At 39.8% G+C, this 142,704-nt stretch overlaps 9 protein-coding genes across 17 annotated transcripts; 4 read left to right on the forward strand and 5 right to left on the reverse strand.

Annotated features, from left to right (window-relative positions):
• Window positions 1–702: 702 nt before the first annotated feature.
• Window positions 703–23,045, forward strand: LOC129113654 (sodium/potassium/calcium exchanger 3). Of its 4 annotated transcripts, none has more exons than XM_054626067.1 (17): window positions 703–759; window positions 7,792–7,902; window positions 14,089–14,165; window positions 14,258–14,332; window positions 14,447–14,531; window positions 14,960–15,063; window positions 15,144–15,218; window positions 15,325–15,350; window positions 16,806–16,859; window positions 16,973–17,115; window positions 17,235–17,401; window positions 17,485–17,722; window positions 17,910–18,076; window positions 18,693–18,807; window positions 18,932–19,044; window positions 19,208–19,273; window positions 19,991–23,045. In XM_054626067.1, the coding sequence occupies exons 2-17, from the start codon at window positions 7,857–7,859 to the stop codon at window positions 20,099–20,101; spliced, it is 1,662 nt and encodes a 553-aa protein (XP_054482042.1). In that variant the 5' UTR covers window positions 703–759; window positions 7,792–7,856; the 3' UTR covers window positions 20,102–23,045. The 4 variants fall into 4 exon arrangements, 3 of the variants coding, with proteins under 3 accessions (XP_054482042.1, XP_054482040.1, XP_054482041.1); XM_054626065.1 differs by lacking the exon at window positions 703–759 and adding an exon at window positions 770–1,645; XM_054626066.1 differs by lacking the exon at window positions 703–759 and adding an exon at window positions 770–989.
• A 3,330-nt stretch (window positions 23,046–26,375) lies between these two features.
• LOC129113173 (zinc finger protein ubi-d4-like) lies at window positions 26,376–36,258 on the reverse strand. 2 transcript variants are annotated; one of them, XM_054625364.1, is made up of 11 exons: window positions 36,118–36,258; window positions 34,520–34,680; window positions 34,059–34,166; window positions 33,703–33,881; window positions 33,528–33,620; window positions 33,340–33,418; window positions 30,085–30,222; window positions 29,829–29,960; window positions 29,619–29,731; window positions 29,449–29,530; window positions 26,376–29,021 (listed from the first exon to the last, which is right to left on the reverse strand). In XM_054625364.1, the coding sequence occupies exons 1-11, from the start codon at window positions 36,147–36,149 to the stop codon at window positions 28,939–28,941; spliced, it is 1,200 nt and encodes a 399-aa protein (XP_054481339.1). In that variant the 5' UTR covers window positions 36,150–36,258; the 3' UTR covers window positions 26,376–28,938. The 2 variants fall into 2 exon arrangements, with proteins under 2 accessions (XP_054481339.1, XP_054481338.1); XM_054625363.1 differs by having other exon boundaries at window positions 30,079–30,222.
• Window positions 36,259–38,082: 1,824 nt separating this feature from the next.
• On the reverse strand, window positions 38,083–76,676 carry LOC129114073 (spectrin beta chain, non-erythrocytic 1). 3 transcript variants are annotated; one of them, XM_054626587.1, is made up of 39 exons: window positions 76,520–76,676; window positions 58,751–58,902; window positions 58,321–58,494; window positions 57,894–57,985; window positions 57,651–57,731; window positions 56,454–56,569; window positions 55,974–56,086; window positions 55,698–55,885; window positions 55,471–55,588; window positions 55,157–55,315; window positions 54,743–55,045; window positions 53,543–53,696; window positions 53,061–53,455; window positions 52,607–52,870; window positions 52,312–52,523; window positions 52,032–52,169; window positions 51,693–51,912; window positions 50,987–51,523; window positions 50,189–50,391; window positions 50,013–50,103; window positions 49,634–49,780; window positions 49,197–49,460; window positions 48,740–48,964; window positions 48,531–48,620; window positions 48,085–48,363; window positions 47,860–47,990; window positions 47,538–47,742; window positions 47,051–47,425; window positions 46,710–46,954; window positions 46,463–46,601; window positions 46,212–46,296; window positions 45,527–45,723; window positions 45,229–45,353; window positions 45,041–45,116; window positions 43,984–44,061; window positions 42,766–42,944; window positions 42,297–42,470; window positions 42,085–42,127; window positions 38,083–41,965 (listed from the first exon to the last, which is right to left on the reverse strand). In XM_054626587.1, exons 1-39 carry the CDS (start codon window positions 76,674–76,676, stop codon window positions 41,750–41,752), a joined length of 7,140 nt encoding a protein of 2,379 aa, XP_054482562.1. In that variant the 3' UTR covers window positions 38,083–41,749. The 3 variants fall into 3 exon arrangements, with proteins under 3 accessions (XP_054482562.1, XP_054482560.1, XP_054482561.1); XM_054626585.1 differs by lacking the exon at window positions 43,984–44,061; XM_054626586.1 differs by lacking the exons at window positions 43,984–44,061; window positions 76,520–76,676 and adding an exon at window positions 69,904–70,462.
• Window positions 76,677–97,012: 20,336 nt separating this feature from the next.
• On the forward strand, window positions 97,013–100,951 carry slc25a35 (solute carrier family 25 member 35). Its single transcript, XM_054626299.1, has 5 exons — window positions 97,013–97,485; window positions 97,640–97,705; window positions 97,785–97,937; window positions 99,236–99,370; window positions 99,823–100,951. Exons 1-5 carry the CDS (start codon window positions 97,114–97,116, stop codon window positions 99,991–99,993), a joined length of 897 nt encoding a protein of 298 aa, XP_054482274.1. The 5' UTR covers window positions 97,013–97,113; the 3' UTR covers window positions 99,994–100,951.
• Window positions 100,952–101,723: 772 nt separating this feature from the next.
• On the reverse strand, window positions 101,724–106,157 carry LOC129113778 (mannose-P-dolichol utilization defect 1 protein-like). The gene is made up of 7 exons (XM_054626248.1): window positions 105,979–106,157; window positions 105,626–105,691; window positions 105,064–105,196; window positions 104,583–104,668; window positions 103,533–103,648; window positions 103,296–103,406; window positions 101,724–103,180 (listed from the first exon to the last, which is right to left on the reverse strand). The coding sequence occupies exons 1-7, from the start codon at window positions 106,067–106,069 to the stop codon at window positions 103,058–103,060; spliced, it is 726 nt and encodes a 241-aa protein (XP_054482223.1). The 5' UTR covers window positions 106,070–106,157; the 3' UTR covers window positions 101,724–103,057.
• A 3,075-nt stretch (window positions 106,158–109,232) lies between these two features.
• Window positions 109,233–111,067, forward strand: LOC129113776 (transmembrane 4 L6 family member 4-like). Its single transcript, XM_054626247.1, has 5 exons — window positions 109,233–109,459; window positions 109,782–109,847; window positions 110,340–110,473; window positions 110,550–110,736; window positions 110,867–111,067. The coding sequence occupies exons 1-5, from the start codon at window positions 109,283–109,285 to the stop codon at window positions 110,873–110,875; spliced, it is 573 nt and encodes a 190-aa protein (XP_054482222.1). The 5' UTR covers window positions 109,233–109,282; the 3' UTR covers window positions 110,876–111,067.
• Window positions 111,068–112,424: 1,357 nt separating this feature from the next.
• On the forward strand, window positions 112,425–114,912 carry tm4sf21a (transmembrane 4 L six family member 21a). Its single transcript, XM_054625953.1, has 5 exons — window positions 112,425–112,782; window positions 113,068–113,133; window positions 114,110–114,243; window positions 114,326–114,512; window positions 114,641–114,912. The coding sequence occupies exons 1-5, from the start codon at window positions 112,606–112,608 to the stop codon at window positions 114,647–114,649; spliced, it is 573 nt and encodes a 190-aa protein (XP_054481928.1). The 5' UTR covers window positions 112,425–112,605; the 3' UTR covers window positions 114,650–114,912.
• A 122-nt stretch (window positions 114,913–115,034) lies between these two features.
• slc25a15b (solute carrier family 25 member 15b) lies at window positions 115,035–122,290 on the reverse strand. 3 transcript variants are annotated; one of them, XM_054625951.1, is made up of 8 exons: window positions 121,795–122,290; window positions 121,000–121,090; window positions 120,273–120,531; window positions 120,040–120,177; window positions 118,271–118,446; window positions 116,571–116,729; window positions 116,396–116,478; window positions 115,035–115,769 (listed from the first exon to the last, which is right to left on the reverse strand). In XM_054625951.1, exons 2-8 carry the CDS (start codon window positions 121,052–121,054, stop codon window positions 115,719–115,721), a joined length of 921 nt encoding a protein of 306 aa, XP_054481926.1. In that variant the 5' UTR covers window positions 121,055–121,090; window positions 121,795–122,290; the 3' UTR covers window positions 115,035–115,718. The 3 variants fall into 3 exon arrangements, with proteins under 3 accessions (XP_054481926.1, XP_054481925.1, XP_054481927.1); XM_054625950.1 differs by having other exon boundaries at window positions 121,790–122,290; XM_054625952.1 differs by having other exon boundaries at window positions 115,037–116,478; window positions 121,790–122,290.
• A 9,053-nt stretch (window positions 122,291–131,343) lies between these two features.
• si:ch211-284e13.4 (insulin receptor substrate 1-B) lies at window positions 131,344–137,524 on the reverse strand. The gene is made up of 3 exons (XM_054626400.1): window positions 137,176–137,524; window positions 132,492–135,635; window positions 131,344–131,393 (listed from the first exon to the last, which is right to left on the reverse strand). Exons 1-3 carry the CDS (start codon window positions 137,522–137,524, stop codon window positions 131,344–131,346), a joined length of 3,543 nt encoding a protein of 1,180 aa, XP_054482375.1.
• Window positions 137,525–142,704: the final 5,180 nt, after the last annotated feature.

The following is a 142,704-nucleotide window of genomic DNA, read 5'->3' on the forward strand; positions in this document are numbered from 1 at the left end:
TGAAAGTCAATGATAAACTTATCACAGAGTCCTGCCCTCTTGTCATAAATCAGTTAAACATTAAAGAATGGAAAAACACCAGGACACTGTAGGCTAACTGATGATGAATGAGGCCCTTTCCCTTTTTAATGTCATTTTACTGAAGTAAAGGCCTTTTTAACGGCCTTAAATATGAAAAGGAGACATTAACCAGACTACTTTTATCAAACAGTACATGCACTTTTACACAAAAAGGTTTTTACACTTTTTTTGTAATTTCTTGGAATCTGGCTGGGTGGATTATTGCAGACAGTGCTGCAGCAGTGTTTCTTAATCTTCACCCTGTTTCTGGAAGGTCTCCATGTGACAAATGGTCTGTGTTTCCCCAAACTAAAACTAAGAGAAATAACTTGTAGAGTATTTGTGGCAAAACTACCTTTCATACTGTCCTTTTTTTCTGTCCTCTCAGACAGTTTCAACTATAAAAAAAAAAAAAAAAAGCACTGATTCTTACTGTATTTTGTGTTTCCTATGGACATTACTTGTCAACCTTTACCATGATTACCACCTTATATCAGGTAGCTATAGAGGAAGTCCTGGGACTGGTCTGAAAAGTAGTGAATCAGCTATTCCACTGATGGACAGCTGGTGGCGGTAATACGCAAAGAAAGCGTAATACTGCCTCCGCAAAGGCAGTGAAGAAGAAGACTGTTTTTTTTTTTTTTTTAAACTGCTTAACAAATGTTTTGTGAGGAGGGCAATTAACTCGACATTGCTCTGGTAAGAAAGACAAATGCAAATGTAGCCCAACTTTGGTTTGTAAACAAGGCAATTTTAAATAATCTAATCCATTTAACGGTGTCCACTGTGAGGTCCAGTCCAGCTGTCTCTGCTCCATTCACACTTAATTAACGGGATCAGGTGTGTTGAGATAATTGAGCGTCTCTCAGGTGGAACATTTAGTGCATCGTTGGCCCGATAATTGGCCCCACTGGCAGAAGCTATTTACAGTATGTTTTTCTTTTATGCTCGGGAGTTTGCATCCCATCAGGGGTCTATAAGCTCAAAAGGGGACATTTCTGTCTTATTTCCTCAGAGAAAAACAGTCCCGAGTTTGTCTCCGCCTGGTGGCCACATAGCGTGTGAGCAGAGAGAGAGAGAGAGAGAGAGAGAGAGAGGTAGAGAGTGAACGCACACGGAGCTCAGAGCATGTCGCCTCCTGTTGCTGCGCCTCACTGTGGGATCTGCTGTCGACCTTTCAGACCGTTCACATGAACGCAGAAAGCGGGTTTTTTTTACGCGTTTACTCGCTATGTTGAACCCGGAGGTTTGGCGGAGTGAGCCAGCACAGCGTCTGCTCTGAGTCTGGAGCTGGTGGGGGGTGTGGGGGGGGACCAGGCTTGTGATTCAAGGGGGAATCTTTTTTTTTTTTTTTTTTTTAACACAACTTGGCAGACTTGGCGTTTGCTGCTGCTGGAGCTGTTTGTTTGCAGAGAAAGTGTGAAAACAAGTGTCAGCGAGAGAGCAACAGATGTTTTTGGTGGAAATGCGGCCGTCTGAAGAATGAGAGCAGCAGCGAGGCACCGGCGGCCCTTCCAGCGGTTCTGCTGCTGTGGAGTCGGGCTGGTCGCAGTCATTTGGCTCGCACAGGTCATCCAGGCACCAGGTGAGACCTTAATATAGACGCACAGGCTGCACGCGCCTACGAGCGTGCGCAATCATTATAGTCCTATGGACATTCTTAGATTAACACTACACAAATTGGAATTACATCAATGTATGAAAAGATCATCTAAAACATCCGCACGTATGAATAAGTATACGGTGTGCGCAATATTCCTCACAGTTGATTTTTATATGAATTGATAGACATTTGATGTTTTGGAATGCAGCTATAAGGAACCAACATTTAGACTGATGCTGGACCAAAAGTTAGATTTCATGTATTAGATTAAAAACATTAAAGTATCCAATGAAAAAGGAAAGGCAATAGTAAAATACATTTACTTTAACACATTATAAAACGGATCCAAACTATTATTGTCTCAATAAAGAGCTAACTAGTAGAAAATGCTGCATAATCCATTTATTCAGAGCACGACATGTAGTACTTTATCTTCATTTGGCGCAAAGATCCAATATACTTCCATTCCCCCCCTCCTCTTTTCCATGGATTTAAAAATATTTTATGTGTATCAAAATATGAATATTACATTCATGCAGTGTATGCTGGTTTAGAAATGTTACTGTAGACAGGTACTGCAGTCTCCATCAAAATCAAGCAGAGTTTAAAAATAGACATTATTATAACATCTATTTCCTTAAGAAACAATGCAGTTGCAGAACTTGAGTACAATTATGATAAATGTCCAGCACTGTGGCATTTTTAAGGTGAAATATTGTCTTTAAAGTAACAAACAGAGCTGCATGTCAGACAGCTGAATCACTGTTGTAAATATTTAACTCTTAGTTTCCAACATGTTCTGCTCATCGTCTCCCATCTTCTGTCCCTCTGGCCGTGATTTTCTCCGCACACAATGCAGGAAGGTGACTGTTGATTACATAGAGCAGACAGAGATTGTGGCATGTATAAATCCAATCAGTGGGGATAAATTTAGTTATGGGTTATTGCAGATTGACAATGGTTATTTCATCCTCATCTCAGCAGAATATTATGTATCTCTTAATAGACTTCCTGCCCTTTTTTTAATTTCTGTTGTCACTGTAGCTAAGAATGTGTCTTTCATGTGACTAAAAAGATTTTGTTAAATGTAGATAATTGATTGGTACATTTATTGTATTTGTCTTGGATTGTTTACAGTTACTGTCCTTTTTTAAAATAATACAATCATCAACTTCTATAACATTGTGCACCGTTCCAAGTCACATCCGTATCAATTAATGGCTAGAACGTGGTTCTCCGTTAGATTTTTCAATGTCTCATTTTGCAGCAGTGCACCTAAAGGCAATCCTCCCCCCAGCTCATTATCCTCTCATCACCTTTGCTGATGTGTTGTCACACTCTGTCACACACACACTCATCAGCAGCTTCAGCACCGACAGCGCCATTCTTTCTAATCCTGTGTGCATTATAACGATATGAAGGAGTGAACTTTGGGTTTGATCTACATTTAGGTTTCACCCTTGTGTTGCAGTCCGGTTTTTCATAGAAGAGTGTCCTGGGGAATGAGCCGTGTCATTAATATTTATACTTAACCTTTAAATTAGGAGGGTGCCAACAACCAGAAGAGGTTTTTTGAACTGAGATCAAGGCCGCTCAACTTAAACCATATAAAAGCGTTCGGCAAGGCATGTGGTCTGCTGTTTGTAATGGCAGCAGGCGGGTTACTCTTGCAATGCTTGGAAAATATCACCCATACTGTAGCATCCTGAAGACCACTGCTTGTAGAGCCATTTATGGATGTGCTAACCCAACAGTCTGTATCTATACCTGTCTTATTCTGACAAAAAATATTTGATTGGATATCGGGAAAATAAGTTACAATAACAAAACCGGCTTGATGAAAAATGTATGTATTATGAAGGAGTTGTAAAGGGAACATTCTTCAGGAAGAAACATTTTGCAGAGGTCACAGATATTGTTGGAAGCAATTTTATAAATTCAACAAATTTATTTTCTGAAAAGAACAGCTATTTTTCCTGTTTGCAAAGGTCGGGAATTGATGTGTAACTGAACATTTCAAGCCTCGCTAGATGAGGTTTTATCTCCAAGATAGCTGTCCCTCGTCTGCACAAGTGGGGTGGTGGTGGTGGAGTGCTGGATTCCTCTACAAACATTTATAAATCACAGCAGCAGTGAGTCTAACAGCTGACACATAATGATCCCCTGTGTGTCCCATGTTTTGTCTGACAACACAGGGGACAGACTTAAGTTTAGTGTTGATTGAAAAGTTTTGATAGTTGCGTGGCTCACACAACTGTTTCCGTGACAGCAAAATAATTGGCTTTTTAACAGTTAAGCAGATATTAAACCTTCAATAAATGATTTGTTTTTCCGGTAACTTGGGGGCTGTGGAAACACCTTTTTTAAAGTTGATAAAGCTATTGTGTATATAAACTGTCGCTTATGTACACATCCAACAAAGGAACATTAAATTAGCATCCTTTGGAGTTGTGGTTTTGTCCTTAATAAAGAAATTAATTACTATTGGATCTCTATTGACACAATTGTATTGGTATTAGAAAAGTTTAATTAAGCTGCAGTAGCTGTTTCCAAAAAGGGAAATTGTCACAAATTCATTGAGAACCATAAAAAGTAGGAAGTGGAATGTATATGAATATAACCATGGCAATAACTTGGCAATAAACTACATGTTCCTATTCACAACGTTATACAGTCAGATATTTATAGAACTGTGGTTAAGCTCCCATTTAAATCACATTTTCATCATCTCTCTGTTTACTGCAACATGACACTTCCTAAATGTTCTGTCTGAATGTCAGAGTGGAGGACTGCAGGGTTATCTACGTGGAAATCGAGCTCAGAATGTTGGATTGAAATGTAAATATAATTTTTTATAAAGTAATATCCATAGACTCAGATTTCAAAGGCAGCAATATCTAGCAATCTGCATTGCCTCTATTGAGGATTTTACGCTTGGAGACATTTACTACCACAGACTGCAGTCCTGTCCTGTGGAGGCAGTGTTTAGGGTAAGACCTGAGAAAGCCGGTCTTTCCAGTCGATGTGTTATTGACGGGATCAAATGTCTTGTTTCTGCTAAAGACGGACGCAACACTGTTTTTTCCTTCCTGGGGGAACGGATGATGGTGTATGGCTTAAGAAAATCATGATTGAAATGAAGAGTTAGTCTTCTACGCCTTGTAAAAATCAGATCGGTGCTGTATAATGATTTACAGCAGTGACACCATTTGTTCAGCATGTGTTGTAGCTACATGAATTCTTGCAATTTTGACGTCTTTGCTGCAATAAGACAAAACCAAATCATGAATAATTGTCACAACATAAGCATTTGGCTTGGAGGTTCCCCACAGTCTGCATAGTTATACTGTAGTGTAGAGAGAAGAATTATGAATGATGGTATTTACACTTACCATGCTGCACTCAAGCAATGTGTTTATGTTGAGGCATGTGACAGTGGGATTAAGATATTTCCATACAAACTCCACATTTCATGCTTCAGCAGCTTCCTCACTGATCTTTCTGTAACCTCTTTCCGTTATATTTACATTTTAGGTCTTTAGCAGACAGTCTTATCTAGAGGAACAATCACATTAACATTACAGTAAAGTTAGCTTAAACACCATGGATCAGCAAAATGATAAGCAACTTCAATGCAAGGCTCAGGGTCAGAGTGAAGACAGTGTGTGAGGTTGTGATCTTTTTCTCCATTTTAAACACATTTTTGTAACTGTATGCAGTTTTCTTTTTTTTGTTGTTTTTACAGCAAAGATGTGCCGCCTTAATGCACTTTTATTAAATTAATCTACAGCAGTTGTTTAGGATGTCATCTCAAAATATCGTTGCTGATCATACTGATCAAGACCAGAGGATCCAAGAACCTGGGTGGCTTACCACCTCAGCTAAACACTGTCTAGCGTTAGCAATACCAGAACCCTAGAGATAAAAAGTTTTGGAAAGGAACCAAGAGAGTCTATCTACCTTTCAGAATGACAATCGTCTGGGAGTATCACATGTAGATTGTATTTACGAATGCAAGCATTGAGAATACGGATTTGAAAGTATTTAATAAAAATGCAAGCCACAAGATTGGGAGCAGTTGACTTTAGGCTGGTAGCTAACAATGCTTACAGCGCCAACAGAACAAATAACAGCAAATGTGCTGTCAAGGCTGACACTGTTTTCCTGAGGGGGAACCAGAGGGTGGGTACTACACTTCAGCCACAACGCTGTCGGTTAGGACGCCGTTTTCAGCTGTAACGCCATATCAGTGCGGTGCAGAGCGGCGGCCAAGAGCTAGCCAGTGGGGCACAAACATGCACTAAAACAAAACAAAAACAAGCACAGAGAGGCTGCTATTACAACACATAAATGGTGTGACTTAATTCTCTGCTCAGATATACATAACTCTACTATATCGTTACAAAGAAAATGGTTCTTTGCATATACAGCTCCTATATTTATTCTTTATTTCTTAGACTTATTGATTTAAAAATGTTCATCAAAAGTTCTCAGAGCAGAATATGATTCAAAGCTTTAATTTGCTTTTTTTTGTTCAAGAACAATCCAAATTACAATTACAATGAAACAAAAAACCTGCAAAACTACACATATGAGAAAGTATGATCAGAGAATGTTTGTCATTTTTGTGAAAATTACTTGTACATTAATCAGTTCCAAGTTGTTGCAGATTGATTTTCTTTCATTTACCTAATCAGCTAATCAACATACCATTTTAGCAATTGTCTGTGTTTTAATTTACATGTTGTTCGATGAGATTTAATTGAGTTAATAAAATCTGAATCTAGAATCAGCATCCAGTTTTTTCCGTCCCGTTTTTCTCTCCTTTTTCTAATGAGACAAGATGTGGTTTAGGTGCTAGAGATTTCTCCCAGTTATAGGTGGGAAAATGGTGCAGAGCCATCTGTGGCACAAAACCCATTTGAATTTCATACGAGTCGAGTTCCTCTTGATGCCTCGACATGAAAGCCTTCACGTCTGCTCTCAGCCATGACCGCTGCCCTCTTGAAATGGGCTCATTGAGCTGTAAGGTACAAAGGGACTCTACAGCGCCTGGCAATCAAAAAATGCACCAGACACCATGCTGCCTTGTAAATAAAAGGACATTTTGTAGTAAAGAGTGTAATAATAACTGACTCACTATCTTCTCTGCAATAGTGGAAAGATCTCTGTGGGTGGTGGTGGAAGATATCTGTATTTTCTTTATTCCCGTAGGAGAGATGAGACAGATATATCTGTGGGGAGTTCCTCTCCTGTTGGTGTAGTAAAGTCGTAAAAACTGAAACCCACACACAAACTAGCTATCGAGGAATGAAATACAGATCTGAAATACACACCTTTTTAAAGATGGGACAGCTGACAGCAGCATGGAATGGATTTCTGAATGTGCTGCTATCTCCCAGAGCCAGAAACCTGAAACTACAGTCTGTTGAGTCGACGTTTGACACAAGTTTAACTCTGGAGACAATTACTAGAAATAGATACTTTGTTTATTATATTTCAGTCAGAGGTTCTTTGAAAAAATAGTTACGTTTTGTGATTGGAAAATGCTACTATAGCTGTAATAACTAAAAGTAGAGCTGAAAGAATTGATTAGTTGATCAACAGAAAAGTATCAACAATTTTGATGGACGATCAATGGTTTTAAGTCAGATGTCAAACCAGAAAACAACAACGATGAAATCCATTCCATTCTTCTCACATTTGAGGATTTGCTTCTTTTAGGGGGTTTATTCTTTTGATTGGACAAAACGAGACACAACCTGGGACTCTTGGAAACTGTAATGGACTTATGTATTGATTAATTGATTAACCTTTGAAAATTGACAGTTTACTAAAGCCAAATTTGTTGTATTGTTTTTTTCTGAAGGTTTTCTTTCATATAGACAAAGAAATCCTAATATTTTTGCTTGAATAATGACAACTATTAAAATAGTTGCAGATCATTTTTCTTGTTTATCAACTGATCGTTTCAGCTCTACACCTTAGTGACTAAGCTATTAAGCAGACTGAAGAATAAGCTAATAATGAAATATAGTCTGTCCTTAAATCACAGCACAGACGGGTTGGTCTTGGACTTCGTGAGGTCCTTTTTGCACTAAAACGACTCTGGTGTTGTTTTGTAACAGAGTCGGAGTCTTCCGGGTTTCTGCCAGGCGTGAACGGTGAGGAGCTGCGATGGACTCGCCGGCTGATGCAGGACAAGTCAGACAACCAGAGCGTGGATCAGCCTCGAGCAGGTGAGTCACTCTTCTTTACCTGGATAGATGCCGTCTGTCACTCCAGTTCAGACCAACAAACTCTCTAAGACTCTACCCTCTCGGTGTAGAGGGGCGGTATGGATAGCATCTTCTATCAACATAAAGAAAACGGATAACCAGACAGGAATGTCTGTTTTCCTGATGGTATTTTTTTACGGTATAGTTTGTGGTGCTGTTGAACAGTATTGCATTATACAGTATAATAATAATTGGGTGGACAAAATAATAGAAACACCTGACCGTACATAATATCATCATATTACCCATGCCTAAATGAGTGTTTATGTAATGAGTACTTGGAATTCCACACACAACTATGATAGCTGTATGTTTTGCGTTGGTGAAGGACTTAATTTGGGTGCTTCGTGTTTTGAAAATGTAGGGTGTCAAAGAGTGTTTAGCGATGTTAACGTGTGCATGTTTGTGGTGTATGTAGGTAAAAGGGGGGGAGTGTACCAGAGATTTCTGCCTCACCCCTGCAGGTGAACTGAAAGGTCATGTGGCATTGTGTCAGTTGTCAGGAGTGTGTAGTCGGTGTCAAGCTTTCACACTGACAGACTCGAGGAGACAGACGGAGCAAACAAGAGGAGGCTGCCAGAGTGGAAGTCAGATTAGATTTTCTAAGGTAGCCTGTCTTTAGTAGGCGCCAAGTTACCTTCCATTGCTCCCTGAGCCTGATTGCACCCTGAATAGTTTGCACAGATTCAAACTGCTCCTTATTATCGCAGCCAATCGACAGCCATCATGAGAGCTCTGTTTCTGTGTTTCCCTGGCTGATTAGCTGTTCGGCTGACATGAACCACATTCATTACAGCTGACAGTTTTATTATTAAAAATTCAGATCAGAGAGGAAATCTTTATTGCTGTGTGAGGAGATTAACGGAGATAAAATGACACAGCTGCGCAATGAAATATACAATTCTGTATCTTCACATCATTTGCATTTACTCAGTGGTGGAGCTAATACTAGGCTGCCAGTCACAATGTTGTATTGTATGCCAACTGCCCAGATATTGTATTCTCAGATACATTTATGCGAATCAAAGTTATGCTAATAATATACCATGCAAATTACCTGTTCAGAGCACACCTCTAAATACAACCTTATATGTACTCTGCCTACTGAGGGTGTGCAACCAAAAAACAATCCTTCAGACAATGAATGTTTTTATCCTTTTTAAAAATAGATCTGTGAAACAGGCTTGTGTGACATGTCTGAAACTCAAATTTTGATAGAATGGTTCATTTATTTTATAGGTGTAGCCTTGACTTCATTAACATTATATCACCAAACCTCAAATCTCTAAGCCTTTTTAAATCTTTAATAGGTATATGATGAACAGTTCTAGCTCCTGATAATCTTATCTGGAAGAATTATTCCACAGCTCAGTGACATCACAAGTCTTATATTAGTTATATATTTGAAGAGCTTACATTTGAGAGGTGCACGAACACGGACTCTGTGACAATAGGTCTGGCACTTGTAGTGAATTCACAAATAACAAGCACCTCACTGTCACTGCATGTCCTCTTTCATGACATGACATTAGAAGGGATTTTTATTCCACCCTTGAGAGAGAAAATGAGACTCGATGTCTCTCTGTACCAGTGCTCCATTTGCTCTATTCAACAATTTGTATTTTGCTACCCGATAACACACTTAACCTTTATTGAGTTCCTGGCTGCAAACAGATCTCCCTCATTATCTCTTAAAAAAGACACAAGCGTACTGCGGGCGGATACTTCACTGTGGTAATACACTGGAAGCAAGCAGGCGAACAAAGGGTTGGACAGGTAGTATAAGACACACCAGTGAGCGTGGCTCCAGGCTCAGGTTGCCGCCCTCTTCCTCAGCAGGCCGTCTGACAGTGATTGCATAATCTGTAGTGTGATTAAAAAAGCCTGCCGTGGACCTCGGGGGATATTATCTTGGGGATTGCACAGTAACGTCCAGCCCCAGGCTGTCTTTCTCTCTTTTCATCTCTCCACTGCTTAACAAGATAGAGACGGTGTGACCCGCCTTCAGCTGACAAGCCTTGCAGACCGTTGTTGCTAGGCAACTAAATGCTAAATTTTGAAACCCAGACAATTCTGTCTTTCAAGCATTAAAAGTCCAAAGGACTAAAAATAGACCGCGAGGAGAGGAGTTGGGAGTGAATCTAAATTATGTAAATGGAGTAAGTGGCTCATACTGTGTGTGTCGCCGAGGCTTGGTGTGTTGTTTATTTTGGCAAGCGACAGTCGGCTGAGAATAGTTTTTTTTCCACAGCCATGTTTTAGGGTTCTTTGGGAAAGAGTTGAGAAAGAGAAGCTGGCAGATAATCTTACAGAAATTGTCTTCAAATGGGCTTGGTATTTTATTAGGGAAGGCAGATTATGGATGGCAAACAAAGCAAATGGCAGTTAATGCGACTAGTTACTACTGTTGGGAAAGTTGATTCAGAATTCTGTTAGATCTTGTTTACTCTTTTTCACTTTGTGCACAATAAGGCCGAGTGTGAAGTTTATCATAAAACTTCTCTTGAAGAGAAGATATATATATAGCTGCTTTCTCTGAATAAATGTTTCATTTCCTCACCCAACAAGTTGATAGCGCTTATGCTGCATGCTGTTGTATGATCACCTCTGTCACACCAGTGTAACATGATGTTCAGTGATTGTATTGATAGGCGAGGTGTTTGGTGCGGTTTGAAGCCCTGCTATCGTTTCATCATAGTTGCTTTTAAATCGCCTCAAAAGGAAAGCAAATCAAAGAACAAATGCATAATTGAATTTACATTACACACCTGGATGAAATATTCATTTTTTGATTCCTCATGAAAAATGCAGGCTTGTTGCAGAGGTCTCTGTGTATTTGCGTGTGTGCACGTGTATGTGTGAGAGAGTGCGAGTGCTCCATAATAGCGGTTTGGTTGATGCATGATACGTCGATACCGTAGCTTGACTCCAGGACGGCATGCAGACTCCCGGATCGATGACATTACTCTGCACCGCCCACTGCCCCTTCATTCAGCTCCACTGAAGCCCCCTGCAGCAGGTTGACTCAGAGAGAGATATGCTCCTCACATCAGTGGAGATCTCACTTCTTCAGCCTTTTGAAGAATTTGCTCGGCATCGACCTTATACTTGAAGAAATAATCTTCTGCACAGGCTCTATTGATCTGGGCTCGGATTAAATACATATATAACAAAGGATCTGTACGCTGTGAAGCACCTAGCAACCATAACAGTGAATCATACTTCATCACTTTAAAAAAAAAAAAAAAAAGACAGAAAACGGTGCCCTTCTTGATTGAACTAATAACGCTGCATTTGCTACTAAGGCTTAAGACTAAAATGTATTAATTGTCATTATCATGAGCTCAAAATGACACCCAAATGAACCAGTATGGTTAATGCCTTGCTTCAGTTTAAATTAGGCAACAGTGTTTTATGATTGCTGTAAATGCTCTCGTGGATCCAACCAAAAGCTAATAAACCTTTATATAGCAGAGTACGACACTCAGTTTGGTAGGCTAATGCATTAGGTAAATTTACGCTTTGCTTCTTAACAAACAGCATCTCATTTTAACATGTGCCTTCTGGCTTTTATAATGCTGTGGAGTTAATATTTAAAATAGTTGTTCAGTGTCCTTTTTTCCATCACAGAGTTATTTTCTGTTATAATCCATTACTGTCTCTTTGTTGCTTTACCGTCAGCATAAATCTTCCATACATGCTAGTTAACAATTAACAATTATACAGTAAGTTAAGACTTCGTAACAGAATGACAGTAAATTCATCATGCACAAGAAAACCAGCACGATCCAAGGCCCAGAGTTTAATTATGTTTCATTCATCAATGTTCCTGACTAAGGAAAAAGAAAAAAAAATATATAATATATATATATATATATATATATATATATATTATATATATATATATATATATATATATATTTGCCAAACAGCTGGTGCTGTCTTGGTCTCTGCTTGGTTAACTGTTGGGCAGCATATCATGTAAATATAATTTGAATTCAATCCACTTTGCATTTGAGTACCTAATTTGCACATTAGTATACGTGCACACAGTTGACACTTTCCAGTGAGAGCCAATTTCTTTCATTCATTTTTGCGGGGGTAAAGTCTATTTAATACTTTGAATTATAATGTATTGCTGATGAACCTAAAGGCTTCCTGGTGTTTTTACAAACGATGGTCCACTTCAGATCTCCATCTTTTAAGAGTAGACCACTGATCAATTGTTCTGCACATCTTTAATGAGTTTCGGATCTGATTTAATCATCAGCTGACCCATAATTCAACCCATAAGCACCTTAGACACATATTAACTGGGAAGTTGCAGATGTGCAATCATCTTGAACCCGGCGGATTCAATTTTTGGTGTTGCGTTGTAAAATCACGCCATGAGAGTTTCGGCAAGAGACATTCCTGTCCAGTAGCCTTCAGTTAAACCAGTAAGCTGAGACATGCTGTGTATCTATATTCTCCCCCCTCCCTCACTCTCTCAGACCTCTCCTGAGGGTTTGTAAGGAAAAATAAATATTTTTAGACATTACAGGCAAGAGCTGCTGTCACTTCTCTTTTTTTCATTTTTCATAAACCCTAACCATGGGAAACACATATTCACCTCCCCCTTTCTCACTGTTCGGGCAATTGCCTTGCCTTTGGCTTCCTACTGGCACCCATCAAAAAAAAAAAAGGAAAAAAGAAAAGCTGCCCCCAGGGAGAGTGTCGCCATAGCAACTGCCTTCACCAGAGCAACTCCTCAAAGCATCCATCTGAGGTACATGTTGCAGCCCTCGGTTTTTCTACCGACAGAATAACCTGAGAGTTTATGTTTTTGGGGCAGAAAGGAGATTGGAAGGCTTCCAGGGCTGTTAGATGGGACGCCTGAGAGCAAAGAAGAAGGTGAAAGAAAACAAAGCCACAGAGAGAGCACAGATGTCCAACAGCTGATCAGCTTGGCAGGCCGCTTGAGCAGACGCATACAGTGCAGCTTCGCATTCTGGCTTCCTCCTTCGTGCCATAAGATGACAGAAAGTTTACATGCTAAGCCCAGATGATTTAGCAGACGAGCCCTGCCCTGCAATAACAGCTGGCGTGGAGAAAATAGGCTTTGTCCTCTAAGAGAGGAGAAAACAAAGACACTACCAACCTTCAGAAACTCACTTCAGCTCTGGTCCTTGAAGACGATGCACAAGAAGCATTTTATGTCACAAAAAGCATCCAGGCAGGCGGTGCTGCACTCTGGCACAGACACAAATGTGTAAACATTACTGCACAAACATTTACATTTTCTAACTGAACATACCAAACTACTGTCCCCTCCTCGGGACCATATGGCCGCCTCACTTTCTGACACTGGAGTGTCAAAGATCAAATCTCATATCCTAGATCACAAGGGACCCTCTCTTAATCCTTGCTGTCTGTTAAGTTTCCATGCATCATGACGGCTGCACAGTGCTTATTGTGGGCTTGTCGACCCACTGTTGTCTCACACAGCAGAAGAGCTATTAATAGCTCAATGCTCCCCAGTAGTTTTTATTCATCAAGCTCAGCTCAAGTTGTAAATTGGAGCTGCACTACACTCTCGAGGCTTTCTTTTGAAACCATCAAGGGAATCGAGGGAAGCTAGGCTGTCATTAACAGTTTTAATTTTTTCCGTTTACACTCGACGAAGGACAGGAAGCAGCTGCCAGTTTCACTTCCTGTCTCACTCTTCACTGGAAGACAAACACTGTGCCTAACTGATGATGTTGTGGGTTGCACAACTAAAAATGGTGTCTCAAATGAATTTTAAGTCATGACTTCTTTTCTTTATGTCTTTGAATTTATTTAAAAATGAATGGATATAATTGATAATACTTAGAATAATAAGCTTTGTAATTGAACATCAGAAATAAAAAGGAAATTAGTGAAATCATTTAATTTGGTACACATTTTGTGTTCATTGTCAAGTACAAATCAATGCCTCAAGGTCAAAGATTGTTAGGGGTTAACTCATCATTATATCACAGACTATTTGTACCTACTGTATTTACTTTTTTTTGATGAATTTATATCAAACAGCATATAGGCTGTTTTATTTAGTTTGCAGCTTGCAGGCTGTTTTTTGGTGGAAAAAGAAATAAAAGAAACGATGATATGTCTACCCCTCTGCAGCCATCCACGAGTTTCCAGAGGACATCTTTACCAAGGAGCAGAGGAAGAAGGGGGCTGTTTGTCTGCATGCACTCTGTGTAAGTATGTCGCAAGATATCATCATTTTATAAAAGGCAGGGTATGCATGTGTCCCTCCACTCGCTTATCTGCGCTCATTTGTGCTGTCCAGGCCATCTACATGTTCTACGCTCTGGCCATCGTCTGTGACGACTACTTTGTCCCTTCCCTTGAGAAAATATCCGAGGTGAGAAAATGGCACCAACCTGCCATCAGATATCCTTTTCTTAGTTTAGTAGATTCATATTTTATTATTCTCATTAAATTCTGAGCAATTTTCTTTCTTTTTTTTATCTTTCAGAACCTGCAGCTCAGTGAAGATGTGGCTGGGGCGACATTTATGGCTGCAGGCAGCTCTGCTCCAGAGCTTTTTACCTCTCTCATTGGTCAGTAGCTCAGCCAATCACGACCAAGTACCAGTTGTGGCAGTAATGAAAAAGCATACCAAAATTAGTTTCATGTATTTTAACATTTTAACATTAAACATTTGAGCACATTGGAAGTATTCACAGCCTCTGCAGTGCCAAAATCATCCAGGAGATGTCAGCAGAGTCTAGTTAAAAACCTCAAAAAGGATTTTGCTTATTTTTAGGAATTTTAGTGACTAGTAAACTCTAAATACAGAGCTGGATGGCGTGTGTTCCTTTGTGTAATTAAAAAAAACAAAAATAAGAAGATGAGATAGAAGATGACAGACTGAGGGGGATTTAATCTAATCTGAATTCAAAACAAAGCCAGATACCAAATGCACATGTTTGACTTCCTCTCCTAATGTGGGTTGTGTCATCTGTCTCTCTGTCTCACCCACCCTCAGGTGTTTTCATCACCAAAGGAGACGTTGGAGTTGGCACCATTGTGGGCTCTGCCGTCTTCAACATCCTGGTCATCATTGGCCTGAGTGGGATCTTTGCAGGCCAGGTAGGAAAAAACGTGCACGATATCTTGCATGCATTTGTTCTAAGTGAAGGAAAACTGACATTTGTAACTTTTCTCCACAGACAGTGATTTTGACGTGGTGGTCCCTTTTTAGAGATTCCTCCTACTACATCCTCTCTGTACTGGCTCTCATCATGGTGAGATTTGCTGTTTTGTGTTATGAAGTCAGAAAGATCAGTTATTGTTTGTAAATCTTCTACACCTCCACATTGTGTTTTGAAGAATATTTTTTCCCTTCTTTAGGTTATCTATGATGCCACAGTTGTCTGGTGAGTCCACATACCTCAAGTTCTGTTTGTACTTGTTATATGATCACGTTTCCCAAGGAGCACTTCTAGAGCAGGTATCTATTCATACCACACAGATCCGCAAATCATCTCGCTCCCCTCACGCTCTGAATTGTGTCAACAACCGCCCCCTCAAATGACTGTTATTACAATCATGAAGATTAGTGTGTCAGCGAGTTCAACAATCAGTGATTGTGGAACATGTTCAATCGATTTGGTTCCTGATTCGTACTCAACAATAACAATATCATCTGAATATGTATTTAGAGTCAGCTCTTTTCAGAGTCAGCTGAGGTGACGAGGAACAAGCAATATAAAATCTTTTAAATAAATATTGTCTTTTTGATTTGTTTCATTTGTGTGAGATAACTGTCATCACACACATGATCAGTGATTCGTAGCTTAGGTGTTAGATTCATTTATTTTGTTCAGCTTTTCCTTCTTAACAGGCTCATTCTGTGCTGTTGATGCGTTCTTGGTTTTCTATCCTGAATATTTGACCCTGACCCTGACCCTGATGAAGGCCAAAAGCCGAAACGCTCTGATCTAAACAGTAAAAGTTGATCTATATACTTTAAGAGATGCTGGCCTTGTTTTTTTGTTGCAGAAGGTTAAATTGAACTAGAAGCCTCAATCTGTACTGAATGTATTCCCATAAGTCAACCTGAGGCCTTTTGTAAAGAAATCCCTCCACTGTTGTATGTGTCAGTGGTTTAATGAAAGAGCAGATTTATTCATGGCTTTAATGTGGGTTGTAGGTGTGGATTCATCAGTGATATATGGCAGGCTGTTTATTGAATCGTAATGGGCCAAGCCATCCAGTCGTATTTCAACTCACACTTTGTAAGATTTGTATCCCAGCTCTTTTTGCCAAATCACTGCATGCTCCATATATCTGAGATATTAGTCAGATCATGTGCAGTGGTGGTAATCTAGTGCCTATCCAGGCTTAGTGGACCAGCTGTACCTGAGAAGCAAGTGTTGATACATTTTCAGGAGTACACAGTTGGGAAGTATTTCTCTTATTACATTTAATGCTGATGACAAAATGAGCAACAATCAAAGTTACAGTTCAGAAAGAAGGTGGTTATTCTTCATCGTTTAACATTCAAAAACTAAACTAATCTGCTCCATTGTGACTGTGTGGTTTGATTTGACTTGCAGTACTGACAATTAAAGATATACCATTATTTTAACGATTATAATACATATAATAAATGGTATGCTCTATAATTTTATTCATTAATTCATAAATATTTAAAAATGAATTATAATATTCAATAACACATTTATATTGAAGTAAATCATAACAGACACCCCTGTATTTACAGTATGATTAAATAAAGACTAAAGGTTATTTTACTATATTATCTATGTTATTTTTGAAGTTCAGTGCCCTTACACAAGACTAACACAAATGTATTACTTGCTGTGCAGGTGGGAGTCGCTGCTCCTCATGACTATGTATGGAATCTACATTATAATCATGAAGTAAGTTTACCAAAAGCCTAAGAAGTCGTCATCAATCCACAGCAGGTGGAGGACAAACCGTATTTATGGTATATATTAATGTAGGTAAACAATATCTGTTTGTTTGGTTGCAGGTTCAACTCCCAGCTTCTGGCGTTTGTGACGCGTCAGCTCAATAGCTCCAGGCCGTGCTGCCACGGATCAGAGAATCACAGAGAAGACAAGATGGTAGAGGATGCCTCTGCTTGCAACACCTCAATGGTGCTTCTTAACAAAGGTTAGAAGATGTTTAAATGGTCGTCTCTTCTTTGCTGCTGTGATTCTGTTCTCTCACTGTGTCATATATAAACGGAAAGTTATTTGTCATGTGTTTAATCTACAACAACATTTTCACAGTCCAAGCCCATGATCGGGAGGCTCCTCCAGTCATCATGGTGGACGAGCTTCTCATCCTCAACCCCCACAAACTGTCCTTCTCTGACGCCGGCCTGCGTATCATGATTACCCCCCACTTCTCTCCCCGCACCAGGCTCTCCATGGCAGGACGCATGGTCATCAGTGAGGTATTTGATGCACATATAACGCACACAACACAATTTTCTCTGAGCTCTAAAACAAAAAAGATCTTCCTGTTTTCCTCTCATAGAGACAGAGGCTGATCCAGAGTTCAAAGAATCAGTGGGACGGTGAGGCCGGCCCGGGCTCACGAGGGGGATCAACCAGTAACAGCCTGAAGAGGAGGGGCTCCTGCAGTCTGGAGAACGGAGGCAAGAGTCCTGGGATAGGAGACGCAGGGTCAGGAGATAAGCCAGGAGTCGAGGTGGGCCAGACGGAGGAAGAGGAGGAGGATGGATATGGGATTTTCAGCCCTGTGCGCATACCAGGTGAGGAAGATCCAGTACTAACTGTTAACAGCCGTTATGGGAGAGTAAGATTTAACCTGCAGTGTTTTTTATTTTTTATTTGCTTGCTTTTTGATTTTGAAGTTGATTCCTGGTTGACAAAAGTCCTTGAAATTCTTGATGTCTTGACTACCATGTGCCCTCCTGACCCACTTCCTGCTCCTCACAGGTGGCTGCTGTGCGCGGGTGAGGTGGCTAATCAAGTGGCCTCTGGGCCTCCTGCTCTACTGCACTGTGCCTAATTGTATCCAGCCACGCTGGCACCGCTGGTTCATGGTCACCTTCGTGGCCTCCACCCTGTGGATCGCTATCTTCTCCTACCTCATGGTGTGGATGGTAAGACCATGATCTTCAATTCTGAAACAAACGAAAAGAAAATGATGACAGATGCTTTAGGTGGCTGTTGGTTAAGGCTGGAACCTACTGTTCAACTATTTTGTTCACTGTGTAGGTATTCGTTTTTTATTTTTTGGATTTCTTTTGTTTTTTATTAACCCCTCTTGTTAAAAAACGCATAAAACACATCAAATATTTAGCAAAATTATTTTTAATTCAATAAGAAATAACAATACAAACAACAATACATAGAATAAAGGAATCCTTAAAAATAAATGCCTTTAATTAAACCGAAAGACATCTGTGTCAGCTATATGCTGTCTATCTCAGCCGAGAACGGGGAATTACCTGACTGAGTCCTTCCTTCCTAAGACTTACTTTGTTACTACCAAAGCTCCAGAGCCAAAAAAACGGTATTCAGGACAGCCCTACAGTTGGTCTAATACAAAAATACAGTTATAGTTAACAGCATGCTTTGAACTCTTTACGTAATATATATCTATACATTGGTATGAATGAGTGTATATCAAAGGTTAGACAGACAGTGATTTTTGCACCACCTTAAATACTCTCTCTGTGTGTACTTGACTGTGGTGTGTTATTATGTTTTTATCAGGTCACTATCATCAGTTACACTCTAGACATCCCAGACTACATCATGGGTATAACCTTCCTGGCAGCAGGGACCAGTGTGCCAGACTGCATGGCAAGTCTGATTGTAGCCCGACAAGGTAAAAAAAAAAAAGCCTCGTAAACCTCATTATTCTGAATCTCCTGCTCCAAGTACTATTCTCTCTTTGTGGTGCAAGTGCTTCAACTCAGCTTTTCTCTGTCACTTTTCCCATCTCTTTTCAGGCATGGGGGACATGGCGGTGTCTAACTCCATAGGCAGCAATATATTTGACATCCTGCTGGGTTTGGGTTTCCCCTGGGCTTTGCGTACCCTTGTGGTGGAACACGGATCATCAGTATGCATACACTTTATCTCCCTACAATAATCTCTTTTTCCTTCTGTCTGTGATTCACCGATGTCTGCTTGGGTTAGAGAGGTCTATCAAAACCCAAGACTTTGGATTCTCACTTCTGTTAAGTGGTTATAAAATTGTGACATTTGCTTTTCTTCCCCCATAGGTCTCCATAAATAATAAAGGACTTGTGTATTCAGTCGTCCTGCTGCTGGCATCCGTGTTTCTGACGGTGAGGAAACTTATTTTTATCTGTTGTCAGTATGCAAACTAAATCAGTATAGGTGTATTTAATTCAGTTCAAGACACTGTGGACTGTAACTGTGCACAGTGTCTTACCTGATTTAAACCCTTAAGACTTGCAGAGCAGAGTGTCTGATTTAAATAACTGAACATGGAAAAAAAATGCTCATCTTGCTGCGAGAATTTACCTGATTTAAACCCTAAAGACTTGCGTTTAACCTGCATTTCTTCCAGGTCACTACCTCAGTGTGGAAAAGCAGAAATCAGAAACAGTTAAAAAAAAAAAATCTTTCTTATATTTTAAGCCTTAAATGATATTGAAATTAATAAATAAATAAATGTATCTTATATTTTTGCCACAGAGTTTTTTCTCTACTTCTGTACATGGTTAGCTGTTAACAGCTTTGTGCACAAGCAAGTGGCCAAAAATGTTATGAATGCAGGTTAAAATTGATATATAGTTCCTGGATTTATTTACTCTCAAATATTGACATGGGCCTCAAAAATCCAGTATCAGTCTGGCTCTACTACATGTCCACTTACAATTCTCCAAAATGGAATGAATGGTTTGACAATTACTATACCTGCCTTATAGTAAATATCCTGGTGTCTCATACTGCCAATTGTACAAAACAAAACCTTTGGAAAAAGTTGTATTCCAGGTGATTCTTTTGGCTCTTCCTCACCATTGTCTCTCTGCTTTCAGGTGATGAGTGTTCATCTGAACCACTGGAGGCTGGATCGCCGGCTGGGTGTGGGGCTGTTGTTTCTCTATGCTATCTTCCTGCTCTGCTCCATCCTCTTCGGGCAGATGTGAGGCCTTAAGGTCAAATGTCAAACCTGTATGACAACATGATGAGTACCTACCTTTCTACCACTCGTCCTCTTTCCTGAAGCCAAAAAAGAGTGACCGCATTGTTGTGTTTCTTGTGAGAGTTTCTGTGCACCTCTGTAGGACTCACTAGGGTGATACTGTACACATGCAACTACACGAACACACACTAAAGTCTTTTATCAACAGCACAAGTATCTAATTGGGTGACTTGCCAAAATATTTAATGACATGACAGATGGAAGTAGCAGGCTTGTTGGGCCTTTAATATAAATATGAAACAGGAAGTGATGCCAACATAAAAACGGCTCATTAATATTTGGTACTATTTATTTTAATTAATGTGAAATCACTATTTCATTAAAGCAATAAGTCATTAGAATTTTAGATTCACAGTCATTTGAAAAAAAGTCTTGCTTGCTGTCACTGCCGCTCTTTTCATCTTTTGAATGTATTTATCATATTTTAAATAGTCATGCTCTGAAAGCTGCTGCAGCCCAGCAAAATAACCACAGGGTTATGTAGTAGTTGATTTAACAACACAGCAATCAAAGTTATTTAGTTTAGGCAGTGAATCCACATATTGTCTATCCATCAGTTTATGTTTGGTGAGGAGTGTTCAATAGCGTATGTCTCTAGCAACAGTAATCAAACAGTTTGAGAATGTACTTATGAAGCAGACGGCTGCAGTTGTGATTTACAGGAGGGTAAATGAGAGAGTACCCAATTGAAATCCTAGAGGACTACAGTAAAGAACACATTTTCTTTAGAATAGGTCAGAGACCAGGATGTCTAGCAAAAGGCTGAAATCCATAGTTGGCTGTGGATAAATTGATATTGTCTTAATTTGAAGAAACAAATCAAATTTATAAAGGATTTAAGGAATATGCTGAGAAGTGTTCAAAGTTTAGGGCCATCTCAAAAGATTTGGGTAAAAGGTTGAACAGTTTTTCTCTGTACTTTTCACAGATGTTAACTAACGGTACTGTGATCTGCCATGTCATGCTTGGACCTATTGTTAAAGATAAAAAAAACATTTCAAATTCAAATTGTCTGTTGGCCTTAGATTTGACCACCCTTGTATGTTTTGAATGTACAACCTGTACCACTAGTGTGGAGATATTCACATGCATTCAAATGTAGCAGGTGGCAGTGAATTACAGCAAAGACCCTCTGAACAGATGGTGAGGTACTTTACTCCCAGAATAAAAGACACCATGTATGTGTCAGTAGACTTTTAGAATATAAACAATGATATGAAAATGCACATTATTGTGACAATATTTTGCCTAACCACCTATAAGCAAGTATTGGTACAGCTTATTGTACGTAAAGAGATTAACTTTGTGTTACAGTATTTTTAGAGTTCTTATAACTATGAAATCTAATATATAATGTATGTGTCACAATCTTTGATGACTTTGAGTGCAGGTTAGCTGTAATGCGTCACGTTTAGGTACAACAATCGATGTTTGTATTGTTTCTTGTACATTTTATGAGATTATTTAACTTTGGTGGAACATTTTTACCTGGATCAGGACAGAAGCAGCACATTATATTCTCACACATGCAAATACTGTATTTGTTTGTGTGGTATGGCCAATAATACTATATATTTTATATTTGTATAAACCCATTGCTCCTTTGCCCTTTTTATAAGATAATTTGGGAAGCACAACAATTTGGACACATTCAAATAATTAGATGAATTCAAGACTAAATGTTCCACCAAAGGGAACTGGGCAAAATATTTTTGTCTTTTTTCCAAATGGCTGTATTATTATTATTATTATTAATATTATCGTTGTCTACTTGACAACACTTTTTACCGTTTGTAAATGTTGAATAATTGACATAGTTTTACAATAATGAATGTCCAACAGAGACTAGTTTTGTGATGTTTTTGATATTTTTAAAAGAAAATACATAATGTAAGCCTACTTGTGAATTATTGTAAGAGGATGAATGCATATTTTGGCAGTTTCTTTAGTGGAATATGAAGACTGTTAAATCAGACTAGCACTTGTTATGAATTAAATTGCAGTTGTGTCTTTAAAACTTTTAAGCGCTAAGATCTTTTATTTCAGTATTGATTCATTGACAACCTTAATTCATGCAAGGGAAGGCACAGGAATTTAAGCTCCCGTTTACAGGTTTCAAATTGAGTTTAAAATAACAAAAACTAAATTGTCCTACATCATCTTTAAATCATAATTTAGGTTTACATAATTTTCCATCATTGAGCTACAGTTTAAAAAGTATAGTTACTTTTAAACATATTTTATCAGAGCTGCCCAAATGTCATGCCAAGATATTTTTTTTACTGGATGCATCTTAATTGAGTTTAAGGACAACGGATGCGCTGTTAAAATGCGGGAGCCAAAAAAAAAGTGATAATTATCCTATAAATGCCTGTATCCCAAACATAAATGCTACACTTTGACACTCGTGGGTAACTTGTTACAATGTCTACTGCTTGTCCAGAAAAAAAAGGCTGAAACTATTGGATGTGTAATTGTTTAGTTGATCAACAGAAAATAAATCAACAACTCATCTGTTAATCAGTTAATTGTTTTAATCTTTGAACATGCAAAAATTAAATTTTGCAGTTTAAATGTGAGAATTGATCTTAAGAATTTACAATGAATGCTAATATGTTCTTTCACTCAGCTGTTGGTAGTCTCTTCTGTTAACTCATATTCAGATCTAGTAATAATCTCAATACGCTAGTAATTGCTACTGAGAGACACAACAGCACCAAAGCAAACATTTGAACTCCAGTACCTGTTGTGGTTTCACAGCACTCAAAGAATGTTCTCTTTATTCTGCTGTGATTTTAGGAGGTAGTTGCTGTTTTAGAGTTGAAATGTATTGGTTAGAGTTCGTATTGGATCATAGAAGACTGTTGTATCTTGAGACCAATAAATAACGTGCAATAACAATTGATTTGTTTCACCTGTTATTTTCTGTTTAGTCTATGACAGCCTTCTGATCGAACCCCGAAGTAACATTTAATAAAACTTTCTATACAATTCAAGACCTCTGAGCCACTTATGAGTCCTAACCGGTTACATCTGCAACACACTGTAACTTGCAGTCAATGTATAGTAAATGTAAGATAGCAAAGCTATACAGATATAGTTTGTGATAACTCCTTGGACCACTGTATCAATACTACATAATTCTGATAGACGGGGTGGGAATCAAGTATAATAGAAATAATTGAATGACTCACCCAATGCAAGGCATGGTTTCTCAAAGTACAGCACGGGCCAATGGCTGGCTCTCAGAAACATTTAGTGTGGCCCCTGAACGAGACATGAAATACATGCATTACATTTTAATCAATTGTCTCTATTCTTTCACTTTCAATAGTTAAGATGTAATACACTTCTTACAAAATGTCTTCAAAAAGTCATTGTATAGTATGTCATAAAAATGCATCGTAAATAATGTTAAAAAAGGCATATTATGCCATGAAAATGTCAAAGTATAGAATGTCATTAAATAATAATATTATGCCATAAAAAAATGGTGTACTATGTCAAAAGAAGTGAAAATGTCATGGAATTGTATGTCAAAAAAAGTGAAAAAAGTCAGTATAGTATTTTGAAAAAGTCATAGTATAGTATGTGTCAAAAAAATACATAATACTATGTTGAAAAAGGGAAAAAAGTCATAGTATAGTATGTCGGAAAAAAATCATATATATGTTGAGAAAGTAAAAAAAAAAAGTCATAGTATAGTATGTCGAAAATAGTCATAGTTTAATATGTCGAAAAAAGTCTTAGTATAGTATGTCGAAAAAAGCGAATAAAAGTCATAGTATAGTATGTTGAAAAAAGTCATACTATAGTATGTTGAAAAAAGTCATACTACAGTATAGTATGTTGAAAATTGTTGAAAAAAGTCATAGTATAGTATGTCGAAAATAGTCATAGTTTAGTATGTTGAAAATAGTCGAAAAAAGTCATTGTATAATATATCGAAAAAAGTCATAGTATCGTATGTCAAAAAAGTGAAAAAATGTCATAGTATAGTATGTTGTAAAAGTCATTAAAAAGTCATAGTATAATTTCAATCAGAAGAGACTTCAATAAAATGTAACAATAATTTATTATACTTAAGAAATGAATAATGCAAAGTCTTTGGCGATTGGACTCCATAGTGAAATCGTTGAACAGAGGGGCAGGGATGCTGAGGTCAGGCACAATCCTCCGGGGAGTCCAAACACTGGTGGTGGAGGTGGTGATGTAGTGATCTGATCTGATCGTGCTGAAATGACAACTGACAGCAGCAGAGAGGAGAACATTTTTAGGTAACCGTGGTAGACTCTGGTTGGATAACTTTAAGTGAAACCAACAATCAGCTGATAGAGTAGTCACAGTGTAAAGATAGTCTTCCTGACTGAACTTCCACTAAGCTTCAAATGTTGAAAAAAAGTCATAGTATAGTATGTCGAAAACAGTCATATTATAGTATGTCGAAAAAGTCAACAAAAAGTCATAGTATAGCATGTCGAAAAAATAAATAAATTCATAGTATATGTCGAAAAAAAGTCATAGTATAGTATGTCGAAAATAGCAATAAAAAGGCATAAAAATAGTAAAAAAAAAGTAATAGAATACTTTGTTGAATAAAGTCATAGTATAGCATACCGTAAAAAGTCGAATAAAAGTCATAGTATAGTATTTTTTTAAAAAGTCAGTCATAGTTGAAAAAAGTCATAGTATAGTATATCGAAAAAGGTCATAGTATAAAATATCGAAAAAAGTAGTCATAGTAGTCATAGTATAGTATGTTGAAAAAGTCATAAAGAAGTCATATTATAGTATGTCTAAAAATGCCATTAAAAAGTAAATATCGTAAGTCGAAAAAAATTAATAAAGTCATAGTATAATATGTCGAAAAAAGCAATAAAAAAAGGCATACTATACTATGTCTAAAAATGTCATTAATAAGTCATAGTATTGTATGTTGACAAAAATTTAAAAAAAAAGCTGAAGTATAGAATTTTGAAAAAAAAGTCATAGTATAGTATGTCGAAAAATTCATGGAATAAAATGTCAACAGGTCATGAAAAAGTCATAGTGTAGCATTTCTTTGGAGTGTCAAAGTATAGTTTGTTATAGCAGGTCATAATAGAAGTGATAGTATGCAAAGAATAGTCATGAGATTCATTATATAATATATAATAAATATGGCATAAAAAGTCATAGTATAGCCACCGTAGAAATGCTATAAAAATTGTCAAAGCATTGTATGTCTTAGTCATAGTATAGTGTATGACAACAAGTCATTGTTAGCATGTCATTTAAAGTCACAGTATTAGATTATCTATTCATTTTAGTATCATCTAGTTATTCATTTTTGTCCTTTTTTCTCTTTTGTTATTAAAAGATACAGATACAGGTATCGCATTTGCAATGTACTTATCTGCAAAAATGAAAAACAATAAACATTTTTAAAGCTGTATCATAGTATGCCCTAAAATTTCATAAAACAATACCTAAAACATTTTAATTGTACACTATGTCATACAAAGTCAGGAGAAATTCAATAACATATGCCATAATAATTATAATAAGATAAGTCATAATAAATGTCATGTCTGTGGTATGTCGTAATAAAATGTCACGGTATAGTCTGCTATAGAACAAGTTGGGCCATAAACCATTCAGTGCTTTACAAACCAAAAATACTATTTTAACACTTACTATAGTGACCTTTTGGAATGAGCTACAGCTGTCTGCTCAACAGACAGCGATACAGTATTCAAGCCTACTGCTTAAACACATGGAGATATTTTTTCTTAATCCTGCTGAGACAAAAGTCCTTTAATTCCTGATAAATGTGGTCCTTAACATTATGACTGATCTGAGCACAGACTTTTGATTTTCATCTCTGACTCCAAAAGCAATTACTTTTGTTGAATAGAAGACATCGTCAATGAACTTACCAGGAAATGTTATGGGACCATAGTCAGAAGGTGGTATTGTTATAAATATGTTGTCTACATGAGTTGGGAGCCTACACAGTGCATTCAGAAAGTTTGCAGACGAGGGCTGCGAGATGAATCAAAGTCTCAATATTTTAAAATCACAGGAGGGGTGTTATTTGTTAAAAATGCAAAAGGTGTGTCAAAATAACATTTTTAATTAAACAGTCATGTTGCGGCATACACATGTTAGTCCAGACCCCCCCCCAACAAAAAGTCAAAACACATCACAATTAGCGATTTTATTTTAAAATCGTTTTTATTTTTACATTTAATAAAAAGAAAGAAATTAATTATCCCATTAACATAAGAAATCAGACCCTTAACTGCATTTTTTTTTTTTTTTTTTTTTTTAAAAGCACTTTATGTGTTGAACAGAGGCCTGTGAATCAAGCCTTGGGAACTCCATGAGTCATTTTTGTGCACTGATTAAAAACAAATTGTACTGCATCGATCATTAGCAAAATAGTTGAAATCTCAATGTGCTAATGAGATTTGTCAATATTTTTACCATCCTAATCATTCATTACTTTCTCAAATGCTCATTGAGGGAAAATAAAGAACATCAGCAGGTTATAGCGCCTAGTATTTTATTTCCTGAAGACCAATTTCGCACAATAAAACATTCCATCACAATCCAAAGAATATTCACCTACTATGTAAACCTGTGACCTTGGTTTAAACATTGTATGTCTTGATGAACAATTCTCCCCCAAAGCTCGAGACCAGAAAACCATAATCTGAGATATTAAATGTACTACAATAACAACGACAACAACAACAACAGGTGGACTTCCTTCTTGTTCATGGCCTCTAAATGCAGCATAGACAGAAGACACTGGGTCCATCTTGACTTAACCATTCAGTGTGAAAGGTGCAGCTCCAGAATTTGTCTCCTAATCACATTACGGGCTTTGCTTCTTGTTTAGAGCTTTGGAAGAGGGCAGCACGGTTGACACCTGGATCACAGGATTAACTAGAGAGCAAATTCCACTTTATCCCAAATGTCCCACAGATCAAGTACGCAAACATCATCCATGAATACAAAAACCAGCAAAATATTCTAGTAGCCACTGTCTCTACATAACCAAGTTTTAAACGTGATGAGAGAATAAACCAAGTTATACTTGTGTAGTAATTGTTAGTTGGCTATTGAAAAGACATGATAGCTTGGTTAATTTATATTATGCCACTTCCCAACACCTTGCCAGCCTAACGCTGAGACAAATATGTAGCATATGAGAGTGCAGACGATTACTGAGCATGCACATATTTACCTGTAGATTATGCAGTTATTGAAGCAGACACCGCAGCTGTCATTACTATGTATCCCTCTGCCTTTGTCCCATCTATCAACAGCATGTTTCAACCCTTTAAAATACTGTTTGAGGTAAAGTAACCAGACCTTTTCTTTTAGCATTGCCACAGAAGAAAACCATTACATAATAAAACTATGAAAGCAGTGACAAAAAGAACAGTTCTTCATAGCACTATACATATGCACATTATAATCTCTTTTATACATTATGTCATCCATATTTGTTGCCATAGTCCCCTCTCTGTTATAGCATTTTCTGAGAAAGAAAATGTACAGTATCTATAAAATCTGCCAACAGAGCTTAAACAGACGCGGCGCCATGAATCCCTGTCATCCCAGCCTCCTACAGGAGATCTCATATTGCTTTTGTATTGTCACCAAGTGACCATCTATGAGGTTGGTTAGTCCTCAATTACATTAAAATATGCTAATGGTGTCACAACATCAACAGATATTGGATATAGTGCTGATGAGCAAACTGCTAAAACACAGCGACAGAGGCTTTTTATCCCTTTAACTGGCTGATAATGCAAGTAGGATTAGTTTTTTGATTTGAATAACCATCATCATCGGTCTAACAAGGGCCAGGTGTGCAGATTGAAGACAGTTTTCCAGTCTAATAAATAGAAGACCAGTGTAAAAAGCTAACAATTTCTGTCAAAAAGGCCCCAAAGCCTAAATAAAACATGCACATTGTTATGTCATGCATCCTTTCGAGCTCTGTACTGCTTAATGAGCCACAAGCACACAACCAGACTAATGTCTAACCTGCCATTCCTCGAGCCCCTCAGCCTCTGGAGCCACTTTGACGAGCACGTCGGGGTTTCTATTCATAGTTCCTGAATTGTAGTTTCTGTGCGGCAGTGGATAAGAAGCAAAATCCTTTACAGTCTCAGCAGTTCCCTTTGATTTTAACGAGAGAATCCCCAAATATCAGCAGTGCCACTTGGCTGTGGATATTTCCAAAATGATGAAATGGGCAATAATAAAAAAACATTACATTCCATTCTTTCTTTCAGATTTGTACATACTTAACACTATTATATACCATAGAAATATATAAATATTATAAAATCTATTTTTACGATTAGCAAGCACTGGCATGCTACTTGATTCCAACAAGATCTATTTCTGCTCTAGTCATAAAATCAGCACACTGCAGGAAAGAGTAGGTTTTAGCAAACGTTGTGTATGTGTATGTGTAGAAAACCTGAATGGGGGGTCAGATTTTGTCTATTTATGTTATGAAATTCAGTCCTGCTCAAATTGGCCATGTCGAAAATAAAAGAATCAATGGGGCTGTATCTGAGCTTGGAACTGTGTAACAGTCATATCTGCAGCTAAGTGAGGGCAGTTTGGTGAGGGAAACATCCTTTTTCACAATTTATTATCTTTTCTTAACACCCTCCCTCCGAGCTCAGCTCGTCGGGGGAGCTCATTTTCGATATTGAAGGGTAAACCATTCTGCTGCGGGACGGTTGAGTGTGAGCACAGGGGAGGCAGCCATCACGATGGTGGGGCGTTCTGGTTCTGGTATATGGATGCCTTATCTTTCAAAAGGTCCAGACATAAATGACAGCTCCAGCTCCCTGAGTGTCAAAATAACAGAGAAAAATCTATTAATGTCAGAGACGTTTAAAGCTTTATGTCCACGAGTGTAAAAAAAGACTTGTTTATCTATTCTTTGATTATGTATTACCTGCTTCAGATAAAAAATGTTTGACACTTCTATACTATTCTATATTAGTTTGTGTTTAAACATTAAACAATTGAGAACTACTTACATCATTTGCTAAATGAAAATATAATTTCTATAGAGAAATATGTTTTTATTTACAAAGTTAGGGTTACAAAAAAGTAGCGACTTGGTATTGTTATTGAAACTTGGGTATCATAATGCCACCAGTATCAACATTTTTTCATTTGCTACCCAGCCCTTCCTACAAGAACCCAATACATTTTCCAAAGCAACTAGGGATGAAGAACTTAGTTTTTTTACACAGGTAGTGAACTTACCCTCTGGAGGTTCAGCCATTGGTGGGTTGAGACAGTACATGTGATAGCCTCTATCACAGTCGTCACAAAACAGAAGCTGATCCTGGAAGATACAGGACAACAAGAAAACATTACGCAACAGACTTCAGCTTTCTACAATACATTAAATATCTGAATGAAGGTAAACTCACGTCATTCTCTGAGGTGCCACATATGTTGCAGCACTTGCACTCTATGCACTGCCAGCGGTACGTCTTCACAGCCGCCATCATTACAGGAGTGAATTGCAGGCAGGATGGGTGGCCTGCGTGTAAAAAAATAAATGTGTATTATACAAATCACTTTGCTGCAAAGATTTCCTGTTGCTACCCAATTGCAGCAGCCAGTTGTCTCCAACGTACCTGAGCGTCCGCAGTCGGAGCAGGACACCAGCTCCTCTGACTTGCCAGTCTTGTGATTGGTTTTGGAGTCTCCCAGGCAGAAATCACAATAATTACTAGGCAATGCGAGACCATCTGGGCCTTTCTTGGTAGCTGAGAAACAAGATGAAATCACCCAGAGAACATCAGGGTTCAGTTTCTAAAAAGTTAAGCTCTAAATTAAACTAAGCAATCCAATGGCGAAATCTCTGAGGAAAGGGAATAATTTTACTTTTACTTTTAGGCTCATCCGGCAGTGGCAATGCAGGCTCGTTGATCTCCAGCTCTTCCTTCTCCTCACCCTCCTCTTCTGCCAGGTGGGAGTGGGCGTAGTGATAGCTCAGACCGGGACGGTTCTTGTAGCGCTTCCCACAGACTGCCACCAAAATCAGAAAACACAATGTGTATGAAAACAAAGAACACATGAGTAAAGTCCATGTAATGTAAAGTCAGAGATGATACAATGACTTTGGGGGTCATTTTCAGAGGATTTAGTGAATCCGACGGTAACTGTACATGAGCATGGTCTATTGGCAGCAGCGACCAGGACGTCCATAACAGTAAAAATCTAAAAGGATTTATCTACACAGACCATAAAAGGCAAACATAATCTGACTTCATATGTTTAGATAAATTAAATCTATAAAACATATATTCTCTGCCTTTATGGGGAACTGCACCAATTTTACACATTTAAGTCCCCTCAGCTCTTGGGGAGTACTACTGCATATTTTTTTTTTCTCCCCAATGGCTGTAAACTACTAACCCTGTATCGATGTGATATGATTGCTATCATTGTAGTTTTGCCTGACTCAGGTTAACTCTTGGTAAAACATTAGCAAGTACATACAGAAGATGAATGCCATATACATTTATTCTCTTATCTAGTTTGACAGTCATAACCGAAAAATAATTTAAATAAATCTAGTAATAGATAACAATGCTTTTGTTAAATTAAGGTTCAGCCACAATTTAGTGAAATAATAGTACTGTAGAAAACAGTGGTGCAAGAACAACTTAAGAGTTAACAAATGCTGCAAACAAAACTGTTTTACTGGTGGGATTTTCCAGTTTAAAATATTACCAAATTGATGATAGCCGAATCTCTCCACTAGCACCTGCCTGACTGGTACTGCACATGTGCAACGTAAAAAGACGGATCCAGAATTTAAAGCTTATCCGAGGCATGTCCGTTAATTGTATCAGTATCGGAGCAACACTAGATAAGTGAAGTCTGATCAATTCAGACTTATCTGAATTGATCAGACTTGATAAATTGATGTCACCTGAGTCAGTGATGGTTGGAGCTGAAGTCTACAAGTTTAAACAAGAAAATAAGTGCTTATCAGATCTTTGAAGCCTACCCATCATCTCTGAGGCTATATTAGCTGCTATTAGCATAACACACTCTGACTGAACTGTAGGCAGACTTTCACTATGGGTAATGTAGCATTTGACAAGGAAAAAGAAAGTGTGGTCAATAGACAATATAGCTGATTCTGTTGAATTATGATCCTTTCTGTCCATTGTGAGCCCGAAAATGTTATAGAAATGGAATAAATGAATTAGTGGAGTACTCTTTTAACACATATGTTCATATAATTTGATACACTTCATTAGCTTTGATGTGATGTAGTGATGATCAGTGAAAATCAGTTAAAGACCCAACATGTTTCTGTGATATTCTGATTTTTGTTTTGTACCTGGGTGACCACAGTGACATGTTGTATTAGCAATGAAATCATCACATCCTCTTTGCTTGAGCTCAGCGGTAGCCGTGTATTCAGGCCTAGCATTAAGATAACATCTCAGCCACTGTGAGCACCACGCATCTGCTGATCTTTACAACAACAGTTTTAACTTCTTCAGCCTGCCGAGGACTACTTCTGCAGTGTTTGACTACTGACAAAGTTGAATTGAAATAAACTAATAATCGCTTAATCACATTTCACTTCATGCATACATCTCTTTCAAAATTACATTTGAGTGGTTATGTCCTCTGTCGGTTGACATAAATAAATAAATATCCTATAATCATAAGCGTCACATTGCTCTGAATATGATTGTTTATGATCTGAATTTATATTCTATTCATCAGTGGGTTAAGAAAGTTATGGGATTGGGTAAGGAGGCTTCACTGACTTTATGAAGGACAAAGTTGCCATTGTGTGCAGCCATCGTCACAGGGGGTGTGTAAGGTCTGTCATAAGACAAAGCCAAAGACAAACTACTTCTTCTTTCACTTCTATACTTTCTCTCATTTTCATTTCCCTAAAAGGCTATAATTTCTTAAATCGTTATCTAAAGGACTGATTAGTCTTTTTCTCCAGAGCATCTAAGCAAAATCGCTAAAGACACAGCTAGTCACATGCAAAATGATTGTGTGGAGCGGCAGAAAGATTTGGAAAACATTCCCCAAAAGTAAAAGAGCCATTAAACTCGAAACAAAAGTAGCAATATACTCCAAAACAGGGATCATGGAATGAGACTGTGCAGGGTGCAGAGGTGTTGAAGAGGAATAAAAAAGGAAAGAAAGCAAGGAAAACCTAATGCAGTCAAATTGCACACATCAAACAGGGAGACAAAAGACAAAGCCCAGAGAGAGAGAAAAAACAGCAGCAGGATCCGGCTTCTAGTTTATCTTAATCTGTGGGACATTCAGGGCCAGATTGAGGGAAAAAAATACTTTCATGGGCAACGGCTAATCTTTTGTAAACTGAGAGAGCTTATATCTTTGACAGATTATAGACTACAGTTTAATTGGGGTGTTTAATAACAAGGTCTTGACCTTTTCTAAAGCTAGTTAATCACATTGAAGTAAATTGTGTAGAAAAAAAACATTTACTACACAAAGAAAATCTACTTGGTAACATGGACAGAAAATAAAAAAACAGGCAGTGAAGACAAAAGACAAGGCAGACAGGGGCAAAAAGGAATGAGAGAAGTATACCTCTTTCAGAAGGTTTTGAAATATGCTTTTGTTTGATAGTGTCTGAAAGAGAGAAGAGAAGGAGAGAGGAGAGAGCACAGACAGAGACTCAGAAGAATAAGCTCATGGACTGACAGAGGATCAGTCAGTCAGTCAGCGTTTCCCTACTGAGAACTGCAGCTGAAAGTGAAATGCTTTAGAAAAAAAAGGAGAAAACAAAAACATCAAGCAGTACATCTACATAGCCTGACAAGGAAGTAGAAGAAACACCCCCCGGCAGTGGAAAGATTTGCAATGCAAGTTCAAGAAATGAATGATTTCATAATGAAAAACAAAGAAATATTGCTAAGCCTGGACTAGCTTCATAAATATCACATTTCGCTAACAAATGGCAGAAAGAATATGAAGGAAAACATGAAACAGAAAGGAGGAGAGAATGAACATAAAAGGTTAAAGAATGAGGTCTCGGGCTAAGTCTTGCTTGATTAGATTACAAACATTACAGCTATTAACATCTGCAGTGACCCGAGTTCACGTGCTCTGCTCTCCCCCATCAGGACTCACTGTCACAGGCGTACGGCTTGTCTCGGTCCTCCAGCGCCGCCGTATCCAGCTTCTTCTTGTTACCGCCGACTCCTCGACCCTGAGGACACGGGTTCTATTAGAGTCCACAGAGAGGCCGGGACACACACACACAGAGCTAGGATGAACTTTTGAGAAAGCGTGTTCAAGCACGCATGTTTTTCATTTACCTTGCCCTTTCCCTTGCCTCTTTTTTTAGGCGTGTCTTCCTCATAGTCTTCATCATCCAGGTCGTCCAGGAAGTCATCGGGCTCGAGGATTCTCTGTGTTGAGGCAATGAGAGAATGAAAAAGTTAAATAATTTTCTTGACTCCACATATGTATCTTTTGCTTGAAAACAAGAACCTTTCTAATCCGAGCAGCAGGGTTCAGGCCTCCTGTGTAGTCACTCGGATTTGAATCCTCCTCGGACCCTCGGAGCTCTGTTGTCGCCCGTTTTTCTATGGACTCCCCCTTCAGCAGGGCCTCCAGGCTGCTGCCATCCGCTGATAACAGAGCGTCCTTCTTCAGTCCTACATCGATCTCTATGGAAAAAACACAAACAGAAACTCATTCCTTTATCTGTAACAGCACATTGTTTCTGTTTCAGCTTTTCTTAAAATGTCAGGAAAGCATAGCGTTTTATTGTTTTTCTTGAAGGTTGACGGAATAAAATAGAGAATGAGCTGAGCTGAGCTGAGCTGAGCTGAATGATGTGATACCTGACTTGACAGGAGGGAAGATGAGCCTGGGGTCCTCTTGAGGATGAGATCGACGTTTCTTCCTCCACCTCCTGGATGGGTAGGTGTAGAGCTGCCCTGGTGCCATGCCTGAGGGATCAGAGCAACACCGTCTACATGACACTGGACTGATTTTAAAACAGAACTTGTCAGCTTTTTTGAGAAACTGACAAAGCTTGTTAGCGTAATTAGCATTTTCGCATAAAGCCAAGAGGCCACATTTAGCTGGAAGCTTGATTAAAGTGACCCACGACTCCCCATTAATCCATTCAGTGAATCTCTGAAAAACACGTTCTAGCCTGAGAATGGTCTTGAACAGATCCTTCACCCTGGCCGCTGGTCTTGTAAAACTGCTCATCAAATCCAACTGAGTAAACTAAAATGAAAATCTTGTAGAGGGGTGTCCAGAACATTTGAGGCCCACTACATGTCGTGTGTCTCACCTGGTCCCCTGTGTCTCTTCTCCATCCAAATGTAGCAGTTGCTCTGAGCCACTCCGGTCTGAGAGTCGAGGAACGGCATTCGGACGCTCCTCTCAGCACAGAGCCGGGCGTTATAGTTATGGCATTGCTCCATGGCGTCTCTGTAGTACTGCTCTCCCAACCTGACACCACAAACCAGAGCCAGATGTTTGTTATTCGGTCAATTTAAAGTTAAAAACACAAAAATCAGCCGGTGTGGGGATTTAAAAAACAATGCATTCTTACTTGAAAACTTTTAAACCTCCCTGTCAGTTTAGTTTAAAGCCTGTTTTCTTACTCTGTCGTGCTGCCACCTTAGAAGAACTGTTCACTCACAAGACAATGTCTTTTGTACTTCAGACTAAATCGTCAGTGAGTGCAACAGCAGGTGCTCTTTTGTTGGTACATCAACAACAAAGAGCGTGGTAGTCAGTCACAATTGTGCCGTGTTTTCAACATAAATATACTCAAACAGTGCTTTGAGCTTATTCCCTTGTAGGAAAGCTAAGGGCTACACCTCTTCCAAGTGAGACAAACGGGCTTATGCAAAACTTTAATTACAGATCTCATTATTTTATTTAGTCTATCTTAAAGATGTAATAATTAATGTTGTAAATCGTTCTGTGTTGCTTATCTGCTATTTGGTCAAGAATAAAACCAGAGAGATGAGGCTTTTTACATGGTAAACAGTTCCAAACAGTGACTGTTTCTCTAACTTATATAAGGAACAAAAAAATTGCCATGTGTGTGAGTATTTCTCATTTCGTTATTTTCTTTCATTTCTAAGACAAATTTCGATGAATGAGTTGCCACACAGCCATATAAATAACAACTAGAGAAGTTCAAAAAGTAAAGTTCATAAGAAACTTTAGCAAGGCGTCAGGTAAGCTTCGCCCTTTCATAGGTCACCATGGTAACTAAGGACCCAGCCAACCGCTTGTAATTACCGTAAAACGTTTTAAATCAACCAACTGGGCACTTACGCAAAGTCAACGGAAATGGAAGCACGTTTTTACTACAACTGGGCACGGGTCACTTTAAAAACTGTAATAAATCTCCAAATACACTTTATTTGAAATGTGATAGCTTCAGTAAGTGTCACTCTTCGGATGAAAGGAGTGATCTCCAAGGCCAGTCTTTCATTCATTCTGAACTAGACGGCCAACCGCCAGATCCTCGTTGACGACGTTGAACACGGCTCGTTAGCGCGAGAGCCGCCTAGCTGCTGCGCGTTACGAACGTTCGCACCGCGGCAGCCGTTCGTCCAGCGGGACACGAGTCACCTCCGTGTCTCCGTGTACGCGGCTACGGTCGGATGGACGCAAGGTCCAGCACACTGACTCGTGGTTGGCGTTTTAGAAACGTCACCTGCGTGTTTGCTAACTTCCACTTCCACACCAGGATGTGAACACACGACGGTCCGACGCTGGCTAACCTTAGTCACGTTAAGTCAGTGGGGAAGCTGGTAAGCTAGCTAGCGACACGGCCATTGACTGTATACACGTACAACAGCCCCGGTGTGACCGCGGGACGTGTCCGCTGGTCGGGTGTAAGGTGTGTAGAAAAAGTCCAACACTTACAGTTTGACAACATTCTCAACAACAGCTGCCATCTTGCTTTAGTAGACGGGAGAGTGGCCCAGGGCTGCGTGTGCCCTCCGTCAGGACTCGTAGGCAGACAGCGCAGGAAAGGGACACATAGCGCCCCTTACTGAGGCATTGTGGTCTTGCAGGATATTTTGTCATATTTTTGTCATATTTTGGCGGTGTGTGTGCGCGTGCGTGCGTGCGTGCGCTCTCTCTCTCTCTCTCTCTCTCTCTCTCTCTCTCTCTCTCTCTCTCTCTCTCTCTCTCTCTCTGTATTTTTGGTGATTGGTTTCCACTTGTGCAGCCCAGTCATGCTGCTCTGGCTTCCACAATCTTCCAGCTGGCCAATCAGCAGAACAGGCCCTAAATAAAAAGGAGGAAGCCTGAGAAGTTCGGGGCGGTTTCCTTTTTTGTTCTCTTCCTGAGTGAGATGTGCAGCAAACTGTTTGTTAAGGTTTGTGGTGAGAGGTTGAGGACTAGGTGAGTTTTGGGGTACCCTGTAGACACACTAGATTTATTGGCCGATGCCACCCCTGTATTTTGTTTTGGTAGAAGAGACTTATTAGAAAAGCCAGTAAAGCTGTTTTTGTTGTGTTTTGTTTTTCAGAGAGAGTTAGCCAGGCCTCCTTTTGTTATATTCATTTCTATTAGTTTGGCACGACCATTTTTGTCCCATCCTCTCCCACATTTGTTTGAGAACCTTTGTTTGCACCTGAGTTTTTGAATAAATCCTATTTTTCTTCTATTCTTGACACGTGATCTTTGGTTGTTGTGTTATCGTCACCACCTTTTCCCCTAGACGAAAAAGGGGACGTAACAATTATGTTCTTGATGAAAGTACAATAGAGCAATTGTTAATGCTTAACACCTGAACTGTTACCAAATAACATTTGCAAATGACAGGTAAAGGCTACTATTCATCATTGAATATTAGTCCATGTTGTTTTTTTAATGTCACCAAACACCTAGATATGGTTTATTTGAAAAGTTCCCCTGTGAATTTGAACTTACTTGTTGTGGCTTCACAATTATAATTCTTTGTTATTCACACCTAAATACGTTTTATTTGTTGACTTTTCTAGTCTCATCATGGCTTTTAAATTGAAGTCTCAAGAAACCATTTAAACAGCTTAGTTTAACTGCTCCAAGATTTGTTTCCTCAGACACCCGTACAGCCTTTCTCAATAAAAACTTTTGGATTATGTTATCTTTTTTTTCTTCTGAGGTCTTTGACCACCATCCTCATCCTCTCCCATTTTCAACCTCCAGTACAGAGATAACCACTGTGATGAAACTAAGGCTCAGGTTACTCTTAACTCTCGAAACGAAGGTTTGGTCTGCTGTTTTATCCACTGATTCATCATAAACATAATGTATGTTAGTCATTATTCCATCATCCTTGACCTCACTTGCTGCAGTCGCATTAGTAATCATTCTTAATGACTGCACTGCAGCATCTATCCACCTCCTCTTCACCCATACAATAACGATATTTCACATGTTCTATAGTGAAATGTGAATACAGAGCAGAATGATAATACTTTTAATTTTTTTTTTAAATGATCCCAATCTAAAGGATTCTCACGATAGTTTCCTTTAACTTCTCCTCTTTCTGTAGTGTGTACATCAAACTGCTGTATTGTTTTCACAAGAAATGCTCTCTATAGAGTAAAGATATTCATTCATCCTCTAGTTACCAAATCTTAAAATAGCATGCAGAACGGTACATTGTTGTGATGGTACATGATGTCTTTGGTGTTGCTTTTCATTGTTTAATTTTAATATAATTGAAAGTTAAAACCTTTGTTATTTTAGGTTTGATCTCAAAACAAATGTTGTTCATCTTAATGTTGCCCATTCGGTTGCCCTTTCTCTCTCTCGTATGCCAAATAGAATAAAAGCTGGAGCAGGGGATAACCTTATTATCATAAAAAAAAAACAATATCATGATTTTGATTAAACCATGTTTTATTATTCCTAATATTAGATGTAGATACACAAGTCAACAAACATTATTTTTCGATTCGTAATGAAAATGCTGCACAGCACACTGACATCGTGTGGAAGGGTCTGGTATTACAGACACGTACCTGAAAATGGACAGCAGTTATAATTTTTGCAATAAGTTGCATTAGTAACAGTAGTAGTAATAGTAACAACAGTAGCAATAATGATTACAATAGCAATTAATAATAGTAGTGGTATTAACAACTCTGAATTGCAGAGGAAGGAACAGACATTCGTCAAAAGTAATGAGAAATAAAGGTAGGAGGACAGGCTTATCAAATGCTGCAACACAGACCACTGGATGAAGAAATACAAGCTCCCACTAGACAGCAAGTATCCTGCCTTCTTCTAAAAAAGGAAGCTCAAATTGTCACCAGTCTGTTTCCACCCATATATAATACTTAACAAGTAAAAGTTGTTGTTTTTTCTTGATTAAGTACTCCATTGTAACAAGTACTCTCCTTACCAAAAACTCCCCTCTTTGACATCAATAATACATTTCTTCCCACGTTCTGGTCAAAGCTCACCAGTAGCACAATGCTATTTTTTTATTTTTTTAAATGATGCCATATTCAACATCAAATCACAGCCAGCTGAGGGACATATCCACAAAACTGGATTGCCAGGGTCATCCTGCATTAATTATACAGTACAGCATTAACGTGTGAGTGCGTGTGAATGAGAAAGTTTGTGTACAGTATGTCAAGTAATGTGAAATATTTTTGCTTCTCATGACCAATTTGGCCAAACTAATTTGAATCATTCACATTCAAATGAGCCGATAAGAAAATACACTGTGTGACCTTTAAACATGAGGACCCCAACATCAACGGATTGCTGCGTATGATGTCCAGAGCAGAGAAAAGGGTAGCAATGATCACTATAAACAGCTCGTCCACTGGGGAAGAATGACTCCTCCATTCGAAAAATTGTGCACAATGTACGCTAACTGCATTGGCTCACTTATGTATGCAATGACCTGATTGACTTGGTTCCCAGATCGTAGCTTTGTTTAAAGCTACATAAACTGGGAGCTGGGTCACACACCAGAGATACAAAACCCCACTGACGGAGACAAGGCAGTCAGTTTGAGAAAGCTTGGACCAGGTGCTGTCAACTGTTCAATAACCTCAAAGTGGATGTTCAGATATTTCTTATCTCTGGCTTCCAGGGTATTTGAGCAATAGATCACTGGTTCCACATTCATTTGGGTAGAATAGATAAAATAAGGCCAACCTGTTTAAACTGCAGCCAGTTTATTTCCAGCCGTTTGTGTTGTCACAACAGTTTGGTGTGACATTCCTCCAAGGCGTGGTACACACAGCCAGGCAATTACCAGCTTTAAAGAGTTACTTTCAAGGTGAAATAAATGACAAAATAATTGATTACTTGCAACCTACTTGAAATAATTCATAAAACTCAGAATTGCTGTTCTGTAACTTCCTGTGGCATTTTGGCAGTTAAAAAGGCAAATTAAAACTATTCTAACAGTTAACAACCAATTTAAATAAAATGTCACTACTGCCTACAGTTTCACAAAATACTGTAAATGCCTTTATCGTTTCAAACATGTACCACATTTGAGGAACCTAATAAACACCTATCACATTTTTACATTAACTATATTGGATTGCCGTGATCTTGTTTCAGATTACTGTAAATGCCAATTACACAGAATTAGTTGCTCTCCAACCCTGAATATGAAGTGATCTCCTGTTTTCAGAGCACATCAACACTGAAGAGGATAGATGGCAATGGTGACACACATACAAGTAAAAACCTACAAGAAGTCATGCCACATATGCAAGAGCACAAAGCTCGTCCAGGAGACAATTTAGGACTCTTCCCTCTCTGAGCTTTAGATGGTTACTGTAATTCATGTTGTACCTGCATACCCATTCCACTGACATACATTAGATCATTGCCACAGGGCACATTTTTTTAACATTCCTTTTTAATCTTCGTACTACGAAAGCTTCCTTTAAGACTATTCGAATGGAGGGTGGGTTTGTAAAAAGGGGTTCAGTGTATCAGTAGTGGGTTCAAGTAAGGCTCAATACACCTGTGTGTCCTGTAGCACATCAACCGCATTCTTCACTGCTAAGCCAATATCACTTCCTGCTGCCCTCAATTCACTTAATGAGACCTGTCCAGCTGTCCCTCTGACCTGCTTGCATCCCTGCGGTCTGCCACAGAGAATGTGCTTCAGCTTATTATCAATAAAACAGCCCCCCATGCCGTCACACCAGAGAGAACAGATATAGGTATTAGAAGACTAAAACAAAAATAATTAAACCGTCTTGTGGAATTTCATTGGTAATGTAAGCTCACATATAATAAAAACCAGAAGCAAAGAAAAGCTAATTTTATGAAATCATTCCTGTAATATTATTATTTGTGTTTGAGTCTGGTTTTTGTCTGCGCTTGCGTACCGAAAAAGCAGCATTCATCTGGCCACGTTTGATCAGGAATTACATAAACGTGCAAAGTCCACAGCACCACAACTCACACACACGCACACACGCACGCACACACACACACACACACACTAGAAAACTAATCATCTCTGCTTTGTACAGAAAAAATAAAAATGAAAATCAAGCATAATAGACCACTCAAAATAAATTTGCAAATACAGGCAAAATTAGAGACAAAATAAAAAATAAAACCACTTATTAAATATATATATATATATTATTTTCCCAATGAAACTTGTGATCACTTACTGCACACTTCTAAAATTTAATGAGCTTTATTTTTTCTCAAAACACCTCATCAACTGTCATTCCTAAAAAACAAAACAAAAAATAGTACATACAAGGGCAAGCCCAACATTCTCCACTAATTTAACCAAATTTTGTTTCTCTCCACAACATGAATCAAGATTATCTACTGGCAAATTAATTAGCTTGTTTTCTCAAACCAGCAATAGCAAAAGATAAATAATAATAATAGCAATAATAATAATAATCGGTCAGGTTAATAACATCAATACCAAGAACAGAAAAAGAGACTGATGTGATCCTCCCAAAGAGAGAGCGCTTTTAAAGCAGGGAAATAAAACCAGAGTGCAACCCAGTGGAAAGCCACCATCCATTGTTTTATTAGTGACACGGCATAAAAACGGCTCAGCTAGTCAAGACTCTTACTTACGTAGGCCTTTGTGTTCCTTGCAGAACATCGGCCATTGATGAATAGCTTCCACCACGACCCAGTTAAGACTCACTGAAGAGAAAATATTCATTTTGAAGGAGGGCCGTTTTGGTGGATTGAAACTGAACTGGTCCTGAATCCCTGTTTATGCCAACCACAGCTGTTACTGACTTTGACCAATAAGCTGGTTGGCTGAAATTACCTGAATTTGGATGAGGGCTTTCATTGTCGGGTGCAGCTAAATGTGAAATATGATTTTGGTGAACCAAAAAGTAAATGACAGATAAAAACTGGCGAGGGAGAGCATTAAAGAGAAAGAAAAGAAACAAAGTTCTCTGTAAGCTACAAATAGTAGCCGTCGACAAATTCCTTAGGGTCTGCACTGAGAGCAGTGTGTTTGTTTGACCTGTCTGTACTTCGCTTCAGTTTGTTGAAATTCTGACAAATGTAGTTTCCAGCGATAACTCTATTTTTTCTTGCCAAAGAAGCTGAACCTCTTCTCACGATCCTTGTCTTTTCCGTCTTTGTTGCGCATGGTAACACCTCCTCCGGGTTCACCTGAGCCGGGGGAGATGGGAGGCATCGTCATGGCACGGCTGAGGGCACGAGGACCTACGGGCGAGTCCGCTGATCCTGTTGGAATGGAGCTGAGGATGGAACGGATCCAGGAGCTCATCTCAGCCTTTAAACAAAGAAAACATTTATTATACTTTACTATTATCAAGCATAGTCACAGCACACACAGACAATTGGTATTTAACTACTCTTTTTAGTAGACTCATTCCGTTTTATACAGCTTACCTCGTCCTTTGCCTGAAACAGGTACTCTTTTCCATCCCCTAGCCTGCAGACACAGTGTTGATGATGTAAAACATTAGTGAAGTGAAATATAAGCTATTAAGTCTACATCTCACTATTTCACCATCTTGGTATTTCATTGCATCTCAATATATTTATAAAATTTAACAGGATGAAAAATATACTCTGAGGTTTTTAATTGCCTCTATTCTCACCTGAGCTTGAATACAAATTTCCTCTTCTTATAGTCGTTTGCTACCTCACACACAGCCTCTCCGAGGCTGATGGGTACCTCTCCGTGGTATGGAATGCCATTGCTAGCGCTCTTGCCGTCTTTATAGAAACCAAGACTTCCTTTTCTGAGGACACAGTACACGTTCTGCCAGGACCTACAGGAACAAAGTAAAAAGATCAGGACATTTGGTACAATATTCCTTTGACTTTCATAGAAAGGTTGTGACTGCAAAACACAACTTTAAAGATATAACAGATAAAACCAAATAAAATAAAATGAGGTAGAGACATGAGCTTGAAGTTTTAGAGTTCTATAGCATATCTATCAGACACAACCAACTTAGTTTTACAGAAATGAAGTTTTTCAATCTTTTCTAACTGAAATCAAGTCTTCATTGTCTTGGCTCCCTGATGACTATTTAAATGCACTTGACCGATAGAAACCCTCACCTGCTAGCTGCCTTTTTGCTGAGGGACTCCATCTCCTGCTTTCGACAGAGCATCCCCTCCATGGTATCCGGATCAGACTCTGCTCCACCCCTGCTCGGTAACGTGGCCGAAGGCTCAAGGCGAGAGGAGGCCAGCCCGCTGTCCCTACCTGGTCCGTTCACAGACTCAGACTCAGAGCCCTGTGGTTTAAACCAGAACATGAATGGTCGTGAGGAGGTAGAAAAAGAAAACGTAGGACTGGATGGAAGCAGTGAGCAGCAAGGCAGCCATTCACAGCCATACGTGAGAAGTCATGATGACGCTTGTTTTTTGTCCGCACTGTATGATTACCTGAGATAACAGCGTAGCGTGGGTCCACATAAACACACAGTACACTGATATGTGGGTAAGACATACGATTAAAATAACCACGCATGAATGCATGCTAGACTGAACATGGATAGTTCAAATGTTAAAAAATAATCAAAATGTACTAAAGCAACCTGATATACTTTTCGATTAAAACAGAGGCAGATACCAAATTGTTATGTAAATATTACTATTCTTAAGATAATCTTTGCTTCTTCAGTCAAGTCTCTATAAATCAATAAATAACAACTTAATTGAAAAACACAAACAGACAAAAACGTGAACGCACAATTACAGTCCAACTCTCTAAAGCCTTAAACCATCCACATTTCTTAGATTAAGTATTCTAGCTTTATGAATCTTAAATATGAAATCTATAGGATGCCTTTTAAAGTGCTGAATTGTGACAATAAATATTATCAGCTAAGGAGACATTCTTGTGCCTTCTTTCTACAAAGAGCTGCTAAGTGACATTCACTATCATCACAGGAAGTGTACACATATGGGGAAAGACTAAAACAAGGAACATATAAATCAGCTTTGAACAGCTACAGTTACCACCACATTAGCACATTTACAACTCAGAGCTTCACAATTACAGTAACTTCTGTCCTGGTCAAAATGAGCACATATACAACAACAGACTGATCCATGAGAACAATCTGTTCATGAATCTGCATCATGCCTTTAAAACAGCCATGGGACTTGTTAATGAAACATGAATAAATAAAGCAATGGTTTGCATCTGTGACAGAGAGCGGTGGCTTCTCAACAGAAGAAAAGAGGCACTGCAGTTGACCAGGAGCAGAGTGGAGGCTGTGACGGGGGGGCGAGGGGAAGCTACAAGGCTGACCACGGCTTGGTACTCACACGCTCCGGGTGCTTTGGCTTACACACACGTTTAGGCTCTGATTTCTTTCCCACTGACAACGATAACGATAAGGACTGCTGATAAAAACGCAATAAGAAATTGTTAAGAAGTCTCGACTGTGGCAGAAACTTGAAAGTTAGAAACTCTAGGACTTTGTTCAGACGCATCACCATTATGATTGGCTTCTCATACAAGCTGTCTACAACGGTGTTAATCAACCATCAAATTGATGAAGTTCCATTAATACAGAAATGGCTCCCATTCTTTGACTGAGTCAACGTTTACTTCAGCTTTCCACACGGTGCTTATTTTTTTATCTACCAGTGAGGATTATCACTGGCATGGTGTAACACGTATCAAAGTATCAAAATCCCTCGTGGCACTGATTCTTTTCATACAAAGTGCTTCCACACTAAAACACTCATTTGTAGTGTGGAAGTATCATCAACAATACCTTTAATCAAAACTTTGTTGCTTATCCCGATCTTAAAATATTGCTCCATATATTTGTTCTATGTATTTTGCTTAAATGGCTATTTTCTGGTAAATACAAAGATGTTTCCTTCAATTAGATAGAAGCAATGTGACAATATAACAAGGGAATGTGTGTCAAAAGAACAGTGTTGATCAGAGAAGAACAGACAAAGACAAGGACACACAGTCAAATACAGTGATAAATGTAGTATATTATACTCAAAGGTTTGGACCCCTTTTACAACTTGTATATTGTAATAGTATTCATTGTTTGAAACAAAATGTTGCCATGTTTATGTCAGTAATGTATTATTATAAGATGTTGACATCTCCTCTTAACATTAATGCAAATATCACTTTCTCTATTAAACTTTTTAACACAGATTGATTGAAGGAGTGAATATAATTCTTACAAATCCATGTCATAATGTAGGAGATGAGGCATGAAACATGGAAATGACACTACAGGACATTACATGCCAGAGCCCTAAGGTAAAAAATTACACTGGAAAACTGTTTAGTTGCACAACGGAGCAGAAACCCTGCAATGTTCAAAGGATTATGATCTAAAACAACTCTCACCTGCGATGTGTCATTGTCACTGTGAACTCCATTTACTGACACAGACTGATTGAGTGTGGTCTGGTCCAGACTGGTTCTGAATTGGAGAGCGAGGGAAAGCATGTTAAAAAAAAATCAAATAAAAACAATGTCTAATTATACTATACGTCAACACGGCTCTGCTCTACCAGAAGTCGTCTTTGGTTTACCTGGCGGCAGAATCATGTACTTGACTTTCTACTTCAGATTGTGCCACTTCTGCTGGGGGTGGTGTAGGGGGTCGCCTTGCTCTCTCTTCTTCCTCTCGCCTCTTCTGCATCTCATGCTCCTCAAGCTGAAAAATGTAAAGTCAGTGGTTATAGCTAAACTTAACACCTCATGAGTGAGGGAAACTCAATACCTACATTCATAGATGAGTGGTGGTACCAGGCCACTCAGAACTAACTCAAACCATTCTCTAATACACTGAAAATGTTGCTTTGTGATGCAAGTCATCTTTCTATTTACCGTAGTAAGTTTCTCCAGCAGCACAAAGCGATCTTCCCAGGCTGTAGCGAGTTTCTCAAAGGCCTCATGACGCTTAATCAGGCTCTCTACCTCATCCACATTTGAGCCCAGCTCGGCTGTTCGCACCAGAGGTTCTTGCCCTGCCAACCAAGACTCTGCCACACAGGCATCGCGTCCGAACTGCAACACCTCCAGCACTGTGAAGCAGAAATAAGGGGAGCAGAAGATAGAGAGAAAAATGAAAAAGAAATAGAGTGAACAAATAATGAGACATTAGGAAATACAGTATAAACAGCATCAAGAACTATTAGCAGTGAGTCAGGTACACATTTGTGCCCTTTCAGACCACAAAATAAGACATAAAAACATACAAAGTTAGCCATGTCTCAACTTTTGCCATTATGCAATCACCACCAATCAAACAGTTTTAAGCACACGTGGCTTATAAAACACAGTGTAGTGTGTACTTTTTAGGATTTCTGCATTTTGCCGTCTACCTCACAAGTCTTGAAAGAGGAACAAATTCTGGATGCCATGATAACCTTCATACTGGACATACCTGTTTGTATTTTATCTGTTACCTTTACCCTTTAGCAACAGAGTATCCTCCACATTTCATTTCCCACGGCACTATAAGATTGAATGTGCCCCTATGCAGACTCTAAAACGTGCCAAGCATGCGTACCAATTTGTAGATGGTCCATCTTGTCTTGCCACTTTTGGTTGATCTTCTCTCTCTTTTCCTGGAGTTGAGCCAGTTTCTCCCGGATCTGTGAATCAAAGAACATCCAGTAATGAGAGGACATATAAAAAGATTGACTTAATCGATAACCCACAATGTTCCACACAGTGTTTTCACTTTTCACTTATAAATGTTTCTTTTAAATATGCAATAATATGACTGCAGATAACAGTGAAAGTGACCCACTGCAGTACCTCATCAGCTGCATAATGATTATTGTTGATGAGAGACTTTCCCATCTCAATACAGGCAGTAAAGCTGTCTGCCCTGGTCTCAATCTCTGACTTGATGTCCTGATGATTGCCAATGACCAGCCCTGCAGAAGACACATCCCTGGGACAAAAGAGAGGAGAGTGTGGTTAGATATAAATAAACTTGTCGCACTGATTACAACAACGTTCATTACTGTAACTGGAAAGGAAAGCATAAAATGACAGTCACCTGGGGCTGTCGTGTGCGTCTATCTGCAGATTGACACCGTCCATCCAGAGCATTAGGTCTCGCACCATGTTGAAGAAGCGGAACTTCTCCACAGTGTCCAGCAGGAGGAGCCTGCGGGCCTGACCTGCCTCAAGCAGGCCCTCCCAGGCAGAAGTCACAGCATGTTCACTCCTGTTAATGTCATCTGCCTTCTCCCCGGCATACGCCTTCTGCAGCCGTGCTGCATCATCTTGCACCTGGTTAACCTATGAGATCAAAGAGGAAGAGGGAGCATTCAGTTTTCTGTTCACATGGCTCGTCTGGAATCTCACATGAGATCTCTTTATCAACAGATAGCTGACCTGTCCACTGAGGGCCTGGATGTCATTTTCAAAAGTGTTGTGCTGTCTGTGTAGATGCTGAACAGTGTTCAGATCACGGCCAAGGTCAGAGGGCAGCCCTTCCCTCTTCTCCTTAACACGTCCGAGCACCTCCATGGCATCCTGATGGAAGCGGTGCAACTCATAGGAGGCTGCCAGCATTTGTGTGCGTGTGTCGATCAGCTCCAGCAGATCGGCCCAAGCCTCGTTTAACCCATCTTTCCACTCAGCCACACTAGCGTTCTCAGGGTGACCCGACTCAATCAGGTCATCGGCCAGCCCATTTACACCATCGACACGTTCTTGGCCGATGGTGCTGGTGTCACGAGCAAACTCCCGGAACTTGTCTCTCAGCATCTGTAGGAAGAAAAATCAGGGCAGAAGTGGGAAATATAATTAATTTTAGCTAAATTTCCCTGAGCTTCAGTGTCTCCAAAGTATGTGACGGAGAAAAAAAACAAAAACTTACTGTGACATGTTCGTAGTCCTGTCCTAGTTCATGGGAGCCAGCAACCACCTCCCTCTCAGCAATCCACTGTTCCAGGTCATCCACCTCCCGCTTCAGCTGGGTCAGCCGCTGTCTCTCCTGAAGTCGCCCACGACGCTCCTCAGCGAGGTCTTTCAACCCTGCATACAGTTTGTCAACTTGGGCTTGCCGTAAGGTGATTCTCTCGCTGTGTTAAGACAAAAAGAGAGCAAGACAGATCAGTGGTTGTGGGTTTACAAATTTCATATGAAGGCTTGTGTCACAGTTTACACTTCAACATTTTGATCTATTTGTGCGCTCCTACCTCTCTGGGTGTTCACCGGTGACCATGATGCGGCTGCTGTTGGCTAGTTGGTGAATGGTTTGGGCGTAGTCTTCAAGTGCCTGTTCCAGGGTCTGGTGCTTCTTGACCATCACTAGTGCGCTTTGCTCATCCTGGGAGACAGATGTGAAATTATCATATAAGACAAAAGATTGGGGAAAAAGCAGCACCAAGAGCTTTTTTTTGTCTTGTTCTGTCTCATCTTACCTTAGCTTTTTCCTCTGACATCATGTGTAGCTCTTGTTCTCCCATCCAGGCTTCCGCCTCCGCTGCATCAGCATAGAACTGCTGGGCGCGATTGGCCTCTATAAGACGGGCATGGCGCTTGTCTGTCTCGGCTATCAGCTGGTCCCAGAGGTCCCGCAGCTCGACAAGGCGCTCCTCTAGGACAGACTGTCTCTCACCATCTACCTGGCTCTGAGTCTGGCCTCGTCTATGGATGTCATCGATGCGAGGCTGGTGGCCCTGGATCTCCTTCTGCAATGTCTGATTCAGAAACAGAGAGGGTGGGTTGGCATTTTCTGTGCCTCACATTTGCCGTTCATTGAAAGCGTTTAATAATTCAGAAAAGCCAATGAATGTTAGTCATTTTTATCTTCCTTTAATTACCCTGCATTACAACATTTTAAACAAAGTAATTGTATTCACTGTACCTGGTTCTTCTTGATTAGCAGCTGTACGGTGGGCAGGTCTTTTCCATGGTCTGTGGAGTCCGCCAGTGGCATCCTCTCTTTCACCCAAAGCTGAGAGAAAAGCAGACAGATGAATAAAACATGAGCTTTAGGCAAAATAGATGAAATACAAACACCGCCTTAAAACTTCTACATCTAATTCATGCAATCTATCAGCTGATCCAACTCACAATTTCATCCTCCAGATCTCTGTTGAATTGATGTGCTTCTTTGGAGGCGAGTAGTCGCTGTCTCCTCAGTTCGAGAGGATCCTGAAGGTTGGAGAAGTTGTCGGTGACACGCCTTTGCTGACCATCTACTTCAGTGATTCCAGCGTCTTCCTGGGACAGGGCCAGAGCCTGAGACTGAAGGGACTGCACCTCCTTCTCTCTGACCTCCATCTGGTGCTCCAGCATCTACACAGCAACAATACAAAGATGTTAGAAGATATCACATTTGACAGCGAACACTTAACATGTGGCCAGTTCCACCACATGCACTCACTTAAGCAAGTGCAGGATTCATAAAATGCCATCTGTAGATTTTTCCGTACATTTATAATCCCAATATATGTTTTGTATAACGTAACAGTATTTGTTGACAGCAAAGAAGGCATGGATTGTGCTTTGCATAAACAGTGTGCTCTACCTGGTGCTTCTTGAGCAGGATGTTGACACTAGTCAAATCTTTGCCATAGTCGTCGTTATGCAGCTGTCCCTCAAGATTTTTCAGCCAGACATCCAGAGCAGAGCAGCTCTGTGTAAAGAGCTCTGCCCGGTTAGCATCGAACAAGCATTGGGCTTTTGTGCGGGTGGTGCCCTCCAGATCCTCCCACTGACGCTGTAGGTCCTCCAGAGTCTGCTGAACAACAGGTTTCAGCTCCGGCTTCTCGGCCACCAGTGCCTGACCCTCCTGTTATAGACAGGAAAAGAGGATATGTATGAATTCAGGTATATTTTGTTTGGTAATGTCAATCCTGACATTTTGTACTCAAGAAAATTATATATAAATGAAATGCTGACAATCGGGCAGATAAATTGATGTCCAAGTATTGATTAACAACATTAACATAGAAATTGCGAAACCTTATCAATTTTGTCCAGCCAGTCTTTGTTGGAGGCCAGCTCTGCCATGAAGGCCTGATGCTTCTGCCACTTGCTGTGAAGATTTCTGGCCTCATCATAAGACATGTCCTGTGCCGTCAGCATCTTCTCATTTATCCACAACGTGAGCTACAGAAAAGAGAATAGCAATATGGATTATGTATCATTTCTTGATTAAGTGTTGTGTACTTTTGGGAATGTAACATAAAGAAGTGATCAACACAAATTCTATAGTTTGTTTCTTATTAAAGAAGCCATTTCTACTGACAATTCTAGGTTACTTTCACATATGTATCCCCTTCAGCATCTTTACTTATTTATTCATTATGCCATTTTATTTCATTTTAAACATATTTTTTACCTCCTGTCCGTCTTGGAGGAAGTGCTGCAGTTCACGGTTGTCCTTAAGCTTAGCCAGCAATTCATTTGCAGCCTCCTTATTCTTAAAATGCCTGGAGAAAATTAAGCAGAAAGCTAAATCAACTTATTTTCTTCAAATATTACACTATTTATACATGAAAAATGGCTTGCTCATACCTTTCCTGGATGGAATCGACTTTTTCCTGGATCTTATCAGCGTTTGCATTGCTGTCATTAATGAGGCGCCGTCCAGCCTCCACCACACCAGTTATCTTCTCCTCACTGGCCTCTGTGGTGGTGAGGAAATCCTCATGCTTCTTAATGGCCCCTTCAGCTCCTTGAAGACTGGTGGGCATTTCTGTGTGGGACAGCACATACTCCTACACAGAGAGGAAAGGAATGCAATTTGTTTAAACATTTCATATGTGCAATTATCGTTTTGCAGCCTGTTTGCTTACTGTAAGTGATGTATTGAGATTAAAACATTTAAATAAATTACAAACTGGGGATATACTGAAGTAATAAAACTTCAACAAGACACCAATTAAATTATGCCACAGCTGTCTTTGAATCCATTCTCTTAGGTAGACCTATGGCCTACTTACAGTGCATCTAACCTTCTCCTCCAAGGTTTGGAGTGAAAACACATAACTGGGCACAAATGTAAACAAGCCGCTAACACCCACACAACCTTAATAAAGACTAATATAGGGCAAACAACACAGAGTTTAAAACATGAGAAACATTATTACATTCCTATCCAACTCATAGTAACCCATAATCTTCTTAAAGAATTAATCCTCCACTTAAATCATGCAGTATATCGAGTATTTCAGAAACACACAGGTATTGACTGCTGGCCTGTAGACATTGACCAATAAATCTGTACGTTGATAAATTATTTTGTTTCAGTGAATTAATTTAGTTTCCATAACTCTCTGGTACAGGCTTTAAATCATAGGGTATTTTCCTAACCTGGCTGTTGAGGAAAGCCTCTGCCTGCTTTGCGTCTCTCAAGAAGGTCTGGAAGTCAAAGGCCTGGGCCAAGAGATTGTGGCGGTTCTCCCACATGCGACGCAACTCATGCCAGCCAGTGTCCAGTGCCTGGAGTCTCTGGGCCAAGAACATGTGCTGGGCATCTGTCTGACCTTGGGTCACCTCCTCACCGACCGCTCGCATCTTCTCGTAGTCCTCCTTGTAGTTATCAACCTCATTCTTAATACTCTCATGCTGGGTTAGCAAACTCTCAGCCTCGGGCAGAGAGGTTGGAATGTCCTCTGAGGCCACGGCTGTCTGGGTGCGGGACAGCCAGGACTGAAAGTCATCCAGATCCCTGAGGAAGCCCTGCAGCTTGCTGGCTTCGCCCAATGACTCCTCGCGCCGTTTCATGGTGGCATTCAACTCCTCCCACACCTCTTGAATCTCTGCCAGGTGTCCTTGAATCTCCCCTGCCTGATCTGGATGTTCCAAGGCCAACTTTTCAGCCTCGTTCCTCAGGTCATCCAGTTTGCCCTGAAAGGATATGAAAAATGATTTTAATGCAGATATGATCACTAGACACCTCAACATGCAGCCAAAAATAGTTCTACATCTAATTTACCTGATGTTTAAATTATCTATAACACAGTCTGATCTGTTCCCATCTCTCCCCTATTATTCATTGCATGTGATCTCTCCATACCTGAATGGCCTCCAGGTCCCTCTCCATGCCAGTGAGTTTGCGCTGCAGCGCCATCACTCCAGCCAGATCATTGCCCAGGCTCTGGGTGGATTCAATCACTTTGGTTTTTTCCTTCATCCAAGTTTGGATCTCATTGCACTCCAAGTGGTAGTTCTGGATGTTAAGGGCCGACTCGAGGGCTACTTTCTTTTGGCCAGCCAGTTGTTCGAACTCCTTCCATCTAGGGACCACAGTTAATGTAAGATTTAGGCTAAAATGCTAACCCCGGTGCTCATTTAGTTCAAATGTATTTCTGTGTAAAATGGTGGGTTTTACTGGGCCTCATATGTTAACTCTAACCTGTTGTGCAGTTGGTCTCGTGTCTGATGGATTTGGTCTTTGTTACAGCTGTCGGAGCTCAGCAGCTGCTCGGCCACCTGGTTCACATCGGTTACACGAGTGCCTAGGTTGTTCATCTCAGGTTCCAGTGTCTCAAATCTGCAGGAATAAATAATAGACCAGCATCAATTCACTCATTCTGAAAAGTTTAATCTAATTTAGAGTAGATTTTTTACATGCGTCATGTTTTGTATTAATTCAATCTTCTATATTAACATTATTCCCTTTCCCCCAGACTAACCTCTGTTGCACAACCTCCAAGTCCTCCAGTCTGGTAGGGATCGCCATGCCATGTAACCACTGCTCCTTTTCCTCCACCCAGAGCTGGCAGGCACCAGCTTCACTGAACATGCGGTAGAGGGCCAGGGCACCTTCCAGAGCCTGGCGCCGAGCCGCTGACAGAGACTCCAGTTCTTCAAAACTCTTCTCAATAGCAGGTAGTCGACCATCCACCTACAGTCAGCCATAAACAATATTTAGACCAACAGACAGTAAGTCATCACTGAAGAAGTATGAGAAAGATAAAGCACACATACCTGAGGGAAATGTATATAATCCTCTGGCAGTGCTTCGACTTGCTCATGCAGGGAGTCGATGCCGGGGCGGTGACTTTGGATCTCCTCCTCTACCTCCCTCTGCTTGCGAGCGAGAGTTTGAGTGGAGAACTCATCATGGCCCACCTCCTGACTGGACACCTGTCTAAGCGTCTCCATGATCCATGCCTCCATGTCATTGGCATCAGTTTGAAACTGCTGCAGGGCCACAGCTTCCTTAAGGTTCTGCTCTCTGAGCTTAGTTGTCTGGGGAGCAGAGAGAAAAGGAAAATTAAAAACACAAATAAGCAATAAATGCAGCCATTTATACTGTACAAATACAATGAATCGCGACTTACACTTCCTGTAAGTCGCTACACTTCCTGTAAGTCGCTTTGGATAAAAGCGTCTGCTAAATGACTGTAATGTAATGTAATGAATCGTGATCACCACCCACCTCCTCCAGATGTGACCACTGTGCACGGATGTCTTGAATCCTCTCGGTGACCTCTGGGGCTCCAAAGTGTCCCTCCTGAACCAAAGCTTCTCCGGCAGCGATGCTGTTACTCAGAGGGCCATAACGGGCTGCCATCTCATCGCTGAAGGCCTCATGTTTGCTGAGCAGGTGAAGGGCAGAAGTGAGGTCACGGCCACAGTCTCCACTGGCCAGGATCTGCTCCTGCTCTCTGATCCAGGCTGCTTCTTCTCCCACATCCCACAGAAACTGCCACAGGCGGCGTGAATCCTCTAGGCGCACTCTGCGTGTCCCAGCAAGCTGACCGAGCTCCTCATAGGCTTGACCGAGGAGGTCAACTTTCTCACTAACTAGTCCCGGCTCACACGGTTTGTAGACTGGCAAATAAAAAAGGCAGGAATAAATGGCACTTAGATCTTGTGCACAAATAAATGAGACTAAATGTACATGATCTGTAGACTCACCTTGTTCATAGGAAGTGAAGCGCTGTGCCGCTCCCTGAACTGCCTTGATCCTCTCTGCCTGAGCTGAAATGTCAGCCTCTACCAGATTGTGTTTCTGCAGTAGGTCTAACACATCGTGCAAATGTTTGCCACTGTCCTGAGACTGCAGACGACTCTAAAACAGAACACAGTCCAGTGGAAGATTTAGTTATTTCAAATTTTAAAAAAGAAAATATCCATAATCCATACTGATACCAAAAGAACCCACAAGGTAGAAATCTAGTTTAAAACGTGGAGATAATTATACATTTTGAATCATTACTAATTTATGAGCTATGTTTGGCACATGGTGATATTTGAAATGGCCAAAAATCGGTAATGGCTGTCAGCAGAATTTCAACAAGCTGTAGCTTCAGACCATTAACCTGAACAAATCTGAGCCATCGGAGCAGAACCATTCAATGACAACAAGACAAAGTGCTACAAACACAATTAAATTCAGATAATAAACCGTATACAAGCATTCTCATTATATGGCAATGGTTGATTAAATCACTAAGACATTAACAGCATGATACCAGTAGCCACTGAAAATTACCGAAGAAATGGATTAATGTCCTGAACAACTCTACCCCAGACAAACAAACTCAGACATTCACAGTATATCTCTATCCAAGCTGTCCCCCATCAAATTAAACACCTGTAGCTGTTTCTCAACTGGGAAATGAGTCAAAAGCTCAAAAGCAGCTAATAGAGCTATATTTGTTTAAGGTGGTGGGTGGCTAATGAGGCCACGCCCTCAGAGTAGTAGAAAGAGACAAACATGCTCATTTTTAAACAGATACACAATTGATAAATATTCACAATTTTAAAACAATTATTTATTAAAACCAAAATTAAGACCCAGATTGAATCAGTAAAGTGAAAAAGACTCCTGGTGACTGAGGTCTACCTCAGCCAACCTCAGTAAAGGCGAACCAGCTCAGGCTTATAAAAAAAATCGAATTACTAATGTTAATGTTCCTCAGATAAGCACAGACACTAAAGCTGCCGAGGACATATGTGAACAAACACTAACTTACTTGAGAGGATTAGGAAATTCCTTTTTGTTGATTAAAAGCAAAGCCGACAGAATGTAGGAATGCAACACAGTAGTTCAAACGAATAAAGACAATGTGAGCACTTTAAATAGAGTAAGCATGTGTTGTGATGGGTCAGTACCTTCATGTCTGCCATCCAGTCCATGATGTAGCGCATCTCCTCAAACAGTCTCTGTAGGTCACGATGGGCGTTCAGCCGCTCTCTGCGTGCAGCCAGGAGCTCTTTCAGGTATTCCCAGAGTCGAAGCACATTATCCCTCCGTGCAATAACACGGCGCACATCGTGGTACTTCTCTGCTTCCAGCTCTTTGGCAACAGCCTCCACAGCAGCCACACGCTCCCAATACGCCCCAATGTCTGTCTCAATTGCTTCATGTTTACGGGTGGCAGCTTCCACAGCTCCCAAGTCAGTTCCAAAGTTGTCCTATTAACAGAGGAAAGTGAGCTCAATCCCAGTAAAACTGTTCAATGTATTCAAGACAAGAAATAAGAATGCATCAGTAGCCATACACAAGTCCGTCTTTCATTTTATTACCTGAGACACCAGCCTCTGGTTCTCACTCAGCCACGTTTCCCGCATAGCTGCTTTGCGGTCAAAACGTGCAGCAAGCATCTCCAGCTTCTCCTGGCGAATCAACTCGTTTCTCAGTGCCAGCTCTCGTTCATGCTCTGCCTTTTCCAGTCGCTCCCATGCCTGCCACATGAAAACACAGGAAGTTAGTAACATCCTGCAACTAGGATACCAATACTGCATACATGCTAAATGTTGATTACATCACATCATTAGACATGGCTTTTACTTTTCTTGATGGAAAACTCTTTTCTAGACCTTTCTAGAGCAACCCATACCTTATTGATGTCAGAGATGAGTTTGCCTTCTCTTGGCATGTAGACTTTCTGATTGTTTGCTCTCATCTTGCTCTGGATAGTAAAAAGGAGAACTTCCAAGTTTCCTTTCTCTGTAAATCTGTGGAGATAGACACCACCGTGATGTTAAATAATGTGCAGTTTCTCACTTTGGATCCTTAGGGATAACAAGCATTGGGTCATTCACTGGGGTATATTAACCCACTCACTTGGGGGGTTTCTCCACAGTCCGGTAGGAGTTAAAAGCCTGCAGCTGGTTTTGCACAGCACTCAGTGAGTTAGCAAGCTGCCGATCATTGAGCGTCCCTATGGTCTGCTCAATCCACTGCAGCAGCTCCGAGGCAAGGGTCTCATACTTCTCTATCAGTTGGTCAGCCTCGATAGCATAGTCCAGTACCTGCAAACGAGAGGGATCTGTGTGTGAATCAAGGCAACGTGTGGCCAAACACTTTTACTCTCACATAATGTACACACACACAGCTAACCTTGCCAATTCGTTTGCCCTCCACTGCCAGGGCCTTCATCTTGGAGAAGTAATGGTAATAGGTCGCCACATAGGTAATGATTGACTTTTCATCAGGCTGATCAACATTAACATCTAGAGGCAAAAAAAAACAACAGCATGATCCATTTGCACAGAACTCTTTTAATAAAGTGACCATAAAGTTCATCATGCACAAACAACACATTTATTTTGGCTATCAAGATAAAATAAGATAATCTTTTATTAGTTCCACAGCAGGGACATTTGCAAAACAAGCATGAATTGGGAGTCAAATTGGTCCCAAACTTTACTATCTTCCGATATAGTTTTGGTGATGTCACTGTAGCTGACATGTGATGTGGTGTTGCCATCAACAGCCATCAATCTGTTTCAAACAACAGTTTAGTGCCTTAGTGGACAGTGTCAGGCCGTCAGTGTGGCTTGTGACAGAACTGTTTTTGTGGAGGCTTTACCCACTCACCTTCTGGGTCCAGCAGCTTGGTGAGCCCAAGCTCCTTCTCAGCCACATTGAAAGCATTCTGGAGATTGTAATGAGCATTGGACCTCTTCAGGTTGTCAACCTCAATCACATCGGGTCTGCAAAGGCCAGAGAACATTTATGTTTTTTAATAATAATAGATGGCAGAGCAGGGTGAAAGCAAATTGCAATATCATTCAGGCTGACATATAGATTTATAGCATCACCTATCTGTTGTATAGAGTAAAAACATTTTGCAGTCCACTCCAAAACATGTCTATGTTTACTGACCAGGTTGCATTAAATAATCCATTGGATTTAGGTATAGTCATCTGCAGGCAAACAGGCTTTTCTGTGGATTAGGCAAACTGTTCCTGCCAATTATTGCTTATTCTTGCCTGAACCCAGTTTGAATTTTGGGCTTACTTATTCATTGGAAGGGTGTCAAATAGACATATCACTCTAACTTTAATACCAAATAGGCATGAAATGGCATTCCCAAAATATGAGGACAAAAAAACGCTATTTTTTCTTGTAGGCTCAGTGACCATGTCCAGAGGTTTGAATTTTACAATGATCATGAAACATTATCCTCCACAGAATGTTCCTAATTCATGAAACATATGGAATCACATTTCAGGTGCTTTAACAATAGAAAGGGAAACATTTTTTTTGCATATTGTATGTGCCTGCTGATGTGACTCAACTGTAGTTTGAAAAGTGGCCTCATCATGTAAATGGCAGCGTCATGTTTTACATGAATATCCCAAGGTTCAGTAACTCTAATGAAAGCAATGTTTGCATTCATATATCAAATATCACCTTAGACATTCATTTCATTGAACAGCAGGGTGTGCAAGAGAGTTATCAAGCATGGCTCTTCATAGAAAATAAGTGGGTTATTATTTCTGTGATCTAGGTCATCTGACTCCCTATTTTCATCCTTTTAGACATACTGCAGACTGTTTGAAGGATGGAAGGAGTAAGAGGAGACCTAAATAGAAAAGGGGATAAGAACACCCCTGAGAGGTGTGATGGTACTGCAATAAGTGCTAATCTTTAGGTAAGGAAAGATAAAAAAAATAAATAAAAAAAAAAGGGGGGTTAAGATTCTTTGTGGGAAAGTCCTGTAATAATTAAGTATATGCTTAACAGGGGCCAGTTGTTGCATTGTAGTAGTTACAGGAAGAAGTCAATGACCTGTGTTTGTGCACGATGGCACTGAACGCCAGGCCATCTCTCCAGCTCGTGGTGAAGTTGTGGATGTTGACATTCGGGTATCTGCCAGATCAGAAATCAGAAATCATTAACTCATCACAGCACAATTCATCAGTTACCACTTCAGTAAAATCACAAAAAGAATAAATGGTTAAATATATCTGCAACATATCAAAATAGTTTATCCTGTGTGATTAAGACATCCCTTTCCCCCTCTTTTCTCACCCAGCAGTTTTCATTTGGCACCAAAGCAGCAGGGCATCTTTAGCTGATTTTTTCTCCTTGTTGTCCTCTGTCGCAACACTAATGTCCTGGATCTGTCAGCACAGCATTCATTTAGTTAAGACTGTGTCCACATCATTTGAAACAATTGCTAGAAAACCAGACCTTGCAATGTCATGATTATCATCTATTATCCGTTAGTATATTAAACCACATTTCAGGGAGGATTCAAAAGTAATGGCAGTAGGCTAGTATATAATATTTGCATGAATAACTTTATTACATTACATTGCAGCAGTATTAACCTCTATTACGAGTTCTATGAATTTGCTTGATGATGAGCTGAGCTCCATGCAGAGATCTGATGTCCTAAAGCTAAAGCCGCTTCAGCACCGTGACAAACGCTCTTCAACACTACCCTATATGTTACCTGGAAGCGAAGGATGATGGTCCAGATGAGACCCAGGGTGAGACGGTGATTCCCATCTACAATGTCATGTGAACCCATGTTTTCTAGATGGACTTTTTGCTCCTTGAGAAACTGCAGGGCTTTATCAACATTTTCCAGGCAGTGGATACGCATGCGGCCTTTAGTGGGCTTTGGCTACGGGGAGCAGAAGAAAAACAACAAAAACAGTGTTGAAATTATTGAACAAAAGAGATTAAAACATACATGAAGAGGAAAGGGCAGCAGTATTTTCAAAATGAGGAAAACAAGGAGAAGCAGGAGGAGAAGTATATCACACTAAAAGAAAGAGGAAATGGAGAGCATGATATCTCCTTCCCTCCTGACTTGTGGTGCAGGTCATCCTCTGGGTCAGGGTAAGGACAGAAAGGGGTGGATTCTGTGGGATACTGACCAGCTGTTCTCCTGAGAGCACTTCCAGAAGGCGGATTAGCATGCGACCATCGCGCAGGTCGGTGTACAAGTCGCCAATGCGACAAGTCACTCGGCCTAAGTGAGAGTTTACCCATTTGGTAAAGGTCTTCTTCTGCACCGCTTCACGCTCATCTGCAAAAGAAACAACAGGGAGAGAGAGTGAGAGAGAGAGGGGCTGAAGTTGCATTACTACAAGAGTACAATCGACTCTGCTGACTGAGATGTCACTGGCATCAAAATCATTGCCGTCAGGGAAATAAATATGTACAAGGAATCAATTTGGCTCTAAACAAACACCAACACAGTCTACAAGTTTGATCAGTCCTGAGAGCGGGAGGTGAGGGTAAATCATACGGACTTAAGCCCTCGTCCTGAGCAGTTCATTTCACAGATAAGCTACGCCATTAAGTCTAAAGGATCACTGCGTTGACAGCTTAGCGAGAGGTTTTCACTCCTCAGACCAAAGTTTACTGTTGGCTCTCATCACATGTGCATTGCTAATTACTCTGATGATGTGATTTAAGGAGGGAAACGTAACAATGCAAAAATGCACATAAAGAGAATGACATTTGCTGTTCCTTTATTGAAGTGGGACTAAAAAAAAGAATCACAATAAATTAAGCTGTAAAAGCAGCTCAGACATATGGACCAAGGGAGTAAGAAGCTAATCCTACTCTGCCAACTACCAAGGTGACCTCATTTCTAGGACACAAGGTCTTCCTGCCTTTCGAAAACACCATTCTAAGATTGTACTTAATGCGCTGCACCTGATAAAGACAACACAGTAAAACCCCGAAGCAGACAGTAAATAGATCAGAGAAGCAGCTCTCTGATAATGAGATAACAAAGCAAAACATATATGCATCTGCTTGAAATGAAATAAAATGGTGAAGATAAATGTCTCTCATAAATAAAATGCAAAATAGGCTGTAAAGCAGCTTGGTGTAACAACTCAAACCCAAAAGTTACAACTTGTGTGCTTCATGTGTTGCCTCAAAACAGCCTTGAGGGGGGGAAGGTACCTGGACGGGTCTGTAAACAATCTCTCCTCCTCCCTATTCAATTCAACCATTTCTTAGCACTATTACATTGTTTAAATGTTGCCAAAGGTATTGTTTTATTAAAGTAAAAGCTAAGACAGCATGGTTTGTTTTATAGAATGTAATCAAATAACGCACCAATCAGAATCAGAATCAGTTTATTGCCAAGTATGTTACACATACAAGGGATTTCCCAAGGTGACAGGTGTGATTTCTCTCAACCACATACATGCTACGTGCCGATCTTGTGTAGAAGGGAAGGCTTGCAACTGCAAACTTCTGTAAAGTTCAAATGCAATACTATTCAAAGCTGAGACTTTCAACCAGAAGGCAAGACCCACATACATAGGCAGTTCATGTAATAGTGGGGGATTTTCAAGGTCAGCAAGTTGAATACAGTCATATCAAAAGAGATCCATGAGATTAAATCACAAGGTCAGGACATTAATGACAGTTCTTCTAGAATAAAAAATCCCATAAATCTTTTTTTTTGCACTGAATGTGATTGAAATAGTTTGAAGTATGTTAAGAGAAAGCTATTAGCTGCTCAGGAAGTATTACTACTTACTATAAACGTATAACTGTCTATGACTAAGCCACCCCAAAAAGAGTGAGCAATGTGAAGTGACCAAAGCCAGCACTTTACCAACCGTCAGCTAAATAAAGAACAAGATTTTGAAATTTTACACAAGCTTTCTATTGTGGAGTAATACCAGAGGACATAACGCTCGACCTGTTGCGAGCTTAAGGTGCTTCCCCTGTATCTATACTGCACTACTACAGAGGCCCTCTCTTTTAATAAGTAATACAGATAGCTTCATGTAATGTTGTGCTTTGATCCAATTGAGCTAATAATCTTCTGGAACAAACAATAAAGACGTTCACAGCTGATGTTAATTCCATATTTTTTGTATATGCTCCATCATCATGCTCACAAAAATGTCTTATGCATCAGTGTGGTTTAAAAAACAGGCCACACCTGTCAAGTCTCATGTTTTCCCCGTTGAGCCCAAAGTTTCAGTGTGTTTTGGGGATCTTTCGGCCTTGAAATGAAAATCTCACAGTGTCAAAAAACATCACTAAAACGTGTTTGTTGTTATCCTAGCTCAGTGAGAAAATGCCAAAGCACTGTGGAACGCCCTTCCTTGCCTCAGTTGCTGTTCTCCTGAAAGCAGTGTCTGCAAAAATGCACTGACCATCATTAGAAGAAACGATAACAGAATATATTCCATTATTCAGTATAAAATTAGGCTGTCCATGCTCTGCACCAGAGCTGACGGCAGCAGAACAAAACATGAAAGTGGTAGGAGAGGAGAACAGAACAATTATTGGAGAAAGCAAAGAGAGTGAAATTTGTTGCTTTGTTTTCACTGCTGGTAAGTCACATGTACCTGCTTATAGTATGAATACACATGATAGTCTATTTGGGTGTATTCTTGTGTAGTAGAGTAGAATACAAACAAACATTTTAAATATTAAGTGGTTCTTAAAATGTCTGTATCTCACACAAGCCTGCAGAGGAAGCATGTGCATCGTGTTCAAAAAGTAAAATATCATCTACTAATGTCTCACTCGGTCCTACCTCTCTCATTTCCTGCGTGAGGGCTGGGTAATAAGATTGCTCATGCTTGACAGACAAAGAGTTCAACAGCAGATAAACCCAAAGACCTTGAGGTTCTTAGGTGCAGAAGTACACATGCACGTGAATCAGCACGTTTTATGAAAAAGCCCTCAACAATTTCTTTAAGTTTCCAGATTCAGCACAGATATACAATTGAAGTTTTCATAATAGAAATAATAAGTAACATTTAAAGACATAGTTGATATGTTAATTCAAAGCAGATGAGTTTCATGGCCTACAGGCATATTTGGAGGGTTGGAGATGTGGCAGAAACAGGTTTTCTCTGCGATCCCAGCTATCAGCCCCTTTGTCTTCTGGACATGTGCACTTTTCCTGGTTAACCTAAGCTCAAAGATATCAGACAAACAAGAGAATTTTATGGCCTCACACTCAAACAACTACTATTGGTCAAACAGCCCCGCTTCAGCTTTGCCCTGGTTGGTCCTATACATACTGTAAAGGTTATTTTCCATTCTCATTTGAACTTTCAAGAACTGACTCACTACACCTGCTTTGTTTCTTTTCCTATCTCCCCCAAGCACCAAAACCAAAAGATCTTCCATTATTAAAAGGACCACTAAGCGATTTGAATCTGTTCGATGAGCCAGCAGAGGTGGATTACTGTGGCAGGTGAGGTTCAGCTGAGGAGCCCACATTCCTCCTTGCACTTGGCCATGTTGTGCAGCACCAAGCCCTGAGGAGGAGTCAGTGGGCAGTGGTCCTAAAGAAGAAATACTTCAACCTTGCTGGTGCTCCGCTGCTAATAACAAAGCTACTGAACAAGACACACAACACAGACAAATCATCATTCCCCTTATGTTAAACAAACACAAACTTGTCTTAATTTGCAGTTACAGTGGATAAGGCCAATACCGGTGCTGCTGTTTTCACTAATAATGTGACATTTGTGGATTGTGTTGTTAGTGCATAGGAGGAAATGTCAACTGTAACGTTTGCACATCCATGTCTAAATGGTTTATCATTTTTTTCTAACCTGTAAGAATGCTTAGCAACAGAAGTTGTGTTTGCTTTTAACAGAGAATAGGCTGGTGGCTGAAGGTGAGAAAGGAAACCGAGACTTTTCCTCCCACATGTTGTCAGATGGGTCACCTCATGCAAAATACCTGCAGAGCCTGCCAACATTGTTACACAATTACACAATAAAGGACAAGAGAGAATAGTGGGCAAATGTGAGCATTAGAAAGCAAGCCTAGTAATTACTATTATTATTAGTCTTACATAAACTTAGCTTTTTTGGACCAAAAGAATCCCACAGTAATGCCTTTCCAGCCTTGAAACATAGACAGTTTAATGTAATAGTTTAAATGAATCTAAAATGAATCCTAACAAGTATACACTATATCTATGTGGATTCAATCAACTACTTTATTTTCTCAGATATTTTAATACAATACAAAATAGGATTTATATTAAAACTGGACTCTACCTCTAAATCATTTAGCAGTACGTGCCTTAAAAGCACTCTGGGGCTGGAATTTAATAAATTCTCATTTAAATTTCACATTAGTGAGCATTTAAAACTCCCTCGACTATATTGGAAATCTGCCTGTACTTCTTGAGTCAGTTTGTGTGAAAGCAACGAAAACAAGCATTTACAATTCTTTCTCCATTGTTTACCAATGGCAGATCAGAACTAGTGGTTACAGGTATCCTTAGATGCTTCAAAAGCATATTTGGGCATGTCCCGTCACTTTAAACATGCTTTAAGTATACGTCAAGGCGGAGGAGTAGAGCGGGGGCCTGGCTCAGCTAGTGCCCTACCTACTGTTGAAGGTACCGGGGTTTAGCTTGCTGTTGCTCTCTATTTAACCCCAAAACAAACGTTGGCACTGTTGATAACGATGATTATCTACAGGTAATCTGAGCACATACGCCGCCAGACCTAATCCTGTCTGTGAGGCTCATCGAGGCTGGGATCATATTTGGTGATAAAATAGAGACAGATACAACACAATGAATAGCTGGGCCAAGGCTCATGCACTTACATAATTGAAAACAACATCACATTAGAACAACTTAGACTATGTGCAGTTTAAGACAAACAAGTCTATATAATTCATTATATAGGGGCGACGAGGTCAGGATAAGACCAAGACTATGGGTGTTGGTTGAAACGCCACCTGCGGGCCGGCAGAAATGGCGTGGCGACGAGGAGGCCGAAGCGACAATGGCTTAACCACTCGCCTCGAGGAAACCCTGCATGGAAGCACCAGGTATGGAGCTACTGTGGAGGGCAAGGCAGGGGCAGGATCAGCCTGAAATACCAGAGCTTTATGAGCATATTTTAAACACTAGCCAAAACACAGTATATCTAAAACTTTTCCAAAACATTTCCAGGCCTGGAAATCAGTTTTTTTAAATGTATCTAATGTCAACTCTCCAGGAATTTCCAGACTGTTGAACCCTGGGTCTATATCAGCTGTACCGTTATATTGAGGCCATGGTTTCATATTTGGTGTTAAGCAATTAACGTATCGTTATCTGAACACATGTGCTGCATGGCTAAAACTGGTCGGTGAAATTAATGATTTCCATGGGACATTTGCCCAATTTTACACATGCAACATGCTTTTCTAAAATAAAGTGGTCACTGTTGCATCAAAGGGTCAAATTAATTCATGATTGAACAACCATCATTGGTGCTATTAAATACACAGGAATACAACCACTATGGCTGTTAACTTTTTTTTAATGTATTTTCGGTTGAGTGTACTACCGTGTTAGGCAGGGATTTCTTTAAAGACAGATCTCTAGTAAATGGCAAAATAATAATAAAAGAAATAAATTGGATTAATCGATAGATCTGTTTATTAACATGAAATATTGTCAGGATTTTTAAATTGATGTTACTTTTGGGTACATATTGAACATCTGAAAACACACTACTGTGAAGTGTTTCACATTTGATAAAATCCCTACTCTGACTGATTTATCACATGTCAGACAGTGTGAAAGAGGGGAAGATATAGAGACAGTCAGAGACCTCCCGCTGAGTCTCCTTATTTAATTGTTCCTATGTTGCTCACTGTCTTCTCAATGAATCCTGCATCCCTTCGTTGCGTTGCATGACACTGCACTTTGGCTCCTAGTGGCGTCACATTCAGCTCAGAGGACAAGTAGTGACTCCATCCATAAATAGCTTACCATAGTAAGCACATTACACAACAGCAACAAATGCACACTGCATATTTTGTCCACTTTTCATTTCCATGACCACATTCACTGTCAAACCCACTTGACGACCGCCTTGTGATTATTTTCTCAATCCCAAACATGCAAGAAGCTTTAATAGGAGCTATAGAAAATGCATGCACAGGCTGGTAATCATTAAGTGCTGCTAACTATTTCATCTCGTTTTAGGTCTTGGCCAGGTCATGCCTTCATCCCTAGCCATTCCTGGTTCCCTTTCTAGCTGGGTTTAAATGCCCTTGACTTCATAAACTCTTTACATCCGGTCCCTCTCCCACCCTGAACTTGCGTAATGAGTGCCTTTGGTTACCCCGTTCTCAGAAAGAATGAGCAAACTGCTTCCATCAATCTGTCGGCTTTAATCTGCTCTAAAGACCTTCTCCTGGACATTCCCACACAGACAAGATTATGGTTTTGTGCCAAAGGGCACAGGGAACGGCACTCAGAGTGAGTCTGACTCTTCTCTTGCTTTCAGCTCTGCTCTTACTCATATTAAATATCTTACAATATATTTAAAATATGAACAAATATTGTAAAATCCAACTATAGCAGATTGTTGTACTACTAAGATTTTGTAGTGTTACTTCTGAACACGATTGCTAGTTAAGTTGTGTGATAAACAACTGTGAAGGACTAAGGATGAGTCAAGTGTGATGTATATAAAGTGATCAGAAAACTACATTGTGATTAGTGTATGTATGAGTAAGTATGTGTGTGTGTGTGTATGTATGTGTGTATGTATGTGTGTTGAACATGTTTAGGTAAATGTGGATGAAGGCATAACCTGGTATCTCTCCATTCATTCTATCCGATATCTTAAAAAGATCAGGCATCTCACATTCTTTGTTGGATTAGTGGCAACGTCTGGCACACAAAAGAACGCTGTTGCAAAACTAAACAAAACCATGAAACAGTTTTAACTCTAAATCCAAGTTCAAGCTTACCTTTAGTTAACTCATAAAGGAAATTCACTTGGTCAAGGTTGCTAAAAATACATGAGAACACAAAATACACAAGTCCCATAAAAAATTACACTTGATTCTACAGAGGACACATTAATTAGCTGTGTGTAATGCTGCAACCAGACAGGATAATTAATTCTTCCAACTGTGTAACTGAAACCTAACCCTCAAAAATCCATTTCTTAACTATCAGCTTCAAACTGTTATGCTGTCTGAGATGACAGAGTAGACCAAAGGCACTCATTATAGGACAACCTTGTCATCTTGAATTTGAGTCTGTTATTTGTCTTCATGAAACATTCATTACACACAGTAGTGAGAAAAAAAGAAAAAAGAATAGTCAAGAGCAGCTTGTAAGTTTAGTGCTTAGTGGTTACCGTTGTTTATTGACACCAGTGGGTGGTTTGAGCTAAGAGTGTGGCGTGTGCTACTAAATGGATGCTATGGGCAATGTAAACAATGAAGACGAACCATGAAGGACTTTGGATTTGTAAATCTTTTTGTATTAGAATTAAATTAAGGTTAAAATACCTACTACACCTTCAAAGTCAACAGTTGCTTCAGTTATTTAAGAACAGTATCATGAAGTCCAAAACAACTTGGAAAAAAAACTGAATACAGAATGTTGTACTGTATGTACCTCACACTGTTTGATCAAATCATTGTTTACATGTTTCTGCAGGGAATTTAAAATCTACCCTCGGTGTTACATGTCTACAGCGTTTATGCAGGCATCACTCACAAGTAATGCGTTTGCAAAACCAAGTGAGCAAAACGGCACACATTAATGCACATGCTTAGACATTTCTTTGTAAAAGCAGAACTTCCCTTCTTTTGCTTAAGACTTTGAAAGTGGGGCTGTGGTAAAACTGCCGCCTTGCCACATGTGGCACGAGTTATTTTTACACTTTTAACAGTTTGCGGTCACAAGTATAGAAAGACAATGTGTTCCGCCTAGCTAACAGGTCTGCTCTGACCATGACAAAAACTGAAAGGGTGAATAAGATAGTAACCTCTCTTACAGAACTATCCTCTTGTAGCCCTTTCTGAAGGCAGTGAAGGAACTCAACATGCCCTTCAGGTCATGCCCCTCTGTGCCATCTGCAGCTGCGGCTGATAATGGGGAAGAAAGGGGAGGACGGGGCTGGCCAAGGCCAATCACATGAGAAAAGAGACCGAAAACAGGCAACTCTCAGCCATAACATCTGGACACAATGGGGTGTGAAAAGTCAACAAGTCAATAATTTTCCTGAAGCATCCAAAACAGCACTTTCTTGTTACCCTTCCAAGTAGGAAACTGTCAATATTGGGGAAACTGTAAAAACACAAAGGCATTTTGTGTGTGCGTGTGGCGAAACCTCACCAAGGTAATGTGACTCTGAGTTACAGCTGGAGGCCACTAGAGTCAGAGCTTTCATTGAGAGTGTTAGAAATATTAAATTACAACATTTAATTCATAGTGCGCCACTAGGCTTGAAACTTATCCCCAAACGTGACATTGATCCCTTACAAAAATTAAATATCTTAAATAAAGTATATAAGAACAGAAATACTTTGACCTAAACAGCTAGGCATTCACTGAGAGAGAAAAATGTCTTGGTCACCTCTTTGTAAGGATTTGACCAAACAGACCAAAATGTCAGAATACAATAACATTAGAAAAAAAAAGACAATAGAGATAGACTGAAGATGACAACCAGAAACTATAGTGTGACATAAGTCAATTCAGTACAAAAAACATCAGAGCTGCAGATTTTGTTTGCACATATTTTTAACACTGCTGTGTTTGTGAGTGTGTTTTGCCTTTAAGGTTGTATCAAAGCACAGTGTATTTGTATAGAGACATTCTGCTAATGCCTGTTGAGTGACAGTCCAAACTAAAGTCCACAGCAGTTTACTCAGAGAGTAGGTAGCCAGGACGATGACCCTGTGGTCTAACAAAATACACTTAATCTATGAACCGCAACATCAAATCAAACGGAGAATGTATCTATCTTGGCGCCAAAATCAATATCTGGAATCATTAGGCAATATAGACTTTCACAAATCTCTCTATTGCATTTTCGCATGAGGAACCATGAGATTACATAATATAATGTGCATGGTGTCATTTGGGCTACTAGAAAATGTCAGGGTTTGAAATAGCTGTATATTTTCTCAGTTGGACATGAATGATTTTAAGGGTTAAAGGATAATCTGAAGGTCGGTCAAAAAAAACAGAAAGTTTACAAAAAAAACAGCAACTGTCCCGCCATGTGCCAATAAAGATAGTTCCAAGGTTTTTCTTCTCATTTCAATTCAACCATGTGGCCCAGTGTTCCATTCAACCGGAGATCCTTGGCCATAGTTATTTGGTTACTCATCATTTACCACTTGGTCAAACAATGCTACATGTGTTCAGTCCTTTAACGACTGGTATAGGTCCTGAAAATCGGTCTTTACCAATTTCCTCCCACTAAAAATGACTAAGATGTGCTTTTTTCCCAAATATTTATTCTTTGTTAAGATGTCCATTGTATGGTTGAGATCAAACGTTAGTCCAAAGTTGGTGAACACTGACCTTGAATAAACTGCATATAAGATGACAAATATTTAAGGAATGCAAACATACTGTGTGGTTTGCATATAAAACTATTTTGTGAATGCTTCCATTTGTGTGAAGCGGACAACGACCTATGCATTTACACATCTTCTATTTCATCAGCACGCATCATGGTTTAAAACAGGGAGGGAGGGAGTGACACAAAGAATGAGCCTCAAGGGTAGTCAAACTGGAAATACAAGTGGGTGTTGCCAAAATGTGTGTCTGAGTATGTGTGTGCATGGGTATATTTACAGCAAACTCGATCAACATGTTGTACAGAGATGACCAACAAAGAAAATAACCTGTCACACATCTGTAATCTTAATTCTCCTCACCATTTATTAAAAAATACAGATTCCTGTTTGAATGAACCTCATTTCAAAAAATGTTGTTGTAGGGAAGTGTGAATAAATCCTGTCAGCGAAAAATTAGTGACTGATCTCCGACCCCAAAAATGACACAATGAGTTTTAGGTTTACTTGCGTGACAAGTTGAAAAAGTATGTACCCTCGGCTTCTCTGTGCGTGACGTTTCATAGTTGAATGTGACAATGTTGTTGAAGTAAAAGATACGATCTCTTGGGTCTTATTTCCACTCAAGATCGACATGGCTGTGAGTGTGGAGCTGTAGGCATATACAAACATTTTGGCAGACCGTTCTCTTTCTCGGTGGCAATCAGGATATTGCTTAATATATTGTTGGTCCACTGCCAGAATATCAAACCTGCAGAGTAGACTTGCCCCTCGAATACACTATAACAGCGCTCCCATTACAAACAGCAACCAGGGAGGGACAGGAAACTTGCAAAACACTGTGATCTTCATGCACACCGCTGACTGAAATACCAGCTTCATACACTATTGACTGTACACGCTCAGCCACTGCAAATACTGTACCTTGTGGCCTGTGACTAAGGGGTCTAAAGCTCACAGGAACATGCCACATGTTAACACAAGAATTCTAAAAAGGTACACATGGTGATCCAGTGAAAACCATCACACAATAAAAAGTGTTCATTTTGCTTCCATTTAACACAAGCATTTACAAATGTTAGTTTTTAACTTTTGTTACCACCTAATTTCCTACGTCCTAAGTAACAACCACTGGCCTCGGTGATTCTTGTTTGCAGGACCGCACAGGCCTTAGCCAGAGACAGAGCTGTGCATTGTAATAAGATAAGAAAGGACAGGTGGCCCAGTGATCAGGTGCCAGACTGCCTGCTTTAGAGCTGAGCTGAAGCCTACTGTGTGTCTATAGGCTCTATTAGCTTCTCTTCACATTAAGCACTAAAACAGAACCGAATTGAGAGAGGAGTCTCTTTAGCCTTCTCACAGTAAGATACCAGAAAAATGCTGAGCTATTACTGGGGACTCATTCGCAACCCATAGCACCTGCTGTAGGACTACCAACGTAGACAAATAGTCCTCATCTACTTAATATTTCCCGTTTCAACAAACAACAGGGATTGTGTTAAAGAGTGGCACTTTTCACTCTAGGAAAGTCTTATCAATAACTTTTAACATTAATAAGTGTTTCCCTAGGCCACACTCGAAAAAACTAGAGGCTCTAACCTGTGACGTCAATAAAACAATTCTTTATTCAAATACATTGGCTTAGCTAACCTAAACAAACCATTCGATAAACGGTATATTCTAAATCCCCAAAGAGAGTAGAATTTCCCTTTCATCCACATCGACAGGTCAGTATGACTCTTACCTTGCAGCTGTTTAAACCTTCCTTCCAGGATGTTAGAGTATTGCACCTGATTAACAAATGCTGCTGGGGACAAGCAGGGCTCTCTGTCCCTGCGGTCCAATTCCATGGCCTTTTTTTCTGGATGTCTCTCCTAATATTCCTCTCAGATACAGAGTGAATGGGAGTTTTCCGGCATAGCACAAGAGAGGCAACCTTTCCCACTGGAAATGTATCAAATCCTTAAGAGGGTTTTCCAGAAGATAAAGGTTTTGTACATCCAAAATGCCTTGATTTGTTGTCCTCTTCTAGATTCACTCAGCGCTGTGCCTCAGTAAGGCGCAAGACAAGCTTGAAAATGTTGCCGCCTGTTTTTTTTACCTCTTCCACTGTATGTCCCACCTTGTCCAATGAAAATACAGCAGTGCAACGGTGGAGGTTTCTTTCAAAGAATAATTTAAAACAAAGCTGAAGAACAAAATGTTCTCTTGTTTCACCTCCTCCTGTGAAGAATTTCACCACACTTGTGGCCTCTGAGCAAAGTAAAAACTTTTGGTTGCACTCCCTTGTGGTTCAAGGCTGGCTATCCCTTCCCTCCAAACTCTGAACACGTATTTGCTGGAGCAGAGCACAGCAGAGCAGGCTAACCGGCTGCGGTCGGATTGCTGTGTAAACAAAGCCTGCTGTGCAGTCTGAAAATTGTACTCATTTGCATAAGGTGTGTTTGAGGGAGGAGCACAAAAGGAAGAATAGCGTGGAAAGATGAGGGGAGGGAGGAGGTGTAGAGGTGGACTAAACCATTAAGAGGTCTATGCTCAGCGTAGCTTGAGGCAGATTATACAACTCCACTTTAATACCAGGGAACACCGGGGTGTGGCCTGCCAAGAAGGTACATTACAAAAGTCCCCATCAGATCGCATCCTCTTATCCCGTTGTCTCGCTGTGTGGTTGTTATTTTCTATCACTCTCTAAAACAAGATTTGATCTTCCTTTTTCTGTGCACGTGATCCACCCTGCGATAAGGCGTTAAGACAGGAAGGAAGTTATTGAGAATGTCTCAGCAACACAGAAGGCTCTTTCCTGCCTGAACAAGATTTCAAATTATGAACTTGTTCGTCTGTTTGTCAGGCAGATGGTTAGGCAGGCGTGGGGGTGGAAGTGAGTCATTACCTTTCTAAAACAATTATAGAACTACACTGCATTAACACATTTTATGTTTTAGTAGATTAGGAGAATTATAAAAATGATGGAGCTTGGTGCAGTTGTTAAGGAAACAATCTGTTTTATTGGCTTTTTATGAATATTAATTATTTATTTTTTTCCACAGCCAGATTAAATGATTGTTTGCATGCAACCACTGGAGGAAAATGGACTTGTATTTTGAAATCAGATGGGTTTGAAAGTTACAAAACAATTATTTTCCTTCATCACTGAACAAAGAAACAACAGTAATTACAGCCTTTTAGCGCATATTTCAGATTCTCAAGAAAGTTTATGTACACTTGACTTTCGTGGCTGTGCTCCATCATGCAACGCCAATAATAAAGATAAATGGGTGAAATACACACCAAGACTACGATAAGCTGAAAACAATACATTAAGAGAAAACTATAAATATATTTTGCAAGTTGAATATCTTATTGAATGGAAGGTTTATTCTATCTTGCAGCTGCTAATTAACACCCTTAAAAATGCAGAAGTTAAAAGTTACAGCTGTACTAAATGCCTGCGTGTGCAAAAATGACACAAGACTGTAAACACAGTGAGGACTAAGGTCACAACCTTTCTTACGAGAGGATGGCTTTTGGTCTGGTCAGGGGGCAGTGGTAAAAAGGTCTGGTTGTTTTGATCCATGCTTGTCCTGATAAGCAGGGAGCATCTGGATGGGTTTCATTAGAGGACCAAATGCTCGGGGCCTTCTGTGACTGGGTGTTTATGGAGGGGGACTGGACTAATGAGACCTGAAGAGACCACACTTCCTTCGGAGGAACAGAGGCTACGCAGTGGTCACATGCAACGAGGAATGAAGAGCGGAGAGCTGGTAAACTGGTAATGGCCATTTAAGATCCCACTGGGCATATATCATACATCCCAATCCCAATTAACACGAGGGGCAGATGTGATGGCAGGTTTGTGTGTCTGGATCTAAACATATTACGTTTAGGCCGTTTCCTCCCTTTACAACTCATCCGTCATTTAGATATGTTAATAAATAAACACACTGGATAGGAGTAATTCTATTTTTCTGAATCTTGCGAAATATGAAAACAAACATCGAGGAAGTCTGCCAGAGGAAGCTGTGGGAGAAACTCCTGCATTGAGCAAACTGGAATTAATGATAATTAATGATGGTCTGGTGTGGTGAATGAACACAGATAGGAAGAGGAAAAGATAGAAGCTGCAGAGGAGTAAGCACAACCTGAGGGAGAAAGGAGAGCTCTATTGCTGAGCATGTACATTTTTCCTTCCATCCTACATCTCAACCCCTTCGAGGGACCCGGGGGAGGGCAGAAGGCTGGACAAAACTACAAACACTGGCTGTAAATATCTGCTCTGAAGAGGAATCACCCTGGAGCCAGTAGGGTTGATTTCTCTTCAGAGTCCCACATTCACTTTTGCCTGATATTAGACAGAACTGTCAACTCGTTACAGTCTGTGTCCATCTTCAGTCTGACATTGCCTCATCTCTGATTGATTTTCATAGAGCAAAACACTAGAGATCAACTTATCCGCCTGAATCGAACTAATTCTTAAGTCGTCAAGTGATGTGTTGCAATGACAACATACTTTGTGCCGGTGTTTTAAGAGTGGAGCGGAGCGAGTTGAACAAGATAGTTAAAGAAACAGAACTAGCCTGGGATGTTATTATATATATATTGAGAAGACATGGATTATATGTGAAATCAATTTGTTAATCCAGAGGTTCATATCAAATTTAAAACTACTATTCAGCAGCCCCACATGAAAGAGAGGCCACTGAGTGAACGCTTCGTGTTGCAGTATTTCTCCCAAGGGCTGAAGATTCACAATGTATTGTAAATAGGTGGCAGTTGTAACAGCCACCAACAAGACAAAATAATCTATGCCAAAGTCTCAGCATGGCATCTGGTAGCAGTATGACAGGGGTAAATGATACATTTTTCCCACAAATCAAAGCAGAGTGCCGTTCGGATTTCAAAGTAAATTGTTAGTTCCCCCCTGGCCCTCAAAAGTCTGGACCCAGGCAACAATCACTCAAGTCTTAGTCCAAATATCTACCAAGTGCTGCAAAGTGAATTGATATGATATTCTAGTTTCTGTGTTGTCTCTTAGTTACAGGCATGGTGTGTGTGTATCTTAATTGGTAGTTTCCAGATGTATGTATGATTTGTCATATCTAAGATAATTATGTATGTATATATATATATATATATATATATATATATATATATATATATATATAATAAAGAATAACGGTAACATAGTGTTAGTAAAAGGCATATGGATGCTTGAGGCGGCTCAGTGGGCCATCCTTTAACGGTTTGCGGTTCTTTCCCCCGCTCTCCCTCTCAACGTGTCCTTGAGCGGGTACTGAACCCCGAGTTGCTCCCCTGCCGCTTTACACCAGCCTGCTTCTGCTAATGCTTCTGTTGGGTTAAAATGGGTTAAACGCAGAGGTCAGATTTCCTGTATATACATGACGACTCAAATAACAACTAAAGTTTTTTTGTTTGTTTTTTCAAAGTGCAAAGGCCTTGTGCTTTCCCCATTGTTGAAGCTTCCACAAGTATATACATGTAACTGTTTGAGTGCGAAGGTGGGCGTTGCTTACAAAAAGGCAAATTTGCAACGCTTGCCTTGCTACCCACACAGTATAGGAAAGTAGATAAGTGGTTATTTATGAAAATTACAACTATCTTAACACAGGGTCTACTGTGAAACTAGTGGTATCTGTTTCATCACACCAGAAGTAAAATGATTCCAACAGACTAGAAGGGCGTAAGAGGTGTGAAGCAGGAAATTAGGTAATCACATTACATAGAGAAAAGCAGAGACAGCTGAATTAAGAGAGGCTGTGAGAGAGTGAAGCATACGTAAGGAGAGGCTCCCAGAATGCCGAAGGCCTTGATATTTGGGGATAAGCCGTAAAAGGTGGGCAGGAGCTATGCCTAGCGGGGTATAGCCGCTACAGCATGTCAAAGAATGTGCACATCAAGCCCACACTTGTCAAAAGGAGATTGTATCACAGGTATTCACGTGGGGGGGAGCGCACACACACACACACACACACACACCCACACACACTACTCTGGTCACACTTGTACAATAGTATTACAGCCCTCTGTTGCCTTCCATAATAACATGGCAGCAAGATACAGTATATCTTGAAATGTAGTAAAATGCTTTTGCCACCTTAAAACACATTAGGGGCAACACCTAAAGTGTTTCCTTTCGTTTTTGAGGAAATGAGTCAGGTTATATTTGTAAGTGAAATGAGGTTTATCTTTTCAGAAGTACTTTGACTACAGCGGTGCTCAAAGATCAGCAGAGCATGCGGTTTTTTTTTGTGTGTGGGTGTGTGGGAGTGTGAGCGTGTGTGTGTGTGTGTGTGTGTGTGTGCGTGCACCTGCCTGTTGCTCCCCTCTGCTGGGTTCTCCATGATACTGCAGCTTGTTTTGACTATTAACAACAGATATTTTATCAGTAGAATGAAACCAGGAGGGTACAGGGTGCACAAGCACACACACACACACAAACATATTAGACGGTTCGTTTATCTTTAGGTGTTGCTTTATCGATGTGGGATTTTCACCCCACCCCCTCCAGCAGCACTAAAGACTAACCTCACCACCTCATTCCATCACTGCTTATTGCTCTGTGGTGAATTGACTATACAGCTGCCTGGCTTTGTCCTCATTTTGAAGGTATTTCGGTCTTGCCCTATAAAGGGAGAATTGTGCCTTTTGGGACAGAAAAGAATAAAATTGGTACCTCTCTCTACAGAGCCTCATTAGATCGGTGCAATTACCATTGGTCTGTGATTTTGTCTCTAAATGTCGTCTGTTTCTCAAACTCCTGTTGCATATTTAAAAATGTTACTTAAAAGAAAGGCCATACTGGCCATAAATAATGTTGTCTCCAATGATTATGTTTGGAAAAAGGGATGTGTTGCATTATAGACGAGAACTAGAGAGATTACAACCACAGATGTTCTGTTTGAGTGGAGTGAACACCATCTATTAGGGTTACAAAGTGAGAATGTTACTTTACAAGTGCTGTATGATGTGTCGTTTCGAGCCTTAATACTGCTCGACTGGCCAGTTAATACTTGTCCATCTAGAGTGTCTGCTAAAGTTAGTCGGCCCTCAGAATGTCCACTCACAAAATATTTTCTGTTCCACAGTGGACAGCGCCTCCTGTCTACTTTACTACAGAAATGGAGTTATCTGTCAAGCCTCCAAAAAAAGAGCTGTCAAAGATTGTCATGTTAAAACACAGCGGGCAAAAAGTCAGTCTTAATAATGCCAACAGTCAAAGAAGAATTCCTGGTAGTTCCCAAACCGGCTGTTGCCAAAAGCTTGACACAGGAGTGTGTCAGTCAGTATGTGACTGAAAAACATAAAGTAAGAATGCCTTTTTAACAGAGCCGTCATACAGTTGAAAGCTCTGGGCTTTACCAAACAGCTGAATCCACTGTTTAATACGGTTTCTCATTGAAATAATAAATGCTAGGGAAAATGTATGAATACTACATTTTACTGATTATCCTTAAAGTGCTAATTAACCTAAATTGTATATGTTTCAGCACTTTTAACGTTTTCTGTACAGCTTCACGGTAAAATTCAGAAAAAAAACCCATCTTTAAATGTAACACTTGGATGATTTTATATGAAATCAAGTATTTTTTGATCAGTATGCTATAACAGTGATACAAATTTGTTTGGGTTGAGTCGAAAATAATAACTGGATTTTGCTGAATGTTTCTTTGGCTTGCATTTGATAGTGTTCTTGTTAAGTCTTTTGATTGTATTGTGTGAATTGTTAAAACGACATTCAGAATCTACTGTTCAATTTAGAAGGATGCAACGCAGACTGCAGTGCAATATGTCAATAAGTTATCTTATATGTAGCTGATGGTTTGATAATAAGTTTATTTTGCAGCTATTATATAAACTGTAAATTCATAAATTTCCAGTAAGACTTGCAGGTTGGGCTGTGACCGCCGCCTGATGTTCTCACTGCTGAGAACGTTCCTTATGTGGTTACAAAGGAGCGCCTCATCAGTGGTGCACCCAACAAACTAGTAACTCCTTAAAAGTTGTAATATTACAAATAGCTTTAAGATAATTAATTCCAACACAACAATACACTGACTACTGCCTTAAAAATAACCTGGGAACTAAATCAATAACTCCCTAACACAGTTTTATTACATGAAAGACTAAACTCTATAATATTCACTTTTGGAAAGTTAGAAAATTGAAAATGGGAGCGTTAGCCACCTTCTACGGTCAGCATTTACTGTTGTACAATGTACAACAATAATGCTTCAAACTGAACCATATGTTTCATCAGTCATCATCATACACCTACAGTACACGTAGTTGCATGATGATATCACGCAACCATCTACGTTGGTGGGGTAGGATGGGTAGCATACCTGCGAGAGCCTTGATGCGGGAACGCTCGAAGAGGCGTGCTGAACTGTTCTCATTATCCCAGTCAGTCTCTGCTGCCAGGTCCCAGCGGTTGTTGATGTCATTATACTGCTGCTGGATCTCCAAGCTGTCAAAGTCCGTCGGCGAGATGGTGCTCATGGTGTCCAGGCTGGAAGAAAACACATTGAACGTGCAATTCAGACACAGAGACACAAAAGCACCCTGAACTCAGTACATACAGTGAAGGGAGGGGACATTGCGTGATACCAGAAGTGTTCTTGAGCTAGATTCAGATTAAGTTTGGGAACTGAATATTTCTATTTCATCCAAGGCAGGATGATGCTCTGTAACATACACCGCCTGCACTCTCCTCACAGCTGCACTCAAGTTTTATGTGCTCAAATGACAGTCATATGCAAATATCAGCCTAGACAGAGCAACTGCCAGAGTGTATAAGGAGATAAAAAATTTGAAATAGGCCTAAGCTCAGCAACTGTCATGAAGTCATCAGTTAGCCAACCAATAATAGAATACAACTGCATGCCAGGGAGTCTCAATGGCAGAAACTACTTCAATCATTAGATCTTGACTTGCACATGCCACCACACACACACACACACACACACACACACACACACACACACACACACACACACACACACACACACACACACACACACACACACACACACACACACACACACACACACACACACACACACACACACACACACACACACACACACCGCTTAAGAGACCCACTAGTGGTCAAAACCTGACAGAATATAACACGTTATACTCTCAGTCCCTGTCCTTGCACTCACTGCTAGCCATGCAATATCCCTACTATCCTGCTGTTTGTACAAACTCAGCATCCAGTTATGATGCCAAGGATACCCTCATATGGAAACAATCAATAGGCCTTCTTCAAAAGGAGGTCACTCCCACACCTTCTCTGTATTTCGCTGACAGATTTTAAGCTGGAGCCAGAAGCAAATGCATCTTGTCCCATTAATTCATTTTAATGGTGTGTGTGTGTGTGTGTGTGTGTGTGTGTGTGTGTGTGTGTGTGTGTGTGTGTGTGTGTGTGTGTGTGTGTGTGTGTGTGTGTGTGTGTGTGTGTGTAATGCACTGTGTAATAATATGCCTCTATATAACATTCAGTATAGTTAACTAAACTGTAATGTCGAAATCATCACACTTTATCAACAAAAGATCATATTCCTGCTTTCAAGGAAAGCATTAAAATCTTGGTAATATTGATGGGTCCTCAACTTCAAACAGATAAGAGGCATGTTAACCCAATAGTTCAGCTGACAGTAGCAGGGAAGTAAATAGATGTATTTATTTGCATTTATTTTCATAGATTTCCTATACATAGCACACCAAACATGTTCAATCAATAATAGTGTTAAATGTGTTAACGATTTCACTCCATTGTTTAGAAAACACTAATGCAGATGACCAGACAGATCCTGTCTTAAGTATTATGCACTGCATTTACATTAAGATTAAACCCCCCACCAGAGAGACCCATTAACTAACTGGGGCCATTCGTTTAAGAGCATTGAGCAGATTAATAGACGAGGTTGAGTCGTCAGTTTGCTAATACCTGTCACTTTATCTTGTGTTGTGTCTAGTAGCTGTGGCTGCCTTGTACTGAGATGAGAGAGAGGACAGTTGTGGAAATTGATGGGTTTTTGTGAGGAGGTATTTATGGCTAAGCATGACTAAGGACTGCAAACAGTGTTCTTTGGTTTAACGTTTAATTCATTCGTTCAATGCACAGAGACTGCAGTCCTAATATTTTGGTCATATCAACTCTCTCCATCATGTCTGTCGTGATGAGTTTAGTTCAGTCGCGGTTAGATTACATGGTACTACAGCGAGAGGTTGGAAGAAATAGATTCTAGGCAACAAACGACGTGGTGCTCTAGATGAGAATAAGTAGGCCAGCTATGCAACACATCACACATTAATGAGGCTATGTATTCATTCTCTGCTCTTTTCCTTGAGGTTTGAATGAAAAACCATTTAACAGCTGCTTACAGAGATTTATCTGTTTGAATGTAAGGGCTGGCAGTAATGTGTCTGCTAGGACGATTCTTGGACTAGTCATGGCATGAAAGTCAATGCATCCTCTAAATCAAACCTCAGGATCGATAACAGACAGCTGTCAGAACCGATACCTATCAATATTGTAAACTGCCAGTGTACATCTAGGTTGGGCCCATATTCCCTGAATTATTAAATGCAAAAAACACATACTAGACAAGCATAGCGTCAACGAGGGGGGGTGAGGTGGTGAAGATTTTAAAAGCCTAAATCCATCTGTTAGCGGTCTTAAAAATGCAGTTATAGTAATTATCCATCATAGGAGCAATGTAATGTGTGATTAATGTGAACCGGATTATTTGGCTGTATTGTGTTGATGTTGTTGTTTTTTTATTTTGTGCAATTTGGCATTTATTGGATAGTTTCCAGTATAGATGCAGACAAGAAGCGAATGAGATGTAACAAATGTCCATAGCCACAATCAAACCAGGGATGCTGTTATTAAGTAATATATAACTTAGATCCATTAGAGATCGCCAGGACGCGTTGGGATTTGTTTTCAAATATGAGTTTAAGTAAAACTTATCCGATTTTACTTTGCAATACAACAGCTACCTGAACATTAATACACCTGATTAATATATGATATTGTTTAGACAAGTTAAACAAGCCACTCACATTCTAGCTATAAGAAAAATAAAACAAAAGCTTGGCAAATCCTATTAGTGGCAGATTAAGAAGCGGCTGGGAATAGAAACTAAATGCAGGGATTAGAGAAGAAGGCAGAACAACGCCTCCACACTACCCCCAGACCTGTCACCTCCCCACCCACTGGCACCCCAGGACTTGGCTAATGCTTTGACCCCCCCCCCCCACTGAGAGTGTGTATGTGGTTAGCCAGTATGTTGATTCTTATGTCCTTCATTCAATATCATCTATAATAAAATAATCACACAGTCAGTCCACAAACTCAACCTTGTTACCCTCGACATCACCGTGTCAAATTATTTGGCAAATGAATGAACAATGGATGAAAACCCCGGGCAGGCCTACACCCTGCGACTGATTGTGGTGGTGTGGCGCGGCTGACAAAGTGGTAAGATTTACATGCAGCTTAAATAACCACAACGTCACAGCATGGAAGCAAGAGCCACAAAGAGGACACACTATCCGGCATGGCAGCAATGAAGTCAATGACAATCTGTCAGTGGGAGTGGACCAGGGTGGGGGCTGGAGGGAGCAGGACCAGTGTGGTCACAAGAGACTGGCATTGGAAAATCGAGGGCAATCCTTCCCTTATTGTTGGTAAGAGGAGGCTCGGCTCAGTGTCTGCACTAATCACCCCTCAATGGATCAGACAAACAATCCCCTGACCTACTATGATACAACCTACTGTACTCGTCCTCTCACACAAACACACACACACACACACACACACACACACACACACACACACACACACACACACACACACACACACACACACACACACACACACACACACACACACACACACACACACACACACACACACGATGAGCTGAACCATTACACCCCCACCAGCACAACCACCAACCTCATACACACACACACACATACAAACACACACCCACAGTGCTTCTAAAAGCCACACACACACACAAATCCACCCACTCGGCATGTGCGAATCAGTATGCGGCACACAAAATGGGTCGGTTCAACACCTACAATCATGCTAGCCTGAGTGACGTACTTGCCTCCCAGAGAGAAACCAAATCAAGGACAGAAAATAACTTCTAAACTGAATCCTTGGTTTGCAAAGCTAAAAAAAGGCACAAAGGAGCAAATTCTCTCCAAGCACAAACCTTCAAGTAGAGATGCTAGCCCCAACGCTACTGCACTGCAACCTCCACCATTACTGCTCATATCAGGAAAAAAAAAAAAAAGGCTGGCAGCCACACAGATGTGGCACAAAAGGGGGGTTGGGGGCATAAAGAGGTTCTATGAAAGGAAATCCCCTCAAGGTCTAATCCACTAATATATGCCAAAAGACAGACATTACTGAATGAAGGATTTTGATCTGTCACGTATCCTTCATATGTCAATATGCATTACTCTCCGCACACCAGTGCAACCAACAAAACCTAATGCAAAATAAATAAGTGCTGCTGTTACAATCAGCCTATTATTGTAATAGCTGGGCAACATTGCAGGGCTGTGTAAACACAATGAAAGCTGAGTGGAGTCAACACAGATCCTCAAGCTGTGTAATAAAGGCATGGCCTACATGGAGTCTAACCTTTTCAAACCGGACAGCATGCTTTCTCTAAAGTCAAAATAGGAAAGCAGGACAAGTGACTGTGAGAGTAGTGCTTCTGAACAAGGGAAGAGCGAAAGTGGGGCACTGAGGAATGCCTCAAGGCGAAACCCCAGCCTCTGTCTGGGCAGACACACATCAGAGTATCGCTCACAGCAGAGCGACAGCGGTGAAGAAAGCAGGGCAGAGCCAGCAGCGTGACAGGCAGCACCACCACCTGCTTCTGTCTCCGCCATCCCTCCTCCCCTCCCAGAGCTGCTTCCCTTTTGCCCAGCTGGTCTATTTGTCACCGCACCCGTTAATCAGGCTGAGCGGAAAAAGAAGAAATAGAGCCCACAATCAGTCGTCCGCAGGGAATTAGGCCTGTGCACACTTAGCCAGACACACTGCCACAGTGCACCGGGGGAATAGGGTAGACACACACACACACACACACACACACACACACACACACACACACACACACACACACACACACACACACACACAACCACACCCTGCAATGCCAAACAAAGGAGCAATCAGCCTTTTTATAACACTCACCAAAAACTGTTACTATTACTATTATGTTTTAAATATTACTGAAAACATATCAATATGACTGCAAAGCAGCCAAGGGCTTTATCAATAAACACATTTCAATGAGTTCAAGCTGAGGTGGCACCTTTGTGGTGCCTGCCTGTCATACTCGGACGAGCGTGGGGGGTGGGGTGGGGGTGGGAGGCAGATCCCCAAATTTATCGCACAAAGCCTGCTCCGCCAAACTGGCCCCATACAATGGAGGAGTCAGCAGAGAGTTGAGGCCAGTCGTTCGATCCTTTCCTGTTTGCAGAGATGAGGCAGCCAGAGGCACATATGCATCAGAGGCCCCTCCACAGGCTGCTGATCCGGGCCTGAATGCCCTGCTGAATAGGACAGCAGAGGTCCTTTGTTGACCTGTAGCATCACATTCATCAAATACTCAAGCTGGAAGCATGCCTTCCACACATGGACATAGAGATGTCACTTTGGTTTTGGGCAGCAGTTCTCTATACCGCACAATGGTACACATGGATGTTAAATCAGTAGAATACAACATTTGTGGCAAATTCATTCTTTTGTCCCAAAGGCACTACCATTCTTTCATTCAAGAATTCATACATATCCTGATGACCTACCATGATGTCACACCGAGGCAAAACTATATCCTTTAACTACACTATGGACAATGAAGCAGCGTCTGACTAAACAATGTCCGTCCTACACCTCATATCCAAGCAGCACTTGCTAATCTCTGTCAATAAGAGGCACGAGTAAACGATCAGCATGAGCAACAAAATTCACAGCGAAGCTCTCAAATGTATTTCCTGAGGAATGATCTGTAATAACCCCACTGATACAAATAATATGCATCATTGCATTACTGGGAAATTGAAATACACCAGATAGGCTACATATTTATAACCTTTTTCCCACTGTGGCAATTCAGGCCCATCTAAAGCATTATCTTACGTATCACAGTGTGTATTATATGTATTCAGATCATAATTTGATGCCACAGAATGCACAAACCAAGGCCAACGTTATATCGGTTGCTGCTCCTGACTAGCCTCTGCTGCTGAATGAGTCCTAAGCTTAGCCTCCTCTTTGAATAACATTTGGCTTGAAGTCACAGTGGCAGCCTCAATCTCAATGGCTGCCAGAAATCCAAATAAAAACATCAGTGAATGAAATATTCATGCAGATCAGGCTAATCCACCGTGGATTGATTCTTGCCATTTTTAAACACACAAGACCAAGTGCAAGCGTAAGCACTGTCAGTATGCCTACAGGTCTGCTAGTGTGTGTGTGTGTGTGTGTGTGTGTGTGTGTGTGTGTGTGTGTGTGTGTGTGTGTGTGTGTGTGTGTGTGTGTGTGTGTGTGTGTGTGTGTGTGTGTGTGTTGATGCTGATGTATGGTTGATCGAAAGGCTCTTTCTAACCATTTGGGGATTCCCACAGATCCTGACAGCACAAAATCAACAATCTACCTGCATGTGTGGGAGTTTTTTTTTTTTACCTTTTTGTCAGAGGTATATATTTTAGGTTTTGCATTTCTTTTCGTCCTAGACCTTAAAAAAGGGGCAATTTGCAATATATATTGGCAGATGAACAAAAAATGTCTTCAGATACATCTGTAGGCCGCCTTCTCAGTGCTGTGGAACAATGTTTAGTGGCCTTGCCTATCAACCTCGGGTAAGGCCACTACACCAAAATTGTTTATATATATTTTTTTCTCTCAGAAACAAGGAGATGCTGCTTTCTGCTGATAAATGCTGTTAAGTGCACTGAAACTAAACCGATGTGTGACCTGAGAGCCTTCCTTTAGTCTTATCACTATGCCAAAAGGGTTTAGTTTGACAAACCGACCCCAAACTATGTATGGTAGTCCTTGTGTTAAGAAGTAGTTCATGGCAAACTATTTCTTTTTTATGGCTATTCGAATAGTCAAATTCTGCACAAGGTAAAAGTCAGAAATGATTACATTTCTTGGCATAGCTCTCTACTGAATTGGCACTAAGATATTCCATTTTCAGATTCCTGAGAGTTGTGCAACATTTTGTGACCCTGTGAAGCAGAGGTGCAGCAACTGTCCAGAATTTCTGCATCTGCAAGAAAAGTCCACAGAGAGGCACTGCACATAAAACAAAGTCCTTCCAATGACCTAATCTTTTTAAAAGGTGGATTTATTAATTGGGAGCAAACTGGTATAAGCTTTAATAGTACATGGGGTGCCATACTGTAAATAAATAACATTTTAAAACCCAGCAAGCTTTCCAGATGGTTGTGGCTATGTTCAGCTCGTGGCTGCTGCCCTGTCATGCCCTTATTCATTCTCCCTCTTTACTTTTCTGACATATAAAAAATATAGGAGGTGACTGGACTGCCCTCTCCTCGCAACTTGTGTGTCACTCAGTGCACTAGTTTCATGCCAACTATGTTTTTCTATGGAGTGTAAATACCATTAGAGCACTAAAATAACTTCTGATCTACTTCACTCATTGGCTGCTGTTTAACTATAGATGCAAGATAATTTGCACATTTCAATTGATGAGCTACATACTGTTTTAAAGATGCTGTAATATTCACACTGATGACCTACTTTTTGAAATTCTAAAAATAAAGTGGTATATTCTGGTGAGTATAAGCTCAAAATCATCTACACAATGTCAAATGTATTAGTCTAATCTTGTCAAATCTGAATTGATCCAAATTGGCAAAATTATTTCCTGACCCTAACACGGTGCAGGATTTTCTGGTCCCCATGAAAAGCAGGTTTAATTATATATTTTTTCTGAAGCTACAGTTATAGCTCTGACACAGTTAAGGATGCAGTGTTAAGTGCCAAATCTCTTTACAATCGTTTATTTTATGGCAGCAGATTAAAAAAAGGAAACATTTCAACCTCAAGTTAGCATCAATGTTACTCTCTGGACTCACAACAAGCATTGCTTTCAGGGGGCTCACATTTGGCGCAACCACGTGTGAAAGATTAGATAAATATATAAAGGATAATAACAAATAAACTCTCCACTGTGCCCAACACAGCTAAAATACGAAAATTATGAAATGAAGAACTGCACATCAGAAAACAGCACGAGTAACACACAGCGAACGCTGGTCTAGCGATATGGTTCACTGCAGCACAATGAAAGTGTGAATGGCAGTGACTGAAAAAAAAGCTTGTTCAAGAGGGATTTTGAGAATCAGCACTATGGGGGGCCCACAGTCACAGCCCATTCCATTGTTGAATGCTGTTCATCTAGACAGCCACTAACAGCCATATCTCATACGTCTATCATCACAACCCGGCTGTCTCTACATCTAAAAGGCATAAAGGCATTTCAACCTGTGGCCATGAACCCAATAACAAGCTATGAGCTGACAAGGAATATCTGAGGCAAGATTATCAACAAACATAGACATACAGTCCAAGATAAGGATGTTGGTGCATTCATCTAGTCTGTTCCAGTATATGTTCTTCCTGGGAACACCATGCAGCGCTGACTGGATCAATAAGTATTTTCTAATTATATAACTGGGAGAGAACTTATATCATAGCAACAGACAACACACATCCTGCAAAAGAGTTCTCATCTTCTAAAGCTGAAACAAAATCAATACTTTTCGAAAACACATTTTTAAACTAATACAAAAATAATATTTCAAGTAATGTGTATTTTAATTGGTCTGTAGCATGTTTAATTAACATGAAGAACAGCAAGACTCTATGGATGTCGCCATGGGCTGTTTATACAAAAATGTATTTGATAAATCTGCAGATATTATCTACAAGTTTATCAAATACCATGAAATGTATTTGTGTTCCTCCTCACAGGCAGATTCAGTTTTATGTGTGGCAGATTGTCAATAAAAATCTGAAGATCGGCTCCTTATGGCTGATGTCTGGGTAAGCAATGAAAGAGACAAAGAAACACAAGAATTGCACGATGGCTGATGAATTATTCAAAGTACACTGTTTGTTTTGATGCACAATTACAGAATGAGATTTTCATGTTATCTCCCCATTTGGTGTTGACTCATATCACAGCAGGCCTCTGCGGCTAGATTTTAGCCACAGCTCCTAAGGGTCTTCATAAATGATTAAACATACTGTTTGTGGCCTGCTTCAACCATACACCTAATGCTGCCTGCAGACAAAGCTCCATGAGCATCATTTCAACAACGTGAACAGGAAGGTGGGAGTCATCATATCGCCCTCTGGTGGTACAGTTCTTACAGGGCTTCTCTGTGGGGAATTTATTCCATTAATGAATTCTTAATTTGTCTCAAGAGTTACCACATAGATTAGCTTTGTATTCCTTTTATACTATACTAGAATTTAAGTTTACATATGTTAATATTACATAATTCAATATGGCTGATCTGTGAATTATTTGAAAAAAGGACATCTGTCCAACATAAATTGGTATCTACAACAATGAATGTGTCAAACAGTTTGATGGGTGAAATGGAAAATTTAACAAAAACGCTTTAAATCACTTTTGACTCAGTGCCTCCATATTAATGCTATGAGAATATTTTGGGTATGGCCATCGTTCATTTTTTATATAAAATCTAGCAACGTGGATATGATGACCAAGGCGAAGGAGGCATTCAAAAGAAAATATTCAGAATATCACCACATTCGTTCAAATTCCAGGCAACATGTTATTTCTTATCACAGTGCTGATTTGGTATTTGCATATCTCCCTGCTAAATAACAACGACGTAAACGGAAAAGAGACATTAGGCAAACCCTACATAGAAAATACAAAGATCCAAATGGGAAATTGCTACACAGGAATCATTAAGTATGTATAGAAACAAATACAAGAAAACAATAACTTAATTGCTTAAATGATTGAGTAATTCATTTGAATTGCTTATTTAGTGGTCTACTCAAGTTAGGCATGTATCTATTTTTATAAAAATCAATTAAATTGATGTCATTTTGTCAAATCTAGTCTTCCATATAATCCAGTTCCCTGGCCTCAACGGCAAGGAGGAGGTAGTGGGGGAACGAGGAAGCATTTTAAATGTAACAGAATGAACCCCCGGCTTTCTATCCCACCCTCTAGATGACAGCAATTTATTGCTTTCAGCTCCCAATCAATGTGTAAATCAGTCAATGAATATAAAGTGGGCTGAAAACCTGATTTACATTGAATTAAAAAATACATTGTGGTAAGAACCGTACCAGTGAACACCTAACCATTTCATGACCCACTATTTTGTGTTCTAGTCAAGAAGAGTTGTTAAATGTCATCAATGTAGACGTTTTTGAAATGATAAGAGTTGGTCATGGCTTTGCATGGACGAGGGGCTTTCCACTGTCAATAGCCAGTGTCATCCCTCTACTTCTTAACTAATGTAATGTACAGTGTTGTCCTATAGTGTTGCAGCTCTCTTATTATCGTTATCCTATAGATTCCATAAAATCATTAAAACATAAGCTATACTTTGAATACAATCCCTTATCGCCGACAACTAGGCTAATCTCAATCATTTGTGATACCTCCCATATATTGTACACAGAAAACATACATTTTGAAACGTGCTCATCAAGATGATGCCTTCATTATAATATAATTGCTATGCACCCCCATCGCTCATGTTTTTTCTTTTTTTCTGTCACCATAACATTTTGTCAATGGGCTGATGTCTCTGGGCTATAAAACATGGAGCTTCTACACGTGGTAGCCGGCAAATGTCAGATCTCAATATCTTCAAAATAAGGGAGGTACGGTAGTATAACGGTGGATGGGCATGAAGCAAGCTCACACGTTTCAAAACAACTTGTTCACTGGACTCAGTGATATTTTGCTGGTAACACAACCTTTGAACATACTTTTACCTGATGCATCCCTGCTATGACTCACAGTCTAGGCCAGGCAGGCACGCAATGTAAATCTCAGTCCTATCATAACACACAGCCACACAGCTCCACAACGTCCAAAGCAAAAAAAAAAAGCTGCAGCTTCACATGATGCTGGCCCTATAACACACACATCAATGAAACACGTTAGAACCTGGCTGCACTGCCTGATGGGGTTAAGTGCAGATGTTGAGTCAAAGATCCAAAGGCTGGTTGTACAAAACACGCAGATAGAAAATGTGGCTGCGTTTTGACATCAGTTCAAACAAAGACACACAGACAGACATGCAGAGGAATGGTTGGTCCCAATAACCAACGCGAGGCGTCGCAGTCAGATAGACGTCTCCACCCAGCAGAGAACAAACCAGAATTAAAAAACGAGATTATTTGATGCACATCTCTTTCAGAGTTTCAAAGATGGCATTGGCTGCGAGACAATCACCTCCGTTGTCTGTTGACTTGGACAGCTAGTAGCAGTGGCAAGCTAGCAGCAGTCACCTGGATAGCACATTGTTATTAGTGTGTTAGTCTGTCATTAGTCTACTGGTAGTGGAGAATAATAACACACACACACACACATACACACACAAAAAATAAACCATTCACGCTTACCCCTTATTTCGTCTTCTGTTACAGAGGCTGTCGGATGTATTACTAACGCGTCACTGCAGACATGAAAAATCCTTCGCTACCAACGCGTGTGATGGGCTAATTTAAATGTTAACGGTCGAATATCCAAGGTAACGCTGATCACTCCGTTCCTTTAAATCCGCATCCTCGAGAAAAAAAAGACCTTTGCCTCCGCGCTGCTACCGGTGCAGCGCGTTACGAAACCAGGCTGTTATATATAAATATATAAATATATATATATATATATATAATATATATATATATATATATCGCTTTCACACAAAACGGTCAGCGGGGGAAGACAAAAAATAAGCGATGAAAAGAGCCCGGTTTGAGGCAGGTATGAGACGGATATCCGCAGCTGCTTTTCTTCCCCCCGCGGCCGAGCATCAGAAGGGCCGTCCAATCTCACTCACTCCCCTGCCCTGTGCTCCCGTTCAACAGGGAGAAGAAAGGAAAAAGTGGACGTGGTGGTGGTAGTTAGGGGGTGTGCGTAGGGGGGGGGGTGTGTGCGTGTGTGGGTGGGTGCTGACCCTTCACAGTCACATGAGAAACACTGCACATGTTCAGTTATTCTTAAACAATAACCGGGAGCAGAAGACGCTCTGCCTCTTCCTCTGGTGCTGTCCCTGGTGCTAAAACTGCAACGTTCACATAGCAGTCGGTTTTTGTATCTCAAGGCAGGGTTTTTTTTTTTTTTGCTTGCAACCAGTTCATTAATGCAATGAGGAAATTCTACAAATGCAAGCATGGAAAATTCTAGCTCACATTGAATGCATCATCTTCAATCCACATGGGGTTGCAGCCAATTTGAGCATCTTACTGGTTGTCACTGCTTCATATTATCCAGCTATATTCTCTGTAACTGGTGACGATATATGAAAATGGGAATCAATATATAGGATGACGTCTTCTCCTTGGATTCACCTCATCAATGTCATTAAAATCATTCATTTTCCCTGGTAGTTTATACATTTACATAGTGTATATTCTATTATATTCATACTGTGTGATTACATTGTATGGATCCATTAAAACATGCCCCCCCCACACACACACATCAGCAGGGATTTACAAATCCTTTCTAGAAATAAAAAAACGACAAACACCGCAATCTTGATGTCCTTTTTTTCAGGTTTTCCACCACTGGTTTTAGCATTTTATCACTGGGAACTGCTGTTGCACTAAATTATTCCTGAGACACTATGCAGCACCTGGTCCGTGTGACATCTAGCAAGTCACCAAGATCTAGGTTATTCATAAAGCCCTGGAAGAACCTCATGCAAGAGACCCTCAAGACCAGTGTTTTCCCCTGTGCTTTCCTCTGTTGCACGGTATAGTAGGGTGAGCAGTGATTTGATGGTTCCTGCAGCTGAGTTAGAAAAGATCCAGAGGGACTCATTCATGCTGGTGGTCTGTAGACAGGCACCCAAACTCCAACACCTAAATTATATTTGTATCTTTGTGTTCACTGTGTCTGTCTCTCCATTGGGTGTGTATCTGTGAGCATGGGTGGTGCTGAACCAACAAAGTGGTAGTGGCGAGGGCTTTATGGGATGATGGGTCTCATGGAGAGGGCTGAGCAGTTTTGGAAAATAGCATGCTACTCATTATAAGCAGTTAGTGGTAATGAAACAGCTCTGCTGTGTTGTTTGTGTGATTTCAGTATATTGCATTTTTTTGCTGTAAGTGTATTATTGTAATTGAAGCTTTCTGAGTGGGCAGGATCTCTCCGACTGCAGCTATGGCGTCAATGGTTGCTATTGATTTGCACTATCAACACATTTGAGCAAATTTGTCAATGCTCAAAAATTTGTATTTCACTAAGCACCTTAGTCAACAGACTTATTTCAGCTGGGTTGATGGACAGCTGAACTAAAGTAAGGGACGGTTTAAAGGGGACCTTGTACCTCAAAGATGACCCTGTTGTTGATTTTTATGCCCTATCAGCTAGGTTTCTGAGATAAATCCTATTGTCTAAGCTTGATATCATAAACTCAAATAAAATGAGGGACAGTTGAAAAAGAACATTAACCATAATCTGCCCCAGTGATGTTGCTCATGGGCCAACTGACAGATTGTAGTTGTTATTGGCATGTGAATGTGTAAAACTGTAAACAGAGTATTTCTAACTGCTCTTGGGGAAACAACCCCCTATTAAGTTAAGGTAAAAAAAATGTTTTCAAAGATTTTGAATGACATTATGTTAACTGAAGTATTAAGAATTTTTGGATAGTTTATACTGTCAGATGCAATTAGACTATTTAACAAGGCTTTCCTTCTATACTCGGTCAGCTAACTTGGAGAGCTTAATTACACTAATGACACCCCATTGTTAAAACCAATTTCGAGTTCTGTTCTTGTAAATGATTAAGTGGAATTTGTAGAAACATCACATACTATTTTCATGCTGACTGTCAACTCTCTATCAAAACCAAGATAAACCATATTAAACCCGAACATTAAAAACAGGGAAAAGGTGGAAGAAAGCAATTGCTACTATTGTAGTTTAGCATACACAAACACATTTCATTTTTAATGCTGACAATAGTCGCTGGAACCTTCATGTATCAAGATACATTTTAATAGAATTACTTTTTAAAATATTAACGTATACTTTAATGTCATGTTTACCTCATATCCATTTTAATTCATATCTGACATTTATTTTGTTATCCAATTGTCTCGTTGTTTTATCTAAAATAATGTTTTTGGCAGCCTCTGGCATGACTGTACAAAAAAAGCCCTGTATAGCTGTCATTATCATCTGAGCAATACAAATTAAAAACTTGACTTATGTCCGTCTGGTACAAACTCTCCTTTTTAAAATTGGACAAACTCAAGTTCAGGTGGATTTACATTTGGATTCTTCAAGGTTACATTCCTGACACTGTACAGGCATGTTAAAGCTAAAAGAAAGGCATACAAAAAATCTGTAATTTGAGCTGTGGGTATGTGCAATAGTGCACACATAAAACCTGTTTACGCCCCCGGCCCAAGACCCCACCCCTGCTTACAGACCCACACCCCAGCAGAGAGCTCATCCACAATCCACCGTGACAAAGAGAAAGAGCTGAGTGCAGGATATAAGGCTGCCACTGGCTGCCAGAGTGTGTCCAGCACAGTGCTTTCTGCAGATTGCAGCAGTTTGAGCTAAAGCCCCTCTCTGTCTGCTCACTATAGATGGGACCCGTGTGGGTGGGGTCATCATTAGTGTGTGCAGTGACCAGGGTGGCGTTGGGGGGGGGCTTGCGTTTGGTAAAGTTGGTGTGACTGTATAGCTTCACAGGCGGATGGACATGATCTCTATTATCCCCCCCCAGCACAATGTGACTGATATTCCCAGCCTTAAATCTCAATCGCATGACTCCAATCCGGGTAAAGGTGGGGGTCTCCGAGCTGACCTTAAATAAAGTGTCTGAAGCTGGGACAGACACAAGCTTAAAGAGGCACAATTCACAGTCAACACTGCTGTTCCTCCTATAGCTTATACAGTTGCAGCCCCATTGTTAGAGTTCACTGTACTCCAAAGATTTACTTATTACCGCAGGCTAGATTACTTTTAGATCTGAACCCTGTTTTAAGAAATATAATTAATCTTTAAATGTTTATTTGCCTTTTATTTTACCCCTGTTGTTTTTTTTTTTCATTATTAGCAATGCTCTGATAACAATTCCTCATTCAAATTTGACTTCTTATCGGTCTCAGTAAAAAAGTTAGAGTTTAAATTGTTAGGGAGAGTTAATCTATTGATAAAACTTTAAATATAAGAGAGTCTATTTGTCATCAGTTCTAGCTGCCAATTTCTTCAGCACAGGCTCATGTAGAAAATCTATAATAAATTAGTTTAATAAATCAACCACTGTATACCAAGAAATCCACAGAAACACTTGAAAAAGGCTACAAAAGCACAAATATGGAAGGTGCGGACCGGTTGAATAGAGCTCTTTTCTTTCAACAGTGTAAAAATCAACCATTGCAATGGATTCTTCTAGTTGTCTGACATAAAGATGGAGCGACTGTTCAAACTATGGACTCAATTCAAATTTTAGATGTGAAATATGCATGTCATTAAAAAACATCATACTTATGCTCTGCTATGTCAAGTTTCTCCTCCAAAATTACAAAGACAACCAAAGCTGTGTTTCACCTACAAAGAAGAATGTTTCGTAGCTGCAGCCAACAGCCACCGGTACCATGTGGATCATAGTTTGGTCAGTGTGACCTACTAAAATGTATTTATATCCCTCCAACCACATTTTTTTAAGTCTACTCCCAAGGACAACTATGCTATTTCTGTTTCACTTCTTGCTCATCCTCTCTCTCTCCTGTCCCTTTTCTTATTTCTCCTTCTCCCTAAACTAGTTGCTAGAGGTCACCCTGCTGTTCCAGTTTAAAATTATACAATAATTCGACAGAATGAAACCAGGACGGTGAGCAATAAGGTGCAACGTGACTCACTGAGCTCACAGGATGAGGACCATCTATAGAAACAGACAGATTGTGAGTTATTACACCTGTTTCTTGGTGTACAAATCAGCAGACAAGATGTTTCTCATTCACTTAACATGAATCACATGATAACATTGTGGGCTCATTCACATGATGCTTGAGAGCATCTCCAGGTGGAAAATAATCTGTGGTTTAAAAAAAACACAACAAGTGAGGTTAGCAAATCCCAAACAGCCCTAAATGGCTAAATACATGGCACAAAGGGATGAAAGATAGAATTGCAGACCATTCGCACTTCTCATAATGTTGGATCCAAACGTTTTACTTCCTGAAACTATAATAATTATTATGTCAGATCAAAGACAGAGACCATTTTGTGAAATAAATACTTGAGTCTACTATGTATTTTTTTTACGTTTTTGAATATTGCACAGTGCAGTGGGTGATCAGTGTGGCAATAATGCTTAATGATTTCATAAGCACTGTGTTTATTCAGTATCACAATATAAGCATATTATCACCACATAGATGTGCCTGCACATGCCTGAATATAATCAAACAGGCGGACATGTTGTGAAACTATTTTATCCATCATGGTTCTACTAAAGAGGAAACTTCAGCAGTCAATCTGTAAAAATAGATTAATCCCGAAATGCACTCAATTTTAATTGAATAAATAAAACATCTACTTTATGTTTCCTCCACAGATTTGAAATAAAGAAAAATCAGCATGAAGGATGCATTTACTGTAATGCAGGAATGGTGGGACTCTGTATATTGACACCTTATCCATAGATTTTTTTTCTCACCCATACACCTCAGACATATAACTGTTATCATTTTTTAATCAGAGCTGACTACACTATAGTGCAGACATGATGGTGGTGTATACACAATTACATTGATGGAAAGCATGTTCAGTACTGTAAAGATGTACAAGCAGCCCCCTCTAGTGGAAAGGTCTTACGGATCATTTTACTCTGACGTAGTTCGATGTATTGATTTGGTTAGATGTTTGTTTGGTAACATCAATTAGAGCAATAGAGGCTCAATAAGTTAAACATACACTGTGGGACAGATTTTGTGACAGCAATAGTATTGTGTATAAGACAATGTAATAGTGCAGCAGGTTTGTGTGTACTTGATAAACGGTTGGTGCTCACACTTGTAATATTATGCTCTAATGGGCTACAAGAACAGGCAATTAAAAGGCTTTATGCTTTGTTTTTTTAGGGATGATGCATGCACACTGATGTCTAAATGGAAGGACTTTGTAATAGTGGATGCTGTTCTTCACCTTCAGTTTGTTTTTTGTATCTTAACAAATGATACAAATGTAGGAGTTACACTCACCATCCAATAAATAAATAAAAAAGCACTCCCAGAGGTTTGACAAGGTAGACGCTGTGCATTTAGGTATCCATTCATATATCATCCAACCGTCCATTATCTTTAACCGTTTATCCTGTTCATGGTCTCGAGGGGGTTGGACCCAAACCCAGCTGACATTGTGTAAGGGTACACTCTGGAAAGGTCATCAGACTATCGCAGTGCTGACACCGAGACAGACAACCATTCACGCTCACATCCACACCTACAGGTAATTTTGGGTCATCAGTTGACCTAAACTGCATGATTTTGGACTGAGGGAGGAAGCCTGAGAACCCAAAGGAAACCCAAGCTGACACGGTGTGAACATGCAAACTCCACACTGAGAAGGGCGGTCCAGCCCCGGAATCGAACCCAGGCCCCTCTGGCTGTGAGGCGACAGTGCTAGCCACCAACATGCAGCCCTCATTTGTGTACCGTTACTGTAATATTTTAAGTTATAAACTGTACAACATCTTCTGGGATTATTGTGGGCATCAGTGATCATTTTTCAATCAGAATGCTGTTGTAACAAATGAAAAGTATCACAATCAATTCACAATCTTGGTGTTGACTTCACAAACAACACATATTGTGATATAAAATATAAAATAACAAGCCATTAGTCTCTTTGAGCACAAAAAAGCAAGCAAAATTCTGAAGGAAGATCTGATCAATAAGTCCTAGCTCAGTGAGACACAGATAAATGCCTCGGTGGTGTTGTGACTAGTGGACTGTCTCAGCAGGAATGTTGCCTCATCGGTTTTCTCTTGTGTCTGCCTTTTTACAGCGTAGTTTAAGGACCATTTGTTGATCTCAAACTTTTTTAAATTCTAATTGGATTACATGATAAAGTGTGGAAATGGAGAAAGACGAAAGAGGACATCTGTGTTTTGTTTGTAGTATTAGGTGTATACGTGTAGCTGTCTTTCAATTCATAATCAAGATGCACAATTGTTTTTGAGTGATTAATTAGCATTTTAATAAGTGATGGCTTTTTAATTAGTTGAAGTCAATCAAGGGTTTATGTCACAGTCATTTGGATATGAAACATTTGGACCTGTCAAAACATGCACTTATCACATTAATTGCTGGAATGGGGCCATATTTAATTAGTTAAACTTTTGCTTTTCTGCAAGATCAAGTCAGAGTGTCTGCTGTAAAAAAGTTTTGGTAAACAAAGCTGAAGAGGAATCTATGCTGCTTATTTTAAGAACAAATAAAAGTGGACTGCTTTTTCATCGTGGTTTGAAGCATGTTTTTGCATAATTAATAACCAGTTTGGTTACATTTTCTATGACAACCATTTATGCATTATAAACATATCATAGTTTGTTATAATCTGCTAATAGAATTGTATAATTGCAGTTAAAAGTATTCATTTAATTCATACTTATTTAACACATTACAGAGCATTTTATAATGACTTATAAGGTCAGGTATCATAAGACTTGATGATTGTTGAAATTTTCAAAAGTCTCTATTCCTTTATCCGTAACTAACTAACCTCTACTTGCCCAGTTTTTAAAAGTGTTGTTGTTTAAAGTTTTTTTAAATTCCCAGTCCATTGCAATATCTGAAAATGTAAGCCTTTGTAATATCCTTTGGTTTTGTGACTGTTGTCCAGGCCATTATTCATAAATATATCTTCATTTTCTCAAATGTCTCTCGGTTTTTAAGGTTTTATAATTTCCCCACATACATTATTAAGGAAATAGACCAATCTTAATTTAGACAAGCTTTTGACTTTATTTGAGGCACTTTTTTGCACTCTGATCATGCTAAATATTGTAGAATATTTTGTGGCTAAACATTGCACACAAAAAATAATAAGGTTAATATATCATTATGCTTTGCTATGCTCTTCCATGTTCTCTATGACCATGTAGCTTCCCTCATCTTGTTTTCATCTTCGGGCTTTTGCTAATCTTTGTTCTTATCCTTTGGCTCCCTTTTATCATTTGGGGTCTTTGGTCACCCAAAGACAACAATTAATGAAAAAACACCATTATTGTGTATTCTATCCACTTGAATCCATAGCTGATTTTGGGATAAATACTTGCATTTTCTCAGTGGAGACTAATGTATACTTGTAAACATAAAGTATGGAGTCATCTTACCTCTTCAAGTTACCATTTGTTCCTGAATGCTGTCCCTCATCTCTTCTTTCGTCATCTTTGTTAACATCCTTGGTTTACTCTGGGGTATTTTGGCATTTGGGGTTTTATGTTTCTAGTGTCTCCTCTCACCTGTGTCCTCTCAATCCATCAGCAAGGAGAACTAGTAATGTTGTTGTAATATGAGATGGGAGGACTCCAAACAAAAATACTTTTAACAACAACTGCATCAATATGCCACCACGATAAGAAACATAAAGAATAAAGAGGCACTCAAAATATTATGTTTTATAAATTGCTTATAGACCGATTTAACTTTATTTTAAATGTCTAAAACTATTTTCTTTATATATATATATATATATATATATATATATATATATATATATATATATATATATATATATATATATATATATATATATATATATATATATGTACCCCTGGTATGGACAGTTTTGTTTGTACATACTCTTTCTGTATCTATGTTTTCTTAAATAACAAATAGAAATAAATCTGGTAATTTGGCCGCCCATTCTTTGCCTACCTAACATGCTTATCCAGTCTGTCATCCAGAGCACTAGGTGGCTTCTCATTGGCTGAGAAGACGAGCGTCAAACCTACGAACAAACGCTCTGGGAGCAGTCTCCAAGATGAGACGTTTACGGAACGGTTTGAGTGTACCTCCAATACTAATATCTCCAATATGTACCTCGTGTACATTATTCTAACGATATGCTTATGTTACTTTTACCTGACATGCATAAAACAAAACATTTCATCCAAATTCATTTAGCATATTAAGGAACATGCAGTGGATATTTCTGTAATGTGTTTTTTCAGCATGCCCATCAAAATATAATGAATTTAATTAGATATGTTTTTGCTGCAAAGTCTAATTGAAATTCAGAAAGAAATGCTGGCTATTGTTAGAAAAATAGTAAACATTAATAAAAAAAGAAAATAGGTTTAATTTTTGGACATATAATACGATTACAAAATTAATACACGTGAAAATAAATTAATTGACTCTAATTCTGTAGTAATCAATATATCTGCCTTGGAGTTATCGAGAACACCGCATTTTGTTGCGATTAGCAGATAAGTAGCGTTTACCAACTTTGTTTCGGAATTACGGGTTTTCGAGGAGCTCTTGAAGTGCTCCAATGTCTGCACGCTGATCCATCGTTAGTGTGTGTACAGTATATAACAAGAGGAGTCCTCTGCCATGAAGGACAGGTCGGACTGCTAGCAGGCCGGGTAACTCAGCCGGACAGCCGCGATGGACTTCGTGCTGAGCGGGGCGGCGGCGTGCGGCGCCTGCCTGTTCACCAACCCGCTGGAGGTCGTCAAGACGCGAATGCAGCTTCAGGGAGAGCTCAAGAGCCGGGGCTCCTACCAAGTTTACTATCGCAATGTCTTCCACGCGTTTTACACCATCGGCAAAGTGGACGGACTGGCCGGTTTGCAGAAAGGACTGGTGCCCGGGCTGGTGTATCAGTTTTGTATGAATGGAATCAGACTCGGCTCGTACGCCGTCATTGAGTCCTCTGGATACATCCACACTAACGGGAGGGTCAGCGCGGCCAAAACCACGTTAGCAGGGGCTGTGGCCGGGGTGGTGGGAGCCGTGATGGGAAGTCCCGTGTACTTGGTCAGTAGTTGGCTCTATTGTAGCATGAGTAGGCTTGACTTTGTTTTCTTTGTGCTGTTCCTTTTTAAGGTTTCTCAGCATTGACATTTCAAGGTGAGCTGTCACTTGTAACTTTGGAGAAAAGTAAACACAAATTGTCTCCATTGATTGACAGGTTAAGACTCATCTGCAGAGTCAGTCTACCTCCTCGATTGCAGTGGGTCATCAACACAAACACCAGGTAACAAAATAACCCCTTGAGATGGTGTTCAATATGAGTGGCAGGCATCAACAGATTTGTGTTTTCCTCCTCTTGCCAGGGGATGATCCACGCTCTGGCAGCCATCTACAAGCAGCATGGCATTCTGGGACTGTGGAGGGGCTCTAGTGCTGCTGTACCAAGGGTCAGCGTGGGATCAGCTGCACAACTTTCCACCTTCTCCTCCTCCAAGGAGCTTGTGGTTGACCTAGAGGTTAGAATATTTTACTGCTCCCTGAGAGGGCTGGCTGAGGGTTAACCGCTGCTCATCCAAATTCAGTGGTGTTGTGTGGAAACAGGCTGACTAGAGGAATGTTGTCTCCCCAGTCTTCCACCGCATGTGGACGTTATTCTTATGACCACAGTGTTCAAGAATAAACATGTCTGTTTTGGGGGTCTTGTACAACTCACAGAGAGCTGCTGTGATTCGCCAATGGGCCGAAACTTAACAAGTAAGAATTCTGATATTTAAAAAAAACAAATGTGCTGATTCCAGCTCCAAATTTTTTTAAATTTACTGCCTTTTCTTGGCTTATATATTAGTCTGCTAAATAAATATATTTTGGACTCATGATTTAAAAAAAAAAGCAGCTTGGAGAAGTCACATTGGACTCTTTGAACTTGCCATTGGCATGTTTCTGTAAGGTATTTGCTGATATTATCTTAAGTCTACACTGGTCTAGATGCTAGACTAGGCAATTCATTGAGAAAACACTCATTGATAATAAAAAAATAATTAATTGCAGGCTTGAGGAGAGGTTATTTGTAGTCAGTTGCCATGTCATTGTGGCGCTGACAAAGCATTGCACTCTTCTGGAATAGAAATTCGACACCATTCATTGGCCCCCCTCCCTAAAAACATGGAGTTTACACAACTAGTGCACCAGTTTAACGGTTGCAAGTTGCTGCTGACCTGGCTCTAGTTCAAAAATGTATTTTATACTCAAAGCCAGAACTAAAACACATATTAGTGAAATGTATAATATTGACAGATCTGCAAAAAAATTCAGAGAAGAATCTTGACATTCTGGTTTTAAGTTTTCATGTACTTCTTTCTTGATTGACCCCGGACTTTGTTTGAATTGGCTGGCGGGTGAGTGAGGGTGCAAGTAAAAGGCCTTTAAAAAGGTAAAAATGATGTACTGCTGTGTTTTATGTCCATTGTTATTTATTGTACCATCTTTATAAAAAGGTCATACCAATTTCCTCTCCTTTGCGTAATAGAGATTATTTTTTATATACTTTTGTGTACATCAGGTTCGCTTAGAAAACATCTTTGACTGGAACTTCTGGGGAGTGTGTGTGTGTGTAACAGAATAACTTATAGTAGTCATCCTTCTGTTACATTGCATATAAGAAATCATGACCAGTTAAAATAGGATCTTGATGATGATATACTGCTCTAGTGTGCTGCATCCTGTCTTTTCTCACTACTAACATACTGCAACTAGAGCCTCTCATATGCTTATGGTCTTCTATGCTTATCCTTATGTTATTTCTCTTTTCCCTAAGCTGTTCCCAAAGGGCAGCTGGTTGGTGGCACTAACGGCCGGCATGATCAGCAGCGTGGTGGTGGTGATGGCTATGACGCCTTTTGATGTAGTGAGCACACGGCTCTACAACCAGCCTGTGGATCATTTGGGCAAGGTGAGGAGAGAGACTGATATGTTAAAGTTATACGTCTTTAGGTTTTCGTCATCAAACCCCTTTTTGGAACCATGTATGTAATGTTGATGTTTCTTCTGCAATAGCTATTCAGCGTTTACCTTGCATGGCAGCTCAATTCTCGCGATGTCGCCTGTCACACAAATATCCATCTAGTCAGGCTTCAAGTGATACGTTTGTGTAGCGAGAGCTGGTATTCCCAATAAAATAGCCTAGGTAACTTAATGGACTGTAAAATCCAACACATGGTTGGTAAAATATATATGGTGTGTGTCTATTTGTGTGGTTACCAAAAAAGTGAGGTACTCTTTTAAGGAATACAACTCGTAAGAAGTGACTGATAAAAAAAAAAGGAGAGCTCAAACACTCATCAATACAGCCTTTGAAATTTAGCGGATCAAATCTAGGCTGACTTTTTATTTCTCATCTTTTAGGGGCAGCTTTATAAAGGATTTGCTGACTGCTTCTCTAAGACCCTAAGGAAGGAAGGCTTGATGGGACTCTACAAAGGCTTGGGAGCTTCTTATTTCCGGCTCGGCCCACACACCATTCTGTCTTTGTTCTTCTGGGATGAACTGCGCAAACTGTACCAGCAGTTCAGATAACACCAGGAGAATGGGTAACTCATTAAGCTCTGAGTGCTTAGGCTAAATGAGTCCTGATTTAATGAGGATGCTGTTATAAGGTTAAAGAAAAAACAGGAGTTGGCCGTCTTTCTTGATGGGAAAGAGAAAGGGCAAAGGTCACATTTTACACTCCAAAAAGAAAACATTAGTATCTAGGAAGAAGGTGAAAATGTAAAAGCCTCATATGTACACAGATATCATGATAACCTGCATAGGAACTTAAAGGATAACGTAATACTGTATGTCAAGCACTTGGCTATGCCATTCAAAAATATATAAATAATCTACCCTGGCCATAATTCTCTAACCTCTGGAGAAAGCATGAAATGTGGCCCACAGTTTGAGAAAATGAATGGATTGTGCCAACAGCCACAAGAGTGCCACAAAAACTCTAATATAAAATGCTTGGTCCAAACTTACCAGGTGGCAGCTGCTCCATGCTTCATTTTTAACTCATCACACTGGCAGTAAAATGTATCTTTGACTGTATTAATGGGACAAGACTACCTCCAAGTTCTTTATGATTTTACTTTGTAAGTTTAGAGCCAGAGACTGTCGTACCTACATGTAGAAACAGAGTGCAGTGCATCTTAAACACCAGCATTTCTTAATGCTTTATGTTTGCTTATTTTTATAGGGATGGATGCAAAAATCCAATTGTTACTGAAAAGATTAATGTCATATAGCATTTGCCTATAGCCTGAGCTAATTTGCATCGCTTACGCTTTTCTAAAAGAATAATTACATAGTGCAATAGAGAAAACATGATGAAACCCAAACAATGAATAGATTAAACTAATTAACAGAGCAAAGTTTCACTGTGTCACTGGGCCCCTTTAAGAGACTAGTTATATATTGACACGTGTTTTATGAAATATAAAGAAGATTTGATAACCGATACATTTATTTTATGTTGCTGGGGGTTAACCTACCTGTTAACTGCAGAAATGTCTGTTTATAGTATATCTTCATGATTGATATTAAAACTATTTAAACTAAAAAATGAAATAAATTGTGTCATTGATATTAATATTTACTTTCTAACAATTAGTTTATTCATCAAATTTGGGCCAAACCTTCCATTTGTTTAGTTCACATCAAGCCATAAACAATTTGATGCCTCCCTAAAAACAAAACCAGATTGGAAACCAGACTGTGTTAACAGTAACTGGCTAGAATGACAGCCTCAGTCAGATGTTATTCAGGGGTGAGAAGCATTAACAATTACACCGGATTCTTTACATTGTTTATGTAGCCATGCCATTGTGAAAACGCCATTTTTGTTAAAGAAATTTGTGTGAATGGAAACCTGTTAGGTGGTCTACAATGATTACAAATGGAATAGTTAATGGTTAGTTTATATAATTTAAGAGCCTAATGAAGTAAGAAGTCTACAATTAAAGAAAGGTTGGGAAAGGACTGATGATAATGTCAAATACAAGCAAAATGCTAAATGACGTTTTGATACTTTACATGTCTTTGGCTTTGCATCCCTAAAGACCAAGCATTATTCAAAGGACAATATAATTAACCTTTATTTAAACCTGTATTTTGAGTAAAGCTTTTTCCTTTAGAAACCATGTACACATGCATCAGTGTTTGTTTTTAATAGCGGAAATTGTAGTTTTAACTCCTGAGACCTGTTAGCTTTTCTGAGACTGAATTACAGGATGGTCTTTGTGTTAGCTGGGCCATTATGGCAGTTCTGTGCTTTGGATATTTAACTTTGTCATTCAGAAAGTCAGCTGTGTGAAAATGCAAACATAATGAAATAATAGACTCAGGTGGAAATGTAGGAGGCCGTGTTTTTTATGTACACACAGATAATGCGTTTCTGCGCCTAAGGCCTTTTTACGGTCCTGACAAAGGTGACTGAAGGTAACAGTTCTGTTTGTTCTTTTATTTTATTACCAAATGTTCAGAGACAATAATTCACAGTATCATTAAATTGAGTTCACTGTACAGTTCAACAGGTGTGCAAGTGAGAAAATCCATAAATGTGCAACAGTAAAAATGCATAAAAGAAAGTGTTTTATTATAGCTGGTGAGCCACATCACCAGTATTAAAGTGTTGAGTCGAATGGAAACAAACAGGTAACTGCCAAAACAAACACTGTTAATGTGTTATTGGCTGCCTCAGTCACCTCAGTGAAATGTTTGCAGTGTTACTGAGCAACACTGAACATTTTGTTCACGGTGGCTGGCATTAACCTGAAGCTCAGAGGCCAGTCGAAAGAGCGCTCATGAAAGGATTTTACATGGTTCACAGGTTCTAGTATATTCCAAATCCTATATATAGGTAAAAATGGTTGTTTTAATGATCATCATAATGACATTATTTACTGGAGCTACTATAGCAGCCTCTCATGAAGCTTTCCCCTAATTGCTCTCATTGTGACTTCAAGGTTGATGGTGTTCAATCTCTTAGACCTAAGTGGAAAAATTATTGACAAGGACCCAACCCTCAATGCTTGAGTGCGAGATGCTGCGAGGGAAATCTGACATGACATGAATGCATCATCAGCAGGATGTACTTTCAATCACAGAGGAGTGAGTATCGGTGAAACAGAAAGCTTGCAAATCAGCCTGTGCCTGCTGCATGACTCTTCCACAGTTTAAAACCCTGTGTTAAAAATTACTCAAACTAGTGAAAGACTTATAATGCAGCTGACGCCTACAAATGCCATTTAAAGGTGTGCTCCCCCTCAGAGTGAAGTATTTCTTACTTAAACCACTTGAGAGCACGATAATGGGACACTAACTCCAGAAATACAAATTTAAATGTATAAAATGATTAAATAGCATGTCAAACAAGAATTCGAAATTACACAGACACACAGCACACCATGTTCTTTAAAGTAGAACTGAGTATAACACACAGGCACTTTTGTACAAAAAGACACTGAAAACATTTCATGTTACATCTGTGCTGTATTTGAGTCCCTGATATGCCAACATCTGGCGAAGAATCACATCCCAATTCTTGAATGACAGGAAGGATTTACATATTATGGAAGTGTTCATTTGTCACCGACCACCACCTCTACTCACTCTTCTTCTTAGTGGTGGCGGTGCTGCTCCTGTAGCAGAGAACCTGGGCCAGCAGGACACAGCTGAGACCGGCTGACAGTGTATGAGACAGAGTGGTGAACAAGCTTCCTGTCTCCTACAAGACAAAAGTTCGAAACAGTTAGTAAAGACAACAATGACAGATTGGAATAGTGTAAAATGTGCGGTTGTGCAGCTATGTTTGTGTTTGTGAGTTAATCCTGATTGCATACCTGTAGAGACACAAAGATGACCCCCAGAGATCCTGCCCACGACAGTAACACTGACAGAGTCGACAGTTGGCCCGTGTGGCCGTTACAGTGGTTAGTTCTAGCTTGGAGAACCTGGAAACAACAAATCCGGCAAATACATTCACTCTCCTGATAGATTTGCACTGTGCATGATCGATTCACGGTTCACAGATCTTGTTAATTGTAGGACATTGACAAGATAAGCCATTGTGTTGCTACCTTGCTTGCAATTAAAGCTCCCAAACTGGAATCCTGCATCACTGAGGCAACTGCTGCAGCTGCGTAGGAGCCCAGAAGGAACATTACTCCCCCATAAGCCAAGAGGAACAGCATCCCTGCCAAGCAAGCATAAAACAGGATTGAATGAGGAGCTTCATGCACAAGTAAAAACATTCTGTGCAAGGAACACTGAAAGTTATACCAAGAATGTTCACTTACAAAATCAACAGTGATCAGACAAAACTTTGACTTTTTAAACAATCATCTCAACCTATAAAATGAGAAATGCTCTCTATCAATGTGTTTTAACAGAAGTGTAATTGTTTTTCTAACAAAAAGTATCTGTGAGAAGTTTATGAGTGGAGATGTAACACCACAAGGTGGCGCTCCAGGAGAACACGGACCAAAAATGAAACGAAGACTGTGAGTGACAGTGACAGTAGCTGATACTCTATTCTTCACAGTCAGCATAAGATATTAAAACAATGAGACCACACACATACATTTTTTGTAGCCTGTTTCTGAACTATGAGATTTTCTTTTCAGTTACTCAGATATAATATGCTCCATATATCATGGGCTATTCCAAATACATTTTATATAAAAATACACACAGGTGATTAGTTATACTCAAAAGGCTGGCGTACAGAAGTTAACTTCAGTGTAGTAGAAGTCATAATTATTGCAACTAGTTGATTTTTATCTTATTACTACACATTTTCCTCATTTGTGCTTGGACGTGCATTTTAACATAACAGTTTTCAGCCTGTTGTAGCTTTGTACACTTTATCATAACCTGTGAAATTACTTAATGCTTCCTAAATAGAATGAATGTACTGAAAACATGGCCTGTATGGCTGGTGCAAAGTGTAAGTGGTGCTTTTTAACAGTTTTCAAGGATTTACACAGAGCCACAGAAAGGAAGAGGGAAGTGAAAGTATTTAGAGACCTTTAGAGTTTTAGTTTTTTTCTATGGGATTTGTTGACAATAACAAAAAAAAAATTATGCCAGACTTAGAAAAATGTGCATGTGCAGATTTATGTGCTAACCTGTGAGGGTGTCACCACGATAATGCAGGATGAGGAAGATAATTGCTGCTGTCTGGGCCAAAGTGAAGAGCCTGTCACTCCAGGCGCTGTAGAGCAGTTAATGTTAAACACATGGAAGGTACATGCTGTCAGCTGCAAAACAGAAAAATAACGCAAAATGAAGTGTTTAGGCTACGTCTTTTAAACATTTATTTATCACCAGTGCATATTCATAAATCATAAGCAAACTGAGAAAACTGGTAAAAAGTTACTTTAAGCCTGAACATGTTAATGACGTTGGTTTAATTTCCAGCATCACACAGATGAACTGCTGAACTCTAGACACTGGGGTGTCTAGAGTTCAGCATGGTGTCAGAGAGAAGTCAGAACGTTGCAAAAGTATTTGGACCGTTGCAACATGATTATGAAATGAAACATGTGACTCTGATGTACCAGTAAATCAGCATGGACCGAGAATAATTAAATTTTCCCAAATACATACAAGAGTGGGTAGTTGTTGGCAATGGCGTACACAACAGGACACGAGAAGGCATACAGCTGCAAGATGACTGAGGTCAGACTCAGGCCCTCTGCACTTCTTCTCCACAGTATCTTCAACAGCTGAGGCAACTGTGCTGCAGGGAGGAGTAAAGACAAGCATCATATAGTAAATTAGTGGGTTTGGTGGTTGTGTCCAAATTAGCATCAATGTAAACAACAAGTGAAACATTGCAATTATGGACACAAAAACGTCTTATTGTCCATATATAGTAGCATTTACTACTTCATGTTAGTGTGGTTTAGTTCAGTTTCCCAGTGATATGTGGAAATGTCCGTACTTCTGCATAGATGACATGTAAATGCAGTGGTTTCTCATGTTATCTACACTGGTACAGCAGTATCAGTTTACCAGAGCACGATCAAACAAAACACTTGTAAAGAGATCCAATCAATACGGATTAATCATTATGGGGAGAAGAGACACCTTTGTTAGTTGTTTTTGTTAGTGATGGCCTGCTGCTGCTGTCACGTGATTAAATCAGATTTAAGGTTAGGCTTCTTACCCAGAAGAGCGTCCAGTAAGATCCAAAATCCGACAACTCTTTTCATGATAAACTGTAGGCAAGGCACTGCGACATAAAAGAGAAATATTAAAACAATATTGCTGGATAAGGGACGTGTGACTATGTCTTGTTTTTGTAAAAGAGTAAAGGAAATAGCGGCCCAAACAAAGAGCATATCACAGTTTTAGGTTACAAAAACAAAAAGGTTACAACGTTGAGAGGAGAAAACATCTTGTATACAGTCTATGGGAGGAACCCGCACCCCCACCTCCCACTGCACATCTGGAAAGACTGGTCCGCACCACTTCACGCGCTTACTTAAGTTAAACACATTTCACCACGACGAGCCTCACCGTTCACTTGAAAGTTGACAAAAATCCTCTCGTAACATTTTTCTGGCATTAAATAGGTAACCAGGAAGTCTTTGGAGGTAGACGTGGCCATGGTGGGTCAGCTGTAGCCGGGACTGAGCTGACGTTGCTCCTCGGTAACAGGGGGAGGTGTTCAAAGGTTCCCCAATATCGACGGCGGAGGCCAAACGAGGACACAGAGCCAAGACCGTAAGGTGTCATCTCTGAGGGTCATGTAGTCCGGAAGTCCACCTAGTCTCCTATTTATTTTTTTTGATGGAAAAATGTGTTCCCCTTTACATTTTTTAAAGGAAAATATTCATTGATAAATTTGTGAAGAAAGTCTATATACATACTATATTTAAAGACACACTCCAGACAGGTTTAAAGAAGTTTAAAAATACTCAGCTTTGAATAGGCTATAGTGATTTGCGTCTCTAAGGATTTTTTTCCCACAAGAAAGTTCAATCACCATCTAAAAAATATTTAAATTTAAAAATAAAAAAACTAATCTACCAATGGATGGATTACTGAACTGGTCTAGCATGTACAGGCCCAGGAGTTCCAAAATGTCACTCAAGAAGACACAAACCAACCAGGAAGAAACTCAAAATGAGCTATATCATGCAATATGAGGCTACAAACTGGTGCAACTACAAAGAGACACATGACAACAACAAAAAAGGAGGTGAAACAACCTACACCGTCTTCCTCAAAACCCAGAATACATGAACATACAAATATTATTTATCTCATTAATCTAACTTAGAAGATGTTTCCTACAAGCTTCCACACATCTGTAAACTGCGTAGTGGATTGGATTCCAAACTTGTGACGCACACACGTGTTCATCTCACTGTTAAGCTGCAAAACTTTTCCCTCTTCTGAAGATGAATGTGAAAACAGTCTTCTAATGTAAAACACTGCACATACATTATTTAGCACACTGAAGTTTGAACAGTGACACATTTTCATTTCAATATACATGAGTGCATGTTTTCTAGGTCTTTTGTTTCCGTTTTGTTTCTTTTACCCTTTTTTATTATTTTTTAATATATATTTTTTCTCCTGAAGCAATCTGAATCTTGATCGATTAAAAGAGCTATATTAAATAAACCTTACTCACATATTACATAAACAAGAGATCATTTCCATCTTTAAACAAGCTTTTAGTCATCGAATTTATTGTTTTTCTGTCATGTTTGATGCATTTGATTGCCGGTTTGATAAAATGTAAAATGAGACGCCTCAGTTAGGCCTCTAAAAAATATAAGAATTATCTAAATAGGAAGGCTCAGTAGTAACTCTTTCAAGGGATACAATTCTACTTAGTATACAGGGGTTTAGTGTTATGGAACATTGAAATACAGTGGGTACGGAAAGTATTCAGACCCCTTTAAATTTTTCACTCTTTGTTTCATTGCAGCCATTTGCTAAAATCGAAAAAGTTCATTTTTTTTTTCGCATTAATGTACACTCAGCAACCCATCTTGACAGAAAAAAACAGAAATGTAGAAATTTTTGCACATTTATTAAAAAAGAAAAACTGAAATATCACATGGTCATAAGTATTCAGACCCTTTGCTGTGACACTCATATTTAACTCACATGCTGTCCATTTCTTCTGATCCTCCTTGAGATGGTTCTACTCCTTCATTGGAGTCCAGTTGTGTTTAATTAAACTGATTGGACTTGATTAGGAAAGGCACACACCTGTCTATATAAGACCTTACAGCTCACAGTGCATGTCAGAACAAATGAGAATCATGAGGTCGAAGGAACTGCCCAAGGAGCTCAGAGACAGAATTGTGGCAAGGCACAGATCTGGCCAAGGTTACAAAAGAATTTCTGCAGCACTCAAGGTTCCTAAGAGCACAGTGGCCTCCATAATCCTTAAATGGAAGAAGTATGGGATGACCAGAACTCTTCCTAGACCTGGCCGTCCAGCCAAACTGAGCAATCGTGGGAGAAGAGCCTTGGTGAGAGAGGTAAAGAAGAACCCAAAGATCACTGTGGCTGAGCTCCAGAGATGCAGTAGGGAGATGGGAGAAAGTTACACAAAGTCAACTATCGCTGCAGCCCTCCACCAGTCAGGGCTTTATGGCAGAGTGGCCCGACGGAAGCCTCTCCTCAGTGCAAGACATATGAAAGCCCGCATAGAGTTTGCCAAAAAACACATGGAGGACTCCCAAACTATGAGAAATAAGATTCTCTGGTCTGATGAGACCAAGATTGAACTTTTTGGCGTTAATTCTAAGCGGTATGTGTGGAGAAAACCAGGCACTGCTCATCACCTGCCCAATACAATCCCAACAGTGAAACATGGTGGTGGCAGCATCATGCTATGGGGGTGTTTTTCAGCTGCAGGGACAGGACGACTGGTTGCAATTGAAGGAAAGATGAATGCGGCCAAGTACAGAGATATCCTGGAAGAAAACCTCCTCCAGAGTGCTCAGGACCTCAGACTGGGCCGAAGGTTCACCTTCCAACAAGACAATGACCCGAAGCACACAGCTAAAATAACAAAGGAGTGGCTTCGGAACAAGTCTGTGACCATTCTTGACTGGCCCAGCCAGAGCCCTGACCTAAACCCAATTGAGCATCTCTGGAGAGACCTGAAAATGGCTGTCCACCAACGTTCACCATCCAACCTGACAGAACTGGAGAGGATCTGCAAGGAAGAATGGCAGAGGATCCCCAAATCCAGGTGTGAGAAACTTGTTGCATCATTCCCAAGAAGACTCATGGCTGTACTAGCTCAAAAGGGTGCTTCTACTCAATACTGAGCAAAGGGTCTGAATACTTATGACCATGTGATATTTCAGTTTTTCTTTTTTAATAAATTTGCAAAAATTTCTACATTTCTGTTTTTTTCTGTCAAGATGGGTTGCTGAGTGTACATTAATGCGAAAAAAAAATGAACTTTTTCGATTTTAGCAAATGGCTGCAATGAAACAAAGGGTGAAAAATTTAAAGGGGTCTGAATACTTTCCGTACCCACTGTAGATTATCCAAAAACTGTAGGCTTTATAATAGTTGAACAAGTTCCATGTATACATTTAGATACTTTAAAAGGGAAATAAGGTATAAATCAAGGATGGATTTTTCTCCCGATTTAAGTAAGACTACAACGCTTGTTGGACTAAAATTACTCGAACAACTATTATTTACACAAAAAAGAGGTCACTAAAGTACATGTAACAGAAATTCACCGTCATAAGTGGGACTTCTCTTCTCTGAAAACAGGAAGGATTTGAGCAAAGACCTAATGAACAAGTAGTTGTACAGCAGTTTTCACTCTGACAACATGTGCACTGGAAAATGCTCCCGTTGCATCGGTGTTAGTCTGTTCCCATTGGCGCTCATATCCATCATCTGTAACATCGTGTTGTTCTTTCCTGGCGGAGACATCAAGTATGCCAAAGACGGGCACATTACCGAGGAAGTGAAGTACATGGGGGGACTCGTTGGCGGAGGTTTAATGGTGAGTAATCTGTTACTGAAAGGTGTGGCTCTGGACTAAAGGTTCCTACAAACTTGTTTCTGAAATGTGCAGCCTCAAATAAAACACTTCTTTACATATTATATATTATTTGTTTATTGGTTTTGCAATAGTAATTTCATCTGTTCAGGGCCCTTATTTTGTATTCTCTTAATTTAACACTTCAAATCAATTGCATTATTCATTAGTGTCATCACATACCACATATTGCATGGTATTGTCAGGAGGTACCTATTAGCTATTTTTATCATGGTTTACAGATGCTGCATTTAATTCCCTATCCTTCAACTGTGTACCACCACAGGTGCTGATCCCAGCAATTTACATCAACTTCACTGGAGAACAAGGTTGCTGTGGAAACCGTTTCGGGGTAAGACTAACTCAGACATGTCAGGTGCTTGGTAAAAAAGAAAAAAAAAAAAAGTAAGCAACCCTAATAAGAACACCTTGAGTGAAGGTTATTTAATCAAACTGTTATTTCTAAGTTTAAGAAGAACTGTCACACTAAACTACTGTAGATTTAAGTGTTTGATGGAGGCCAGTCAAGCTGAGAATTACGCAATAAGAAAATAAAATATATTTGCTGCATAATGCTGCATCACCTTTGCACAACATTTACTCTTGAGATAGGTATGATAATGCACAACCACCAAGACTCTGCACAGTCTATTTTTCCTTTTCTTATTTTCAGAAAGAACATTTATTTGTAAGTTCAAGTTCTGGGAAAAATATTCATCTTTCAGTTTAGAAATACAAAATCCCACCACAATATTTCAACATTACAATTTCTAAACTTTGATGTAATTTCCCCTCTGCGGAAAGTATTCAGTATGACCTTTTCTTATCATTTGCACTCCTGCAGATGTTCTTATCCATTGCATTCGCAGCAGTGGGGGTGGCCGGCGGCCTGTACAGTTTCATCGTGGCAGTGGTCGGTATTGGAAACGGGCCCTACTGCGTTGTTAATGGGACTTGGACGACACCTTTTAAAAACAGGTAACAAACAGAAGTATCTTTTTGATGACAAGCACTACGGAGTTGTGGTTCCTAATAACACTCTTCTTTTACACAGTAATGCCACCTACCTGACCGAGAAACACTCTTGGGGAATGTGCACAGAGCCCAAGGACGTGGTGCAGTTCAACAGTGGATTGTTCTTTACCCTGATTGTGACCAGCTTACTGCAGATGTTGCTCTGCGGCATACAGATGATCAACGGCCTCTTTGGCTGCCTGTGTGGTGCCTGCATCAAAAATGAGGTTAAGACAAAGAGGCTGCTCTTCAGTACACCATGTTGTTGAGTCCGATATCTCTCACATTAGTTATAACTTTAGTATCCCTCACTTTCGTTTAATTGATTTATTTTGTCGTTTGTTTTTTATCTTACAGGAGGCATAAGTTCCAGGTCTGGATGGTGAAGATGCAATCATATGACAACTGTCAACTGTTGATTGGCGCCCCCTTCTGGAACATTGCATTTCATGATGCTTCACACTTAAGGTGTGGTGTGATAAGAGCACGGTATTAGATAGAATTCATGCTAATTACATGATCAAGTTTTAATAAATTGGCTTACAATAAAAGCTGCTGATCCACTTCTACAGTTCTCTGTCATGTTTCATCATATCTAATGTCTATTGTACAACAAGAATAAATATCAATTAAGAATGTAACAACATTTATATCAAATGTTTCAGCCATGACAGGGCTAATTATAGACCATTTACCACGAATGTCGAATTCATAACCCAAACGTCCTGCCTCAAAATGGGGACTCTTGCAGGATGTTTACTGCTACAAAATGTTTTGGCTTTTAAGAAAGTGACTTTATCTCATGATCCATCTCCCAGAGATTTGCCAAACTCCATTTGTTTCTTTGAAAGCAGAAAAAGTGAGTAAAACAAGGGTGGTGTGATATTGATAAAAAAAAACAATCATTACTATGCTAGTTCCTGCAGTGACAGTTTAAGATAAAAGTAAGTGATAATTTAGAACTTGTTTCGTCCCCACACAGGTCTATGCAGAATTTACTACTCTACAGTATTTATCTTTTGTATTTATTTATTTATTGTATGTGAATGAAAGGAAATAGTCCTTAAGGGAATCCACCTCCAGATTGGACCTTTTTCACAATATGTATTACACATGAAGTCATGCAATGCTTTTGAGTTATTTTGCATTTGTGTTTCCTCTTCTAAATATCCTGTATCATAATTACCAGCATAATTACAGCATACTTTAAATGAATGAGACCCTGAGATACACATGGAATCAAAAAGGGCATAATATACTCAGTCTGGTAGTGAATGAGTTGTAAGTGATGGTGGTTTAGTATTTCAATTATTAACGTGTGAAAACAGTACCACTCTTCATGTGCGGAAGGAAACTGCTATGATGCACATGCTCTACAAATTTCGTATTTTCTGTGAATTTACTGATGCATTGTAGACTTAGCTGAAGTCAGCAGCTCAGTAGAGGAACTGAAATATGTGTCGTTTGTGTTTAACTATCCAACGATATGGTCATTAGTCAATGTTTTGCACTCAATGTCAATGACACATTGTTCTTGTTCTGCTAAGCATGCTGCCACAAGTCTAAAGTCCAACCGTGCTGTGTACCGGGCATCACAACGTCAATACAATCACCAGAAAACTGTATACAATAGGTGGAGTCGAATCATGTCTCAAAGTAATCCCCACCAAGACACTCTAGTAGCACTTAGCATTAAAGAATTACAGCAACATAAAATAAACTGGATTTAAAGGCCTGGTGACTCAACTAAACAGAGGTATGTTATTCTTAAGTATCAATAATTCCTCTGACTCATATACTCGGATGCACTCAAATCGCCACAGAACAAGCGTTGTCTCTCAAAGATACCAGGGAATGAGTCACATTCATATTCTCCGCCCTATCCCAGGCTCTGTTTAACCAAGAAATCAGCTTGTCATTACACCTCCCACACCCTCACATCACTCTCTGTATTTGGTTTCTGCTCCCTGTGCAAATACACTTCCCGCCTTGGGTCAGTTTCAGGTGGAACGTCTCTCTGACAACAGGAAGGATTTTAGCTCAAACGTTCTCAGCAAGTGGTTTTAGAGCAGGAAGTTAGTTTTTACTCAGACAACATGTGTACTGGAAAATGCTCCCGCTGCATTGCAGTGACTCTGTATCCATTAGCACTCATTTCCATCATCTGTAATATTGTGCTGTTCTTTCCTGGCGGAGACATCAAGTATGCCAAAGACGGGCACATTACCGAGGAAGTGAAGTACATGGGGGGACTCGTTGGAGGCGGTTTAATGGTGAGTTTCCTTTTACTGAAGGGTGAGACTCTCGACAACGTGCTGCCTGAGATTCCTTTCTGAAAAATAAATCAGATACGTGAAACTAAAACTAAAAAGTAGTCGATTTGAACTGGTGTGCAGTAATAATCTAATGATTTTAATGCTGTTTGAAGAGCTAGACTGACTTCCTGTCTTTTAATGTATTCTACAAGCTTTGAGTTATCAAGATTAAGTGAAAATGCTGAACGGTTTTGACTGAATGTAACTTAATATTAGCTAGTTTAATCGTGTTTCCTGTCACAGGTGTTGCTCCCAGCATTTTACATCCACTTCACTGGAAAAGAGGGGTGCTGTGGGAATCGCTGTGGGGTGAGTCCGTCCAAACTACACATTAGATACTCAGTGAAAGTTGAGGGCTGGCTTAAATGTAAATAATTAACAATAAAGCTATATACTATATTATCTAAATATACATTTCTCCAGGTAAAGAGAATTCGAACATTGTAAATGGTCAGGAAAGAGTTAAAAATATAAATCAGTGGGAGTAGAAAAAAAACGATGGGAAAGACTTGTTTGTACACACGTGTCTCCCTGAAACATGATACCAATTAATAAACACATTTACAGGAAGACTTCCGAAATGCATTTTAGTTACATTTTAGCTAAAGTCAAGTGTTTAATGTAGGCCAGTTGCACTTAAATTTAATAACTAAATTAAAAAATGCAGCATGTTGCTGCATCTCAGAACCATTGCACAACACCATGGTCCTCTTTAAAGAGAGAGTATGCTCTGTCATGAATTCTGAAACAATCAGGTATTCTCTCTGTCTTGATCCTTAAATAATATTTTTAAGTTCAAAATGTATGCAGAGGGATTATTGAAATGTGTTTTAAGATGTGAATCCTACTGTTATACGTCCCCATGACATTTTTGAATAACATCAAGATTAGATATGGAGTCCTGTTTATGAGTTTTATCTTCAGGTTGTCAAAACATTCTGATAATGTTGTCTGATGTCACGTGTAGGTGCAGCATGATAATCCCAGCACAGTAAATAAAGAGCGACCCTGCTTTAGAAATAGGAAATGTCACCGAACTTACTTCGACCGGACTGATGAGAAAAATGTTGCAGCTGGTTTTGTTTAGACTAAAGGGAAAAACAGATCAACATAAAATGTGAGGAATGTGGCTTGAAACAAATGTTAAACTGTTACTCCTTAAACTCATAAATAACCAATTACCAATAGTACGACAAAAATGTGGGGAGGAGGAGGAGGAGGAGGAGGAGGGCGAGAGTGGGAAAGTATTCAGTATGACCTTTTCTTATCATTTGCACTCCTGCAGATGTTCTTATCCATTGCATTCGCAGCAGTGGGTGTGGCCGGGGCGCTGTACAGTTTCATTGTGGCAGTGCTCGGTTTGCAAAATGGACCCCTCTGCAAAGTTGTTCTGATTTGGATGACACCATTTAAAGACAGGTGACACGCCGGAGTAACTTCCCCAATGACATTTGGTCAATTTCTAAAGTCCTGTTCACTCACACACTCCTCCTTTGCACAGTGATCACAGTTACCTGACCGACAACACGTGGTGGGGAACGTGCACAGAGCCTAAGGACATTGTGCAGTTCAACATCGGACTGTTTGCAACTCTGCTGGCCACAAGCGGTCTGCAGCTGGTTCTATGTGCCATTCAGATGATCAACGGGCTCTTTGGCTGCCTGTGTGGAACCTGCAACAACAAAGGGGTAAGAAGACTGTTAAACTGAATAGGTAGAAGTGAAAACACAGTCAGTTTCTGGTGTTGTTAGGATATCTAAATTCAGAAACTTAAGTAGAATCTTTCCTCACATTTTTGGGTGTTTCCTACTTACAGCCACTGTGAGTTCCTGACAGTTGACCGGCGCTCCCTGCTGGAAGAATCAGAGAAGTGTTCCTGCTGCATTTGCATAAAATACTGTACTTTGAAACTGTAGATTTTTATACCTTATGTTTGTATTTCATCACGCTTAATGCTGAATTCTAATAAAACTAGCATATCTGAAATTCTTGCAATGTATTAAGGTATGTTGTGAAAATGGCATTAGAAAAAAATAATTCATGCCAATTATAATGGTTTATTGGAAATAAAATTGATTTTAAATATAAGCTGCTCATCCAATTCTGTGTCGTGGTACATTATATTTTTGCGTTACACATGAATTTAACGCTTCTGCTTGACTTCAGTTAAAGTAATTGACTCCAATAAATACCTAGTAAAATAAAATGCAGAAAAAAGTTTTTCCTTCAATAAGAACCTTTAATGTAGGTTGTATTACTGCAATGCATATAAGGATAGATATCTATACAAACATTTCAGTGTCGTCTCAAATTGTTAGCGTTTTAAAATACCTACATTTCTCATTTAACATTAAAGGATTTATATGACTGAGATTTCTGAATAGCCAACCACTTGGTACTGGGAAAAACCCTGCACGAGAAATGCAGTGTGCAAAGGGCACAGATGATGAGGCAGTTGATATTTTCTCATTGACTTGAACAGAACAATCCAGGTCACACAACAAAAAAAGGCAAAGTTTAGTCATTTAAAAGGCAAACACTGGGTTCCAAAAGAGTGAATACAGAAATAGTCAGTTTTTGTTTGTTTCTATTGAAGCTGATGAAACCTGTAAGTCTTCAGTCCAGGCTGTTTAAAACGTAGAGGTGCTCATTGTTAAAAGAAAGCAAATGATTCACTTTTTTTGTCACTTTACTGAAACAAACTAAGTCGCATACTTAGCTGTGAATGATTCCATGATTGCAAACACAAGTCATCACAACACATTTAGGCAACTTAAATTAATCAGTATATGCCACTAACATTTTAAAATAAAACCTTAATGCAAAGAGCTGAAGTAAGGATTCAAAAGGGACAGTGTGTAGGATTTGGTGGCATCTAGCGGTGTGGCTGCAGATTATAATACCTCTCTGCTCCGTGTAGGTATGAAGGGCTCATTCTGAGATAACTGAAACACAACAAATCTCAGTTTCAGGTGAATATACACTTAACATAACATGGTTAAGAATATTAAAATCCATTTCTGCTGATTGATCCCACTAAATGCTGCACACTGGCCCTTTATCCATTGTGCGTGTTAAAGACAAACTCACAGCATAATGGAGTGATTTTCTTACCCATGTACCAGCTCACACAAAAAGTTAAGAATTATTTGAAATGACTGGCAGAGAGAGATGGTTCTGTGCGGATCCACCTTTGTTGAGGTAGACATCAAATAATAAACTGGAGTGTTAACGATTCTTCACAACATTTTTCACATATATATGTGTTAGCATAGCATTTTTGAGGAGTTAAAAACAAACTATATATATAAAACCCCCAAAGATGTATAAAAGGACTTAAAATATTTAAACATTAGAGTGGTAGGTTGAAAAGAAATGGAGTGTGGCACTTTTTAGTCATGTTAAACAAAAGCAGGAAATGGTAAAAACCAGGTCCAACACATAATGAGCTTCAACTGGAGTTTTGATGAGGTCATATGGCTACAATACTTCATTTCCAGTTCAGTACTCCTCCATTTGTGTTGTGCAAATTCTAGCTGTCAAACTTCTCCATCATGAACTTGCGGCTGACCTCATAACCCAGGAACAGCGCTCCGTTAGCAGGGAAGGTGCGGACCATGGTGGGGGTTAGACCGGAGTAGAGTGCTCTCACGCCTGAACAAAAGAAACAGCAAAGATGATATTCTGATCGACAACACCAAAACATATCTGGTAAAATAATAACATTAATCTCCACTTCTACCCACCTTCATTGCGAGCAATGGTCATGAAGGTTTTGAAAAAGCCTGCCTGTTTGCCCGTCATAGACATGACCTGGATACGAGACTTGACGCAGTCAAAGGGATAGACTATCAGCCACAGGCACGCCCCCCCGAAACCACCGCTGAACATGATTGGAGCCACACCTTCAACGAAAGAGATACTCAATGATACTGTACAGTAGATGTGCAAGAGGTGAAAGCAAATATATTTGAATGAAGAGGACATTTTTATATGGTTAATATATCCTAATTTGTAATTGCTTTGATAAATTTCAAAGCTAAAGTCCAGCAACTGTAACATTAGTAACTAAATAAAGAATATACACATTATATCATGAGGTAAAATTACACTCAGATTCATGGACAATTTTTGTTCTTACCAACGTGTGTATGTTAGTAAATTAAAATCATACAAGGAAAGAAAGCTGTGAAGTTGTTGTAAAAGAGAGAAGCATAGCCCCTAGATTAAAAAAAACAAAAAACTAATGAGGGAAATTAAACATTATTCCTAGAAGGAAGGCAGAAAAGGCACACAAGTGGACAAACATCCATAAGTGGGATTAATTAGGGTGATAATGATGAGATCCACCAAGGACTTTCACCATGAGGTCATTTATTTCATGGCTGTTTTAGGTCTGTACTGAATAGTTCAAAGCTTCTTTCATAACTTTGACATTCAAATTCTTAATCAACATTTGAATGCTGCGCAGCTTCTTATTTTGCATGTCTATAAATTCTGTTTATTCTGTATTAATGCACAGGTGCAGACCAAGATCTGGCTGCACTAATAGTATTAGTAGTATACTATTTGTAGAATTATATTTCAGTGGTAGCGGCGTTGTTTCCTACCTGAGTGATCCAAACATTTCTGATAAATACAGAGCGTTGTAAAGTCCAAAAGTCAACATTTGTTAAAAAAAGATGTTATTATTTCTAAAATTCAACCAAATATTCTACTTAAAACCCATATCTGTTAACATGTAGTTTCATTACAGTCAAAAAACTGTTTGCTTTCCCGCTTGCCGGCACGCTCCTGTATTAACTGGATGGTCTAGCAGAAATCTAACAGCACCATAAATTACATTTATATAACCATAATAACATTCAATCTTTTTTTTGTGTGTGATGGCGTCATAAAATAGGTTGACAGACATTCTAAGCCTCATTCAAAACCTCAATAGAAGTTTCGTCATATATAATATGTTCTAATTATAGTTTTAAATATTGTTGTCTTTTAAAGCCTTTTTTAATAAATGTGGTTTAAATATGAGATGCATTCAGTTAAAAGGTTTGTGTTTACATTAAGACAGCAAGCCAGACTTCATAATTTGTGTGTTCTCATTGTCGGTAGCAGATATGATCGGAAATATTCTCACGCACGATTTAAGCACAGATTTTTTTGCGTACACACTGTGTATGACTAAGGCCCATTGTGATAAAATGTTCTGAATTACTTTTTAAGCACAGTTTTTTTTTATCTCAGGCCACCTCATTCCAGATCTATTAGATAGTAACTTTTCCCAGAATGCCTTTCAACAACACCCAGAAAACATGCACCAGCTCAAATGGTCAAATTTTTTCTTGCATGAATGTTGAATATTGGTGAAGCATTTGTTTGAGTTGAAAGGGGAAAGGTGAAATATTGTGTGCTGTGTAATGACGCAGTTAGAACATTATCGCAGTACCTATGTTGTCTTTGTCACATTTCATGTAGTCTGCAAAGGTGGTGCGGCAGAGCTCATAGGCACCAAAGAAGCAGAAGTAACCGGGGACCTCTCTGGCGATGGTGGTTGTCAGACCCTGGAAGAAGCCCTGAGACCCCTCGTTCCTCATGATGGATTTCACTACCGACCACACTGTACTTCAGACAAGAGAATAGGGATGTATGGCTCAGTCAATGCACACAATACAATAGTACTATTAAAAAAACAATATGTCAGGGGATCTTCAGGAGGAGATAGCAGGTCAACAGTATAAGCCACACAGAAGTGCGATACATCATCTTGATTAAGAGATGCAGCTCAAATAATACCATTTAAAGTAAATTGTCAAAGTGTGTCAAAGGGCGACTGTGGCTCAGTGGAGAGCAGGGTCGTCCCTCCAATCAGAGGATCGGCGGTTCAATCCCTGGCTCCGGCAGTCTGGGGTGAATGGGTGAATGATTAGTAATGTAAAAGCACTTTGAGTGGTCGGAAGACTAGAAAAGCGCTATACAAGTACAGTCCATTTACCATTTACCATTAAAGAGTTCAGAACATTATGATGCTAGGCTATGATGGCCATCCCCACACTGTATTTTGTCTCATAAGTTGTTGCAGCAATTTTTGGATTTAATGCTAAATTTAACAATATTTTAACACTTGAGAATTAATAAAATAATCAAGAAAACCCTCAAAATACCTCATTAAAGACACAAAAACCTTGAGGAACACCATATAAATGATAATGCAAGCAAAAAACTATATGGTTTGTGTGCCAAAAACTGCAAGTGATTATCATGTAGAAGGCATGTCTGTAAAGGAGAGACTTATGGGTACCCATAGAAACCATTTTCATATATGGTAATGGAACACCTTTGTAAATCACCATGCCAGTTTCGCCTCGCCAAAATGTAAACTAACTTTAGAGCATAATTCATCCCCCTTCCCGACAAGCTGACGTTGAATGGTACGAATGGATTGACTTTCATATGATACCACTAGCTTCACTCTAGCTTTAAGATTGAGCCCCTTAGAGCCTCTTAAAGACAGTAATGTCAGCCAGGATTGCTGGCGATCCCGCAGGTCTGAGAAGGTTGAAGGAATACATCTCCCACAAAATGACCATTTGTAGATCAGTTACTTAACCAGTGTTTCCTCACTATTTAAAACACTTAGTACTCACACAGACTAGTGGTGCACACATGCAAGCGTTTTAAATGGGAAGATTTAAGTGAAGAAGCATGTGTTTGGTAAGTAGTGACTTGGAATATATTGCCCGCATTGTGAGAAAGTTTGTAAACAGATGTTTTTGACATAGTATTGCTTTGGTTTAACACGGCCCACATTTATCTTCATTCATAAAGATTTTTCTCCATTCGCCCTGGAGACATGCAAGAATAACGCTTTCTTTAAGAATTCAAGGATACACTAGATGACTGGATTTTTAGGGTGAAGTATCCCTTAAATCTTTCCATACAACTTAAAAAAAAAACCTAGCAGACATTGTAAGTAATTACTATGGCAATGTTGCAGTGGAAATACAAATCCCCTTAAAAATGGGCACTAAATTAATATAATATTATTATAATGTATTTTGGGGCATCGCCTAACGTTGCTAACAGCATGAACAGTGCAAACAACAGTGACTAAGTGACAAAAAAACAAGACTTTTAGTTCTTTGAATGTAATGTTAGAGTAAATGACCCATGCAAAATTATCCAAAATGTGAGACTATTTAAAAAATAAACACTTACTTCTGGCTCTTAGCAATCTTGCCTGATGCCTCCATTTCGTACATGGCTTGCAGGCGGCACTTGACGAGCTCAGTGGGACAAAGTACCAGCGAGGAGAATATGGATGCTACTGAGCCAGCACAGGCTTTCTGCACGTCACTGACACAAAGGGAAGGATAAACAGAAGACATTTAGAGACCTTAAATGTGTTCCTACAGTAATAGGAAGGCCAGCCTGGTTTACTACCCCCCTACCTCAGCACAGCATCATTGTGCAGTCCCGCCGTGAAGCGGATGACCTGCTGGCAGAAGCCGTAGCTCATAAAGAGCACCGAGTTCTCGGCGATGTTGGCCATCAGTGCCGGTGTGGTGCCCTGGTAGAGGCCACGCAGACCCACTTGTTTGTAGGTGGATGTGACGCAGTGGATGAAACCCCGGTACAGCGTAGGAAAGGTCTGCATCTTGACCTTTGCTGTGTCCAGAGGCTGCCCACTAAAGACACATGCAGCTCCCCCTTGGAGAAAGACAGTGAGATAACCGTCAACAACAGAAAATGGAGTATGGCTGTTACACAAACTACAGAAATATACTTTTAAAAGTATTTCAACTTTATAATAGTCATATACATACATACATAAAGGTACACAAATGAAATTTGACCTCTGCATTTTAAGCAGTGGAGCATCGCTTTTTCTTTTTCATAAGTCAGTGCACAACATATGCGCTGTTAAGAGAGATAAGGCTTGACAGCTGGTTTGCACTCCACTGAGCATTATAAAAGAGTCAATGGGAACACAGAGAGAAACGAGCCGGAAAAAAACAGGAGTCATCAAAATCCTTTGCGACGTCAGAAATGGCTAGTGGGTCGTGTGTTAATTCAAGTAAAAAGCAGGGGGTGGGGGTGGGGGGGGGGGTGTAACTTCATTGAGAGACTAAATGTTGTTTGTTTGCTAAGTTATGGGAGACAAAACACTGTAGTTACCTATGGCTCCTGCAGAGAGGTCAATGACGGCCTGGACCGCCGGGTGTGGGGCCATGGTGTGTCAGAAGAGGTTTTTGTTCCTCTCAGCTACCTGGTAAAAAGTAAAGAATGAGACTTCACCTCCTAACTCCACTCACAATATATTGCTACATCTTATCAGAGCACTTTTAATTACGATAAACCCAGAACATTATCAGTCACTTGTTTCTTTACACACTCCACTGATACAGAGGGCCTACAGGCAGCAACAGCAGCTGAGTTATAAAGTTCACTGCAATAAAACCTGCACTCATTTATGGCTAAAGTAATTATTGACAGTAAGAATGGGTCTGTGTGTATAGGAACAGAAGAACAACTGTCATGATTTCACCACAACTGCATTATCAGAAACAACTGCATTCTTTCTGGATTAAGAAGAAAAGCATACCTTTCTTGCAATATATTTGGTAATTTCCAATATTTTTGACCTACAACAACAACCTGTGTTCTCTCAAATGACAAATGACAATGCTCTCCAGTGTTGAAACTATTTTCTTTGTTGGCAACGTGGTTGTATTTATGTACATTTTGCAGTGCTTCTTCAACTAAACTAAAATATAAGACCTTGCATTTCTAACCTGCTGAGGTCACATAATGTAGAAACTCAATGGGATTTATAACACAAGGTGACCACCAGTGGGGGACAAACTACCATTCTTTGTACAGAAATTAAACATCTTTTTAAAAAAAACTTTTTCAGTGCAAAAGCAAAGAGCTAAAAGAGTGTTAATAATTTCAAATGAATACAAACCTTACAGGATATCGACGAGTTCAGATGAGGACAACGTTAGAGTCTGTATGTAACGTTAACCCAGTGAGCTGCTGACAGAAGATAACATCGTCCGCGGGTGACTGCATGCTAGTGCCCGCTACCACAGCAAACAACCACAGTTTAACTTGTTTTTATCTTATTTGCAACATGAACACTAATGTGGTATTTCCAAGGCCATCAGTGATAAAAGTGATGAGGAGAGAGAGGTTGTCTCATGTGTGCCGAGATGAGGACGTCCCACTCCGCTAGAAATTCACTGCACCAAAACCACCTTCGCTTTACTCTCCAGTCACTCGTTCTGTTCTGTATGTTGTGAAATAAATATCACTAATAATAATGCTGAAGACTCTTGAAGTGGAAATAGTGCACGAAACACAACACATTTAATAACATCTGTATATTGTGAGGAATAATTCGGAAACAGCTGCAGTTCATTTATTTCCCCTCACAGCTGCTGAGTGATGATCTCACATTAGGATCTATGATATGGACCGTGAACGTTAAAGCTTCCGGTTCACCTTCTCTATTGTTTTCCATAGTAAACTCTCCTCAGAAGATGATACAGGACCCCCTGCTGGTTGATTTTAAAAATGTAAAAAATCCAATCTTTCCAGAGATTTTTGTTTTACCTCCCAACCAAGGACATTATGTTGCATCCACCTGATTCCAAATATATACACAGCATCGATATAGGCTTGTTTTAAAGGATTGATGTGTACTAACATTATCCTAGCTCAGGGGAAACTACAGGGGAGAAAATTGCCTGATAAAAGCATCTTTACTACCTGATTTGGAACCAAGCCCTAGTCATCCACTCATAAGCACTGACTAAGGGTTACTGTGCAATTAAATTATGTAGTTTTCTTTTTGCTGAAAGGTCACACCAAGGCCAGCTTAATACTTAAAAAAAAGAAGTTTCACACATGGTTTGTACTTTTGTATTTCTCTTGTAAAGCTGTAATCATTCTCAATTTTTTTTAACAAATAAGCAATGACTGATTCTTCTCAAATTGTTAAATAGTTAAGCTTGTAAATATACTTATTTAAATTATAACTGCCAAGTGTAATGTTACTATTGTACTCATGGTAAACATGTATTAAAAGTTCAGTGAGCTACAGTTGGACACAATATCACCTTCAAGTTTTGTTGTGTTACATTGACAGTACAGACTTTCTGTGGGTTATATGTTTTCCAAGCCAATAGGTTATTAAACATCTATACATTTGGTTTGACCTTTTTTGTTCGGTGTTATTACAATAGGGACGCTATCGTGCTACTATCAGGAATCATCTTTTGGGAATAATAGGCCTTCCTCCCTGCATTGACATTTTGACTAATCATAGCAGGAAAAGCACAGGTGTTGCTAATAACACTAACAATGGCTCTGTTGTATTTGTGGTGTGACAGTGGGCCAGCGTACAGAGGACCCTGATACTGAATTAGCTAAATGGAATTCAGCCATCATTAATGTTATTATTTACACCTTTGTTTTTCCTTCAGTGTCATGTTAAAAACAAGACTATTTAAGGAGTAGCCCCATCAGCATTGGAAACATCTTTTGAAAACGATGTATATAAATTAAATAAATGTTAGATAATATATAGATCAATAAAAGCAGAAAATGGCTCAAAGGCTGCAACATAAGACCTGTTGGGTTAAAAGTAATAAATAAACACATTTATTGAAATAATACATAAACTAAACACACATGAAGAGTCAGTAATCAGTAATGTCAACATGTGTGGAAACTAAACTAAACAGCAGCCGCGTCAGCAAAGGAAGAGACCGTCAATGTTCAGGTGGTGAGTCTTTAAAGCTGAAACTCACATCAGGTTCATGTGTGGCTCATCAGCTGACGATCAATATCCTAAAAGATAGAAAAGAGACAGCAAACAGGACACAGCCCCTAGTGGAAGAGAGAGGTCGCCACAAACGTTACAAGGGCTTTTTGTCTGCGGTTGTAGCCTTTTCACACTTTGTTTTGTGCACTCTATTAGTTCAGACAAGATTGTTTTAATGTTATTTCCGTTATCTGACTCATTTTTAGCCTAAGGATGGAAAAAATAAAATGCCATTTTATTTAATTTGTGTTGTGTGTGGAAAATCAAAGGCACTAGGAGGTAGCGTTGAGCTGTTGGAAAAACAGTATTCATTCCCTTACATTTTGATGCATTATATATACACATTGCTTTGCTCATAGGTCATTTCAATGATCTCATGGGAAAAAGCAATTTTCCCTCCTCGTGTATTAATCTCTTCACCCGTAGATTGGCGATTTGATGAAAAAAAATACTCGTCAAACAACAAAGATATTACAAAACCACAAAGTCACATTGTTGTTAATCCCCTCCGAACTTAAATTCTGCCACAAAACCATCTGTTTTAACGGAGTATCCTGGGATTAAATACATGTGCCCTCTGTCCACAGGCTTATCCTTAAAAACTCAGACCAGCGATGGCTTACAACAGTCTAGACTCACTTGAATAAATGTTGAAACACCTGATTAATGTGGACTTTATAGATCAACAGGCATGCAGTCAATAAAAGAGACACATTTTTCAATTTTCATATCACTTTGCCTTTTTATCAAAAAAAAAACATTGACGCTGTCTACATCACAGACAAGAATCATCAATATTCTGTTTAAAACAATTTTTGCCGTGAACAGAATGATCCCCATGCCCAACCCTCCCCTGGAGCAAACTCCTCTATACACAGTATACTTTACATACCTATAGTTCCTGTTCTGTTGGTTTGCATTTTATCAAAGTAGTATCAATAGCTTTAAAATACATACAATGCTCTTTCCATTGTAATTATAATTCGCTATCCTGATTGTACATACAGTATCATTTCCCACAGTTAGAGTCTGATGAGCAATTTATGTGCCTCGTTTTCAACAAGCTGTCAAAAATTATTCTGAAGAGACAACACAAGTCACTGCATTTCATTAAACACTTGGCAGAATTCTGTTGATTTGTACATGAGAAGCGTTTCCATACGACCGCCGTGTGTCATGAGAAGTGGAAACACTGCAGAGAACCTCACGCTGTAAAAGTAGTTTTCGAATACACAATACATGAAATTATATTTACCCAAATCCACAGCTTTAATTCATGCATTCCTCCCGTTTGACGTCACTAATATCCTGAACCCTTCTCAGACTCCCCAACGGGCTCTACTGCCAACTGTTACGTCTGCCCGAAATTGAGATTATGAAGTACAGTCAGAGAATCTCAGTAATCCCCAATTAGAAGAGTTACACTGAAGGGAATAACAAAGAGATTATAAAAGGTCACTTCAACCGAAGAGTAACACAAGTTATAAAACTGGAACTAGTCCATGTAGTCGTATGGATTTGTTATACAAGAGTTTGGCAATAAAGTTCTCAGTGTTGAGCACAAACTGTTGGCAGTAGTGGGCTGCGCTCAATCAACATACAGTTTTTACGTCATAGGATTAAAAACATTGACTGATAAGTGCCTGACGAATTTGTAAAAAAACAAATTAAACTTTGTATTAGCATCACAGTCCTCAGAGATCACCATTCACATACAACTTTGGCACCAGACACACGTCCTTTGCAAACGAAATGCTGCCCAGGTGCTGAATTGAATTCTAAAGAAATTTGTGGAAGACTTGTTTTTCCAGGAGCTGGTTTGAAAGGTCTAACTACGCATTAAGAGAACTCAAACATAACTGATTAATGATCAGAAACCAGTAGTCACAGCCAGGCACTTGAGTGTCCTCTCAGATGTGAGTTGAGGTCTGAGTAAATATCTCAACCTTTTTACCTCCAGGATTAAAACACTCAAATTTGATTTTATGTGTATCAGCGTGCAAGTGCAGTGAAACTTTTAATATCTGCCAAAGGGTCAACATTATTTGGTTAGCCAAATAAAAAACTCAATCTAAATGTGGGAAAAGCTACCAGTGTTGAAAAATACATCAAGAAAGCCTTCTTCGTTTGTACCCTGTATACACACAGCCAGAGCGCTGCGTTGAAAGAGTTGGTCAACGCAATGTGTTTAGCACTGCAACACCATGTCCAGTGGACAATTTAGTTGCATACCAACACGTCCTGATTCAATATACAGTATCACTTATGACGCAACAATGGCCAAACTCTCCACCAGCGGCTCTGGATACAGTAACCAGACATAAACCATAAGTCACACTACCTTAACAAAAACACTTCTTTTGGCCCAGTGGCTGTCCAGATGAAAACTTTTTTTTTAAATCAGCTCTATGGCTGATCTGTGTACTTACTCTTTGAAAATGATCTTTATAGTTGACTTTTGAATTGTTGTCAGACGGTTTTTTTTGGCATTTAGTTGACAGCAGCAGACTGTTATCAATGGAATAAATGAGAAAGTAGTGAGTTAGAGAAGAAATGGCACTGTCTCATAGAGTCCAGTGTTTGAGTGGTAAAGGAAAGGAAAGAGAAGTAGCAAGATTCACACCTTCTGGGAACTGAATCCACGTCCAGATAATCCACATCCTAGTAATAATAGCAATACACAAGCGTGTTAATTCCGTTTTTAGCCCCGCTCAGCAGTCAGACAGCAGTACAGGCGGTTTTAATCGCCTTCTTTCATGATTGTTTTGGGGTTCAAAATTTACTGCAAGTGAATTCGAGCACAACTTTCATCTTCTGTGTTATATTGAGTAAGAAGTGGACAACTTATTTTATATACAAGACACTGGCAACTGCATTCTTCTTGGTGTAAAAACAGGGAAAGTCATTAAAAATATGATTTGACATCAAAATCTATACAATGCAGAATCCTCATGTACAAGATGCATTTGTTACATTTTCTCTCTGCAACCTATCGGCTGCAAAGTGTCCACTGATAATCAGCTTCAGATGGAATGTCCCATCTGAAACAGGGCGTCAGCTCTTATGCTGAACAAGTGGCTGGTTGGTAGTGGACAGTTAAAAATTAAAATATAAATTAGGGCCTGGAGTGGATGCGTCCCAGGGTGTGAAACAGAGATGGTCTTTTTTTTTTTTTTTTTTTTGGCCAAACCTCAGCGTGATGAAGCCAAACAAAAGAGCGAGTGAGTGCTTACATTGTGGCTGAAGTGTTAGGCACTGCAAAAAAAGAAAACTATTTTTTTCATGTTTCTGATAAACACAGTAAGGCAATTTGATTATGGCTGACTGATATCAATATAAATGTCCGGTCTGTCTTCTGATAAGTTCAACATATTCACAATTTAGAATCATGAGAGAAACAACTCTTTTTTTTCCCTTTTTCACAACCCATTTTAAGATTACCTGTGTAAAAACAGCTACAATCAAAAATGAGGCACTTTATAAAAGAGTATATAGATATCTAGGCTATATAGTATTAATCATTATATGTATACTGTATATTTTATATACCATTGTAATGTGTCACTTTATATTAGAATTGTGTTAACTGTTATGCAAATGAGGAAAACAGACTAGAGCATAGTACTATAGTCATTCTACTTGTATACTGTAGTATATACTATAGTATAATATACAGTTATAATGAAGCTCAGTTGCCCAAAAAAATATTACACTTTGACTTTTTTGTGCTACAAAATGGTTCAATATGCAATCATTTCAGATCTTATTTGGTCAGTGTCAACTCAAGTGCTACACAATCTTAAAAAATAATTTATACAGTTGGGTGAAGTTTGAAAATTCAAGTTGAGAAAAAGTCTAGTGTTTGTATCCTATAATTGCTATATGTATGACTTCATATATGGGCATATTGAACATCTGAAGATTTATTCTTGGTGTAATAAATAAAGAGTGGCTAGAATATTCACCATTGTGCTATGGTTGTCAAAAAACATATATTCTACTTAGATGTGTGGGCTATGAGATTGTAATTTTTCATAAAATTATAAATAAGATTGGCCCCCTCCATACCCCAATAATTTTTCATACAGTCCCTAAGCTGTTTAAAAATGTTTTCTTTACAAAAGTCTGTTATCAGGTCCCCTCAGTGAGGACATTTACATACACACAATCTAATTATTGTCCTTACTGCGTGTTTGAAGCCAATTTGATTAAGCTGTTTAAATGCATAGCAGAAGAACAATATGTTAATTTGTCCATTTTTATGCAAAGTTGTATACTGTGAATAATGAATAAACACATTGTTGTTTATCCATTCATCTGCTTTGAGCAAATTAAATTATTGTTTTTCTATTTTATGCAGTAACGGCAGGTTTAAAGTGTTAGTGTGTATGTAAATATGGTAACTTGTATTTTGAGATAAAAAACAATAATTTCATAATGTAACTCAGTGGAGAAATTTTATAAAAAAGGGCACAATACCCACTGAGCCGACAGATGATCGGTTAACTTTCCCTTAAATCCCGGCCGTATAAATGAATCAACCAAATATCCAACATATCACTGAAATACATTGACTAATAATACCTGCAGCATATGAGGATCAGCCACAGGACGTGACGGGACATGATTAGTTTGTGCATAATCAAAGCTGGGGCTGTATAAACAAGTTTCCTGTGTGAGTGCACATCGAAAAGCTTTAGGGATAAAACTTCTGTGTGTTCTGTGTAGGAAAACACTGAATTACATTATGACAATTTTGAAAGGATAAAAAGAAAGCTATTGTTCTCATCCCTCAGCTGCAACCTAAAGCTCATCTCCGAGTACAACAGTGTGATGTCGACTGCGGTGTGAAAATGAAATTGTAATCCTATGATATCTTATTTAATACACGTTTACACTCTTGTGTAGTTCATACAGATGTGTGGGATTTTGACACAACCAATTTATTCTTGGTTGAAAAACTGAAATGAATGAAAAACTGAAATATCATATCTAAATTTCATTTGTATATCATCATTTCATTGTCAATTACTTTAACTTAATTTTACCTCAGAAATGAAGCAGTAGCACAAGAAAAGTGGTTAAGAAGTATAAAGGTTTTTTTCGGCAACTGTATGTTATAAATTAAATGTGTTAGCAGTGACAGCGCATGTGAGTCTATAAAACTTCTGCCAATTTGTATTTCCTTCCTATTTTAGTCAAAATGACACCTGATGACTATTTAACTTAATACACATGGACAAAGGATGAAATATAAAAACATTAACCTCAAGTTTGGCACTGAATAAATAAACACTCCAGCTCAGTAAAGCTGGAATTGATTTACGATAGTTCAAAAAAGATTGGCTCATTTACCAATCACAATGTGTTTAAACTTAAGATGCACAGATGGTCATTTTTATTGCCAGAATGGCCACCTGAGAAGTCACACACAATCACATATCAAATTGTCATCCTGTGTCTGTATTAAGCTAAAAGGTGATCAAATGTCATTGTTTGTTCAAATCAAGGCCAAAACAAAACCTTTTCCCTTACCCTATGCGTATTTGTGTGTGTGTGTGTGTGTGTGTGTGTGTGTGTGTGTGTGTGTGTGTGTGTGTGTGTGTGTGTGTGTGTGTGTGTGTGTGTGTGTGTGTGTGTGTGTGTGTGTGTGTGTGTGTGGTGGGTGTGTTTGGCACACATTTGGTTGACAGAAAACAGCCGACAGGATGGGGATGAGTTTTCCAGGGTTTTCAGTGTTCAGACTCCGGTGTACAGTAGTGTTTTGGCAACAGCTCGGGCAGCCGACTGTCCCCTCACAGACTGTTGGAGATCAACAATCTGAAAGAAGAGAATCCAAAGCAGGAAATAATTAAAATCACACATTTTCTAAACATTGTTTTTTCTACTTTTTTCTAATAATTTGTGTTAATCATTATAGTTTGCATATGAATCCACAGAAAATCAAATTTAAATCTCCCCACACAGAATGTTACAGAATGGAAGCAGTTTAGATTATATATTCTCCACATCATATTGAGTTTGAGCTCCTGCTAGCTTCTTGGGTAAATATCACATGACGCGTGGTATCTTATTAAAAGGATTTTACTGATTGGAGTCTCATGCACACTGTTGCAGATGTCAATATTATGTGCCTTGTGTCTTTGCGTTGCAGGGATTTTGACCTGTTGATCCTTTTGAATGAGCCACCTAAACAAACACTGCTCTAGTTCTGATCATGTCAGCAATATAAAGTCACTACCAAGCAAATATCTCAGTTATGATTATCTGCAAAGACTTGTTTCTCTTGGAGTTAAAAAGATGAGAAGAATCGCCTTGGAAAACCACTTTATTAAAGGATAACCATAGTTAGCTCAGACATAAGTGTTTATAAATCAACCTGTAGTTTGAGTCAGTTTTACAGCTTGCTCCATCCACTTTCAGAGTGAAATGATTGACTGCAACCTCAACACTCTGTGCTCATATTGCTGTGTTAAAAAGGTACATTTTCTGCCTTTCACTGCATTTGTATTCTTTTGTTTTTTTATGCAGATATCCATTATTACAATTTTATACTGTTTAAAAGAGTAAAACGATTCAGGCAGTCTGGTTTATTTTCCTGCATGAAGCTCATGAATGTGAGAACATGGGTAGTCTGCCGTCTTGTTCACTAATAACATCTCATATCGCTGGAAGTGGATCAGATAAAGGTAATTAACCATTTACATTTCCATCAGACAAACTGGAGGATTTAAGTTACATCATTGTCTTTGCATCTTGCCAAAACAATAAACTGCATCAGCAGAGCCGAGAAGTCTTCTACCACATTTACATGAACACTGCTCATAAAGCAGATGTGACGATACAGCAATTAAAACATGGGGCATCATTAATGATCTTAATCTAATTGTGTTTTTTTTTTAATAAACATTTTATTTGAGCGTCTAATTAAAATGTTATTAAAACAGGTGGAGTAATGTAATATTAGTAACATTATTTGGACGTTGATTGGACATTTGAGAAGCCTGTTTGTTCGAGGTTCTACATGCTGCAGTACAACCGCGGTCCTCCCTGTATCCAGGCTTCATATATTGAGTTTCATTATTAGAATATGGCTGCAGTTATAGAAAGGGTGCTGTTTGTGGTTTATAAAACGGGAGGCACATTCAATCACTAATCTCAGTGTGGCAAATTACATGAAAGAGTAATTTACAGATTATTAACAGAGCCTTCTTTTGCTTGCTGTGCATGTATAATACATACACATCTATCCCCAATTTAAATAACTCTGCAATTATTTATGAATATACATGTACACGTAGAGATCGTGTAGCATTAGATAAATCAAACATGCAAATGTTGAAGCTGCTCTGAATAAATAAGCTGCACAAGTTGTTTGGTCCATTTAGTCCCCTAATTAAAAAAATAATTTCTTGGCATGTAAAAGCAATGGATCTCTTGAGTAATTCAGCATTCATCCATCAAAAATGTACTTTACATTAACCATTACAATTATTGTCATCCGTGCAATGAGAGGGAAACCTCAGAGCTGCCATGTGAAATCCTTTAGCCGATAGCACACCCACACATGAACATAAACACCTGGCCCGAGTTCTCTCCTCTCTACCTCCATTTACGTGAAATGGCTCATTACCAGCAGACAAATCAATTGGCTTTGCTCTCTGAACACCCACTTGTGATAATAAGAGACTCTACAGGCAACCCACAGCCTGGAAACACAGCGCTGCCCTAAAGCTTGAAGCTAAGGCACACATAAGGAGAGGATGAAAGGGGAAGGAGTGACTAAGACCCAGACATTGGTTTTATTTGTGGATTATTCACATCACATAAAAAGCTTACATCCAGCTCGACAACCAGGAGATAGATCCTTTTTCCTTTCACCTGTTTTGAATTATTTCTTTCACATTTCCTTTTTTATTATTATTAATATTGACAGTTAGGGTAATAATTATATATTAATTGAATTATTAATGAATCAGCTGATTATTTTATAAATTCAGCTATCAATTGTTTGATCTATAAAATGCCAGGAAATAGTAAAAAAATGGTTGTTATATTTAAGCCAAAATTGAGAAAGCCAAACTTAAGCCAGTTTATTTTCTTTGACTAACAGTCTATAACCCAGAGATATGCTGGTAATTATCATAGGGGACTAAGAAAAGCAGCAAATATTTGCAGATGAAAATCTAGATTAGTTATTTCTTTATTGATTAATCAGATTCATTTTCTGTCAATTGACAAATCAATTAATTGACTAATAATTTCAGCTCTAATGATATCTTGAAAAAGCCTCATTTTGAATGAAAATACTCCGTAATCCACGTGTTTTACAAATAATAAATTAAAATGCTAAAAGTTAGGGCAGCTCACAATTATTTTCTTTATCGACTAATCCTTGACTGTATGAAAACTATTAGGGGGTTAGTTGGGCTCAGAGTGTAAAGAGGCATCTTCAAATTCCTTGTTTTATCGGATCATCGGTCCAAAACGGGAAGATAACCATATTACTTTACGACAAAGAAAAGCAGCAGATCATGACATTAAAGCATCCTAAACTAAAGAGAAGTCTTGCCCCCTCCCTTGTTTGCTGTATTAACAGGTGCCTTTTAGTTACCAATAACCTGATTGTCTACAAACAGAACAAACGAAGGTTCCCGATACAGACATGCAACTTTATACAAGCTCAAGTCTCAAACTGTAATAAATGATAACATCTAAGAATGTATAGAGCTTCAGCTGTTGAATATCTGATCATTTTATGAACACATTATTTAGAAATTTAATTTAGTTGAATAGATATTTTAAGATTTGATGTGTTTGAAGTCAAAGTTGTACTTACCTTGACCATCCTTTCTACTGCTCTGGTGTGCTCTCAGTTCTTCTGACTTATAGAAATCAATACTGGCATACGTGTTGAGGCTGGAGCCAGCACTGCTGCCCATGGCGCTTCCTCCGAGGTTGTAGGCGGCAGAGGTGCGTTCCACTCCGGCTTGAGGGCTCTCCTTAATGGCCAGTTCAAGGTCAATATAGTTAAGGCCTGGTTCAGCAGATGAGGTGGAGGCTTGTGGTGGAGGGGTGCCAGATAAACTAGCCGCCTGCCTGTTCTCCCACAGAGAGCAATCCAAACCATGCCGATGGCTCGCCGCCTGGCTGCCCTCCGGGAAGATGGAGGTAGAAGTGGGTGGGTGGCGTGGGTGGGAGGGAGGTGAGTTAAATGTCTCTGAACGGTGGCCCTGCCGTCCCTGTGAGTCACCTCGGGCCAATCTGCCGCTTCGCTCAGGAGACTTGTAGGACTTGACTGGGGAGAATCCCAAGCCCGTCTCCTGCTCCAGGGATGACGGTTGACCAGAGCGGGTGGCAGGTCTTGCTGAAATGCTGGGATCTGAACCTTTGTTGTCCATGAATGGAGAAGGGGCGTCTGTCGGCATTGCTGCCATCTTTGCTTTTGCTCTGTGCCCGGCATTGCCCTCTGCTGCCTGCGGAGAGGACGTGCTGTGTTCATGCCGGGCCTTGGGGGCGACAGCTGGTGGGCCCTGTGGGGTGCTGAATGTGGATCTAACGGGAGTCAGGGGCGCCGAGGACTTCCCTAAATCCATGCTGACGTATTCGGCGGAGGTGGACAACGGAGCAGAGAAGCTGCGAGGAAGGTTAGCGGGATTATCGTGGCAGAGGAGGGGTTGATTCAAAGGCCGGAGGGTTCCGTGGATCACAGGTTGTCTGCGTTCAGACCCCGAACGTCGTCCGCCGCCATACTTATTGTCCTCCTTGAACACAATACTGACATACTCACCGACATTTTGTGACACTGATGGCAGCAGATTCTCCTTCACCCTGGGAAGGGTATTTGCTTTTATAATGTCTGAAGACACGCTGAGGGGACGACCCCTCCTTTGTTGCTTTGGGCTCTTACTACTTGATCCACGTTTTTGATGATGGCGCCCATCTTTTGCACAAGTTCCCGCAAACTTGTACTCTGTCCCAGTCCTTACCAAACTCAACCCTCTCCCTGCTGATATGGACTTGTCTTCCAGGCTCTCACTGCTGGCTGAGCTGGAGGAGAAGGAAGAGGAAGACATGGAGAGCTGACAGCCTCCTGCAGAGCTTGCCGCAATTTTGTTTCTCTTGCTGTAACCCACTCCCCCTCCCCTTCCAGCACTGTCAAGCCCACTGCTGTCCTTTTTTCCCTCCCCATTGTTTAAGTCATCCTCGAAGCGAGTATAGAGCGTATGTTGATAAGCTCTTGGCAGGGAGAAGTAGGAATTGAACATTTTTGGTTGCAGTTGGTGCTGTTCGGGGTGGGAAGGCGGTGTGCTGCAGGCGGAGCGGCTGCAGACCGGTGAGATGTTCATGTAGTCGCTGGCAGCCCGGCTCTCCATGCCGGCCCCGCTGTCCCACATGCCCAGTCCGTGCAGGTCCGTGGAGCTGCTGCTGTTGGGGGACATGACCATGTAGCCCTCTGTGCTGGGCTGGCAGATGTGCTGAGGCGGGGACACGCTGCTGTTGGGGGTCATGGCCATATACTCATCATCTGCCCCCGGTTTAGCTCTGGTGTCGGACATACCTATTGAGAGAGAGAGTGAAACAGGAGGAGAAGTGACTCCAGGCAACATTGACATGTAGCCACTGTCCACGGCTGCTCCACCTTCCACTTCTCGTCTGCTTTTGTCAGTCCTCTTGCCTCTTTTTTTCCCTCCTGCGTCAAGCTGCCCACCCCCAGCTGCCAAACCCCCTGAGCCAGCCCTCTCTCGATTAGCACTCTGCGACATGATGGCATATTCTTCATCGTCTTCATCATCTTCGTCTTTTCTCTGTGGGGTCAGTCGTTCATGGGCTGCCAAAGGCAGAGAAGCCCTTTTACTTAACAGTCTGCGTTCTGCCTCCGTATCCCTGTTGGACGAGCGGCGCAAAATCCGTCGGCCTTTTGAGCGATGATGGGAACCAAGGAGGCCCTCTCGCTGTCCCATCACGATATAGCTGGAGGAGCCTTCTCCGTGTATGTGATGTCCAGACAGACTGGGTACGAGCAGAGAGTGTTCCCCAGGACTGGAGCCATATTCATCTGAGGAGCCATAGTCACTCGGTGAACCTGAAACGGAAACCCTCTGAGAAACTCGAGGGTAGGAGCAGATCGTCATGCCTCCCACCGCCGCCCCCACTAGGCCACACTCTGAGCCATGGCCAGAGCTGGAGGACAGGCTTGGTGCCGGTGAAGGAGCAGGGTTAGGCGTGTAACGTGCAAGGCTGAGGGTAATCTTAGCAGGAGTTGGGGCCCTGGTGGGCTTGGGCCTCAGAGTCGGCGTGGTTGAGCAGGAACCGTTAAGACTTGGGCTGGAGCTGGCCCATGTTCCCTTGGCACTTGCTCCGCCCTCCTCCGACCTGGCCCCGATGCTGGCAGTCCGTGCCCTCGGGAATCCATGGCGCGATGTAGGTGAGGTACTCGTGCTGCTGCCTCCTGTTCCAGGGGTCTCCGTGCGGGCTCGTCTGGAGAAGCCCACCTGGCTGGGTGGCAGATTTGGATGGTGTCGACGGCTCGGGACGCTGATGGGGTTTGAAGCGGTACCACCCCCACAGGACGTCCCCACAGACTGAGATTTACTGCGCTGACGGAACTCCTCACTCAGGGCCTTCATGGCCTCCAGCAGGGTCTCGTGCATGTGTTGAGCCACCACCGAGTCATCCACCTGCATCCAGAACTCTCCAGGGCCGGTGATCGCAGAGCGGCCCACCTCGATGAAGAAGAAATTCTCTGAATGGCCGCACCTGCGAACGTTCATCAGCTGCAACACCACGGATGCCACGTCAGAGTTGAGTTTGACAAAGTTGACTGTCTTGTCAGTGAGGCACAGCCGGTAGATGCCCACTAAATTCCTGGCATGCCCAAGACCTTTAGGCCAAACCTTGACCTGCCATACTTCCTTGAAGGTCGGAACAGGAGACGGAGAGCTACACTCTCCACTACTGCCATAGTCTTCAGGAGTTTTACCTAGGAGACAATGAGGAATAAATAAATAAACAATTAAGGAGTTTCATGACTGAACATATCATACATACATACACCAGGAAACACCCTAAATTTACATAAAACATATAACCTGTTGAAATATTCATCAGAGCCAAAATGACAGACTAGTGAATGTGACACTAATAAGTAATATCTATCATGCTAAACTGCTCCATGCATGAATCTCTTCTGTGTCCCAGCGTCTGCCAGGCAACAGTGCTGCAGCTTATTCATCACCATCAATTTTAAGCTACAGCTCTTTAATAAATGAAGTCTTAGGAGTTATAGAATACATCTACTGAAAGCAGCATTCTCTATGTGAAATAATGCATCATATTTCAGTTCAATGCAAATCACATGACCAATTACAGCATTATAATTGTGTCTTTTTTTTCCTCTTGCCAGACAGTCACTGTTATATTCACTGTACAACTGACAACTATAGTGGTTTTCTCCCATGCACAAGACACATTTTGAATTAATTTGAGGTGATCCCCGCTGGAATCACTGCAACATGATATATTAATGCATTTTTTAATCTCCATTTGCGCGTCCCTTTGCATATTATAAACAGGTATGCGGTCAAATAAATTAGGAACAGTGTTTTATGGTGGCTGTCCCTGACACATAATCTCAACAAAATGGGGGTCTGTACTCAGTGTATCTGTTAAGGGTTCCACAACATGACATAATTAAAGCTGGGCAAGCCCATCAATCTCAGCTCAACTGAAATGCGAAAGATAACGGGGAGGATGGGTGGTGTTCAGCTCCAGCATATAAGGATAACAACGTAAACACGAGGATAACCAACAGAAACACATTTTCTGCGCGCTGACGATGCCATCGCCTCCCTACCAGCAGCTCTGTGCAACACAAATGTAGGTTAGGCGAACGGCAGTCAGAGCTGTGCAGAAAAACAAAAACACAGGCTCCAGCGGAGTGCACCACGATAGGCTACTACTATATGATGCATCCCTCGGATGGTTGCTATATGCCCACTGCGCCATGCAAAAACACAGCGATCGTATGAAATGGGCTGCATTTCACTGAGAAAAAAGGGCGAGGGTCTAAATGTTACTACATCTTAATGCTATTAAAAGCATCAAATTACATTTTGCTGACAGAAAAAATGATCCGCAGCTTCTAGGTGTATTAAACCAAAGCTTATTGAGGGATTGTGCAGCACAAACACAGCACCATGCCGCCCATAGCGTGCTGGTCTAAGCCCGTTCAGTCGGATACACCTGCCTCTTGGTTAACAAAAAACACACACACCATCCAAATTGCTTGACTTGGACTGATTTATTCTAATGAAATGGATAAACTAGAGCTGCAGCAAAAAAAAAAAAAAAAAAAAAAAAAAAAAAAAAAAATCCAAACAATTCAAGCCAGTGATAAGCAATGAACAACCAGGAATGGTCCAAGCCAAATGTGTATGGAGAAGGAACAAACCAGCCTAAGCCAGGATAGGCCTGGTGCAGAAACAGACAGTAGGGATCACATCACACTTTTCATATCTTACAGTTGCCCTGGAGGTCCAGCATCGCTTGGTACCACTCGTCTTGGACCTCCTCGCTGTCCGCAGCGATGGCAAAGCTCTCGCTGCGGGTATAAAGGACTATCATGTGCTTGTTCTTGGAATCCGCCCGCTTGTTGATGTTGAAGCAGGTCTCCAGGTTCAGGACTTTCTTGGGCACAGGTGATTTACTGCGGAATTTCTTCTCGTTCTCGTAATACTCGAGCCGAGGGGGACCATGCTCCGAGGCCGCCCTCAGCACGAAGAACCGCCGGTGCATTGATTTATGCTTGCGGAGGTAGCCGCTCTTCTGTACATCTTCATAGTTCTGCGGCTCCACTGCCTGGTTCTCCATGGCCGAGACGGAGGGATGAAGCCAATAATCTCAGGGGGAAAAAAAACCCAAGCCCATGTGTGGACCTCGTTAATCCATTGCAACTACTTCCCTCGTCCTCCCCGTGTCCAGATTTAAGTGTCCAGCATGTGTGCGAGGGCTCAGGATGGGAAAATCAGCCAAAGCATGTTTTTTTTTTTTGGATGCGGTATCATACTGTGAATCCCGCAGCCGCAGGAGGCTCCGCGCACCGATCGTGCACGGCGTCCACCGCTGCTCGTCCTGCAGCCCAACCCAGTCCTGCCCGATCGAGTCCAACCGCGGTGCAGTTCGTCTCCTCCACCTGTCTGAGGTTGCCCAGATTCGGTCTCTACCCACCACCGTCAAGCTACGAGGGCATAAAAACAGAACTTCCGATGGAGCGTTTCAAAATAAAACCACAGTCGAAATGAATAAGGCCTACTACCCATCTACTCCTCCATTGCTGTGTTTTTTTTTTTTATCACTTATCCTCTGGTCAGGGATAGGGGACAAAATGTTGAGTGTCTCCCAAAGTTGGACGTGAGAGAAAAGATTCAAACTGCCCCATCTAGCTCCTCTACTTGTAGCAGGTTGGCTCTGTAGCTCCCCCAACTGATTGGTCAGCATCTGTGCAGTGTAACACAAGTTTTGACACTTTTTTACTAGTCAATGTACATAAAAAGAGCAAAACTTTTGCACTCCAGTAGGACGACAGGTGCGTAGAAGAATATCTTAGGTAGACAATATAGAACAAAAAACTCCCGCACACTGTCTTCTTCACTTGCGTATAAATATCTTTTAGTAACAACGTTTCGGTACGTAGACCTTCATCGGGTTATTAAAATAATAAGTGAAGAAGACAGTGTGCAGGAGTTTTTTGAAGACAGTGTGCAGGAGTTTTTTGTTCTATACTAGTCAATGTACAAAAAAGAAGATACCAGAGTTATGATAGTCAAAGCATGCTTTAATCAACAATACATGTATATATATAGTTGTGTATATGATATATATTTATATATAAATCATATACACAACTATGTCTGATACAAATCATACAAATTACTGCAGCATTAGCATATAGTTGGCTTCACAGTACAAGCGAGTCGTCCACTTGCATGAACTGGTACTTCAGAGTAGAACCCAATAGTGCCTTTTTATCAACCACATTACAAGGTAAACATTCATTAAATAGCCTGCTGAGTATGCTGATGTGTTTTTGTTGTGACCGCAACCCAATGTGCTTTAATTGTGAAAACCAACCTGCTGTGTTTCCGGTCTCCGCCTGGCTCTCTCTGGTCGACTTGACTCAGCTTCTGCTAGACTGGCACCTCCAAGCCGGTGCCAGTCAAATGCCATGGGGGGCTTCAGGACTGCAGGGGTGCACAGAGGAACACGGTGTCCAGCCGGGGAAGACTTCGTTCATGATCACGTCGATGATCTGACAGTTTATGTCGTTTCATTCAGCATTCATTAAGGGGATTTTACCCCATTGACTGTGAAAAAAAAGGATAGGAAAGGATAAAAATAGGTGAAGAACACCCTCTTTGAGAGGTCAGGGCTTATGCAGCTATGGGCCTCATCGTTTTTTGGTGAAGTACTGTTGAATGTCATGCAGACTTTAAATGCATAGGCCTGTGTGCATATTTTCCAAGAAAAAAAAATGTAAGTGCATATGATCCACTATTAGTTATTATTTAGGAATTTAATTTTAAAGTGATACAAAATTGTATTATTATTATTTAATAACATGGGTTTATCTGTGTTCAATTAGTTGATTGTTCCTTTTACAATTGAATTAAAGATAAATCTAAAATCAGTGTAAGGATAGTTCAACAACCACTTGGGCAACTGCAAACTGACCGTCAGTTGCAATATATTCCAGGCTGATGATGAAAATGCAGTTTACCAATAATCCAGTTAAATCTGTGATACTAATCACAAATTTAATTTAGTATCCTAAAACATAATGTTGATTGCCCTATTGTCATGTGTTTTTGGAGCACCAAAGACAATAAAAGGACCAATATGGTCCAATGAGCGTTCCCCAGAGCAGAGAATATGGTGGTGCTTATCCTTTTAATTTGTACTGAGGTTTTATGAATATTTATAATGTTAGCCATACATACAGACAGAGTATTAGCTGAATAAAAATGCCACATATTTATGAATAATTAAATCATTTATACCATAGGCAACAAAATGCTAAACCACATAGGCGTTTAGAAGGAAAGTCTCTCATACTGTCTGTGGTTAAATCCCAGGGGTGTGATTGAACCACCAAAGTGACAAAAAAGATTTGGCCTGGCAGCCTGTCAAACCGATCAACTTATCCTCATAGCAACCCCTGTTAGTGCTAGAAACAAGAATTGCTTTTGAGCTGACAAGGTCCTCAGGGCACTGATATCACTACCATGATTTCAATATAACATTTTAATCATTTCATAAATAAATATATTATCTTATTGCCTCGACACTAGCTCACACAAAGTGTTATTTAACGAACTAAATCATTAAATATACTCCAACACGGAAGGAAAACTCTAATGGGGTTTTACGCTTTCTTCGACTATATATGTAAATGATTGGCTCAAGTTACGGTAATATACATGGTGCAAGTGAAATGCAACTTTAGCTCTGTATAGGTTGTGTTTCAGCAGGAAATCCATTCAATAAACATGCACACGATTTATCAACATTTTAAATGTTCAGGATGAAATTGGGACTTAAACACTCAAGAGGGTTTGTTTGCGATGTGTAGTGTTTTGCAGAAAAGTTGCATTATGTAAAGCCATTATTACATTTTCATAGCATTGTTCCACTACAGAATAAAACAGTGACACAATCTTCACTAAAACCATCATTTATTTACAGAGACGCATTGAGAACACTTTCAAAATGAACAATACAGAACATTCAATTTTGATGAGATCAATCTATTTGGCAAATTGATTAAAAATCTAGGAAAACGTAGGTCCTACTCATGTTTAATAGAATAACTCATTTTGTTCTTTAGATTACCCATCGAAGAAACATTCAAACAGCTTTTCCCAATGCACTTCATCTTGATTCAGAATCCTGCATTCATCTTCGTCAGGGGTTTAATTATGCTTAAAGAGCCAGTGATAAACACTTAATAGTGTGAAAGACTACACCACAAGAAACCTGATAATCAAGTCATCAGATGTCCAGTTTTTGTATATGTTAGAAGGGGTCAGCAAGTGAGCTCCCAATGAATAAATGTCTGCACTGAAACTGTTGAAAAAATTACATCCCAACATTGCTATAATATCAGTGCTGCAGCAGACAATTAGCAAGCCAACAGAGAGTGCGTGAACAATGCCGTAGCTCGCTTCTTGAATGCACTGTGATTAATTCATTGTTTTTTCAAATCTCCTTTTGTGTCATGGGTTTAGGGAACCAAAGCAGAAAGAAATATCTACTAAAAAGTCCCTAACCCTGCAGGACACAAAGACAAACTAACTATGTACAAATTTACAGTATGTACACATCCCCGAGCCAAAGACAAATGATTCAGAAGACTCCGTCCTTCCTGTTTTATGAGTTTGGTTTCCCCCATATGTTCTGTAAAATCCCCTGGGGTTGGCCACTGGAGCGACTTAGTGAACATTTGTTCTCAGAGGACCTTCAGATAGAGCCGCTGTGTGGGGTACTGGAGAGCCCAAAGAGAAAATAATGGGAGAAAAACTCAGACACTGCTAGACATTTTCCTCTAGAAGTCTGCGCTACACATGAGAAGGCTCAATCTGCTGAAGCACATTATTGGAGATAAGATTTTCAGCCAATGACTCAGACATTCTGCATATCAGTGCAGAGCAGAAATACCGTGTGTGACAGGAATCAGGCCCCATTTATGTCCCATTAAGACCCTGTTAAACACACAGCTGTACAGTACACCCGGTAATAGGCTACATGCACTTCAGGTGAAGCAATAGGGAAACTGCATTGTCGTTAGTGAGCAATAGCTTGGGTCATGTTTCATGTTGCGTACATCTTCTATGATTTGGTAGAAAATGTCAGCAAAGCAATACACACATTGTTAAAAAACAATAGATACTGTATGTATAGTATCATGACATTAGGGAGTTAAACATATTTTTAAAAAATGGCATTTTCTGAAAATGATGTGTCATTAAATGTTGGATTTCATTAATTATTTCCAGCTTTTAGGTTGTTTTGGCCTAAAGATCATTTCCAGTGTGCATCTTTATCATTACTACTGGGACAATACCTCTAATCTAAAATCTAAAAGTGCACATCTGTATCTTTGATACACTTAATTAATGAGTTAGTCAAATCAGCTCAAATATGCCTATTACAATAAGGGGATAAAATGTTAGGTGACAATATCACAGAGATATTGTGGTTTTTTTCATCTATATTCATCTAATATTAAATAAACAAACCAAATCATTTGTTTGACACGTATTAAAAAATATTTTGGGGATTATATGGCTTCATTCATCAAATGTGTGAATAATGCAATGAGTAATGGTGCCTCCAAAGCAAATTCAGAGCCACCTGACCTGATCTCTCAACCCTGACTGATCTCTCCGGTGCTTTCCAGCTTAAATTACTGTAAAAATGTTTCATTATACTAATTCTGAGTTGTTGTAAAAGGCTAATGCTTTGAAAGTGAGAGCTCTATTTTACCCGAGATGAATAGTCAGACAGTAAAAGCTTCCACCGTCGGGTTGTTCATGATAAAATCTCTCCAATATCTCTACAAAGCACAAAGATCAGTACAAATACGGAAAGCAACAAAGTAGAAATACATACAGTACTTGAAGTACATTAGTATTACACATAATACTGTGATCGACGAATCCATCACAATCCCCTCTTGCTGTCCTCTAAACCAATACATTTTGGGGTTTGTCATTCAGCCTTGGTATGCACGTCTTGCTGTATGTGAACTATATTTTTTGTTGAACAAATTAACGACAGTTGTGTTTTCTCAAATAAAGATAATTTCAGTACAGAAATGCTTTCCAATGATTGTGTATTCCCTTGTCACTGGTGCTGGATTTCACTTTGAGCGTAACACAAATTATAGTAGTCTGGGATTTTTGCACGTTTAACTTTTCCTCCACAGATCTCTCTCTGTATTTTTTACCCCCCCAAAAAAGATAATCTAAAAAGTAATACTTTTTAGTCTGGGA

Source organism: Anoplopoma fimbria, chromosome 24 (genome assembly GCF_027596085.1).
Source record: "Anoplopoma fimbria isolate UVic2021 breed Golden Eagle Sablefish chromosome 24, Afim_UVic_2022, whole genome shotgun sequence".
NCBI lineage: Eukaryota > Metazoa > Chordata > Actinopteri > Perciformes > Anoplopomatidae > Anoplopoma > Anoplopoma fimbria.

Excerpts from the sequence above, each read along its gene's own strand:
- LOC129113654 (XM_054626065.1), top strand. The coding sequence starts at position 1,543 with ATGAGAGCAGCAGCGAGGCACCGGCGGCCCTTCCAGCGGTTCTGCTGC. Across the intron at positions 16,860-16,972 it reads ATCTACATTATAATCATGAA|GTTCAACTCCCAGCTTCTGG; the intron begins GTAAGTTTACCA and ends GTTTGGTTGCAG. Across the intron at positions 17,116-17,234 it reads AATGGTGCTTCTTAACAAAG|TCCAAGCCCATGATCGGGAG; the intron begins GTTAGAAGATGT and ends ACATTTTCACAG.
- LOC129113173 (XM_054625363.1), bottom strand. The coding sequence starts at position 36,149 with ATGGCAGCTGTTGTTGAGAATGTTGTCAAACT. Across the intron at positions 29,732-29,828 it reads CTCCGACTGCGGACGCTCAG|GCCACCCATCCTGCCTGCAA; the intron begins GTACGTTGGAGA and ends TTTTACACGCAG. Across the intron at positions 29,531-29,618 it reads GTGGCACCTCAGAGAATGAC|GATCAGCTTCTGTTTTGTGA; the intron begins GTGAGTTTACCT and ends TGTATCTTCCAG.
- LOC129114073 (XM_054626587.1), bottom strand. The coding sequence starts at position 76,676 with ATGAGCACCATCTCGCCGACGGACTTTGACAGCTTGGAGATCCAGCAG. Across the intron at positions 57,732-57,893 it reads TGCCAAATGAAAACTGCTGG|ATACCCGAATGTCAACATCC; the intron begins GTGAGAAAAGAG and ends CTGATCTGGCAG. Across the intron at positions 52,871-53,060 it reads AGTGGTCACATCTGGAGGAG|ACAACTAAGCTCAGAGAGCA; the intron begins GTGGGTGGTGAT and ends TCTGCTCCCCAG.
- slc25a35 (XM_054626299.1), top strand. The coding sequence starts at position 97,114 with ATGGACTTCGTGCTGAGCGGGGCGGCGGCGTGCGGCGCCTGCCTGTTC. Across the intron at positions 97,486-97,639 it reads TGGGAAGTCCCGTGTACTTG|GTTAAGACTCATCTGCAGAG; the intron begins GTCAGTAGTTGG and ends ATTGATTGACAG. Across the intron at positions 97,706-97,784 it reads GTCATCAACACAAACACCAG|GGGATGATCCACGCTCTGGC; the intron begins GTAACAAAATAA and ends TCCTCTTGCCAG.
- LOC129113778 (XM_054626248.1), bottom strand. The coding sequence starts at position 106,069 with ATGGCCACGTCTACCTCCAAAGACTTCCTGGTTACCTATTTAATGCCA. Across the intron at positions 104,669-105,063 it reads GCCAACAACTACCCACTCTT|CGCCTGGAGTGACAGGCTCT; the intron begins GTATGTATTTGG and ends ACTGCTCTACAG. Across the intron at positions 103,649-104,582 it reads TCGTGGTGACACCCTCACAG|GGATGCTGTTCCTCTTGGCT; the intron begins GTTAGCACATAA and ends CTTGCTTGGCAG.
- LOC129113776 (XM_054626247.1), top strand. The coding sequence starts at position 109,283 with ATGTGCACTGGAAAATGCTCCCGTTGCATCGGTGTTAGTCTGTTCCCA. Across the intron at positions 109,848-110,339 it reads GCTGTGGAAACCGTTTCGGG|ATGTTCTTATCCATTGCATT; the intron begins GTAAGACTAACT and ends GCACTCCTGCAG. Across the intron at positions 110,474-110,549 it reads ACGACACCTTTTAAAAACAG|TAATGCCACCTACCTGACCG; the intron begins GTAACAAACAGA and ends TCTTTTACACAG.
- tm4sf21a (XM_054625953.1), top strand. The coding sequence starts at position 112,606 with ATGTGTACTGGAAAATGCTCCCGCTGCATTGCAGTGACTCTGTATCCA. Across the intron at positions 112,783-113,067 it reads TCGTTGGAGGCGGTTTAATG|GTGTTGCTCCCAGCATTTTA; the intron begins GTGAGTTTCCTT and ends TTCCTGTCACAG. Across the intron at positions 113,134-114,109 it reads GCTGTGGGAATCGCTGTGGG|ATGTTCTTATCCATTGCATT; the intron begins GTGAGTCCGTCC and ends GCACTCCTGCAG.
- slc25a15b (XM_054625951.1), bottom strand. The coding sequence starts at position 121,054 with ATGGCCCCACACCCGGCGGTCCAGGCCGTCATTGACCTCTCTGCAGGA. Across the intron at positions 120,532-120,999 it reads CCTCTCTGCAGGAGCCATAG|GGGGAGCTGCATGTGTCTTT; the intron begins GTAACTACAGTG and ends TCTTTCTCCAAG. Across the intron at positions 118,447-120,039 it reads AAGATTGCTAAGAGCCAGAA|TACAGTGTGGTCGGTAGTGA; the intron begins GTAAGTGTTTAT and ends TCTTGTCTGAAG.
- si:ch211-284e13.4 (XM_054626400.1), bottom strand. The coding sequence starts at position 137,524 with ATGGAGAACCAGGCAGTGGAGCCGCAGAACTATGAAGATGTACAGAAG. Across the intron at positions 135,636-137,175 it reads GCTGGACCTCCAGGGCAACT|GTAAAACTCCTGAAGACTAT; the intron begins GTAAGATATGAA and ends ATTGTCTCCTAG. Across the intron at positions 131,394-132,491 it reads CAGTAGAAAGGATGGTCAAG|CTTCAAGCTTTAGGGCAGCG; the intron begins GTAAGTACAACT and ends TGTGTGCCTTAG.